We start from the raw sequence: 131,597 nt of genomic DNA, 5'->3' as shown, positions 1-131,597 counted from the left end.
CAGTGACAAAGTATCGGCAACGCGGTCCGCAGCACAGTGATAAATGACAACGGGTTCCTCGCGCAGAGGATTTTCCAGAAGTGGCCCGGGTTCCCCGGGAGTTGTAACGTAAATCCCATCAGCACATCGAGTGACAATAACGCGCTTTAGCATGCACTCCATCGCCGCGATAGGAATCACCCCCGAATACTCCAAGTACTGATTAGGCCTAGCGATCAAGTTACCCACATGCAGCGGCTGGTGCCCAAACGCGCTATGCAGCGTCTGCTCCTCAAGAAGATGCACAACCACTAGGCCAACCTTGGCTCTCAGCTCAAAGACATGTTTCGACGCAGTCATGCCAAATGGAACCCGCACCCCTGCAAACTCAGCTGCCGCCCATACTGCATGATAGAGACAATTTCCGATACCCGGGACATTCGCCCCGAATACAGCCGTCGGGACTTTGTCATGCCCCGTTTCACCGCACGGAAGGCGCACAACCGCGCCCCGAACGCCAACTCGCGCATCGGGGTGCTCGCGAGCCCTTGCAGCAGCTCGAGAAAACCACAGGTCCCGAACCAGACTCCCAGCCATCAAATCGCTCTTTAGTAAAAGGGGGAATGGACTTCGGCAGCCGATGTTTCCGATTGAAAGCGATTTATTACCCACAAATAACACGCGAAGTCTAGAAACGTGGTGGCACTAATGAGCTTCTATTGCCTTCTCCATCACAATCATCATGCGTCGACAACCAATATCCCCTCCCCTGCACGGAGACGCGCTAATCCTCGGTGACGGCGTGCCCGCCGCTTTCATCGCCCGCATCGGTCTTGTAGTCTTGGCCCGCCAGTACTCAGGTCACAAATCCTTTCCCCGGCAACTGCTAATGGTTTGCTCTCTACTGCATTTGGAGCACAAACATACAGGAATACGAAAGTCGTCTCCGTAATCATAGGTGATCTCTTCTCCAATGTAAATGTCCCTAAGAGCGATAATCCCGACCCGATACACACCAAAGACAGTCCACCCCTCTGATTGACAATTAATTAGGCTCGCAGCTATGGTTAAAATACCGAGCAACGTTCCCGTAGCGGCTGGCGTCGATGAATTTATTGACCCCGTACGACATCACGTAGAACTGCGACCCCTTCTTCAATCGCCGCGTTTTCCAGCGCTCGTTCAGAATCTCACCCACGTACTCACGCACCAGCGAACCTTTACGTATTTTTTCGAGGGCAAAAGCACCGTATCCTTTCCCGGGCGAAACACCAACTCTCAACTATACCGGCGCAACACCTGACCATGTGTGATTCCCACAAAGCCCTCCCACATTACACGATTCTTCGGAACATTCAATTCTCCGGGCACGGTTTACACCCCCTACGCCGCACTCAAAATTGCACGGGCAACTTCCGTCCCCCCACTCACTCTTCTCCAGCTCGCCAATATTCCGATGGACAACAATGTAGTCGCGGTCTGCCTCCTGTAATAGACGTCTGCCTCAGCCGACCTTTCGCCGGGGAGGTCGAATTCCCTCAATCGACCTCTGGCCGAGCGCCATCCGTCTACACGGACAGCGCCATCTCAACCGCAATGAAATATAGATGCTAGCAGCAAAAAACGTATCATTTCGTTGTAAAGAGATAATCAGCGTGCCGGAACTAGGCCACACAGGGCGTACCCAATCTATAGATTCCGGACTACGACTTCAGGCCACGCGAGGCGCTCTGCGGCTTGGCGAACAGCTTCTGAGTCAAACTCAGCCGGGTAAAATAACTTCAGCCATTGCACCATTTCCATTTCATTGTTCTCTGCCGCCCACGCACAAGCTCGACGGCTGCACCCTTCGGCCCGGTTAGCATGAAGAAAATCGACAACGTCAAAATGGCCATTCCGCGCCGCGCCGTCAAGAGCCCGCTTAGAGCATCCTTCTGCGCGATTCACATGAAGCCAAATCACGACTTCCAAATGACCATTTTCTGCGGCCGAGTCCATAGCGCCAACCGTGCAAGGTGCACCACCCGAATGCAAACATTTAACGGTTTCACCATATCCATTCCCGGCCGCACCATACATGGCGGAGACAGAGCACGCCTCCCCGCATTCGTCGCGCAACCAACGAACCACGTCGGTGTATCCATGCGCCGCCGCGTTGTCGACAGCTCGAGCGCTACTAGCAACTCCAGTATGATGAAGCATCATGATTAAACCGAGATTGCCATGCGCGGCAGCGAGCTCAATTGCCGCGCTAGTGTAGCCCCCGCTCCGATTCCCTTGTAGCCAATCAAGCATTTCCTGGTTGCCGGCACGCACAGCACCGTCAAACGCTGCCGCCGAACACGTATTCGGGTAGTGCCGATGTAGCCACACCAACAATTCTAGCGACCCATAAACTGCACACACGTCCATTAACATACCCGTCCATTGCAGCAAGACATTACAGTCTCCAACGCGCCCCGCGATACCGCGAAATGCATACCGGACTCTGAGCACCTTTCCCCCCGATTTTCAAAAAGCCAACGAACAACGTCATCGTGACCTTCGAAAATAGCCCCGTCCATTGCCTCGTAAGTGCACCCTTCATGCCGATTTTGGTGCAACCACTTGACAACTTCCAGATGATCTGCTCCAGCCGTCGCATCCAGGGCCTCCCCCGCGATCATGCAGCCACATGATAACATCAAGCCTTCCAGCAGCCGCGGCCCGGTTCACACAATCGAGGTGAATGCGACCGAGCCGCTGGAATAACACTTTAATATTCCTCATCCGCCCCGCCCCACACGCCTCTACCAACGCATCGTCAACCACGGGCGCATCAGTATGGGCCAATACCCAAGCCAAAAACCTCGATTCTCTACGACGAGCCGCGGCCGTCACCAGTCCGACGCCCGAGCCGACAATGCCGATACCGTGTAACCATTCAATTGTTTGAAGCTCCCCAGAGCGCACAGCAACGTTCAACATCCGTTCCCCCCAACATACGAGCCGGCCGTCCTCATGCAGGCGCTGTAAAAAGCCAATGTGACCTTGCCAAACCGCTTTCAATGCCCCATCGCGAATACACACACCATGAAAGGTATCGACAAGAAGGTTTGCCAAATCCAATTGATCATCGACTATCGCGCTACTAAGCGCGACATTAAAGTCTCGAAAGCGCCGCAGCTGGCTAGCCTTATCTACCGGCGTGTGCATCGCGACACGCTCCACCAGTTCTCTCGATCGAAGCTGCACAGCCTTCGCCAACGAAGCCGTCCTCAGAAAGGGGTAAGTTTCAATAATAGCCGCCGCAAAACTACCATGGCTGGATAGTTCCGTGCGGCCAACAACCGACAACACACTTTGCATCGGGTCCATAATTGCAGCGGAAGTATAAATGAAGGGTTTACATGCCGGTTGCTATCCTAGCTCGACACAGACGAAGTTTCGCTAAGAATTTTGCTAAGAAATGCGCGCGCCACCCAAAGAATTTTTCCCGACCTGTTCTCCTTTATATAAAGCCCCTCTTGCGCTCACGCTTGCATTACAGTACCCAAAAATCTTTTGGGCTGTGTTATCTCCGAAATCTATTGCGAAGGCTCGGGTAGGAGGGTTTTACACAAACATTTTTATATCAGTACATTCATAGTACTGATAACTAAGTACACATATTCATCGATGGCGTACGAAAATGCATTATTCTCAGGAAGTTGAGAAGAGTTCTGAAACAACTGGACTTGGCGCGGCCCATCAAAACTTCTCCTACGATTCGTCTCACTTTTCAGTTCGTGCTCGATTGCTGCAGTGGCCACCACCCTCCGCGGGCTCATATTCGCCACTGCGGCACCGAGCGCGCTGTTGCTATCTTACCGAGCTTACTTGTGTCAGCGCACTGATAGGTCGCGGTGACGCGTCGCGGCATCCCACGATTCCTCCGCGCGGCGCGCCACGACTCCCTTGGATCGAAGCGCCCGAGGGCGAATACCGTATTGGAGGCCGAGCAGCCCCGAGCCGTTGATTGTTGGAGGGCGGTTGGCGAGAGGGCGGCCCCAAAGGCTCCCGAGCTCAAAACCTTCGCTCCCAGCTTTCGGAGCTAGTCCGAGTGCCCCTATCGACACAAACGTGTAGGTTCGGGCACCAATGCCTTTAGTTACATCTAGACTTCGTGCACGGCCAGCGTTGGCATAGATTATATGACACCGCGTTCAAGATCACATTGTCAACATAGGTAGAACAGGAGGCCTATGTAATGTACGGTAATACACCAATGCAAATGTTCTTGTGAGCCGGAATTAGCATGTACCATACGTAGTTTCTTACACAAGCGATCGGATACCGATACATACGCACCTTACCTTAGCTTTTACGAATTTAATGGTGCAATACGTTAGAGATTTGGGTTTTCAATGAAAAATATTAGATTTATAAGACCCTTACACGTGAATTTTGTATTGGCTCGATACCTACTTTTTCTGTGGCCACATATTTGAGGCCCCGAATTAATCCCTATTGGGCTTCTCGTACTACACAGTAGCACTACCAGGATTAAATATCACCTAGCCCTATTATCAAACGTGCGTACAAACCGAGGCGCACCAAACCTTTTATGCAGGTTTTGGAAGACGCCCACTGACCAATCAAAGTTGGCAGACCTCCCTTATACTGGCACCTGCCGGGTTGTGTCGGATTAGCTATATTTCGGCACTCTTGTTTTGTTTATTTCGGCACAGTGCCAGTTTAAGGAAATAAAGTATGCACTTTACTACAATTTCTCTAGCATATCGAACTGTTTAGCCTGGAAGATGCCTTCAAGGGCTAGAGAAGTCAACGAAGTGCGCCGGTCGTTCAGTTCACACTTCAATACGGAAAAATCGGATTCGACGGACGCCGTATTCGCGAATATGGTTGCCAATCCGCAGCAGAACTGGCGGAGATGTGAAAATGTCTTTGGAGCAGCAGCGTTTTGCACTGAATCACAGGCGTCGTTGAAGCTGGTGTCATACGATTCTTCCTACAGGGCTATGCGAACCATCTCATCAAGCAGATTGGCTTGACACAGCTCTCGATGCTCCCGTTCAACGGCTTCAATTTTTGCCTCACTCCAAAACAAAGCCAATTGATCGCGGCGAGGATTCAAAATATCTTCTGCAAACTGGCGAGGAGGGACTGTGACAAGCTCAGCTGGCATTACTGGCGGAGCCGGAGATTGAGGCAGCGTCATTGTTGCTGTCTCGCTCAGCTTGTACATGCTCCATACCTTCAATTAGATGCAGTACAAACTTGCCAAGCTGCCTCAGAATCGAATTTTTGTCGGCATCTGCAACACTATTCATGTGATTCTTGACGAACGTCCCCTGGTCTTGAATAAACTCGAGCAAGTGTTGCTCTTTGAGCCAGTACTTCGTAGAAATCGTGTCATTAGCGCTAGATTGGAATTCAGAGCTAGGCACGCGTTCAACTCGTAGCAGTTTGCGAAGGCGATCTACAAGGAGCTCAATCTCTGCCATTTGCTGCGAGAGCAGGACATCCTTCCCCTGTATCTTGACAAACGTGACGTTCACCACCACCGTTATCCCACAAATAACAGCTGCATTGACCCACCATAATGGCGTTGGTGCCGCAGACACGTTTTCATCAAGGTGTTCTTCGAGGCGAAAATGGTTTTTTAATATCCACTGCAATGCGTTTCCCATGTACAGCCACCGATTAGTTATTTTTTTGGCGGCACCTCCCATTTCAGTATTCAGCATTTTTTGGCGGCGAAGGTGAACAATTAAATCCTTTGTATTCTTCACAAAGTCTCCATTCCCAACAATTGCAAAACCGGCTTTTATGACCAGGTCCATCTGATGAGCAGCACACCACACTCTCAACACCGAGTGGGTGGCCTCTTTCTCTAAAAGAGTGACCATCCCACCATGACGGCCTGTCATTGTGTTCTATCCATCCGATGAAATACCAACCAACTTCTGTCTCCAGTTAACGAGCAAAATATCGAGTACTCGAACAATCAGTTGAACTTGGGCCACAGCAGTGTGGCGGTCAAACATAGGGACCGCGAGCAAGTGTAGGTTGACTAGCATGCCGTTGACGGCAACACGAACACGCTGATCCAAGAAAGAGCGATCGGTGTGAGTTGTGATGTCGCAAGCAAATGCAAACCCCCACATATTTGGGTCTGCGATGAGGTTGCTGATGCGTTGAAACGAATAGGCAACTAGAATACGAGCATAAGTGCCTGTCATAGCGTCGGTCATACCGTAAAGCTTCGAGTTCCCTGTGGCATTGTGGTGCTGCTGAATTACTGCTGCCGTCTGCCGAAAAGACAACCCAACCGAGAGATGTTTGACCGAAAGAGTAAACCGCAGAGGCGTCTTAATTTCCACTTGGTAGACCCCATCCACTACCGAGCCGAAAGCACGAAGAGCCCTCGCAACAGTCATATCATCATCTTCATCTTCAGCATTGAAAAATACCTTTCCAATCACTTCAGTCACAATCAACTCTGGAAAAGAAAACCGCAACACAGCACTCTCTGTGTCAAAATGAGCTACAAATTGGTTGCTTCGAGAAGTGAGATCAGCAAAAAATACAGCCCCCGAGACTTGTGTATTCTCCCCACTTAGCTGAGTGCGCGGAAGTATTGTGCTCGACATAGTTCTGGAGTCGGAAAGGAGCCTTATAGTACTTGATATTTTGAGTACGCTTTCGTTTGCTCTTGGGTGCTTCCTCTCTACCAAAGTATCGGCAAAACAGGCAGCGGACCGAGCAAGCCGCTCCCCCAGCGTCACATGCTACGACCTCGAGTCCGTACTGCAGCTTGTGAGCGTCTTGGAACGGGGTTTTACGCGAGGGGGGCTTCTTAGAGACGCTTGGCTTTAGCTTCTCCATCATTCACTGCTTGAATTCTGCGATTTGGGGGCTTCTAGTGTCCCTGTGGGTAAGACCCACGAAGATCAAGCGTTCCACTGAGGGTTCGAGTCTCGCCCGGAGCGATTCCGATACAAAAAGCCACGTAAGTCTATTTCCGGCCCCGACTACCTCCATCACTACATCCCCTGGAACCCCCTAAGTCACCCCCCTAATGGAAATCCCGATTAACCTCTGCAACCGCATCCCCTCAAACCGCCGACCTCAGGAAGGGAAACCGATCAACTAGGAATAGTTTAGGGTAACTCACTTAGACGTCAAAGTGCCAGCTTCCAGCAGGCTCCGACCAGGTCAAGTACCTGGGGCCTTCTCCCAGAATTCTGCGATTTTGAACGGTCGCTTATTTCGGCACTCGAAAAACTTTAAATATGCACATCGCCATACTTAAACGTATATAAACTTCAAGTGCCGGAATAAAGCTCCCACCCAAAATAAAAGCTGACAACTTTGGATGCGGATTAGACAACTAAAAGGTGTAGTAATTCAACAATTTATTAGTTTATCCATGGTGCTTGTCCATCTCTTTCTAGAAGCAGCCCCGCGTCCTCATTCATATGCAAACCTCCCTGCTCGCCCTTCCTCTCCACTAGAGCATCGCCGTCTGACCGTCAATCATCGGTCACCTCGAAACCAGTCCAAAATCTACTCGTCTTGCGTCTCCGCTTCCTCTGCCGCGCTTCTTCATGTAGTCACTGAACGCCATCGAGCCCAGAAGCAGCGCCACCACCGCCGTCTGCCCGTAGATGCGCGTGTGCATGATCTGCTGCGAGCGCTGGATCGACGTGTTCAAGCTCTGGTACGCGAAGATGCCGCCCACGAGTGGCACGCCCACCGTCGTGCTGGCGACGGTGGGCTGAAGGTGTACCAGTGTGCTGGTACACCGTCGTGCTGGTACACCTTCAGCGAGCTCTGCTTGGGCACCCGCAGCTCGACAAAGTTGGGGTCGATGGAGGCCAGGTACATCTGCGGGTTGCGAGCGCCTGCCAGCATGCGGTTCTCTGACACGAAGGAGAAGACGGCCATGACTGGCGTCAGGGCCAACGCCGTCTTGCCACTCACACCGAGTCGGGCGCGGAACGCAGGCCAGTACTTGTTCGCCGACAGCACCACCGCGCCAGCAACCACTCCGGTCATGGACCCCGCCTTGATACCGGACATGTAGGCGTGCCACGTGATGACATCGCGCGTCGACTTGGGAGCCATCACCGAGTTGGAGGACGGAGCTACGTGCTGCATCGTGGTCGCGCTAGTCTTCATCCGAACGGCCTCGTGTTTCATCCAAATCTTACCCACCCGACCGTGTTCATTATTAATAATCCATGATAATCCAGCAGCTGCCGATCAAGGGGTGACTACGTGAATATACCCCCTGCCCCTCATTCCGAAGTAAACATAAGGTAAGGTGCCAGTTGCGTGCCTACAACCAGTTCCGTGCCTACTTGTTTTAGCCAATTAGCATCTTCTCCTTGTTAAACTCTCGTAGACTATTGGTAGATTTTTCCAGCGTCACATGCAATTTCCGGTGATGAGCCTCCTAGGATTTGCATAGCATACAAAAATGCTATCAAAAAGAGGCAGGAAACTGGCAGCTCACTCCAAATCAACAAGCTTTTCAAAACAATAACAAGAAGTTCTGCAAAATTTACACGGACTAGCGTGAAGTACATAAATTCAGCCCAATCGCGCAGATTTAGTGGGTGCAATCAGATTTCAGAATGGACAATTCAATGAAAAGTTATGCCACAGCAAGTCCGCAAGTTCGAAGGACGGCACGAAACTGGCAGAAGACCTTATTATAAAATTTGACGGCAAGACAGCGACCAAGCAAGAGACTAAAACCGGCGGGCTAGTGACCGACTCAGCAGGCAGCAGACCCAAACCCATCGAAAGTCCAGGCACCCCCCCCCCCCAACAAGACTAGCGCGACCACGATGCAGCACGTAGCTCCGTCCTCCAACTCGGTGATGGCTCCCAAGTCGACGCATCACGTGGCACGCCTACATGTCCGGTATCAAGGCGGGGTCCATGACCGGAGTGGTTGCTGGCGCGGTGGTGCTGTCGGCGAACAAGTACTGGCCTGCGTTCCGCGCCCGACTCGGTGTGAGTGGCAAGACGGCGTTGGCCCTGACGCCAGTCATGGCCGTCTTCTCCTTCGTGTCAGAGAACCGCATGCTGGCAGGCGCTCGCAACCCGCAGATGTACCTGGCCTCCATCGACCCCAACTTTGTCGAGCTGCGGGTGCCCAAGCAGAGCTCGCTGAAGGTGTACCAGCACGACGGTGTACCAGCACGCTGGTACACCTTCAGCCCACCGTCGCCAGCACGACGGTGGGCGTGCCACTCGTGGGCGGCATCTTCGCGTACCAGAGCTTGAACACGTCGATCCAGCGCTCGCAGCAGATCATGCACACGCGCATCTACGGGCAGACGGCGGTGGTGGCGCTGCTTCTGGGCTCGATGGCGTTCAGTGACTACATGAAGAAGCGCGGCAGAGGAAGCGGAGACGCAAGACGAGTAGATTTTGGACTGGTTTCGAGGTGACCGATGATTGACGGTCAGACGGCGATGCTCTAGTGGAGAGGAAGGGCGAGCAGGGAGGTTTGCATATGAATGAGGACGCGGGGCTGCTTCTAGAAAGAGATGGACAAGCACCATGGATAAACTAATAAATTGTTGAACTACTAGTCTGCTGAGCTTTACACTGCTGGATACTCCACGCAGCTTGTTTACGTTGTCCTGATGCTGATGTGGCACAGTTGATGCAAGCTTGCGTGGATTGCAACACAAGTTTACTCCTTGGCCTCTTGGTATCACCCCAGCGAGATGTTTAGAGGGTTTTGGCCAGTTTAGTGGAATTGACCAGTTTAGTAGAACCAGTAATATTGCAGAAATATTGAAATACGTGCTTTGGTTGGCTATAAAACTCTTACCACGCGTTTCCATATGGTAGTTCGATACAAAGACCAGTATTATTCCGCTCTACTAAACTGATCGCAGCATACTGTAGGTATGTTTTCTTTGGCGCGCTACAATAGCACTTTCATAGCTGCTAACTGTGTCTGGATTGGTGCACATGTTAGAGCAAATCTAGGGCTTTCATTGTGTACACGTTTTATCTCCTAAAGATTAGTAGTTTTCAAGAAAATGCTTTTCAAAGTCAAAAATTCAGTTTGCTCTACTAAACTGGCCAATCCCCTTACTATCATACGGTCGTCCTCAATACATGTTGTACGTCCCAAAAACACTTATGATGTTTTGCCAGTGTAAGAGAATGCAAGGTTGTGTTGATTCTATACATGGCGATGATAACCCGGGGACTACGTACTTGTTGGCACCAATGCCTACGCAGCTCGGAATAGGAATCTATCGTGAAACGAACGAAAAACTATCTTGGTATAGTTTTTTTGGTAACTTGGACGCTTTCTGCGGCATTTAGCAGTCGGCGACTTATCGGCACTCCTCTGACAACTCATCTGTCGGAGGTAGCGCTAGTAGCACGAGCAACTATGCCTGATGCATGGTGCAGACCAAAGCGTGCGTATCTTGTAGTGTTTGCTGCCTGGCAGGTGAGTTAGAAGGTCAGTTTTCGGGTCGATGTGCCCCGGCTAATGAACTCGTTTCAGGTTTTCGCACCTTATTTTCCACAGGCATCTGCTGCTGTCGCCCCCAACGAACTGTTAGGCACTTGCTTTGACGAAGCGTGGGCAGCATCGATTTCAGCAAATCTGTCCATTTCAGCTAACGATCGCGATTCGACGGGCACTCTGATCAATCCGTATCTCCATGGGGCCCTCAGCACTCCACGCTTCCGTGTGAACGATGCCCGCACAGCCCGCGCACGTGATGAACTGTTCCAGTCAGATTGCATGCCCTCGGATGCGGTTTTCTATGGCGTTGGTGTACGTGTCGACAGCGATGGTAATGTGATCGACCCAGGACGTGTTAACGGTTCACTTGTACTGGAGATCGACACCTGGAGCTCGCATGCACTCTCCTCAACAGTGTTGGCTATTCTAGCGCAAGAATTGGTACGTGAATGTGGCCCAATGTTTCGCTTCATTTATCGCTAAAACAACTTCATTGATGTCGTATGGTACAGTTAGGGTACGAGGTATCCTTCTTCAAAGCCTCTGGGTCAGCGGATATGACACAGCGGATGTCTTCCGTCAGAACGGGAACTTGCTCGCCCACACACGCCAATATCGAGGTATGGATGGACGCGGCAACAGTTCGCGCGCTCGCTGTATATTCCAACGAATCCTCCTTCGTTGGAAGCGTGGGGTATGACGGACTCTCAGGACTTTTCACAAGCACTACGCTCATTGAGACTGGGCTGGCTGCATCACCTTCGTTCAGCGCAGACTTTTGGAGAGACTATCGGGACAAGGATGCTCTAATTCATGAGCTACGCGCGTCGGTGCTCTTCGACAACACCGATCACTATCCCCCAAAAGAGTCTGGGTGTGCTGACGGCGTACTCGGCTGTAAAGACTCGTGCTCCAGATCTGAGGCTTGTACAACAAGGGAGTTGCAGGGTGGTGAGTGCCTTGTGGTCATCATGATGGACGCGTCTTACGATAGTGGTTATTTGCAGGCCTCGATGTCCAACAACGGTATTCCAGCTTACTTTTGCTTCCTTGGAATAACTGGGGCCGTAAAATACGTGGCTGAAGCGCTGGCGAAAAAGACGCCTGTAGCGTTCTACAACTATCAGCCGAACGAGTTTTTCCAGCATCATGTGGGTGAGATCGAGCGAGTATCGCTACCGTGGGCTACACCGGAGCTAACAGCAGTGGATACGGGGGATTTCGGAGAAAATGGCTATGGGCATGCCACCAACAATCCCGTCCGGGTTGACTTCCCGCACCTACTCCTTGGGAAGTATTACGCGAACCTCTTATCGTCAAATGAAGGGGGGATGGCAAGCCTTATGAATACCTTCATGCTGTCAGAGAAAGACATGGACAACCTGCTTAGTGCCTACGACAAACTACACAACGCTGGCGTTCTATCCGAGACCGAAGCCAGCTTTGCAGCAGCCTGTAGTTGGCTACGCGCGCCGGAGAACTATGCTACTTGGAGTGGCTGGTTGAATCCTCTACCCTCGTGCGAATACGATGTTCACTACAGCTACACCATTGAGGGGTGCGACTCCACCTCGAATGGCACCGACACTTTTCCTCGTCGTATGAAATTCTACTGGCGATCCCCACGGCCGGAAAATGCGTCACTACCTTACAATTGTGACCCGTTCCACTTGCCGAACTCGCGGTTGCCTAGCACATTGAGCACCAGCCGCTCATGCTCCTGGCTGTCTCAAAACTCCAACACTTGGCTCGTGTGGGCGACTCTGGGAACACAGCCCACTTGTGACACTAGTTTCTACACTTACGACGTCTCTGAGTGCACCAACTCGGGTCAGCGCGAGGTGACGTACCGCTGGTATCTTCCCAGCACCACGAATGCGTCGTTCTCGAGCGAGTGTAGCGACGGAATGACTCTCCCTGACTCGGTTTTGATCGACTGTGAGTACGTGCCGTACTCCACCACAGCATCGCAAGCGGTTTTTGTGATAGCTTGCTTGTCTGCATGTATCATGCTCGGAGGTATCGTCTTCGTGGTGTACGAGCGGGAAAAGCCCATCGTCAAGCGATCGCAGTACCAGTTCCTCGTGACGATGCTACTTGGTGGTCTACTGATGTGCGTCGCCACAATTTTCTACAGTGGACCCCCCTCGCGGGTAGTTTGTGCTTTGCGTCCAACGCTCGTATCGTGGTCCTTCACGCTGATCTTCGGTTCGTTGGTGGTGAAATCCATGCGCGTCTACCGAGTTTTTCTATCAAGTACCATGAAGCGCGTCGTGCTGTCTGCTGGGACCATGATGAAGGTCTTGGCTGGCTTCCTGATGGTAGACATCATTATCGTGGTGAGTTGGGAGCTGGTATCGCCATCTGAAGCGGTCATCAAAGCCGAAAGCGATGCCGAGATCGGTGGACTCACAGTGGACCGCCTCCGCTGCGCCTCCGGCAGCTCTGTCTTCGTTGGGCTGCTGTTCTTCTGGAAGGCGGTCATGCTTTTCGGCGGGCTGTATTTATCCATCCTCATCCGCAAAGTCTCGTCCGACTTCCAGGAGTCCGTGTGGATCTTTGCATCCTCCTGTGTGGTGCTCTTCTCGAGCCTGTTGCTGCTCCCGATGGGGTACTTCGTGACGCTGTCTGCAGCGGCCTTCTTCCTCTTCTTCTCCTTCATCGTGCTGAGCGCCACGATGCTCGTGATCGGGCTCATGCTGGTGCCCAAAATCGTCCGTCTGCACGACTTGGCCACGAGTGCTGCTAGCGAGATGGCGAGCGTCAAGACAACGAGGGAGAAGCCCAACTCGATGTCCGTCTCTGAGGCCCAAGTGGCGCCGCTGCCGACTCGCTCGGGAACCAGCGCCGGCAGCAAGAACAGCAAGAGCCGAATGAGCAGCAAGAGCAGTCGCAGCGGCAAGAGCAGCAGGAGCGGGAAGAGCGGCAAGCCGGATCTCGTGCGGGTCGCGGTCCGGGTCTCGACGTCTGCCCGCAAGTTGTCGGCCAAAGTGGGCGCCCTGAATGCCACACCGGTCATGGCGTTCACCTCCGCTAGCCCCAAGTCGCCCTGGAGGTGGAAGCGAGGCAAAGACACGACCACTGAACGAACCTTCGACAACCGGAGGCCCATAGAGGAGTAAACGCGATAGAGTAGAGCAACCTTCGACCACGTTGAAGTGGCCATTACGATCAGCGAAATATGTAGCCATTTATGAAATGATTATGCCATTCGCGACACGACCAATCACAGCTCAGCGTAGCTCTCCGACGTCGGGCCCAGTGCGTCATTCATCCATCACTTGTCTGCAGTGCTCGACGCTCGCGCCCCTCGCCTCGATGAGACTTCCCAGCGGATTCTTCGCCTCAGCTGCACATCGCGGAGCTGCCGCTCGCAGGTGCAATCACTTTGCATGCGTTTGTTTATTGGCTGGAGGTCGGTCGGTCCATTGACACCGCCGTGTGGTTTGTTTCGTTGTTGTCGCTCTGAAGCTTCGCGCTGGCTCGACGCAGCAAGAGCACGCTGTCGTACCGAGTGTTCGAGGACGCCAGCAGCGGCAAGACGCCCACGAAGACGGCGCTGGTGATGCACGGTATTCTCGGTGAGTAGAAGGGCGTGAGGGCCGTCGTGTAGGAGAGCCTGGAATGACCGCTGACGGTTGTCTCTTGTGTGACGGTATTGATGTAGGGAACAAGCTCAACTGGCGCACGTTCTCCCAGAAGTAGGGCGTTATAAGGGGCTTGGAACGTGTGGCAAGAACTTCCAGCTGACGGTTTGTGTGTGCGGCATTGCTGCAGACTGACGAAGGTGAACCCTGATTGGCGGTTCATCTGCCTGGACCTCCGCGGTGAGTCGGCTTGTGGAGCTTAAAGTTCGTGTTGGAGGAGGCATATGTCGGCTGACGAGGTTGTGCACTTTAGGTCATGGCGACTCACCATCGTTCTCGGAGCCGCACAACCTGGAGGCGTGTGCCAACGACGTCCTGTACGTTCTGAGACCTTGCTGCGTGCTGTTAGCTGCTACTTTAGCTCTGTTTCTGACTTTTGCACCTACAGCAAGCTCGCCGATCATTTGAAGGTTGAGCCGACGGCTGTGCTGGGACACTCGTTCGGTGGCAAGGTGGCGCTGACGTACCTGCAGCAATGCATGCACCAAGACCGCGCACCGCCCAGTCAGGTCTGGGTTTTGGACTCGCTCCCCGGAACAGGTAACACCTTGAGCTCGAGATTGGATAATACTCTGATGATATCTAACCTTGTATTGACCTCTCGTTCTCAATTAGGTGAGACGGACTACGCAAGCCGGGACCTGACGAACTCGATCGAGACGATCTTGCCGGTTGTGAAGAAAATCCCTTTGCCGATCCGTTCAAAGGTGCAACTGGTGAAGGACCTGCAGGACCAAGGCGTTGCGTTGGGTGAAGCTCAATGGCTCACCACCAACTTGCGTCTGGCCAACAAGAGCCCGGAACTCTACGAGTGGAAGATGGACGTCGATGTGATCGAGCAGCTCTTCCGCTCTTTCCTGGCCACGGACCTTTGGCCAGTGGTGGAGAACGCGCCTGCGACGGAGGGCAAGGACGTGGAGCTCCACTTTGTGCACGCCTCGAAGAACAACATGTGGACCCCGGACCTGCTCGACCGACTGGACGCCCAGCAGGAAAACCAGGTCTACCACCACTTGCTGGAGAAGTCTGGCCACTGGGTGCACATCGACAACCCGGTGGGTCTCATGCAGATCATCCAGACATACATGCTTCAGTAGAGATGCATCAAGTGAGGGAAGATGCGCTTACTGGACTTGCTTGTGGCTAAAGTTTTCGGTAAATACAGGCACGTGAGATCTTTACCAGTGATTGTGGACTGCTCGTTAACCGTTAGCCTTTCGCGGGCGTTAAAAGGTCGTACGCGTCTCTCAGGGATGACTGGTTGACAAAGTTGCTCTGGCGTTTTATTGTGGACAATGGACTACTCAGTCTTGAATTTACTTGTGAAGCACTAGGTTGGTCAGCTCGCGACTGCCGAATGGCGATGGGTCTCTTCAAGTTTCGAGGGGTGCTGCTGCTACTGGGAATTGCATTGCTTCTCGAGGCTGTTCGCTCGGTCCAAGAAATTACTTTGGAAGCCACTGCACTCTACGATACGCAAGGCGCATGTGCCGACACGTCTGTTGCGCCTGTGTTAGTGACGGCAATTCAGTCGTATGGCTGCGTGGAGAGCGCCAATCGGAGACGCCGGAAGGAATCTCGTTGTTTTCTGGTACGGTTTGCTCGACTACAGATGGCACCGGCGATAGCAAGTTCGCCAAGATAACGCTACCGTACTTGTTTGGTGCAAGCCCGTACGTGGTCTTGGAGTTCTACGAAGCTGCGACCCGACGAAGCTGTTTATAATCACAGCGTACCTGGCGGACGGCAAGTGCCACAAGACAGATACGGAGAGTAGCTACCGAGCCACGCGCTCGGCCGACGGCTCGGCGACGGTGCAGTGGTACTCGGACGCGACGTGCACGACAGCCGACACGCTGTTGACTGTGACGGCAGCACAGGCAACGAACAACGCTTGTGACGGAACGGTGAATGGCATTACAGATATGAAGGTGTATGGTGCAGGATCGACTCCGCTGTACTTGACTTCGACGGTGAGCTACGAATCCAATGCCAACTCGTGCAAGTCGGGTCTGCCATCTTTTGTGACAACAGTGATAACTACGGTGGAATGTACGGAATCTACAGCATGCACTGGGAGCGCTGCACCGTTTACTGGCGTATCGTGCAGTACGACGCTGACATACAGAGATAACGTGGCTGCTGTATTCGGGTCGAGTCCAAACTTAATTGTGGAGGAGTACGCAGCTGGGCAAAGTTGCGATGCGACGGAATTGACTGGTATCACGACGTATCTGGCCGACGGCAAGTGCCACAAGACGGGAAACACGGAAAGTTATATGGCAACACGGTCCGCGGATGGATCAGCTGTGGTTACGACGTACGGGAACTCGGCATCATGTGCCACAAGTGGTGCCAAATTGATCGTCACTGCTGTGCAGGCCACGGGCAACTCATGTGCTACGGATGGAGATGGCATCGTTGACACGAAGGTGTACGGGGCAGGAAGAACTGCAGGGACCCCACTGCACTTGATGTCTATAGCAGTCTATGACTCAAATGCTAACGCATGCAAGTCTGACCTGCTACTGCTTGTGGAATCAGTGGTAACCACAATGGACGCATGTACGGAAACTTCAGATTGTACCGAGAGCTCGTCATTGTTTACTGGCGTGTCGTGCAGTACGACGCTGACATACAAAAACGACATGGCTACTGCATTCTGGCCGAAGCAATACGTAATTGTGGAGAAGTACAATGATGGGAAAAGTTGCAATCCAGAAGAGTTAGTGAGCATCACGACCTACCGGGCGGACACCATCTGCCACCAGACGAGCTCGACTGCAAGTCATAGAGTGACGAGGTCAAACAGCGATCTCTCAGCAATTATTCAAGTGTTCACCGATTCGCCATCGTGCACGACGACTGGGACAGCACTCGCTCTGACCCGGGATATGATAGTGGACAACCAATGTTTCGATGGAGCAGACATTGGAGACATTAAAGTGTACAGCAGTTGGACATCTAAGCGGCATTTGGCGATGACAATGATATACGATTCGCGACTAAATGGCTGCAACTCACCCGCGGTGCCGTCGCAACAAGTGACTGAAATGGTGGGCGAGGACACTTGCATCACGTCAGAGTCTTGCATCGGTGAATCCTGCCCATACACTCGTACGATTTGCAGTGAGCCTACCAGTTACCGGAAGAACCGTGACGCCTTGTTCGGCTCGATTCCGTACGTGACCGTGGCGAGTTATGCTGCTGGGACGAGTTGTGCTGAAGACCTCTCGATCAATCGAACCTACATTGCGGACACCAAGTGCCATCGATCAAGCCTTACCAGCAGCTTCAGGGCGATACGCAAGGCTGATGGCTCCGCAACAATTATGACGTATGCCAACTCTACAGGTTGTGAAGACTCTAGTTGCCACGGCAGACCAGGCCTCCGGGAACTCATGCGCAAAGGGGCCTTCTGGATTTGGTGACAAGAAAGTGTTCGGTAGCGGGGCGACTCCGCTGTTCTTGACGGTGACTTCAATTCACGATTCAACCGCGCACGACTGCAAGTCGCCGGCGACTACGCATAGCGTAGACTCGTGCGTTCCGTCGGTCGGCTGTCAATACGCTGGATACGCGCCCAGCAGAACCGTGTGCAGCTCAACACACACGTACCCGACCGACGTCGCTGTCGCGTTCGAGGGGACTCCAGTCGTGACTGTCGAGCGGTACATTGCTGGAAAGGGGTGCTCGGAATCAGCACTGTCGAGCGTCACGACAAACGCGATCGGATGCCACACCACGAGCGCGACAACATGTTTCAGGGCCAACGTACGATCGGGTAGGTCAGCTACGATCGAGATGTTCCCAGACTCGTCGACCTGTGACACAATGGGGTGCACCCTGTCCGTGACTCGCGCCCAAGGTATTGGCAAGAGTGCGTCGCCTCCGAACTCGCTGACATCAAAGTCCTCACAGTATACTAGTGAGCGGCATTGGGAACACCACGTTGGAGTGATCATCACTAGTCGGTATCCGTAACTAATATTTATAGCTACCGATTTCCCACTTGAGCTTTGTATGCCGACTATCAAAAGATCGTGAAACGACGCCAATCACTCAAGCGATCGTAGCTCCTCGATCTTCGATGACCTTGCTGCTCCCTCTCCTCCTCCTCCTGCTACGGCTGCTCGCCAATGCTGCGTGCGGCGTGCGTACACCTCCGCAATTGCCTCGCCAATTCCAAGCGGAGGTGCAAGTGTTGTCGCACCTCACCGACCCCCGACAGGACTATCCTCCGTCCATGGGGAGGATGAAGGTGCAGTACGACTTCGATCAGCAACTCGCACGAGCTGAAATGTTGGAGGGATACAACGCAGGCAAGACGTTCGTACGACGCTATGACCAGGTATGGATGAGCGACGCATACTGCAAGTTTCTCCTTGGATAATCAATGTTTTCTGCGTCTTGTTCGCTAGAAACAAGAGTTTATGGTCAAGGGCGGCGAGTTCCGCAAGTGCGAGCGAGCGTACTTGGGGGACGCCATGCCGGCACCAGAGATACCTTTCACCCAAGAATTCGTGGTACGTATGGGGTTGACTGGATAAAGCTGATACAAGCAAGCGGGCATTTGGTGCTGACGGTGAAACTCTTTAGGCAATGGAGAGTGTGCGGGGCAAGGTGTGCGAGCACTGGGTACATGCACATGAGGACGCCCGCGTGCATGTGTACAGTGATGTTGCTACGAATGGTACGAACAGATTGAAATGCTCACGAGTATTGGCAGCTTACTCATCGTTTTGTTGGTTGTGGTGGTGCAGTTCCCATTCGCCTGACGGAGGAGAACGTTATTGACGGGCAGCCTACGATGCTCCTGACGTTCGATCTATTCGACGTCCATGTGGGACCGCAGAACGTGTCGAGCTTTACCATCCCAGACGGATACGAACGCAGCGACTGTGTACGAAACGTTGGGGGCTTCCCGTATATTCATGCCTTCCACTACTACCTGCGGTTTTAGAGTAGGACGATGGCAACTTCACAAGTTTGGGGCGCGGTGACGCTGTATACAAAATACACCTGCCTTCGCCCTCTCAGCCACCGTCGACAATATCATGCCTATCTCCAATATTCGCCTGGTCCCATGTATCCGCCGTTGTTTTGCTGCTGCTGTTGTTGTTGCTGCTGCGTGGGGTCAAAACCCAGCTGCCGACTGCCTAGTGGCGGGAGTCCGAGCCCATTGTCTGGCTGGCCCATCGCCGAGTTAGAGTAACCTGTCGACCCGAAAGCGTTGGGATCTTGCGGCGCACCGTAGTTGCCAAATTGGTCACCATAGTATCCCGCAGTAGTGCCGTAGTTGTAGCCCCCGAATCCCATCGGTAGTGCGCTGTTGTTGCTGTTGTTGAGCGTGTCCTCCGGCTCGAAGCCCTGGTGGTACTGAGGCTGTGGAGGAGCCAAGTGGTGCATCTGCATTTGCTGCTGGGGTCGATACAGCTCCTGGTACGAGGGCGGTTGGAGCGGTTGCTGCTGCTGGATCTGCTGATGGTCCTGCATCTGCTGGTTTTGTTGGCTCACGACTTCCTTCATGATGTCCTGTGTAGAATGGAAGGCCGCGTTCAGCAGCGCCTGAGTTCCGTCGGGAACATAATCGTCACCCACAGCAATCTGGTTCGATTCAGCGTGCTCCGTGTCATCCTCCGTTTGCAGCTGCTGCTGAGTATACTGTTGCGCCGTCTCGTCCGGGCCTGGTTGCTGATGCATCGCAAAAATGTCGGCAGCAATTGCAGCGTGCTCTTCGTTGATAGCAGGCGTCGGTGCAGTGCCGTCGGTCGCTCCACTCTTGTCGCCCGAACTGGCAACTGCTCCGGCCGCCGCAGCGCCACTCTTCTCCTTCTCTTTCTCCTTGGCCTTCTCCTTCTCCTTTTCCTTCGCCGCCAGCTTCTGCTTCTTACGTTCCTCCGCCTTCTGCGCCTTCTCCGACTCGATCTGCTTCACCTCATTGATATCAATCATCGAGATACGGCTGCGCTGACGCTTGAAGCGGCCGGCATCGGCCTTACGTCGGATCTCCGACGACAGCTCCGTCAAGTTCTTCTTCTTCCCGACAGGAGGCTTGGGAGCCGGCTGCGTTAGCCTTGTCGATGACGAGGCCGCAGCTGCCGCCGAAGCCGCTGCAGCACCCGAAGGCCGCGCCATCTGCGGGCGGTGCAGCGGCTTCTTCATCGGCGACGCGCCCACGTCGTCCTCCTTCCCGTTGATGTCGTCGTCCTCCCCGCTCACGGTGAAGTGCGTGGCGGCCGTCGGAGCCAGCTGAGGACGCAGCGACGGGTTCAGCAGCCCGTTCTCGAGGGAGAAGTAGTCGTCGAGCGCCACGAGCGACGAGCTGCTGCCTCGGCGCTTCTGGGGCGGGGACGCCACCGTCTGCACCACTTTCGCGGCCGTGGCCTCCAGCTGCGCGTGCAGATACGAGTCGGCCGCCTGCCCGTCGGCCTGCAGCACCAGGAATTGCTTGACGATGCCGGCGCTGACCTTCACCCACTCCTCGGCGTCCTTCTCGGCCAGCAGCAGCAGCGCGTCCACCTCCTTCCGGCCGGCAGCAGCCTCCGCTTCGTCCCGGCGGACGCTCAGCAGCGACAGCAGCAAGCGCACCTTAAACAGAGGTTAGAGTAGAGAGTGTGAGCGGGAGTTTAGAGCGTACATGGCTGGAGGTTGTGGGCGTTTGCGCACCTTGATGGGCGTCTCCAGGTGCGGGAAACTGGCGCGCGCCTCCGCCAGCTTGGACGGCGTCAGCAGCCCGCCGAACTCGCGCGAGCTCCACTCCTGGCGCAGCTTCTGCAGCAGCCACGCATCGAACGACGACGACGTCGACGAGGCCGCAGGGGGCGTCGGCGCCGTCACGGGGGCCGTGCGGGTGGTCGTCTCCGCCATCATGAGCCGCTCTGTGGTCTCCTTTTTCGAGGCCCCGCGCGATAAAATAACCTATCTCAGTGGCTTAGGTTGCTGGTAGAGGGTGAGCGACAACCCGGATTTGTATCGGGGGTGGCGCAGGTTGCAGGGGTCGGCACGACCGGCGTGAAGTTCCTGAAAAACCGACTTTTTTTACTACGCGCTAACTTGTATTAAGTGTCCAGTATGTAAAACAGCCCTTTCATTTTTGAAAAGGTCTATGGCGGTTTTCGAGTGCTATGGCTGTCGCGTGATTCGGTTCTCAATAAGAATCCTTTTCAGCGGCTAACAGCACAACATACCCCCGATTTAGAATGCGGCTATGTTGTGCCAATAGTCGCAGCCATAATAAAACCCGGATTTCGATGGAGTGGTACAGATTGGCTCAGTTTGCTCGTTGAGGGTGTTTGTCCGCTTCTAACTGCTTCTAAACACTTAATTAGAATTTGTTAACCCCACTTAGCCCAGTCCGTAGGACAAATGGAAGGACCAAAAGTTAGGCGCCTCGCTCCGTATAACTAGAAACAAATAGGATCATGTGACTACATGGGCACAATCCCCCGTCCTAGCTGTCCTGGTGGTCTTATCGGTTTAGCGTCCTCCATTGTCCTTCTCGAGATATAAGCCGTTGAAAACTTGTCTCTTGTAACATCGAATTTTGCCGATTTGTCCTAGCCTAGGACAAATGTGACTTGATTTCAGTATGGTCTCAGCTGGAGCTATCTTTAGCGCCGATTTCCATGCCCGATGCGCCTTATAAGACACACCTTTGGGGGTCAAAAACACCCCATACAAATATCAAGTCATTTTGGTCCTTTTTCGGGCTCCCTAGGACAAAAACGGCCCGTGTGTGCCACACCAAAACACGATTTGGTCCTATCTCCTAGGACAAATCTAAGTGGGGTTAACAACGCTGACGCCATATCTAAATTAGAAGTGTGTAAAATATAGTACTCGTAACTAGACTTCTACTAACGTAGTCTTTCTGTATAACACTCGCATCGACCAAAAATCACACTAATATAGTAGTAGTACTAAAAACAAAGGATACTGAAGTGGCTGCGTGATATAGCGTTGGCACCACTAAATTGTCAAAACTTGCGCGCATGTCAGAGCGATAAAAGGATATGCTATGCCAGGTTTGTCCATTAATTATATAGTATCAAATAAATATTTCTGGCGGCCTTTTCGGATGTCGGCACCCATGGAGCACCGTACCACGCATCTCTAGTGAACCGGGGGCTTTCCGTCACGATTTGTACTAACATTTGTATGGTAAGATCAAAATGGGATGGCCAAGGTATCTACACTAGATGCCCCCACTGAGCGAAGCGAGGCGGACTGCACAGATCACCGCTGGAATCTCTTGCATTACAAAGCATAGTACTTGCCATCTGAATTCAATTGAATCACAAATAATAATAACATACTTGAAGTACCAATGTAGTATGTTGGTAGTACATGCATTGAATGAGTACTACTAATAGTTCATATTAGCACTCTTCACAAGAGTCTCTGTCATTGTGTTTTTATTAATAGTCCGACCTCCAACGGAATGGCGCACAATCTCAGCGTGGGCATTGACCAATATATGCGGGATACCATGGTAGTGCAACACGCTCAGATACCGCCCACTATTAATAGTATAGCTGTTTTTGTAGTGGTACAAGTGTCAGTATGCATTAGTAACATGGAGCGAATATCAGTATAATCACATCAAATACTACAAACTATTGATAGTGAAAATAATAGGGCGATACAGGTACCGCCCACTAAGTTGTACACACAGTCAGTTGATACGCCTACAAATCGAGCCAGTTTTTAATATCACATATAAAAGGTTTTCCTGGTTGTCATGTGAGGCGTAATGCATGGCGCACAACTCAAAGTAGACACTAGTACAGGCGTTCTCCATGGGGGCAAGATATGTATGCATCAAAAGCAAGCAATCAAGAGAAGAAACGTTGTCGGTAGGCCCTTGTAACTCATACAGTCGATTCGACAAGTGGGCGACTCCAAGGCGGTAAGTTGAACTGCAACAGCGTATTCTTTGTACACATGTGATAACCGTAGTAGTAATACGTGCATAAGTGATGTACAAGTGATATATCACTAAAAACCGTAAATTACGGACAGTAAATTACCGTCCGCAGTTCACAGCTGTGCTTGGGCGGAGCTTTACTGTAACTGGTGCTGAAACCGGGTACTTTTGTTTCCGAAATAGGTATTATTAATAATACTTGGTAACTTCATTAATTCTGCCTAAAAGTTACACCTCGGGGTTGTTGGTTTAACTCTAGAAATTACGACTAAAAGCTACGAATTGTTATTGCTACAGTTCAGCATTGTTTGCTAATCGAACTAACATCATTAAAGCTACGGTGTAACATGTATTAAGGCAAATCAACAGTTTAATGTCCATATGCAGAAAAATTACTTGCTGTTTAAGGTATTTGTCAAGGATTCTCGACCAAACTAAGTATGATACGCATCCGCTGAAGCATACTTTACTGCTAAGTGATGCTTGCCAATATCTCGTGCTTACACGTATGTTACTGTGAGAAGTTCTGCTGATACCGCAAGACTGTAGCGCTAAGTGTGTTTTGCGGTACAGTCAAACCTGTTTATATGATCCTCTCTATTTGAGCCATGCCGTTTATTTGATGCAGGCTTTGTCGCTACCAAATATTTCACTTAGTTTTTGTATGATCTCTGTTTATATGCATACAAGGTATATGAGTCACATTTTTGGGGACCAAATTAGGTCTCACCTGTTTATTTGATTCACACTGCTCACGGCCACACACTCTTCAAAGCACCACTGCTCAACACTCAACGCCTACCGCAAGCCTTCTTCGCTCGCCATGTCTCCTCGCGCCTGTCTGACGCTAGAACGAAAGCTCCAAGTGCACCTAAAGCTCAAGCAGAATCCTGGCATGAACAACCCCATGCTCGCCGAGTGGATCTACGCAACTTTCAAGGCCCGCGTCAGCCGTGCCACACTCGCCCGACTGCGCAACCTTCCTTCTTCCTACTTCAGCCACGTCGACCTGGGTGCGACCAAGCGGTGCCGAGTGAAATTCCCTCAGTTCGAGCGGGAACTGAGGGAATTTTTCTTTCAGAACGAAGCTAAAACGGCGATGGCGGACGACGTGCTCCTGCTGAAGGCGCATGAGCTGGCGGAGCGCTTAGGCATCGATGCCACGCAGCTCCGGCTAAGCAACGGCTGGCTTCAAAGCTTTAAGAAGCGCAATGGGATCCGCTCCTATACGCTACACGGCGAAGGTGGCGCTGTAGAAGCTGATGAAGTGCGAGATGCGAGGCTAGAGCTACAAGAGTTGGTGGCGCAGTTTACACCCGAGAATGTGTTCAACTTCGACAAAACGGCGCTTTTCTATCGCTTAGCGCCTAATCGAACGCTAGCTACGACTATTCGCAAGGGCAAGAAAAAGGAGAAGCAACGTTTGACTTTGGCCTTCTGCTGCAACGCGACTGGCTCCGACAAGCTCGACCCAATAGTCATCGGTACGGCCAAAAACCCGAGGTGCTTTAAAAAGGGAGCGGTGATTAAAGGTAAACCTATATTGTACAAGTCCTCCAAGAACGCCTGGATGACATCCGTCATTTTTGACGAATGGCTGCACCTCTTCAACATGAGAATGGCGGCCGCCAATCGCAAGGTCCTACTTCTAGTCGACAATGCTTCATGCCACAAGATTCTATGAAACCTGACTCATGTGACTGTTCACTTCCTCCCTCCTAACATGACATCCGCCGTACAGCCGCTGGATGCAGGTAAATATTTTATCTATATTGTGGTGTAGCCTAAACTAACCAACTCTATTACGGTGTTTTTTTTATTCAGGTATTACCCGGTCGTTCAAGGCTCGGTACCGGAAGCATTTTGTGCGGTGGTGTTTGGATGCACTTGAAGCTAACATTACACGCAAGCTCAACGTACTGGAAGCTGTCCAATTCTCCATTGATGCTTGGGCGGGTGTGACGCCAACGACAATTACAAATTGCTGGGTCAATACTCGCATTTTGGGAGGAAAGATGCTAGGAAGGACCCGTGCTGACACGGATTACATTGAGGAGGTATCCAGCAACGAGATGGAGGAGTTAACGGCGATGCTATCGAGGTGGGAGGGCGCTGTTAGCGCTAGTGAGTATCTGGCAGTGGGCGAAGACGTTCCTGTGCACGAGCCAGATGTGCTAGTGGACGAAGCGGTAGGAAGTGATGCAGTTTCGCAGGACGAGCAGGAGGAAGAGGAGGGACAGGAACCCGCAGTTCAACCTGCCATTGCTCTGAGACACTGCATGGAGCTGGCTGCATTTCTGCTGCAATGCGGAGAGCAGACTGACAGAGAACGAAGAGCTTTACAGACCGTGACCGCTTTGGTTCGAGAGACTACGGTGAAGGCAAAGCGGCAGCGAACTATGCACGATTTCTTTACGTGCACCACATAATTTTTTTAACTGAGTCCATTTTATATGAGTCATTGTAGTAGATGGTCACCAACAGGGCCTCATATAAACAGGTTTGACTGTATCAGGAACTGTGTGAGTTGTATGGTTATCTATGTGTCTCAATGCGGGTTAGGGTTACCAGCCGGAGAAGGGGGGCAGGTGAAAGCGATTTCCAGGATTTCACAAATTCGCCCCTACCGAACCTGGCGCTCCCTTAACTTTAGGCAAGCCTGGGCTCATCGGAGAGCTAGCCTTGCCCTTTAGCTTTCCAACGAGACCAACTTCACTTAATGATATTTCGTGCAGCCTTCAGGCCGTTCCATTTCCTAGAGCACTCGTGGAACTTTGGAGATTTGGTGTGGGTGACCTCCGTCCCCGCCCAGCTGCCAGACTGGGCCAAAGTATGGCCATGATAAAAAACACGATTTGCATTGGGGTGTTTTTTTGCGGTATCAGCAGCAAGAGCCATGTTACTGGGCTAACCGAGCTACGTAAGCTGGCTCATTTCTCTGCATATTCTCTGATGGGCTCCGTCTCGAAGGTTCAAAGGTAGTACAGTACATGTACATGGAACGGAGAGTGTTCCAGCCTTCAACTGCAAATATTTGATACATGTTCGGATATCTTTACACACTTCCATAGCAAACTAGTTCTCAGTATATTATTCTGCATTCACGATCCTGCGTTCATGATTAAGTAACTGGGGCGCGCTTCGCGTGCGGGTCTCTAAGCGGACCGAACAATTTTGTGCTTTTTGCTACTAAAACGGTTAGGACGCGCCGCACCTCAGCGCCAGTCTGCACTTGTTACTGTTATTAACATTATCACCACTATTTTTGTGAGTACTATACATGAAACGCTTCATATTACTGCACAAGAAACTTAAATTTTCATACTATTATAATTGATGTTGACCAGAAGTACGAATAAAAACTTTCAATATGAAAATTGTCAATTAATATGACGAAAATATGTGTTATTGGCAAGCGCCATATTGAAATTTGTATTGTTGGCTCGTATGATTTCAGGGTATTCAAAAACACAGTCAAGGCGCATGGAATTGAAATATTTAATCAGTATAATAATTAACTTTGGTTATCGTCATATTTAAATCATTATTACTGTCAAGCAATTTTACCAATTCAATATAATACTGAATTGGAGGGGCCCTGATGTTGACAACATCGTGTTGCAATTGGTATTTATTGCAACTGCCACTGTCGCCACCACTGCCATGCTACAGCTACTGCGGCTGCTACTGTCACTGCTACTGCCACTGCTTCAGCCACTGTCACTGACACTGGCACTATCGCTGCTGCTGCTACTCCTACCTCATCACTACTTATATTGCTATACTACTCATATTCCACTATTGTTGAAGATATTGCATTTGTTATGCTACCTTTGGCGCGCGTTACTACTGGCCACAGCCACTAACTGCTTACCACTACTGCAACTACAGCTACTACAACTACTATTTCACTACTGTTAATGATGTCATAGTAATGTTGTCATTGATATTGCTTGTTCGTATTTGCTGCTATCGCTACTGCGACTGTTTATTATCTGCTGCCACTACCGCTACCGTTGTTATTTACGCTACAACTACGATCTCAGCATTGATAATGGCACTGTAATGATATTGCTCCTGCTTTCTTTTCATGCCTGAGAAAGACTGCCAAAATCTACTCCATACTGCTTGACTTGCTGCATAATATCACGGGGCATTTCATGGCTTGCTCAAACTAAATTTATAAGTAGATGCCATCTGAATATCGCCGTCCACCGTGGTGAAAACGACGCGATCCAAACATTATCGATGATCTTATCGTCCTCTAGACCCTTGTAAATCACTCGCCTCTTTTCCAAATAATGTGTGTGACTTGTATTGCTGCGTAAGTAATATCAATATGACGTATTAATAATTCTTATTCGGTATATTGCTATTGGAATTGTTCGCCTGCGTCACGATCACTGCCAGCTACCACTGCAACTGCCCTACTGTCAATGCCACCGCTACTGCAACCGCTATTAGTTACTGACTTTGAAACTGATATTGTTATCGCTATTTCTGTTACTATCTTTTTTTTGCTCGCCCCACCATCAGGAAGAAAAACTGTCATGGTCTGCAGTACTCCATGGTGCGTGAGTTGTTGCAACCCAGTATAATGTCATCCAACGAGACTTCTTCGCGAGCCGCACCTAGTAAAATACCTCTATTTTTACGAACTATATTTGCACGTCAAAAGCATCGATCCGGACGCTGCGCTGCTTTATACCAGTAGTGTGTGCAGATCCACTGTTTCCTCGGCGAGGTACACAGTAACAGTAACATTGGTACCGCTTGGTTCACAATGGTCACAGTTACCTACTACCACCTATATTTAATAGGCTTGGAATGTCGCGCTATAGCTCTCCACGTCGGCTTCACTAATGCTACACCCGCCTTCATCATCAGTCTACCCCACTTCCTCGTCGTTGTTGCTGTCTCCTTCGTCTACAACGATCGCTCGTCAACCAGACTTGCCAACGGCACTAGACCTTGCCTGGTCCATTTTGTCCCTGCCGTTGGCGACGTCGAAGTACCCGAGGGAGTCTGCCAAGCATCGTTGTTATGTTGGAGACGGGGAAACAGCGATACTGACGAAGAGGCAGTGCTAGCGTGTACGTAGACGACTGGATGCGGCTTCTGAAGAAAATCGAGGAATGAGGCAATATTGCAACAGTGCTCGACTATGAATAGCTTTACCGCACAGATCATTTACCGCATAAGGCTATCTATCTATCCCACGATAGCCAACGCATGGTCAAAGCTCGTCTTCAAAAGCAATGTTGAAGTCAAGATCCCAAAGCTTCACCTGTAACATTTTATCGGGTCCTTTCAGGCTTCCTGGCGAAGGGGGTCTCATGAGCAGGAAACGTGTTACCAGATTCTGGTACACGGTAACATCCACGGTTTCCTTGGGTTTTCATGGTAACTGTGGACGTGTACCTGCGCACACTATATACCGGTAATTGGGGACCCGGGTGGTGGACCCGGGGGGTTTCGCAGTTCGAAGCTAGCTTGTACGGATACAGGGAAACGATGTACTCGGGCATCCCCTGCGCCTGCTTCGCAGCCGCAGCATCTGCCTAATCTACCACGGTACAACCAAGTGTACAAAGTTTGATCGCTTATTTTCATGGGCATTGCCAGTTCATATACATGTATCGTCACTCCAACGAATTCGTACTTCAACGATTGGGTTTCACAAACCCACCGTGATGATTCTACCTCCTCCTGCTCGTCGAATGAGGGCTCCACGGATTTAGTTTTAACTTTAGTTCTTTGTAGTTAGTAGAACGGTTATCAACAGCGAGGTAATCAACGTAATTTCCTTCCTTCCTGCTACTGAAATGTGCGCTGATGCCCAGGCAGAATCCTTTATTGTTTAGATTGCAGTGTGTGCTCGGAAACTTACAGGTGACGATAAAACAAGAAAAACAGTGCATTCGAATAATTAGCGCTGCCAGGATAACTGCTCAACCAAACTTGCAGGATAACCCGATGAAGCCAGCAATTTGTTTCAAGTTTGATGAGTTAAAACTGAGGTCTAGCAGATTTCGATCGCGTGTAGGAGTAGGATACACCGGGTGTTCGTCCTTCGCTTTGACGATGTCCGCCCGGTGCTTCCTCTCGCACAGGATGCGCGGCGTACAGCGACAACGTAGGAGCATTCAAACTCTGTTTGATAAAACATGGTGCAGCCGCACACATATTTTGTCCTGGTCGCCTGAAGATCTAACAACAACAAAAAACTGTCAGCTTCGATTCGTCCAAGTGTGATATTGCCATTGATCAAGTATTAATCTGAAGGTACTGTATGCATGTAGCATTAGGATGATCTGAACTAATGTCGGTAACAATGTACTTTGAACTTGTATTGACAAGAACAGGATCAAGTAGTAGATCATTCTACACCACCAGTTCGGTGGATCTCTGCGGGTCGTATTGTAGTCTCACACAAGACAAGCTTAAATCATCCTAGTCTTCATAGATAAATGCCTAAGCTACAGTAGTGCAGTTAGCCTTTAGCCTTTTTCCCCGGAGAAGACGTACCACCAGGTGCAGCTCTTTTTGAGTCTCCGCTGTATGAATTCGTTCGTCACCGTATAGGACGTCACCGCATTGCCGGTGGATAGAGTTGGGTTCGGATTAAAAAAAATTGTTGAACGAAAAAAAATTGAGCTATACTTCCTATCTTGCATCGCACAACCTAGGACTTTAAGTAGTTTTTTGCAATGTTTTAGTGGAATGTTTTATCTAATCCATCCGGATTAATTCCAGTGAGTGTGGGGATGCATACAATATCAGCCCGTCGACAGTTTATGTCACGGCAAACTCAGCTGACCACACGATTTTTCAATATCTCTCTCTGAGAAACTATGCATGCAGAAGAAAATCTGTGTCTGAAAGAGGAGGGTATAAGTTATGACTCATAACAGATCGAATCGATAATTTTACCGCTAATGGAATGAGTAAGTACTATGTTGAGAGCTTTGAAGCTGCATGTACAGTAGTATAATACGATGCAGTGATGTGGCGGCACCAGTTGTGTCCAAGGTTAGCATCATTAGCACCGATGCCCCATATTGATCGAAAGAATACAATGCTTGCTAGTACACAATACATTGTTCGTCGTCGTAGTCCGCTAATACACAATACGTTGTTCGTCGTAGTAGTAGATGGAGCAGAAGGGGAAAAAAAGAATAGACATCCATCAAACCCACTTCCTCTGATGGCATCTGACATCAATCTACGGTACCTGTAAGTGTCATTCAGGCCGATTCGATCGATTGCTGTATGATGTTGTGTGAATGTTGTTTGATGTCATCCGCACGGGGGTGAAGTGACGAATGTAGCGTGAATGTCGTTCGATGTCATCCAAAAACCTTCCCCAATCGACAGTTCTTCGAACTGCGAATACCATGAGATTTTGGATACTCTAGTTCATATTAAAATGTACCGAATGTATTAAACTGATGGTCTGACAAGAAATGACGCTGGCTCTAAGCTATCCGCTTAGAGAACTACCGGTAACACCAGCAAATGCCGCTCCTTCTGCGAAGTTTTTGACCCCTGGCCATATGATCACTACCGGTATTAATAGTTAAATGAACGATACAACTGAGCTTAATACTTTTAGTAGATGTAACCGGCTTTCTGACCCATCGCAAACCTATAAGTGGTGTCCCCAAACGTGCGAACAGATGCAAATTTATTACAGCATTGGCAGCTATACCTTGCTCAGATTTTCCCAAGCGGTAATTACTTTACTTTAGAGTACGCTTTCTACATTTAGTGCATCGCCATGTATTCGTATTGCACCTTTTTCTCGTGGCATTGGGGAAGTGCAATGCACAAAAGTACACACAGCGGTGATAACCTTAAGCACCCCTTAATCCAGCAGCTGAGATAACTTAGAATGCTATACGTTAAAATCAAACATTTCCACAACAGCATGAACATGTTGGGTAGCTGCACCCAAATACCTAATTGCTTAAAATATTATTTCAAATTCAAGCTATGTTGCTCCTGCACTTGTGAGTTAATTTCTCTACGCGCAAAATTCCTACAAAGTAGCTTCGCTCAGCGCCACTAATCGTTTGTCTTCATCAAGTGCGTCTTGTGGTAGTTTGGGCCAGGCCGTGACATCTCCAGTAAACTTTTCGAGTGCAAGGCATGTCCAGAAGTAACGCGAGAAACTAAGAAATAGTTTTGCTGCGGCTTGTTTGCGATTGCCACACTCGACCTCCAAGAAACGACAACCAGTGAATGCAGAGTCTCCTCTTGCACTTCGTATGCGATCCAACCGCAAACACGAAAGGAAATTACTGTTTAACTTGACCACTCCCGAATGCTCCCCCGTACCGTGCCTGCATCTCCTCCGCTTGCCCCTAGTTTCCCTTTATTTTCATTAATTCAAGTACACTTTTGTTGCTGTTGCCCAGTGACCTGTGTTCTCCCGGAGCAAGTGCTCCGGGTAGCCAATCTCCACTACGTAGACACTATTATATGATTCATAACTTAGTATCTGTGACCAGACTGACTGCAATGGTGCCGGATTGAACGAGTCGTTCAGAACAACACACGACAGCAAAATGCTGACACGGAATCCATTGTCTTCTCTCTTATCGCTACGGTACCATAGTCGCTTAGAAGTCTTGGTCCGAGTCCGAGTTTGTCTCGGAGCCCGAGCCTCCCGAGCCTGAACCAGAGCCCGATCCTGAGCCAGCCTCCGAGCCCGAGTCATCGTCGTTGTCAATGAGCTCACCAGAATCTGCAAGTGACACCTGGTCGGAGTCCGAGCCGTCCGCGGCAGTACCATTGCCTGCGCCACCAGGAGACACGGCGCCAGTCGCGCTCTCGTCGCTGGAGTCGTCCTCATCGCTGCTGCCACTGCCGCTAATCCCATCGGAGCTGCTGTCCTCGTCGGATCCCGCTTTCTTCTTGCTCGCGCCAGCTCGGCTCTTCTGGTTGGAAACGTTCGATTGCCGTGCTTTGCCTCCGCCGCCGCTATGCCTGTTGTTGTTGTTCGACTCCATTGCATCCAGCATCGAGTTCTCGATTTGGTCTTCCTGCTCGCCACGCAGAATGGCGAGCTCGTCGTCCCGGAACTTCTTCTGCAGCTTCTTGAGCGACCTGTCGTTCTCGGCGAGTTTCTTCATTTCTCGGCTGTTGTGTAGATCCAGCTCACGCTGCAGGTAGTCAAGGTTACGGAAGCGCTCGCAGTAGATGGCGTACTGCCGCTCCAGCTCCTTCTCCAGCTTTTCGTACTCGTCCATGAACGCTGGGCGCACGTGCTGCAAGCTCTTGAGCCGCTTCTCGCTGCGCTCGAGGTCGGTCTGCGCCTTCTTGATCTTCGCTGCTAGCGCCTTCTCCTCAGCGTCCAGCTCCACCACCTGGTGCTCCGTCAGCTCGACGTTATCTTGGAGGTTGACCAAGATTTCCTGGATACTGCGCTCGAGGAACTTCTGCTCGCTCGAGTTCTCGTGGTTGGTGGACAGCGCGTCCAAGAAGCGAATCGCCTGTTGTCGTGCGTCACGGACATCAAGCTCCGTCTCCAGTAGATCGTACAGCTTGGCGCCCGACTGCGTGATGTCCGAGGCAAGCTGCCGCGTCGCTTTCGGGTCTTTCACACGCGAGCCCAGCAGCGACTTCACCGAGACATCGTCGTCATCATCGTCAGGCTCCTGTTGCGTGGCCAGATCGATCCGCGAAGCCTCGTACAGCACCCGCGCCAGCTTGATCAGCTCCTTGACAGCAAACCCGTCGGCTGCGTACAGCCTCTTCGGGTTGAGTCGGATGCGAGCCTTGGCCAGCACTTCCGTTGCCACCTGCGTGAGGAACTCCACGCGGTCGTCCTCCGTGTCGATCTCCTCTGCGATGCTCGAGCTCGGATCGTACTTCTTGACCATCCAGTAGAGCAGATCCGACACCAGCTCGAAGTTCGGCGTGCGGAAGTTTTCCATCGAAATGGGGCGAGGGTAGCCCAGCGCCCGCATCATCTCCGTCAGGTTGCGCAGCTCGCGGAACGACATCACTTGCTACACGAAGCACTAAATCTCTCGATAGGTTGCCTTGTCGTGCTGGCTTCGGACTGCTCGGCGGACTTCACCACCCGACGCGTCGTTTCGAGGATCCGAGATCGCGCCAGTCAGACCCCTCTAAAAACGTCTGCGCTCATACTTCTCGAACTTCTCTATTCTTGCGCTCGTACCTGGCCAGCATCGTTGCATTGCCAGAGGTTCCTCCTGTGTGTATGTAGAGCAGCTCGCGCTCCTCGCCGCGATCATCAACTGTAGTAGACTTACTGCCCGGTACTAACAGGTCTGATATCGAGGCGGCACTTGATTTGCTACGTTCCAGAACTTCATCCAGTACCGCGTCGTCCGAGAACAACGTGTGCCATGCGAAGGCTCCGTACACGAGGTCGAAGTCCACCTTGGTCTCCTGCAGCACCTCGTGGTAGATGTCGTACAGCGGCCACCACAGTCGCCCAAATCGGCTTTTCCTCTTGGGCGTGATCACCCGCGGCAGCAGCGCCGTCTCCACTTGCAAGGTTGGATCCTCTCCAATAAGCTGCTGGAACTGCTGGCTCAAGTACGCCGCATCGCCCACACAAGGAACAGCGTACAGCCTGATAGCCGGGTGCAGGTGCTGCGCCAGGTACAGCGCCGTCGTCCCCGTGCCGCAGGGCAGCACAACCGAGAAACGCTTGTCCGGCCACTCCGTCCGGACGTACTCGTTGATCTCCTCAGCCAGCAGCTTCACGCCATCCTGCGCTTCCGGGAACGCCGCCCCTTGCGGGACGTACAGGCTCCTCGTACCCGGCGGAGGGCGCCGGTCTCCATCCACAAACTCGGCAAAGTCTCGCGTCCGGGCCAGTTCGTGGTATGCGTCCGGAGGGAGCTGCACGTGGTCCATGCCCAGACCCCTGGCCAGTACCAGGTTGCCCTCCACCGCCTCACCTCCAAGGTGCAGCTCTCGACTGAAGTACGTAAAGGGGACGCGCCTGGCACTCGCCAGCTGCGCCAAGGCCAGCATGGCGTTGCTCTGCGACCCGCCGAAGCTGAACAAGTGGGCACCCGCGAAGAACTCGTCGCTCTGCTTGACGAACCAGTACATCTTGCGCATCTGTATCACAACCTCCGTTTTAGCTAAAAGTATCCACGCACAGTACGCGCAGCCACCGAGTCCCCACCTTGTTCCCGGCCAAGTGGAACACGTCGTCCCTCTTCACGTGCACGCGTTGGCCTCGGAAGTGCACGCGCGTCACGGGCGACGCCCGCCACTGCCACCCGCGCACCATCTCGCTCCTAATTCGGTGTATTAATACCTACTTGTAACAGGTGTACCCACCTCAAGATTAATTCGTACTTAGCACGCCCGTTTACACGCCCTTTTACAACGTGACGCCGCTTCTTCCATCGCTGCCGCTGGGGGCGTCAGTTTCCTCTCCGCCCCCGTCCAGTCCGCCAGGATGCGGCGCCTGAGCTCCAGAGGTGCGCTACGCTCTTGCTGCTGGTTGTGTAGGTCTGTGTCTGTGCGTAGCTCACTGTGTCTGTCTCTGTCTCTGTGTGTGCAGGCGGCGGCAAGAACTTCAGCCTCAAGAGCGAGGAGGACGTGGAGGAGCTCATGCAGACGCTGGTGGCGCAGATCCACGCCAAGCTCAAGAGCGAGCTCAACCTGCGCGAGATCTTCATCCCCAACTCCAAGGCCGAGGCGCGCTGCAACATCTTCGTGTCGCACAACTACGCGGCGTGCCCCAAGCTCTGCGTCTTCATGCAGCCGGGCGAAGGTAACAGCAGCAGCAGCTGCAATTTGGATCACCTCACCCAGGTTTCTTCTAGTTTTTTTACATTCTATTAACTATTATATTTTACTTGTCATTTATTTGTTTATGTCGACGTCAGGCATGCAGCCGGGCATGTGGAGCCGGACGATCCACCCCAAGACGGGCTTCCAGGGCTCCATGATCCCGTACTTGAAGACGGCGATCCAGGGCGGATACGGCGTCGTGATCCTGAACCCGAGCACCAACTTCTGCATGGTCAACGGCCACCGAGCCAAGATCCTGCACTCGTCCTCGCCCGAGGCGCACGTCGCGTACGTCTGGAAGAACTACATCGTGCCCAACGCGGCACAGGAGATCAGCTTCATCGTGCACGACAACGCCGGCATCTTGTTGAAGACCTTTCTGTCCACCTTGAGTGGACACGAGGCGCAGAGGGTCGGAGGCATCGCCTTCATCGAGTCGGCCCACCAGGTCTCGTCGGGTGACAGCAATTCGTTGTGGGACATGCTGCGCGAGAAGGCCGTGAACTTTGAGGCCTCGACGGAGCCCATGTTCACGGTCATTGCGTCCTCCAAGGCGAGACTGGGGTGCACGTCCCTGTCGGTGGGGCGCACGTCGGGTGAGGCAAACAACCGCGAGTGGACGGTTCATTCAGTGCAGACGTCGGCGTTCGTGTTCCTGCAGTCTATCGCCAGCGGGATCGAGGAGTCGCTGCATGCTATCCGCGCAACGTTCCCCAACAAGCTTATCGTGACCGTCAACCGTGCACGATTGACTGGCCAGCCATACAACAACCCGTTCGCTGTGGTGCAGTGTGCGGGACAGAAGAAGGAGACTGTGGGCAGCCATAAGCACACCATGGACCCCGAGTGGAACCAGACGTTCTCCTTCCCTGTTACGTCCAGCGACGCGAAGGTGGTTATCGTCGTGAAAGACAGGTCATTCCCCATGAATACGTCGCTGGGTCAGGTTGTCGTGAGTATGAGCGAGGTGGGACTTAATCGCGCCGACCGACGGTGGTTCTCCCTGCGTGACGAGAAGGTTCCGACAACACACGGCAATGGCGAAGTGGAGCTGACGCTCGAGTGGGTGCACGATACGTTCGTAGCTCGCTCCGATTCGTTTATTCGCGGGAACCGCATGCCGACACTAGAAGCGCAGCGCAACCGTCAAGGCGGTGATGGTGAGAACTGCTGCTACCTGTGCAAGACTACGTTCGTATTGCATCGCCGTCGCTACTGCCGCATGTGCTTGCGTTTGGTCTGCACGTCGTGCTCAGATCGCCTATTTCTTCCCGGATTTAGCGAGCCGAAGCGTGTGTGCTCTGGGTGCTGCGATCTTCAGATGATGCTACACAACAAACTTCCGCGCATGGGTCCCAATGGTCCGGGCTCGAGGTTACCCTCCCAAGACAAGCTGGACGAGCATGCGCAGCGTATGGAGGCGATGCGGAAACGCGAGGAAGCCGAGAAGCGGCCTCTCTCTATTAACGACTTCGATCTGCTCAAGGTGGTCGGTCGCGGCGCCTTCGGTAAGGTGCTGCTGGTGCGCAAGAAGGACGGCAAAAACGCTGGCCAAATTTACGCTATGAAGATCCTCGTCAAGTCGCACATTATTAAGAACGACCAGATCGAGAACACCAAGGCGGAGCAGCATATCCTCAAGGAGATCAGCCACCCATACGTGGTGCGGCTACGGTACGCGTTCCAGAACGCTGACAAGTTGTACCTCATCATGGACTACTACCCGGGTGGCTCGATGTTCTACCACCTGCGCAAGTCGAAGAGGTTCACGGAAGATCGCACGCGGTTATACATGGCTCAGCTGCTGACGGCGTTGATGCACCTCCACAGCAAGCAGATCGCGTACCGTGATTTAAAGCTGGAAAATATTCTGATGGATCCGAAGGGCAACATCGCCCTGACCGATTTCGGTCTGTCGAAGGAGGGTCAGATGGTCGAGGGAGCCATCCGCGCGTCTCAGGCAGATACGGGTATGAAGACCATTTGTGGTACAGCCGAGTACATGGCGCCAGAGCTGCTGCGCCACCAACCGTACGGCAAAGTGGTCGACTGGTGGAGCTACGGTATTCTGCTGTTCGAGATGCTGACGGGCCGAACGCCCTTCGTCGACCGCAACCGTCGGCAGATGTTCAAGAACATTATGCAGTCGGAGGTGATCTACCCCTCGCACATTTCGCCGGTGGCGCGCTCGCTGATCTCCAAGCTGCTGAATCGTGACCCGGCACGAAGACTGGGTGGAGGCCCCAACGGCGGCCGTGACATCATGGCCCACCCGTTTTTCGAGTCGATTGACTGGGACAAGCTCATGCGGAAGGAGATCGAGCCTCCGTTCGTCCCGGACGTCTCGAGTGTCGACGATATCACGAACGTGCCCGAGATGTTCCAGAACATGGCGGCCGTAGACTCCCCTGTCAACAAGAAGAATGGCGACGGCCACCACTTCGACGACTTCACGTACCAAGAAGACGGGTACATTATGCGCGCCACGCACAACATAAACCAGCATTAAGAAAGCTACGCAATACATCGATCTGTATAATTTGTAATGCGTTTTGAGCATGTTCGTCTTTGGCGTTCATACGCGCGAGCTCTACGCGTCAGACTCCACTTTCTTCTTCTTGCTCGATGCTTCTGCATCTTCATTCGTTTCAGCACGTTGGCGCTTCAGATTGGGCGGGAGGTTTGGTCCGATGACAACCTTCTCTTCGTCCTTGCTCGTCTCGTCCAATTCTTCAGTCATCTTGTCCGTGATGGCATCACCAGTATCAACACTGGAGGCTTCAGTCTCAAGTTTTCGCGCCTTCATGAGGTGCGGGGGCAGTTGTGGTCCAATGGACGCGGCAGCCTCCTCTTCGCTCGCTTCAGCTGCTGACTTTGCTGAAGGTGGCAGCTGCGGTCCTGCTGGGCCGCGAGCAACTCGAGCTCCTTTCTCCTTCGGTGCGCTGCGCTGGAGACGACGTCCGTATTCTTGCAGCTGTCGACGGAAGCTCTCGTTGGGGTTGGCAATGGGGCGGCGTTCAACCACAAAGGCCAACGCCTGCTCGAAAGTCATGGCCCGCAGTTTCATGAGGTACGCCACGACCATGGACGACGAGCGACTGACCCCTTTGTTGCAGTGAACGAGGATGCGACCTGCAGATCAGGACATGAACGAGGGAGAAATGCACAACATACGCCGCACTTGGCCACCGTTAGCAGCTCCATCTCTCTCCACCCAGACATAGACAGATAAATGGTGGTGATACCATAGTACTTGGCTTGGTCCATGAAGGCGACACAGCCTTCGAGCACCCCCGAGATGTCCTCCGCCTTGTTGTCGAAGATGGGGCAGCGCCTGTACGTGAAGAGCTTGTCCTTCTCGAAGAAATTGGGCACTCCAGCCACCGGGTCCATCTTCTTCGGGGGCGTCACCTGCACCATCCACCATCCACTCCAGCATTTAGACCCCCCTTCGTTTCACAGCTACAAGTGTGTGCGTACATTCAAGACGTGGGTGATCCCCAGCCGCTGCAGCAGCTCCTTGTCGCGCGCGTGGGCCCTGGAGCCCAGGAACACGTGCTCCAGGATCTGCGAAGGCTCGCCGTCGTCGTCCCGAGCGCCCATAGCTGTCTGTAGCTGCTCTGTGCGCCGCGTTTTCGCGCGCCAAATTCCGGTATCCGATACTCAAACGCCCTCCAAATGTAAGGAATGCGGCAAAATGACACTCGTGCGCTTCAAGCTCCGGTAGCTCCGCAGCAGCATGAAGCTCAACTCACCTCGAACCCTAAGGTTAGCCCCGATATGCCAACGACCCTCGAATGCGTCGCGGCTCTTCGATTGTGGTGGTAGACTTTGGGCCGAGCGACGTCGCTGGAGCTTGGGGCTTGAGGAGGGAGAAATGGGAGGCCGGTTCTCCCGCGTGCAGTACCGAGAGCAAGATGCCGCTGTTTTGAGTCACTTGGTGCTGCTCACGCAAGTCTGGTGCGTGCACTTGTCGACTGAGATTTGGCTCGGTATGGTACTGAACGGGGTTCGTGTCTGTTGCTGCTGCTGCTGTAGGGGTCTGGACGAGATCGCGTTCCTGTCAATGAGGCTGCGACGCCTGTCGTTCAACTTTTGCCTCACTCTCCAGCAGTTTGAGGACCTGGTGGGACTCCGCAGTAACCCGCTGTTCAAGACGATGCTGCATCGGTGGTTTGCCACGTTCCAGAACACGCACAGCAGCACCATTGTGAACGGACTCGAGTTCCTCACGGCTCTGGCGCTCACCGCTGCGGACGGCAAGCTTGAGGAGAAGGCGGGCGCTGTCTTCGGTATCTTCGACTTCGATGATTCGGGCGCCATCACGCGCGACGAACTCGGAATTCTGATCAAGTCGGCTGTCCGTGGACTCTCCAAGGCTACGAAAGGCTTAGGCCCGAGGCTGGCAGCGCTCTGCCCCATGAGCGAAGTGGCCGAGCTCACCCGACAGTGCTTCGTGCACTGCGACCTGGACGACGAGCAAGATCTTCCTCGATCCCGCTTCATACTCTGGGTCAAGCAGACGCCAAAGATCGTCAACCTGTTGCGCTGCTTCGTGCAGCGAGAGTTTTTGTCGGAGGAAGAGGCTGCGGTGGTGATTCAACGCTGTTCTCGAGGAATGCTGGCGCGTCGTGAAGCTGCCGAGCGTCGTCTTGAGCTGCAGCTCGAAGTGGAGCAGGAACTTGCTCAAGCCGCTCAAAAGATCCAGGACGTGGTGGTCACGCGCAAGAAGAAGCGAGAGCGCTTACGACAGCAGAAGGTGGAGCAATTCGCCCACCATGGCGCTGTGTACTCGTTCGGAGCCAACGCTCGAGCCCAATTGGGTCACGCAAACCTCGAGTTGTCGCGGCACGTGGTATCCCCGTTGCTGGCGGCATTTTTCAAGCACAATGAGCTGCGGATATCGCGCGTGGCACTAAGCGAAACTCACGCGAGTGCTGTTGCTTCCGATGGCCAAGTGTTCACGTGGGGTGCGGGTGTTCCAGGCTCCTTTGGGTTCCTCATACCACCTCATTCACAAGACGGCAGTGGCTTTGGCAGTACGGCTGGGCTTGTTCGGAGACAACCGACGAGAGTGGACGATCTAAACGATGTGATTATTGTTGACTCACGACTTGGGAGTCATCACTCGGTTGCCTTGAGTGCTGGAGGAATCGTCTACACTTGGGGGTCTGGTGGCTATGGGCAGCTTGGACATGGGGACTTCGCAGTCGCAGAGGACGATTCAGAGCGCAGCGACGCCATCTTTCGGTCTCAATTCGATCCTCACACTGGACGCGAGTATCCTGTCATCGATCTACCGCTGCAGCTAGACTCCAGCTACTTCGAGGAGATGCGAGTCACGCAGGTAGCTTGCGGCTGCTACTTCAGTATGGTCGTGACTGAGGACGGCAGCGTGTTCAGCTGGGGCGAAGGCTCCGATGGTCAACTGGGTCTCGGTTACTCGGATTCCTTTCGCGTTGGCTTCTTGGACCCAAACATCAGCGGCAGCAACTTCGTCTACATACCGTCTCCTACGCGCATTGACGCACTCAAGGAGCCGATCGAGAGTATCGCCGTGGGTGGCAACCATGTCTTCGCTATCGGTCGTGCCCCCGCAAGACACGTTTTCGAGTGGGGTGCCTGGAAGCGGCGTGGCCCCACGGATGCACGTGAGAGTGCCTTTGCACCCCTGGAGAACGCAGCCCTGTCAGCCCTAAGCGTGCATCAAATAGCAGCAGGCAAGGAGCATGCACTTGCTGTAGCGTCACGAGTTCAGGTCTCCCTCTCGGTGGACCAGTATCCGTACCGTCGACGATCCAGCAGCCCAGACCTCGATGAAAAACTCTCAGAGGGTGAATCTCTCCGCGCAGTTGCATTATGTGCACGATTCGGAGCCCAGCCATCGCAGCTCTCGCGTGCGATTACAGGCTCAGTCTTCGCTGTGCCTTTGCCCGCTGATGAATTCGGTGGATCGATTCAGGTTTACCCAAGTGCATCAGCTTCGTCTTCAGCGGCATCAGCAGCGTTGAGTGCTGCAGTTTACAATCGGTCCGATTCACAGCTTCGATCCAGTCTCGCGCGCTGTACGGGTAGAATCGCACTACTTGATCGAGGCACGTCCACAGGTCATTGGATCTCTCTGTTGCTGGACTCGTCGCGCCCTGCTGAACTGCTGGAGATCCCTTGCGTACCGGCGAATGTTGGCCCCACGCTGAATGCTACGGGGGTGAAAGCGCAGCTATTCTACTCACCCGAGCGTCTGTCGAGTCTGCGGTTGTACGTTCGACCTGATGAAGTCGTTGGTCGAATCGCTGTACTGGAGTTTGGCCAAGAGGACGTTGCCTTTGATGCAGACGCGCTAGAGGCGGCCGAACTTATCGGACGCCTCATGAGCTCGTTGGTTGCGCTGGTCAAGGACGCACAAAACGCAGGCGCAGTCGGTGTTGTGATCATTTTCGACTTTCTAGAGGCGGACGCGTTCTCGCTGGAGATCGACGAGGAGGACAGCGACACCGACATTTTTAAGATTCCTGCTGTTATGATACGCAAAAGTCTTCATGGCGAACTGCTGCTTGAGCAGCTCCAAACGCCTGGAAAGCGGCCGTGGTCGATTGTTTCGTACAAAGAGGATGTGCTGGGGAAACAGGTAAGCTCAAAAGGTCTACGGAAGAGGGTTGCTCCGTGGATTTATCTAATGGGGAACGGTGCTCAGATTTCGATAGCCCAAAAGGCTGGAGCCAAAGCTGTGGTAGTTGCTCAAACTCGCGTCGACCCAGATCCGATAAGGGTAAGCAGCAATCATGTAGATACTTGTGGAGCCTCTCTGACTGATTTGCCTGGTAGCTGGGCATGAGTGTGTTTGGCGCAGGCGAAGACGAGAAGGCCCCCAGTAGTTCAGGGATAAAGATCCCCGTTATCTCGATCCCCTACCAAGTAAGAGTTCAGTAGCTGTGTAATAAGCTGTCGCTCTAGCATGGTTGAGCTTACACTATTGCAATGGTGCATGGGTAGGTGGGGGCCCGAATGAAAGCGACCCTGGACGGTGTAGAGGCTGAGGACTCTCAGTGCCGCATAGCCCTCGTTGGCCCGGGGACTCTTTATGCGTGGGGGCTAGCGGAAAATGGTCGGCTGGGACTGGTAAGTGTGACTGTCCTGCTTAGCTGCAATAATCAACTACTGTCGACTTACATACGAGTTCGTGTAGGGCGACATCGAGAACGAGGCGCTGTTTCAATCGGGCTACGACGGCGCTCGACAGAAGAGCTACCAGTTCGTCCAGGACCCGGAGGTTGTGTCAACGCTGCTCTTTAAGGAGATCACCCACATTTCTTGCGGAGAGGGCCATTCGGCTGCTGTGTCGAGTACGTGGATTGAATCTGTCGGTCAGCGTGGTTTTGGAACTGAAGTTACTCAAACTTCTTGGACAGGTGACGGCGCGCTTTATTGCTGGGGAAGCGGCCGCGACGGGAAGCTTGGCACAGGGTCTTTGGATGATGAAGACGCCCCAGTGGTTGTTGACGCGCTGAGCTCCGTCAAGGTCGCTCGTGTCGAGTGCGGCGCCCGCCAAACGGTACGCGGCACCTTCAACTTGTCAAGCTACAAAGTGTCCACCATGCACCTCATTCTAATGCAACACTCTGTATTGCACGCACCCACACAATCCGCAGCTCGTCGTAACGCAGAACCCTTCCGTCTTCAGCAACAGCAAGTAGCGAGAGCACCGCCATCATGCATTCACCACCAAAGCAAAACACGTTGGAGACGTCGAGCTCCCTAAATCTTACCCTTTAAAACGGGTACAAGTTGAAGTGTTGCGCTTGTTAATTCATACCCCTTATAATGGGTACACCAGACTAACGTTTTTGTCCAGTCATGAGGCCGAGCCATTTCCCCATCGGACCCTCAGAGTAAGTGAGTGACGGACGATGGCTCGCGGCAAGAAGAAGGGAGGCCGTCGCGGCGACGACTCGGACTCGGACGACGCGCGCAAGGCGCCGCCCCCGGCCCCCGCGGCCGCCGGCGAGAGCGACAAGAAGGCGGCGCGCAAGGAGAAGCTGAAGGCCAAGAAGGCGCAGCGCCAGGCCGCCAAGGCCAGCGAGGAGCAGGCCAGCCAGCGCACGGCCTCGGACGCCGAGCAGGAGCAGGAGCAGGAGGAGGAGGACGAGGAGGACCCGTACGCGCAGGTGGCGGTCAGCATGAGCAAGAAGAAGAACAAGAAGAAGAACAAGAAGAACGTCAACTTCGCGGCGCTCATGGACGACAGCGACAGCGAAGACGAGCAGCAGGAGGAGCAGGAAGAGGAGGAGGAGGAAGAAGTGGACGAGTACGCGCAGGTGGATGCGAGTATGAGCAAGAAGAAGAACAAGAAGAAGGACAAGAAGAAGAAGGCCCAGGTGGAGGAGAGCGAGGAGGAGGAAGAGGAGCAGGTGGAAGAAGACGAGCAGGAAGAGGAGGAGGAGGAGAAGCCGGAGCCTGTGGTGGAGAAGAAGAAGGAGAAGAAGGACAAGAAGAAGGGCAAGAAGAAGATGATCTCCACCGACCTGTTCTTCGACCCCGTGGACCAGCCCGAGGAGGAGGAGGAGAAGGACAAGAAGAAAAAGAAGAAGAAATCCAAGCTCCCCTTTGAGACGAACGACGACGACGAGGAGGAGAACGACGACGACGGAGAGAAGAAGAGCAAGAAGGACAAGAAGAGCAAGAAGGACAAGGACGGCAAGCGCCTCAGCAACAAGGAGCGCAAGCGCCTGAAAGAAGAGCAGGAGCGCCAGGAGCGCGAGGAGGAGTACCACCGCGCCGCCAACCCCATGGACGGCGCGCAGTTCTCCGTCTCGCAGCAGGCCTTCACGGAGGACTCGAACTGGGAGAACGCCACGGACATCCACATCGAGAACTTCAGCATCAACGCGCACAACAAGCTGCTGTACGACAACGCGTCGCTGCACATTAACGCTGGCGGCAAGTACGGTCTGGTCGGACCCAACGGTCAGGGTAAGACCACGATCCTGAAGATGATTGCGCTGGGCGAGCTCAAGATCCCGCCCAAGATCGACTGCCTGTACGTGGAGCAGGAGGTTGTGGCCGACGACACGCGCGCTGTCGACGCCGTGCTGAAGGCCGACGCCGAGCGCTGGGCGCTGCTGGAGGAGGAGAAGCACCTGCTTGCCGAGCTGGAGACCAAGCAGGACTCGGCCCTGGACGACCGACTGAACGAGGTGTACGAGCAGCTGTCGACCATGAACGCGTCTGCTGCCGAGGCCCGCGCGCGCCGTATTCTTTTCGGTCTGGGTTTCGACTCGGCCATGCAGGAGAAGGTCACGAAGGACTTCTCGGGTGGTTGGCGTATGCGTATCTCGCTGGCCAAGGCCCTGTACGTGGAGCCGACGCTGCTGATGCTGGATGAGCCGACGAACCACTTGGACCTGAACGCCGTCATTTGGCTGGACGACTACCTGCAGAAGTGGAAGAAGACGCTGCTCGTGGTGTCCCACGATGCCGACTTCCTCAACAGCGTGTGTACGGAGGTGCTGCACCTTGAGAACAAGAAGATCGCCCACTACAAGGGTAACTACGACATGTTCCGTGAGATGGAGAAGCAGAAGCGGAAGCAGATGGAGAAGGCCTGGGAGAAGCAGCAGAAGCAGCTCCGTAACCTTAAGGCTTCCGGTAAGTCGTCGAAGAAGGCTACAGAGATCGTCAAGAAGAAACGTGAGCCTGGTGCTCGTTCGGCGAAGAAGAAGGCGCTTATGCCCGATGACGCGGCCGATGCATCGGCCCCCATGGAGCTGCTGGAGCGGCCGAAGGAGTACATTGTGCAGTTCAGCTTCCCGGAGACGACGGTCGTGTCGCCTCCCATTCTTGAGGTTCGCGAGGCCAGCTTCCGCTATGGCGAGGGCCCGTACCTGTTCAAGAACTCGGACTTCGGTATCGACACGTCGTCGCGCGTGTGTATCGTGGGCCCCAACGGTGTGGGTAAGAGTACGCTGCTGAAGATGATCACGGGTGAGGTCATCGTGACGGAGGGCGAGGTGCGTCGCAACCCGCGCGTGCGTCTGGGTATTTACAACCAGCACTTCGTGGACAAGCTGCCCATGGGCGAGACGCCCGTCGAGTACCTGCGTCGCCTGTTCCAGGACCAGTCCTATCAGCAGGTGCGTAACCTGCTCGGCAAGGTCGGCCTCGAGGGCCACGCACACGAGATCAAGAACCGCCTGCTGTCTGGTGGCCAGAAGGCCCGTGTGGTGATCGCCGAGCTGATCCTGATGCGCCCGCACATCCTGATCCTGGATGAGCCGACGAACAACCTGGATATCGAGTCCATCGACGCGCTGTGCGACGCCATCCGCGAGTTCGAGGGCGGTGTGGTGATTGTTACGCACGACGCCCGTTTGATCGAGTCGACCGAGTGTGTGCTGTGGGTGTGCGGCGACCAGGACGTGGTGGTGTACGACGGCACGTTCGAGGACTACAAGCAGTCGATCCTGGACGACCTGCAGAAGCAGGCGCACGCCGAGGAGGAGCGTCTGCAGGAGAACGCCGCCAAGAAGGCCGAGGCTCGCGCCCAGAAGATGCTCAAGCAGACGGCGGCCGCCACCGAGGCCGCGGCCTAAATGTCCCGTGCCGGTGCTGCAGTTGTGCAGCTATTACTATAGCGACATATTGCTGTGCATAGCTTTAGACACGCGGAGTCCGCGCCAAATTGCATGTAATTCCCCAACTTCCATATTGCCCTTCGTGCATGTCGAACATGGCTACATGGCGCATTGGCGGGATACCTTTAGTGGCATGTCACTGTAGCGAGTATTGCGCCAAACAACTGACCTGTATATTCGTATCTTTTTCATAATATTATGAAGAACATCTTCACGTAAGCTCTGTTTTGGACTGCTATATATGATAATCCTGATATTTTCGATATGTAGGAGCCGGCCGGGGCGGCCTCGCGCGCTGATTGGCCCGCGCGCAGAGCGGCGGATTGGTTGGCTCTGGAGGTCTTCGCCTCGCTCGAGCCGCCCGCCAGCGGCTCAGTCCATTCCCCGCAGAACTTCTCGTTACTAAGTCAAAGACAACAAGCATGGCTGACAAGGTCCCCGTCACGGTGCGCACGCGCAAGTTCCTCCGCAACACGCTTCTGGCTCGCCGCCAAATGGTGCGTCCATTGCCCGTCCGCCCTGCGCAGCACAACTCTAGCGTCTGCATGTCTGACCTTCTATTGCCTCTACTGTGCCATCCTCGACCAATCGCCAGGTGGTGGAGGTCATCCACCCGGGCCGCGCCAACGTGCCCAAGGCTGAGCTTCAGGAGAAGATCGCCAAGGTACGACACGCACCCGAAAACATACAAACTATCCATCCAGTCAGTCAGTCAGGCAGGCAGGCAGGCAGCAGCTTCAGGACACACACAGGAACACAGATATACTAGCTCGGAAAGAGTTCTTCTCAGCAGCAGCGGAGCGAGGTATTCAGAGCCGATTGCACTCCTGACAGTCAGGAAATTTACCCGCAAGGAGGCGGCGGATAGCTGCAATTGCTGACTGGCTGGCTGGACAACACGGATATTCAGAGAGAGAAAGGGATGCAGAGATCGGGTGGCTGACGGTATTGATGGTGCTGTGCGCAGATGTACAAGGTGAAGGACGCCAACACGGTCTTCCTGTACGGCTTCCGCACCCAGTTCGGTGGCGGCAAGTCCTCGGGCTTCGGTCTCGTGTACGACACGGTGAACGACGCCAAGCGCTTCGAGCCCAAGTACCGTCTGATCCGCCAGGGTCTGGTCGAGAAGGTCGAGACCTCGCGCAAGCAGATTAAGGAGGCCAAGAACCGCGGCAAGAAGGTGCGCGGTGTCGGCCGCCGTATCGCTCGCCACAAGGCCGCTAAGGCCAACAAGTAGAGTGTTAACTCGGTCGCCACAGCGACGTCGATTCTGGCCCGAGCGAGCGCTCGCTGCGCTGCTCACTGCGCTTGGCTCGTTGTCGCCATTCCGCTGAGAGTATTTTGGGGAACAAGAAGGTCATGCTGGGAAGTGTAACTAGTCAAGAAACTCACACGTTTGCTTGATCAACCACGTCGCTTTGTTCCCACGTCTGCTGTTCGTATCATTGACTGCTTTTGTTGCATGCCTTACCTGGTTAGTATCTGTGTGTCTTCGGCAGGGTTATTCGGGAAACACAGAACGAATGGGCGAGAACTATGCATTATATTATGTGACTGAAAGGGCTGTGTGCATCTTCTACCTGACTGGGTGGAGGCAGACTGCGCTGATAATTATGATGCCGGGACGATTGCTTGTGGCGGCGGTAATCGACTTCAACACGGAGCAGAGTTGAATTTGGCGGGGCTCGGAACTCCTTCGGGACCGAGTGCGGCAAGGTGAAGTTACTGGATTACGCAGCAACCACCCTTGGGAACTCCTTGAACCGTGCCCGGACCTGCCTGCTTGCTGTAGTGTGTTCGATTAGAGTAGTTCATTTCCACTAGTGCGCCGCCGGTCTCGTCCGCGAATGTGAGCTGCCTACCGGTCTTGGTGACAGTATACTCGTTGCCTCCAGTCTGAGGAGCTGCGTGAAGAACTTCTGCTGCTCCTTCGATGTCGTCATCTTCAAATTCATGAGCATTGGGGTCGGAGGTGCCATTCACCTTGGCGTTGCTGTTTTTCGTCACCAGCGGCGGCCTTGCAGCTTGAGGTAGATCGTTGCTTAGTGAGTTGTCTTGGGTCATGAAATCCGGAGCAGTGGTGGGGTCGTCGTTAAATGTAGGCCCTCGATAGTTCGCTGTGTGCGAATGATCTGTAGTCTCTGGTTGCACGCTTTCGGACGAGTTCTCCGTCGCTAAGTCCTGCCAGTCATCGTCTTCCATGCCGAGCTTGCGTCGCTTGTCGCCGTCTGCGTTTGCTTCCATTGGGTGTACGGACTGGCGCATGAATCCCCTTCCCATGCAGCGGGGGGGGCCTAACGACTTCGTCGAGGCGCCAGCAGTAGCTTGGCTGGCGGCGGGTGTGTCTGCTCTCGGGTGTCTCGAGGTTCTAAACGAAACGGACTTGAAATCTCGCAGGAGCAAGGCGCATGGGGCGGCTGACTTCCTTGTGCGGAAGGTCAACGGCTGCCACAGGTGGAGCTCTCGTCCTCGTCGAGTCCCGGCCTTCAACTTGGGCAGCAGTACTAACACCTGTGATCGTTATCGACTGATCTGGGCGACTTATGTCTTGATTCCAAGCAGGACCCCAGGTAAGCAGCGGCACCTCCCTTGGCGTTCTTATCGCGGATAATACAGCCCCAGTTCTGGTGTGGACTATTCCGATACGACAATAATGACTTCATTCACAGCGACCCCTATATATAGGAGGGATGTTGCATCCTGCAAGCTTGGCGAAACCCTGACCTCTCCCTGCATGTTAGCACCACACTGTTGCTGACGGAGATTGAGGCAGTTTGAGGGCCATTTTGGTCGATAAAGGAGCCCACGATGCCGTCCGTACCTTCACCCACGTGAATTCGCTCCGCGCGTGTTTACTGCATGTTACGATAGTTCGAATAGCCCCATGACGCCAGACCGATTTCAGTTTGTCAGCGCGAGCCTCATACTAATTATTACCTGTTAAGCGCGCCTGCGCTCCCTTTTTCACGACTCGTTCATGACTACACATACCTGTTTGCTCTACCCCGTCTCACAGGGACTCGACAGTAGAGTCACGTGAGCTAGTGGTGGATCCCGCTTTGACCGGCGAAGCCTTCGCTGAGGGTGAGCTTTCATCATCCGCAGCGGATGCCACGCGCTGCGTCAATTCGATCCCCTGAGCAATTGAAGACGGTGTGACCGGCTCACGACTTGGTAGTTGGTCCATCCGGGCATACAGCAGACCGTGTTGTGTCGGCCGCCACAGGTAAACCACTACCATCAAAATTCCGAAAAAGAGCAGGCGAGTAGCCGCCCATATCACCCACATATACGGCCACGGCACCCATACTGCGCCTGAATAGCTGCAACGCAGGCATACCACGTACAGATCCGTTAGCAATGGAAAGATGATGGGAATTCAACCAAACTATCGGTAAAAATTACAATAAATACTTACACAGCCCCCTCAATTGCCATCAAAATGAAGGACAACACCACATAAGCAACGAGGATCCGATTCAGTGAGGTATACATCTGCAGTTTCGCTGTCTGATAGGAAAACAGAGCAGAAGAGTTAAGTTGGACAATAATAATCACAGCTGCACTTGCTTGTTACCTGGCCAAAGGCTGCTAGGTTCTTGCGGGTTAACTCGAGTGACAAGAAAATCCACCCCCCGAAGCAAGCGTTCGTCATAATAACGAGAGCTTCCCAAACAGCAGGGGGTTGCACCTCCCCATCCGACTGATTGACAAGGTGACTCACTTCCAGTGCCCCCACTGCGATAAAGTAGCAAACTCCGAGACCAGAAACCACGAAAACCTCTGGCCACGATATTTGCATCCGCACAATTCCGTAGCCCAAGCTCACAAGGGTGGTAGCGATGCGTGCCACCATACCTGCCATCACCTTCACGAGAGTGGAAAAAAGCACCAAGTCCGGGTAGGGGCAGCACACCGGCATACCCGAGTCGTTCAGCAGCTTATACGTCACAAACCACGCAACCGATTCGCCTGCATGTGAAGATCAACGGCAAGAACAGTAAGTAATCTGACAGTATACACACAAGAAACAACTTCAACTCACCAGTTGCAAGTAGCAGCACTACGAGCAGGAAGTAGTGGGTCCCCACAACGCTCTGGCGGTAGTGGTTCAGCAGCGCCAAAAAGTACACGTCCAGTGCCCCATACATCAGCGATAAAACTCCACTGCATCGCAAAAAAAAATCATCAGTCCTCCATCGTCCAACCCTAATTATGACAATAAAAAATCATCCACTTACTTGAACGGGAACAATCCGTACAGCAGCCCGGGCAGGTATCCGTACTGGTTCTGGAACGCAATGGCCGCGTCCACATGCAGCAGCGGGTCCACCATCGGATACGCCACGAATTCGTCTGCACTCACGGGGTAGCCAAAGCCCTCGCTCTTCTGCTTCCAGCAGGGCACGAGCAACACCGTCTGCAGTCCCCCCTCCTCCGGGTAGAACGTGGCGTTGAGCTGCAGCGTCTGGTCGCTGCTCACGGGGTAGAATTCGCCCTGCAGCTGGCCTTCTACGTTGCTCTCGTTGGAGAAGTTCCAACCGCAGGCCGCGCGGTCGTCGAAGCCCGCAGCGAGCGCCGCGTCCGCCGAGTAGGCGGCCAAGACGACGCCGAAGTCAAAGTAGTCGCGCAGTCTGCGCACCGTGATGGTGTCCTGCACCTCGTCCTCGGCCAGTGGACGCACCGTCGCGTTGATGTGGACGCTGGAGCGTCCTCCGATCCCCCAGGGTCCGTGGCCGTCCGCGAACATCCGCTCCGTGACCTTGCAGCCCGTGATCTTGTCGTGCACCTCGTGGATCGAGCAGGCCGCAAGCAGATCTCGCCGACACATCACCAGAAGCGCCACAAGCAGCAGATTCCATTGGTACCCGCGGCATCTTGAAAAGCCGCCGTGGGAGCGCGGCACGGCGGCGGCAAGCGTGCCGACCAGCGGCGCCATGACGGAGCTCTCGAGTGCGGAATGATCATCGCCACGCACATCAACTGTCGCATCGTCTTCAAACACATTTCAGCCAATGAGAGACGCCTTTCCGTTTTCGACCAATGGGCGCGCGCCAGATACCCTCGGAGGCGTGTTCAGTCTGCATTTCGCTCGAGAGTAGAGAAAGCTCGCGAAGATGCCGCGGTCCTCGCTCGTGCCGCTGCTGCTGCTGCTGGCGCTGGCGCTGCGCTCCGTGGGCGCCTCCATCTACCCCGTGGAGAGCAGCTACTGGGTGCCGCCCTTCCAGCGCGCGGAGAAGCTCTTCGCCACGGACCAGGGGCCCATCCTCGCGCGCACGGGCAACTCGTCGGTCACGGTACGTTCGTACTGTAGTACCTCTAGCGATGCATCAACGATCACTAACTGGAGAGGTTGCTGTACTGTAGATCGACATCAGCGGTGTGAATGTTACGCAGGACATGGCCGGCTGGAGACTCGTGGTCTTCTTCTACCACGTGGACAGCTACGAGGACTTCCAGGCCGTGGCCGACAAGATCGAGCTGCTGGCCTGCTCCGACGTGGAGGGGATGAAGTTCGACGGCATGTCGGACATCCAGCGCTTCGTCTTTCCCGTGCTGAACTCGTCCATGCCCTCGGTGAGCGCCAACGTGTCGCACCTCGTGAACACGAGCGGCTGGACGGACACGCAGGTGTTCGTCTGCGCGGACGACGAGGGCGCCCCCACCGAGACGCTCACGTTCACGGGCTCCATGGAGGTGCGCAACCCGTACGGACTGCTGCCCGCCGTGCTGTACGGCATGCTGCCGTTCAGCGCCTTTCTGACGATCGGATACCTGGTGCTGGACGTGTTCTTCGTGTTCCTGCTCATCCGCTACCGCCGCCAATTGCTGTCGCTCCACTGGGGAATTCTGCTGATCCTGGTCATGGGAACGGCGGCGTCGGCAGTCTGGTTCTACGCGTTTTTCAGGATGAACAAGACAGGCGAGCCCGTGTGCTGCCCCTACCCGACGACGTTCCTGATTGCCGTCATTTTGGATGTGAGTTTTGTGTATTGTGTTGAGGTGAGGTTGAAAAACTGTTAACTGACGCACTTACTGTGATGCTTTTGACGCTATATGGTAGACCTTCGTGCGTACGCTGGCGCGTATCATCCTGCTAGTGGTGTGCCTTGGCTACGGCATTGTGCGCAGCCACATGACTCGCGTTGAAGTTAGTGTGATTGCCCTGCTGTCGCTGGCGTACTTTGTGTCGGGGATCGCCGACGAGGTCACGCGCGGCACGTCAAGTGGTGCTGACTTCCGCGAGAAGCCGACGGCGTGGTCGTTTATTCAGCTGCTGTGCAACCTCACGTTCATCATGTGGATCCAGTACTCGATGGAGCGCATCCTGCGCGATCTTCGCGACCAGAAGCAGTTTGCCAAGCTCAGCATGTACCGCTGGCTGGCGTGGTCCCTCGCAGCTTTCATCGTGTTCTTCACGATTCTTACAGTTGTGGCCGTCTGCAGTCGGCTCGGCGTGTTTGAATGGGACGTCGAGTGGGAATGGATGCAGCTCGTGGCTTGGCCGGTGCTGAACTTCACTGTCTCGGCTGCGATGACCTTTATCTGGCGACCGACGCAGAACAGCTCACAATTCGCGTACTCCATGCAGGTATGTGGGAAGATCAACTGGATTTTAAGCTGTTCATCTTGATACTAACAGGAATTCGTTGTTGAATGCTACAGTTGCCTATGACTGAGAGTCCGGGTATCGAGATGACACGCAACACGCACGGATCGTCGTCGGATGAGGACATCAACCCAGAAATTGAGTCCGACTCGGACGAGGAGAACCCGCGTCCCCCCGTGACGGAGAAGAAGCAAAAGAGCTACAGCAAGGATAGTGATGATATGGAAGGGGTCTAGGATGAGTGCAATTAATTTTGTGGGTTGACTGCATCTCATCGATATGAGGCACAAGGAGAGAAGAATGAAAACCACTTTTGTACGTAATGCAAAACAGGCTAGCTACCAGTGGTAGCGTACCACCTAGAGCAGTTTACAAAGCTTGCGCTTCGCTTAGGCGTCCTTCTTGTGGTCGCGCGTTAGTCGCAGCGCCACGACAAGCAGACCAATAAAGCACGCGCCAGGCAAAATGACCGCCGTCATCGTGGCCCCGTGGGATGCTTCTTGCTCGTCAGCCTGCTTGCCTCCAATGACCTTGGCGTCAAACTCGGTGACAGTTTTCGCCTCTGGTACTGGGAGTGGCTTGCCGATACCTGGGGCATCGTCATACTGCGCCCCAGTGTTGCCAGTGTCCTTCTTGGGAGCGCACGGCTTCACCACAGCGTCTTCAGCTGGAGGCTTGGACTCCTCTTCGTCACGAAGCCGCTTAGGCTGGCATGCCGCTGGCCACAACTGATAATTCATAGAAATCAACGATCATTAAAGCAGGTTCACGATCGAAAGGAGATACAAAACAAACGTACATCTTTCGGCCCGGAGTAGCCCTTGCAAACGGCATCCATAAGCTGCTTCAAGCCGATTCCGTGCGATGCGTCGCCTAGTGGTTCATCATTGATGATAACCTGTATACGTAGTTCCAAGGTGAAGTTGTCAGCAGTGATCAGGTAATAAGCAGATATACGATCGATAACCTACGTAGGGCACCCAGGGTACACGCAGTGACTGCCGCTTCGCCACATTCTGGGCCAAGTGACAATGCCCACAGAGGAGAGAGAGGTTAGATCCATTATCGAGGTGGTAAAGGTAGAGTGCGCTCGTTACAGTCTTACCTGTCGAAGAAGCTCGTCACTCTTTGTGTCGTAGCAAGTTTTCATCTTTGCGTTCGCTTCTCCCTCAAAGCATCGGTTGATGATGAAGCTCCAGGTCATACCCTTGTTGTCCTTACTCTCCATGCACTGTCAAGAACGCATCCAACGTAAGCATTGGAATCAGAGACCAAAAACGCAAGTGAGCGTCAACACAGGTACTCACAGCAACACGCTCGACGAGGTCTCCGATTTGATTGAACTCCTCGACTACGCAGCTCAACCACTTGTGCCCCAGACACTCCACCATGCCGGCGGTGCAGACAAAGTTCCCCTTCGCGTCAAAAGTTGTACCCGCTGCCGGCACGGGGTGGAAGTCGATGATCTCCTGAAATCTGGTCGATTGCGAGCAACAAGCACACGAGTTAATAGGCGATGGTGGAATATACCGCTAGATTGCATTAACTGCATGACGTACTCTTTGTTTCGAATCAGCGAAAGCAAGGGTCGCGTGATGAACGACATGCACCCGGGGCTGCACAAATACCCATGTCAGCCGAGAGATAGCAGCAATATGGGCGATATAAGACGATAACGTACCAAAAAGCTCGCCAGTACATGTCAAGCTTCACCTTCCCGGTTACTGCGGCGGTGGTTGGCACGTTGGCAACAGCAGGGGTCGCCTCAGCCGGCTTCACGTCCACAGCGACATTGCCGCTAACCACAGCATTTTCTTTCGCGGGAGCTTGGACTCCTTCGTTCACCTCCTCCTCAGGCACAGCAGGAGCAGCAGCGACTTCAGACTTCTCTCCGGCCGCCGCTAGGGGTTTGTCAGTCTTGTCCACAACTACAGCCGCTTCCGGAGCAAACTCCTTCTGCTCACCGGCAAGTTTTACGCATTCCGCCGGGTAGGAGCTTTTGGGTCCAGTGTAAGCGGAACAGACGCCGGCTTTCAACGCGTTCAAGGCCACGCCTTCGGTAGCCGAGCCAAGCACCTTTTGGTTCACAATTGTCTGTCCAGTAAATTAAACGCATGATTAGTTGAGCATCTCTAGCGAGACATACAGCAGCATGGCAGTAAACGTACGTAGGGCATCCAGGGAACGCTTCCAGAGCGCTCGTCGCGAATCATCTGAATCAATCACAGGCACTCCAGTCAGTACTTTATACCTCAGCATCTACAGAATCAGATGCAAGCCAACGTACCTTCACTAGTAGATCCTTGCTGCGGTTATCGAAGCACTCCTTCACCACGACGCGCTCTTCATCCGTCAAGCAGTTCTTGACCTTCGTATTCCAGTCGCCCACTTGTCCCGACTCGTCTCCTTCAATGCACTACCAGGAAACCATCCTATCAGCTAAAACTGCCACACACCCAACCGTAGAATGCAATTGCACGCACCGCAATCGTGCCGAGGTACTTGACGACGTCATCGCGGTCGTTGTCCAGCACGCAGACCTGCCAGCGGTGGCCTGCACACTCCAACGGACCCGCCTCACACGTGACCGATCCGTCCTCCTTCTCCTTCATCCCAGCAGCCGGGATCAGCCTGCAACAAATGCCAATTAATTAGTCACCAACCTGACGTCAGGTAATTAATTCCATCCCAGGAGATGCAGCACTCGCGCCCAAATGACTCACGTCAGGTTGACGATATTGCGGTACTCCTCCGTGCGCACGAGCTCCAGCAGCGGGTCGCCGACGAACCATTGGCACGCAGGACTGTGGTGTGCAACAGATACAGAGCGTGAGGCATTGGCGCAGTGGCGGGTTATGGTGGGAGGGTGAACGTGAAGGTACCAGAAGGCGCGGAAGAAGACCCGCAAGCTCACGCGGTGCTGCTCCGCCACGCCCGTGGACGCCGCGGAAGCAACGGAATCGGAGCCATGGAGTCCGAGCAGCAGCGCAGACGCAGCTGCAGTCGCCAGCGAACGCAGGAGGCCCATGGTGCGGAGGGAGAGGCGCAACTTCCAGCAGCTACTGTGCGATACGCCCGCCACGTCGGTGTATGAATTGGCGAGTGGGTCAAATGGCATTAAAGTAACGTATCAGTTGTAGAGAGATTTCATGAAAACAGTTTAGCAGCATTTTATTACGTGTGTGCTGCACACCAAATTGAAGTGATGAGTGACTCGGCCTATCAGCATGGTCGATAGATTCATTGGAGCTCGTGCAGGTTTCCACCGACATATTACTCGCTACACACATAGTGTCCTGCTTGCGGAACGGAGACAAGACCCTTGCTACAAACAACGCCTACGTCGACTCTGCGTAGAGCGTTTGCTCGCCAATGGTGTCGAGTGGTTCGGACTTGCCGCCGTAGATCTCAGGAACGCCTTCACCGAGTTCGGTGAAGAGCTGCTCGCCGTAGCTCAGCACCGTGAACTTGCGGACGGTCTCCGCCGGCAGGAAGAGCTTGAACGCCGCGAACATCCAGCCCATGATAACAGGCACGTTGACGAAGAACTTGCGGCTCAGCATTTCCGGGTACACCTTGGAGAACACGTCGATGGTCTTCCGCGACGCGACCTTAACGTCCGGGTCCTGGCGCAAGAACGATATGTTGAGGTAGTCGTGCACCTGGATGCCCTGGTACGGGTCGCGGCCCTCTCCGTAGTCGGGAATGGGCACCGTCGCTTTATTCAGCTTGAGCTTCTGGATGCCCTTCTCCATGAGAGCCACACGCCAGCGCAGGAATCTGAATGCGCCACGACAACGAATTAAACAAAAAGTCAGCGAGGTGATCATCACACTCTGGTATCTGACAGCTCCACTCACTGGTCGAGGTTGCCGAACGTGGCCTTGTTGTCCTTCACCGCTCCGTAGATGTTGAACGTCACGACGTCCTTCTTGTTCTCGCTCTCTGGGACGCCCTCGATCTCGATCACGTAGCCCAGTCCACCAAATATTTCCTTGGAGAACTTCTCGCCCAGCGTCTCCAGCGGCTTGAAGCTGCTGCGCCACGCGAGCGTCTCGCCCAGCTGCGTCTTGGCCTTGTCCACGTCGTTGGCGTTGGCTCGCAAGAACTTCTGCAGAATGAGCTTGGTCGTGAATGGGCCGCTCGGGTCCAGCGTCACGCCGAACACCTCGTTGTAGCCATTGGCGGCCTCGATGAGGGACGGCAGCACCTTGAGCAGCTGGTTGATGGGGTGGTCCTCGGCGATGGCAGGCCACTCAGGGGCGTTGGCAGTGGACATGGCGAGCTTCTAGCGGTTCAAACGTTCTTCGGGAACTGAAAACCATGCAGAGAAAACGCGTCAGTTGATGGAAACCTGCGCTATCGACTGGACATGAAAGATAGAAGGTGGGCGCTACACTTCAACTTTGCGCAAATGCCGGCCACAAGTGAGTCCTGCACTGGGCTGCACTGCTGTGTGTATGCTGTCCTTCCCAATGGTGCGGTCTTGGTTGACTTGCTCCAAGGATGAGTTGCATTGGTATTTTACAATGGAGTGTCGTAGCGACACAAAATAATCATTTTGACACGCATGGGACGTGTGACGAGGCCTGCAGCTATATTTGGCACTGCCAGTACAAGTATCACCGCGCCATGATCGTCCTCGTTTCCTAGTCGACTCGGGACCGCCGCGGCTCTCGTGTCTGGCACCGACAGTAGCAGATATGACGCAGCCGCGGTACATCGACCCACGCGACGAGTCCTCGTACTCGGCGGACGATGAAGACTTCAACCCAGTCGCGCCGATAGACGACGACGAGCTGGATGCGCATCAGCAGGTGCTTGGGATGGCGTCGGCGATTGAGCAGCTCACGCGAGACTTTGCTCGGCAGCAGGAGGAGCTGGCGGCTGCGTACAAGAAGCTACAGCACTATGCACTGCAGGAGCAGAGCGGGGAAGGCCCGAAGGCCAAGCAGAGTCCTCGTCCTGGCAGCAGAGAGGCCAACGAACACTGCGGCTGCACCCATGCGACGGAACTGGAAGAACTGAAGAAGCTGCTGGGGGTGAAGGACTTGGCGCTAGCGGAGGCGCTGCAGCAGCGCAATGAGCACCGAGTGGAGCTGGAAACGGCCGAGGCGCTGATCGCCGAGCTGCGTTCACTGCATTTGGACTCCACGGGGGGTCGGATCCCTCAAGCAGCTTGGAAGTCGAGCCCCCCTCCCGTGCCTGGGGTTTCGTCCGTTCAAAACACGTTCAATCGCAGCGCTCGAAGCGCTGTCACGTCAATTCAGTATTCCCAGGCAAACGTAGGCATTCGCACACCGATGTCACAGGCAGCAACCGCAGCTCTGCTTGGGTGTCCTGGTGCCATCGATGTACCTCACGACGAGCGGTTTGATACCGAAAGCTCGTACAAGTTGCGCAAGGAGACTGGCGGCGCCTTCTGGCGGAAGCAGTACAAGGAGGCCGTGCGAATGCGCAAGTCTCCGTCAACTGTGGGTCAGCCGAGTGCTGTTATCACACAGCACAACTCGGCTCGGCCGTCACTGAAGATCTTTTCGAGTCCTGACAACCGCAAGAAGAAGACTGATCAGCTACGCGATGAGTCCGTGCCGTCCTCGCGATACATTGGTATCAGCTCGAGGCAGAATAATATCATCAAGGAGCAGCACCGCATGCTCGCGAAAGAGTGAGCAGTGCGGAGGGTTCGCTACAAAGTTCACTCCAACTCAATGACCATATTTTCTTCATCGTAAGAATACATGCAACGTTACTCGGATTGAAACATGAATGCGGCTCCATTAGGTTACTGCTACAACTAATGCCCACACGTCGGTGGGTGGAACCATTCCACATCACTTGGCTGATAATTTTTCTGTTGCTCTGTCGGGGCATTATTCCGCGACCGGCACCGGTACGAGGACAGACGCAGCGGTGGCGGCGGCAGCGTCCACAGCAACAGCAGCTTCGACAGCAGCCGTGGCGTCGATGGTTGCCTCAGGTTCCTCTTTCTTGGGCTCCTCCGGCTTGACGGTCACAGTCGGCTCGAGATACTTGCCTTCCCGCGCGGACTTGATTGCTGCGGTGATCACAGCACGGCGCTTGTACTCGCTAGCGTTCTTGGGAATCGGCGGCGCGAGAACCGTGCGGCCGTCCACCACGAAGTGCGTAACCCGCTCGTACGGGAACGGTGACAAGCTCGACTCGTGGAAGTAGCCTGAGAACTTGAGGCGGCGCAGATAGACCTGGTAAATCTTGTCTTGCGGACGGCTTTCCACCACGAATCCGGAGCCGAACGTGGTCAGCACGCGCTCGTCCTTGTGGTATTTGGGCCTCCTGCGTATCAAACACACGAATCAATTCAGTACCCTCCCTGTCAGGTATCTACACCAGCATTTTAAAGCCGCGAAACTTACGGGGTCATCTTGATGGTTGCCATGGAGGATACCCTAGCCTTGACGCTCGAAAGCGTAGGTAGGTTCCCAGGAAGAGCAGGCAGGTTGGCTGGAAGCGCTGGAAGACCACCGGCAGCCACAGAGGCGCTACGCATTCGCTCACCCGCGTTCATCATGGACGTGCGCGTGATATTCAGAATCGAGGACAGGCGGGCGTTGGCCGCCGCCGGTGCATGCGCCAGGGCCGTCTCGGCCTGCGCGTCGCTGATAAACAGCAACGGCGTTTGCCCAGCAAGCGACGGCGCCTCCAACTCCACCGCGTACGCCTGGTCGTCCTCGCGGAAGTGCGCGATGTGGCCGAATCCGAACGGAGTGTTGACGCGGTCTCCGTGGGCGTAGTGCGTCCGTCGTTCCAGCATCCGCACCGAGTCCGCATTCAGGTACGCCGTGGCTCCGCATCGCGTCTTGACCACAAAGAACTTGTCCGGGCGCACTTCAAGCACTGTGCAAACACCGAAAGGCGTCTGAGCCTTGCCCAAGTCCGGCTGCTCCGCCACGCCGTCGAGCTTGGTGCTGACCGGGACGCTGTCTCACCAACCGACCAGGGCGAAAGGACACAGCGACGAAACAACATGAGAAACGGTCTCTAGCAAAATATATAATCCCTACAGCAGCATAGCAATGAACATCTCTACCTCTTGCTCGTCGTGGTGAGCTTGGAGCCGACGCTCTCCCGCAGCGAGCTGTAGCCCTCGAACAAGCGGTTCTTGGTGTTCTGGATGAGCGTGCCGCGCGAGTTCACCTTCTCGAACTTCTTGGTCGTGGCCTTCATGCGCCAGACGTGCTCGTCGTCCCAGCGCCAGTCCAGCGCGATGCTATACATGTCCTCGTCGACGTAGTACTGCTCCACGGTCGCCATGCCCCAGCGCGTCTTCACGCGCTCGCCCACGACGCTCTTAATCTCCCTGATAATGGTCTCCTCGCGCAAGTACGCGAGGTTCTTGGGCACCAGCTGCACCACGACAAAGCCGTCCTCGTGACGCACGTCCAGCACAGTTCCGGTGCCGAAAGTGGTAGCAACGCACATGCCGCGTCGCGCCTGGAAGCCCGAGTCCGAGCGCGGCGACGGGGAGCTGCCGGTGCTGCCTGTGAGCGACGTCTTGTTCGTTTCTACCGGTTCGGGCGCCGAGTTCTGGCGCACGCTCATGCGGCGGTAGAGCGACGTGGCCGTCGCCTCGATGGACATGCCGCGGCGGCGGATGGCGGCGGCGGCCACCGCCGCAGCGGACGGAGCGGGCACCACGCCGTCGTGGGAGCGGCGCTCGCCCGGGAAGTCGGGCAGCTCGCCCGCCTGGTCGTCCTGGTTGTCGTCGAGCACGGGCTCCTCCTCGGCCTCCTGCTCCAGCACGGACGAGAGCTCGTCCTTGGCGCCCTTGTCCTTGCGGTAGGTGGGCACCTTGGGCAGGAACCCGCCGAGCGCGAAGCCCGCGCGCTTGGGCTTGACGGTGTCTTCCTTGCTGGTCGCGACCATCTCGAACGTATCGGCGCTGCTCGCCTCGCTGCTTGCTCTTCTTGACGCGACTGGACTTTTGCGGTTGTGCGTGGCAGTAGCGCAGACCCAGGAGGAAATTGAGTCTCCTGCGAAATGGATACAGCCGTTTCGGGTTTGTAACGGAAACAGCGGCTTCCTCAATTAGGAGCTGTATTTTTTATTTGCAGATTTTTATTTGAGGCCTGGAGCGCTGCCAACTCGTGAAGATGCAATGCGGTTGAAGCGATGTTAGCCAGCCTGAGCATTGGACACGGGGGTACAGGTGTACAATGACGTGTGTGGTGGCAGTCAAGTCGACACATTCAAACTACTCCAGTATTTGCTACTCCGACGAGTTGAAGTGCGAAGCAGCAGCGAAATGATAGCTGACAATCAAAGGGATGAACTCGCCGGTGCTATTGTTATCTCGGCACAAATTTGTGCCGAGGACACACGAAGCCAACTCAATCGGCCGTATGAACACTTCCCGGCCTCACTACATGTAAATAAAATGGGGCCTGCGCCATGAATTCACAGTCAGCTCGTCGGAGTGGCGCAATACTACAAGTTGTAATCTTCAGTGCAACAAACAAGTGAGTCCTGCAAAAGTCTGCACCAAGTCAGTGTAGCTGCTTCAGGGAGTTATGCTGTGGGCTCAGCTGATGCCCTACGATGCAGCTTTGCAAGGGTGATCCTCCACGAGGTTGCTGTAAAGAGAAAGTTAAATACCTATATGAGGCTTACAGGCCTGTCTCGTACCGGGAATCAGAGCCACAAATGGGTTACAAATGCCCGTTTATGGCCACAGGTGGGGCCGTTTTGGGTCTTGTGGGAGTTGGTGTTTGGGTCTTTTGGGTGCGAGAGACCTGAACGTAAAGGTGTTCCACCGCTCCCGAGATGCGGCGGCGCGAGCCCAGCAGCAGCGACGCAGGAACGCACGCCGTCGCCGCGATCGCAGACTGCGGCCGAGTCCTCTTGCGTCCTGGACGTGGATCCGCACCAAGCGCAGCTCTGTCTGGTCCCATTTCTTAGGCGCAGCCGTGTCGGGCATGACATCACCTGCGCAAATCGCGGGCGCTCTAATCAGACCAAATTTTGCTGCTGAAGCCATCTCTGGGCACGGCAACCTGACGTTGCAGTCGCCGCATAGTTGAAATGCGTCGGCGGTCATCTAGATTCGATGGGAGCTTTGGGACTGTGCGCCTCAACGACACCCTGGGTTAATTGTTAGGCGTGGATGGGATCCGTTGCTCAAAACTTGTCCATGTATTCGCCTCCGGGCCTCGCATCGAGCTCTGGCCTGCAGCCTTTAGATGATGGCATCACGCGGTAGCAGGAACGCCATGAGCGGTAGCGGATCCGGCCTTTCAGCGCATGATCTTCTGCCACTCGTCCAGCGTGAGCATGTGCAGCGAGTCGCTGCGCAGCGTATCGTAGTGGAGGCGCTTGGACACCACGCCGAGCTGCACGGGTGTGCGCGTCTGGCGCCGGCGCCGCCGAACCACCTGCGGCCGGCCGTCGGTCTTTACTTCCACGACCTCCTCCACGTCACTGCCATCGTCGTCGCTGTTGAGCTCGTAGCTGTGGAAGTCAAGCGGGTCGCAGCGTTCGAGAGCAGGTTGCTCCTTAGTTTCGACGTCCTGCGACGCCTCACGCCTCTCCTTGGCCTGCTGTGCTCGGCGCTCCGCCGACGTGGGCTGTAGATGCAAAACTGAGTGTGAGGCGATAACCGAGGGATGGCAATAAAGCAGCGCTGCGCAACGTACCCGATAGGAGGCATAGTTGAGCACTAACTGCGAGCAAAAGGCACAAACGGGGGCTTCGTCATACAAATGGGTCATCCGGGCATGGTTCATTCCTTCGGCTGCCTGCTCCGCCCCGCCATTGTCCAGAGCCTCCGGTGGTGATCCATTTGCTGCCGCCCATGACGCCCGCAAGTCCACGATGCTCTTGTAGGACACTTTCGTAGTCAGATTCGTCTTGGGGAATACGTACAAGCAGAGCGAGCACGGCTCACTGGTAAGCGACGCCATGGTACTGCTCAGAAGAGGCGTCTGCTCTTCAGCGAGCACACGACGCAACTGACGCAGCTTCGCCCTCGCCTTGATCTTGTCGAGTGTGCGCTGGGACTTCTCAAACTCCTGTGAACATGCGTGCGACTTGGCCAAGACGCGGCGCAGCTTTTTGATCGCACAGCGCGAGATCGAACCAAACTGCTCCATGAGTCGCTCCTCGCTCATTTCCTCGAGAGAAAGCTTCGGCACTCGTTGAGAAGGCAACAGGCCGTCGCCTTCGCCCTCATCGTCATCGCCGGACGAGGGTCCAAACCCAGCAACTTCAGTAATATGAGGCAAGCTCGCACGCAGACCTACAACCACTGAACTGTTGTGACGGGCGGTAGTTTTCGCTGCTGCTGCGTCCACGGCCACAGCTGCTACTGCTTCCATCACGCCATGGAGGGTTTTGCTTGACGAGGGTGAGCGCAGCGAAGGAGTTCTGCTTGCACCTGCAGACTTTTTGCGCCCTAACGAGTCTCGGTGGGGTGTCATGACTCCTGCAGCGCTGATCGGCCGTTGGTTTGTGCCGAGTGCTTTCTTCGCCGCGAGGTCCACATCAGACGAAAGCGACGATCTCGAGCTGCTATTCCTAATCGAGTCGCCGACCAAACCTTTCGAAACGAGTTCGGACGTGCTCTTGCAGACCATTGCAGACTTTGGTCGAAGTCCGTGCGATGATGGAGGACTCGACACCTCGGGCGAGCGGTCTTGTGCGTTGTTGTTGCTGCTGCTGGGCGCTGCAGACTTTGACCTGGGCAGGGACCGCTTGGCGACAAACCTCAGCTCCCTCTTCTTGCTCATAACCACGACCTGCTGGTGCGGAACCAGCGCGTGGTTGCGGGTGGCCTGTGCAATGCCCTTCTCGTGATGCTCGACGGCTCTTCTCACCACCGCTTCCAGTAGCGTCGTGTTCCCACCGCCGCGCTTGCCCCCAGTGGCCGGACTCCGAGGCCCAAAGCCCAAGTTCTCCACCATTTGATTCCACACTACTCTTGCAGGCACGTTGCGCTCTGCTCGCGCGCACTCGTCGACGAGACACCGCGCCGTGGACTCGAGCTTGCACGCGACCAGCCACTCCTGCACCAGCAGCAAGGCGAACTCGCCCGCCTTGTCCTCGCCGGGGGCATCCTTGCGGCGCTGAGGCGAATCCAGCGCCGTGACAGCCATCGCCTGCGTCTACCTGGGTCACAAGAGGACTGTCGTCACGCTGTCAAGTCCCGGGATGTCTGCAAATAGCTGCCACGACCTTTCGAGATCGAAAACGTAGTGACTTAGATTCTGAAACTTCTAAATAAGCGATCCAAATCTTAGATTCTGAGGGGGATCAGATCCGATTTCCCTTTTGATCGGCGAAAATGGTGCGTGCCAGTGTGACCCGCTTGAGGCGGCTTCTCCGGGTGATATACCGCCTCCACGAGCTGCATAAGGCTGCAGTTATGCGTGCGGCTCTAATTAAATGCTGTTGTGCCGCAGAAATTCAGGTTCTGCGGTGGACTGGAGCCGCCCGACTGGCTGCTGGCCGAGGTGCCGCTGCTGTCAGGGGAGCAGAGCAAAGTGGTGCGCTTGCGGCTTCGCTGCGGCTTCAATGATCGGCGCTAACAAGCTTATCAAACTACATGCATAGACGCATGATGACCTCGCTGCTATGTGTGAAGCTATTGGGACGGATATCGGAGTGCAGGTTTGTTGAAAGCCATGAGTGCAGAGCGTGGGAAGGTGGAGAGCTTAGCGATGTTGGTTGCGTTGGCTGCAGGAGCTGGATCGGACGCAGACATTATTTCAGGACCCTGCAGACGCGAAGGTTGAGCAGGATTACATTGTTTTGCTGCGGTTCATGTTGACCTGACGAGGGTCTGGTTGCCATTCCGTTCCAGGCTGCTGTTGCTGCTCTACGGTTCATGTTGACGCACGCTGCCAAGTACGACGCAGACCGCGCAGATCTTGTCGAGGAGCTGCAACAACTTGGCATGCAGCAGGTATCAGCCGACGCCATTGCTCAGAGCTACGAGGAACAGCGTGTACACATCCAGAACCAACAGCGCTCCCGACGCTTTCAGGTGCGGCTTCTCGATCGATCGCTCCTTCAGCACATTGCACTCACCATCACATATACTTCACTTTACCGCGCAGTTTCCTCACGTCGAGCAAGTCGAGTGGAAGCTGGAGGAGGCTCCGTCCACGACGGTGAAGCTCAAGTTGAAGCTGGACCAGCCGGTGATGGATTGCGGCGTGGCGGCGGCATCGATACCAGGCGAGGCAGGGCACGAGCTCAGCTTCGACGTGGACAAGAGCAAGTTCCTGGCGCTGTACGAGGAGCTCAGTCAAGCGCAGTCGCTGCTGCACAGCTAGTAGCAGTAGCGTGCGGCCTAAACAGTTTAGGCAAGTTCCGACCCCGATTAGCGCGTCATCAAGGTCCAAAAATACGTGTGTGTCGCAAAAATAGGTGTCGCAAACGCTTATTCCCTCCTTCACTTCACTTGGTTCCACTATGGCATCCAGCTCAACTTGAGTCAAACGGGGGCACTTCCCGCCGGACACTCCGCCCCATCAAGACTGTTTCATGCAAAGCAGGGGGGCGCTTCAGCCCGGACAAGCGTTCCTCGTGACTGTCTTCAGACAAAGAAAACCCGCACAAAAGCGCAGTCATGGGCGGCGGGTCCTGGGTCGTGCACGAGGGCTTCCTGCTCGTCAAGCGCGACGGGGCTGCGTCCCCGCGCGCGGAGGGCGCCAAGCCCCCGCAGTGGAGGCCGGCGCTGGTCGGCGGCAAGGGCCTCAAGGAGCTCTACGTGGTGCTCACCATGAACCGCAAGCTCGAGTTCTTCGACGGCAGCGACCCCGAGGCGCGCAACAAGGTAGACATCGCCTACCTGCTGGGGTTCGCCGGCTGGGACGGCGACGGCCTGCTCAAGGCGGACTCGTACGGGCTGGAGCTCAAGGTGGAGCGCCACGCCAAGCCGCGCATGCACCTGGCGGCGTTCAACCGCGTGGATCAGGAGAAATGGTGTCGTGGATTTATGGGTACGTGCGTCGCCTAATGGCGGAAGATTTGGACCCAATTGCTGACGGGAATTGGGTACTTTTGATGATGTTGCAGCGGTGCTGGATCCGCACAGCGCGGCGGGCGAGGAGGTTCGGCGCGAGCGACGCCGCGTGAAGAAGGAGGAGAAGCGGCTGCAGGAGGAGCGCGAGGAGAAGATCCGCAAGTGGAAGGAGAAGAAGGCCAGAATGATCAAGGAGGAGCAGGACCGCCTGCTGGCGCGGGAGGAGGAGATTAACAACATGACGCCGCTGGAGCGCGTGGACGGCCTCGGCTCGCTCGATGACGACACGGCCAGGATGCTGGAGAAGAGGAAGCTGAGGCTGCAGCGTCGACAGGCCCCCACGACGGGCAGAGTGAACAAGGCGGCGTATCGCCGACGGCTCGAAGAAGCGGCGGGAGGAAAGACGGACAACGTGCAGCCGTTGCACACGAGGATTGTGGAGCAGAAGACCAAGGTTCGAGTGGAACTGCCTCCCCCTGGACAGTGTAAGTACACTTTGTATTTTCTTGGCCCACTCGAGGAAGTGAGTATCTGTGAATTAATGTGTTTTGATCTTGTGCGCAGTTTTCGAGGTCGGTGGTGTTGTTCACAATGACGCGCCGGTGCGTCTAGGCTCCTCTGGAAGCGACATGTCGGACAGCTCGTCGATGTCGTCGCGGCTTTCTTCTGTTTCGTCGGTAACTGGATCCAGACACGACGGGGGTATGGGCAATGCTCCTCCTCCTCCGCCGCCACCGCCGCCGATGCGCTGGTCAGCTAGTAATTCCCGCGTCTCCATGTCGTCCCGAGCGTCGATGAGTATCCCGCCACCTCCGCCTCCCCCACTATTTGACCACCAGAGTTTCAACGAGCGGGAATCCCGACTTTCGAGATCCAGCAGCAGCCTACGAAGCTCGTCGTTCGACTCGTTCGCATTTGATCGGGATGAAGACCCCGTGCCGTCTAGATCTTCCTTCTCGCAAGGCAGTCGCCGGATTTCAAGTGCGGACAAAAGCAAGCAGAACATGCAGGACAATCTGGCTGCCATCTTAGGTGGGGGAAGGCCCAAGCCCGCGTCAAGAGCGAGCCGCCGACGAGACTCGTTTGGATCTACCATGAGCTCAGTGACGACTGCGTCTTATGCGGCGCCGAGTCGAAAGCCCAAGACGGATAACACCCGAACGAACGGAAGTACGAGTTCACCGGCCCCAGAACCGTCGATGGCGAACGCTTTCGCGGCTAGTCTTGCTGCGATTCGGCGTAACCGTGCTGACACTGTCGAGGAAATGAGCGTTAGCAGCAGCGCTGTTAGCCCGGTGGCAGGCGCCCCCGTCAATGGCAAGGTGCGCGATCGGAAACGCGATTCTCAGCTAAGTGCTGAAGGAAAGGAGATCTTGAAGAAGGCAATGGGCGGCGAGAGCACTCAAGCTCCTGCTTCTAAACTAAAGTCGAAGGCGAATTCCGGACGCAGGGGTCTATTTGACGACAGTAGCAGTGACGAAGACGATGATTCCGACACTGGTTTGTTCGGTGTCGGTGGGCGAAAGAGCAAGGCGCCGAACAGTACCTCCCGTGCGTCTACTAGCATGCGTTCAAGTGATTTGAGTGTGGACTCGCGCCCAACGCCAGTGAAGAAGAGCGCCCCTGCGCCATCCGTAAGCAGCGATGAGGATGTATCAAGCGACTCCGATTCTGACAACGGTACGAATCCAATATTTTCTGATGTCGGTCTTTTGCAATGTTTGGCTAACCCACAGGTGCATGTTGCAAGCAGGCACATCATTCTTTGCCCAGCCTCGCAAAATCGAACCAACAAGTCCGAGGGGTGCCACGACGAACAACATGGGGGCAGGCGGCTCTGGTCCTAGCGTCGTCGTGGTGTTCATATCCTCTGCTCTGCGCACTGAAGGCAAAAAGTCGACCGGTGTCTTCACTTTCATGCTTCAGTTCGGGAACTTGGAGCACAGCTTCTCATTTACATACTCGGAATTTGAGGAGATCCACACACGACTGACCTCAGCTTTCCCGAGCACAGCGCTGCCAAAGTTCCCTTCAAAGCACCGCTTGCGCAATAACACGAAGCCTGAAAACATGGAGAAGCGAGCCCAGGAGTTCCGCCTGTACTTACAGCAGCTGGTGGCCTTACCTGGGGTTCTGTCGAGCGAGCGGTTCCAGTTCGAGTACCATATCGACGGCGCCTTTTCGCGCGCATTGGCGAACGGCCAAAACTCCAACGGAAGTGTAGCAAATGGTGCTCAGTCTAATGGCCGACCTCCGAGAAGCCCCGTTGCACCTCTACCGAAGAAGGAGCAAGTGGTGTCGCCCGATTCTTCTCGACAAGAAAGCCCCCCTGCCCGAGCTGCCAAGCCGAGAGCGTCGAAGGGACTCTTTGGCTTGGACGACTCGGACTCCGACCCCGAGTCGGACTCGGATACGTCGGTCGACACGCCAAAACTGGTTACACGGCAGCAGCGGCGTGAGTCTGCAGCGTCGTCAACTCAACGGAGGAAGCCGAAAACAGCCGAGCTGTCCAGCAGCGTTATCGGCGCTGTCCCCGAAGATACTCTGCGCGGCAAGAAGAGTCGGTCGCGTTCACGGTTGAGCTCTCGAGCGAGTTCAAGAGCAAGTTTGGCGGCTCCTCCTCGCCCCGTCGAACCACCAAAGCCGGCCGTGACTGGGTTACCTCCAGGACGCCCGAATCCCTTTGCAGGTGGTCGTGGTGACCTGCTTGCGGCGATTCGGCAGGGTACTCAGCTGAAGAAGACCGGCGACGGGGACCCAGCAGGTACTTCTGGTGCTTCCTCGGCCGCCGCGAAGCCTCCGCCGCCACCTCCAGCGCTTACGCAGGCTGGCTCCATCAACGAAGCCATCACGAATGCAATGGCGATGCGGCGTATCCACGTCGAGTACGAAGAGTCGAACGCGGACGCAGACTCGGACGACGACTGGGACTAAAGCCACTCTGAGACGAGTGACGCTTCTCGTGGCGAGGTTCTGGTGGCGCGCCAGCCTGCCTCTGCGAGCTCCGTCGGAAGAGCGAGCGGTGAGGGGCACAACCAGACCGCGAGACGGTAATATAGTAAGCAAGTAGCGGCGGCTGGCGGATGCCGCCGCGCATTTCTGACTAGAAATTGAATGAATGGTAATTTGGATAGCCTGGCACAGCTACACTTCAATTTGAACCTGCGTTTAACACGGCGATGCGCTCCGCGATGAGCAGCAATGCATTGCTGAACACGCAGGAACGGCAACTTGCAGTTACCGTGCATGTAGCTACGTAGCTCACTCCTGCTCGCGCTGGTCTCCTGCTGGCATCACCACGCTGCCCTCGAATTGGCCTGGAGCCGTCGTCTGTCGTATAGCAGCAGCAGCGACACACGTGTTAACTACAATAGCACGCACCAGCAGGGCCCCACTGTGAAGCTGCACGCAGACAGTCACTCATACCTCCTCCATGCTGCTGAAAACAATGCCGACAACCGAGAACGCGACGGCCATGCCCATACCCCACAGGAAACTCTGCATCACAGTACACGAGAATACCTCATCAGTCCTATGCACGTAGACTACTAGTGAATGGTCAGCCAAACGCGCTTACCTCCTTCATAACCCCGCCAAAGGTCTGCGGGGGCTGCTGCTCCGAGTGCACGAACGGGTTCGCCGGCGGCGGCGGGGCGGGCGCCTCCGTCAGCGCGTTGCTCAGCTTTGGCGCGTCCGGAACAACACGCCGCGCCTCGCTCTTCTTGACGCGGATGGGCTTGGCGCGCTTGATGCCGGCGGACGAGAAGCTGCGCGCCGAGTGGCGCAGGATCGGCAGCATGTTTCCTGTGCGATAAGCAGAAGTGGTGGCGTAACCGTCGTGTACCCCAAGGTTACACACTACCATCATTCTCGCGACCTTGCATACGGCATAAAAAAGAGGTTGCTGGCGACATGCGCTATGCAGTCGCTGGCATGGACTTGAGCGTCACCTCGGCGACAGGCTTGGGGGTCTGGGGGCAATGCTCAGCAAGCACAGGCAACAGGCAATTTGTGGACAAGAAGCGGTGATTGCTGCAGCGCTGCGAACAGCTCGGTGTCCGATATCGGAGGTCTCGCCTGCTGCACTGCTTCCCGCCGCCGGGCCAGTCCCACGCGCAGGGTGTCAGCAATTGACCGCTCGCCTGGCTGTCTGGAGCAGAGCGGGCAGCTTTCTCCTCGCGCCGTCGGACGCGCAGGCAGGGCGCCCCACCACCAGCACACGACGAGAGGCTGGGTCAGCAAGATACATAAGACAAGGCAAGACGTCAGCGTTCGCACTCATGGTTACATGTGTATTGCACCCTACTCCAGTATACTCAGTAAATAAATAATTTACTCTCTTCTCCTCCAGGTAGCTCCACCTATTGTACGTGTGTGGTGTCGTCTCTCTGTTGTTGTCGGGTGTTACCGGTGCCTTCTTCGATCGAATCGACCTTCCTTCCTTCCATCTCTCTCCCTCTCTCTCTCTCTGCTCTTCCTTCTCTGTGGTTCTCCACTGTTCTCTCTCTTCTTCATCTTCATCATCTTCATCTCTGGACTGCTGCTGCTGCTTACACCGAGTAGCTGGTGTCGAAGGAGCCCGCGGGGCTCAGTCGGAGCTGCCTGTCGCTCTTCGGGACCTCGTAGCCCGACAGGCTCACGTAGCCGGCGTCGTAGCTGCTGGGGTTCTTGCCGATGAACTTGCTGAAGGCCGCGCTCTTGCACAGCCGCGGGTGCGCGTGGATCACCAGCAGCAGCTCCTGCAGTCTCGCCGCGCGCGCGGTAAGCAGCTTGTCAGGCGAGACGAACATCTGGAAGACCGACACGATGCCATGTGGCGGCAGCTCCGGCAGCTCGGACAGCTCGGACAGCCCCTCGTGCAGCAGCTTGAAGTCCGTGAAGCGGCGGCGCACGACGTAGGCGTTGGTGTCGCTGGGTCCGCCGACGTCCACCTTGAACACCCACGTGCCGTGGCTGTTCTTGGAGTAGCCCGAGATGGTGACCGTGCGCACGAGGTCGACCTCGTCGCCCGCCGAGTAGGGCCGCGCGCGGGCCGCGCCGCTGGCCGGCGCGGCGGGGGCCAGCATGCGCTCGAGGCGCAGCGCCGACTCGGAGTAGCTCTTGTGTCTGCGGCCGCGTCGGCGGCCTCCGCTGGCCACCAGCGCTCCGCTGCTGGAACTGCTGGTGATGGTGGGGCGGCTGCTGCTCTGCACGTAGACGACGGCGGTCGCGGTCGCGGTCGGGGACGTGGCGGGCGTGGCGGCCGAGGCCGTCGGCGAAGTGGACGTGGACGGCGAGGCCGGCTTGAGGCTCAGGCGGTAGACCATGGGCGGCACGGCCGTGGCGTTGCTGTAGGTGACGGAGGTCCCTCGCGGGGAGTACTCCGGGATCATCATCCTGGAGGCGGCGGAATGGTGGCGACTCGGGCGGCGGCAGTCAGCGCGAGGCGCCGGTGTGCAATGGGGTGGCTGGGGGTGGGGAGGGAGAGCTCCTGGGCCGAGAACGATACAGCGGCCAGCTCTGCCCAGACGCAGCAACGACTCGCGCTGTTGCAGGCAAAATTCAAAGTGAAGGTATCTGCACAGCATTGGTGCTGGAGCGAAAGGGGGGCGCCACAAAAGCACAAGGCGCAGAGCCGGGCCAGGGGATGCGTTTTTGACGAGCTGCGGTTGACTTGTCTTCACTATGCCACAAAAGATACGGCAGTTTGGCTGTGAAGGTGATGGTCAAGCTCGCGCTTTGCTCTGGTCAGGGGCCTGCTGCGGCGCGCAGCAGGTGGCGCCGGCGCGGCGCCGTGGCGGCGGTGAGAGCGATGTTGACAGGCGTCGAGCAGCTGGATGAAGGCGGACCGAGGCGTAAATTTATTGGCCGGGAAAGCCCGACGCGATGGCCGGTCTCTACGGCGAGCTCCCGAACAGAGACCGGAGCGGAGCGGCGGGCGAATTTTCCAGCCCGGCAAGTCGCCGTCGCGATGTCGATGCCGCTGGCAATATCACCCCCCACAATTTTCCCCATCGAATCGGCCGCCGCCGCCGCCGTCGTTCGCCGGGTTGTGGCGGCACCGGCGCCGACAGCAGGCGCCAGGCGTCAGGTCAAGAGTGCCCTCGACCTCGGCGTCCAAAGTGAGACCGAGTTGCGCGTCACCCGTAACAGAAACAAGGGCGTTAGTAACCAATCAGATCTTGGAACTGCCGAACATCATACACAGGCATTAATTTCACTTTTCAGCACCGGCAGCTCTCTCTGCTTTGGCGCCGAGATCCGTCGCAGCTCTGCCATTCGCGTGAGCAATACTTAAGCCATTTCTCAAAAGTAGAGCACAGAGCGGAAGTCGCCACGAGTATAGCACGACTGCGGCGCTCACACCAGCAAATACAACGCTCCGAGATTAACTGCATGAGTCATACAGTGTATGACGTTGATACACTGTATGACGTTGGAGGGTTTCTGAAGCGCGCTGTCTCCGCTTCAACCAGGTCAAGTTGCAAGGCAACAAGTGGCTCGCAGCGCGTTGCGGGGCAACAGGTTGTTGAACAGCGGCCTTCACGGTCGTCCGCCGCGCGCCTTGTAGGGTGCCGCGCCGCGGTCGGCGCAGGTGGGGGTGCTGATGGTCAGGGTGCTCGCTCGTCAATGCGCCCTATTGATGTGACAGGAGCCGCTGCGATACCTGTGAAAAAAAGCTCGCAGCAATACAATAATGCATGTACGGGCCAGGATAAGCTCGCCGCGATCCGACCACGACCGGAGCCAGCATTTGAATATTTTGCTTGTGCGGCGAGAGCGGCGTTTTTGGTGAAAAATGCCCCGCAACCAGCTCAGCCCAGCTCCGGCTCGGCGGCGTGGCGTGGCTGTCGCAGCGCTCATTTGGATAAGCCGGCAGTGCCCTGGCGCTTCTGGTGCTGGCAATCATATCCTGACGTACTTAGCTCTCGATACAGGCAGCAACGGGTTGTGTACTAGCCACCGGCGGCTGCGCTGCCGAGAGTGTCGCCGTTTAACAGAATTTTGCGCTCGACTCGCCACGTCACGGGCGGTCCTTCAGCGCGGAGCGATCTCCACAGCCGCAGCCCACGCAATACAGCGGTGCAACCAGCCAGCCAGACAATCGGCCACCCAGCACGCCGCTCGTGCTGCTCGTTGCCAACTTTTCTGAATTTGTGGGTCCCGATCCGCACGCGAGCAGCCTGGAGTTTGCGCTCGTCGATTTGTTGCTGCGCTGCGAGTTCGTGGACAGTTCCGGGCCGCGCTCGAGGTGGCACGTAGGCGGATACCTATCAGTCCCGAGGCTGGCTGGTGGCGGCCGCCGTGGCAGGAGCAGCTTCCCGGTGGTGGCGATCGTCGAACAAACGAGCTGGAGCTGCTTACGCGGCGGGAGGGCAAAGATATCGGACGAAGGGGAGCGTGTGACGCGTTTCGCGTCGGCCTTGAGCGCTCTGCTAGCGGTTTGCGCGCGAAATGTGGGCTGAGCTGCGCCGGAATCGTGCTCTCGGAAGTCGATGGTCCAGAAAGATGAGAGCAACGGACAGCGACGTTTGCTGGCAGTGACTCACCCTTCGAGTCCTATGCAGAACTGCCCAACAGTGCGTTGCCAGTGAATCAAACTCACCTTCACTGCTTTGCTCTCGGAGTGGTGCAGCGCTCTCGACGCTGCCACAACAATGCTTATTCCTGGCTTGGGTTTACTACGATCGAAACTGTTGTTCTCTCACAATAGCCCAAGCGCAGCAGTTCTCTGCTGTGCCAGCCCACAAGTAGTCGAGGTGCTGCTGCTGCTGTCGACGACGTGATGGCCACGAGGCGAATCCAGTGTTGATAGGCATCACGAATGGGCTGCGTGGCCAGCAAGTCTGTTCCTCCTTCCCCTGCTCCTGCCGCAAGGGCTTCCAGTACACAAGCCACTGCTCAACCCCCCGCAGAGCGTAGCGCCGCATTTCAACCACAGGACCAAACGGAGCACGCCAAACCACCTACCGACGCACTTCTGAAGCTCGCAATGGAAGCAGATGATGAAGTTGAAGAAGTCCGAGGTGATGAAGACTCAACCGTCCTCGAACCTGCCAGTGGCAGCCCCTTGAAGTCGCTCCTTCAGCAGTCGATTCTAGGCGACCAGCAACCGGAAGATGCGGCCGTGTCCTTCATGCTCCCAGACGTATCGTATTCAATGCGCGGTAGCCACGGTCAAGCATCCTCTGCCATCCCCATTGACGGACTAAACCAGCAAACCAACGTCGTTCCACCAACCTGGAAAGGCTCCAGCGGTCCGGGAGTAGTGCAGATGCCTCCCCGTCAAGGATCAAGTGTTGGGGGTGGCCAAATGCCAGCGATCCTTCCATTGCAGCAGCCTCAAGTCGCGAGAGCGCCAGGGTGGGTATCAGGTCCGCCGCCACGAGGACGAGGTGGGCCCGTTCCCAATGGGTATCGAGCTCCTCAAGGTGGTGGTGTCCCCGTGCCGCGTGGTTCACTACCAGCTACACGCGGAATGGGACGACCGGTACACGTAATGGCTCCAAGTGACCGTAGCATGACACACGGAGGCCAGCGTCAACCATTTCCTGCCGTGGGGAATCCGCCATCGCCTGAGAATAGCAGTCCAAACTCGAAAGCGCAGATTAAAATTGAAAGCTCTAGCAGCGATGCAGATGAAGATGAAGATTCCGACGAAGACGAAGACATTGCCAAAGAGGACGAAGAAGTCGAAGACTGGGATCTTGGCGACGAGGACAGCGCTGTCACTCCGAAACCCACTGCGAACTCACCAACAAATGGCACTCCAATGGAGGCGAAAGCGGAGCCACCGCAGGCTCGAAACATTTCTGTGAAGATCGGTTCTCCCCTTCAGAACCACGACATGGCACCACCGCGCGTTGAGCCGACTGCTTTATCGTCCCCGCCGCCTCGAAGATCCTCCGGGTTCCAGCCAAAATTCCGGCCGGCACTTGAGTTGACCGACGATATTGAGACTGTGAACTCCGATAGCAATGGGAGCAGCGACGACAGCGATGACGATGACGCGGATGAATCCGACGACTGCATTCACGACTGGCTAGACGGACCTGGAGATCCGTCGCCGAGTATATCTCCCTCTAGACGTGCAGTGAGCCCACCAAAGTCCGTGACGCCACTGACCTCGGCACGTGAAGCTTCGCAGCCGAGTCCCTCCCCTCACCCGAATTCTCGCCACCTGTACGGATTGACCATTGTCCCTCCTGGCACAACTCCAACTCATTTGAGCATCAACACCTCAAATCCTACAACACCACTTCCACCAGGGCGAGCACCTCAGCCACCAACGTATCGTCAGGGTAATATGTCACCGACAAGAAGTGCAGGCGCGAATACGCACGTCGCCATGATGGGGTCGGTGTCGCCTGTGAAGCAGTCCTCGTATCGCTCGGGCATCGTCAGCAACGTTGCGCCAGCGGTTGTGCCTCTTGTTATGGTGAGTGACCAATCTCCAGGCAAAGCTGCTCCGTCCCCGAACAGCTCCGCTGCTGCGGCTATCCGAGACACAAAGGTAGTCAAGAAGAAGAAAGCTGAACTGCCTCAGCACAATCTCCCGCATCCCGTGCCAAAGTTCGGAGACTGGCTCAACTCGCGTACCATGATCAACAACTACATTATTTTGGAGTCGCTCGGCACTGGAGGGTATGCTGAAGTGAAGCTCTGCAAGGAAAAACAGTCGGGAAAACTCTATGCGATGAAGTTTATCAGCCGTGACGTGATGAAGAAGGATAAACTCGGGAAGCAGAGTAAACTGGACGATATCAAGCGTGAAATCGCCATCATGAAGAAGCTGAACCACCCAAACGTACTGCGACTGTATGAAGTGATGGATGACCCCAAGATGAACAAACTCTTCCTCGTGCTCGAGTACATGAAGCACGGCGACATGCTGTCGTTCCAGAAGAAAAAACACCCTCAAGGGATGCTCGAGAATCTGCGAGACCGAGATCTGCACAGTGTTTTCCTACAGGTGATTCTGGGCCTGGCCTATCTCCACGAGCAGAAGATCGTGCACGGTGATATCAAGCCTCAAAATCTGCTCGTTGGTGAGAAAGATGTCGTGAAAATCGCTGATTTCGGTATTTCCCAGTCCCTTTATGGCAGCAAGCAGAAGATCACGGACGTAGCTGGTACACCCGCCTTCATGTCGCCTGAAATGTGCTCCGGTGAAGAATATTCCGGCCAGTTAGCGGACGTTTGGGCGCTCGGGGCGACAATATTCATGCTCAAGTTTGGGAACCCGCCGTTCCTAGCCAAGAGCGCGATGCAAATGTTTGAGAGGATTCAGAACGACCCACTCGTGTTCCCGTCGGCGATCGATCCACTGCTAGCCCACTTGCTGAACGGGATGCTGACAAAAGCTCCTCAAAAGCGACTCACTCTATTGGACGTCATGGTTCATCCGTGGGTCACAAAGAACGAGAAGCACAGTCTGGCACTCGACGCCGTTAACCGTCCGTCACCTCCAATTACCGTGTCGAAAGACGAGATTGAGCATGCTGTCGGTGCCAACCACATAGCGATCGTCGTCAACATCCGCAAGCACATGCGCAAGCGACTAAAACGCGCCCGCGAAAGCTTAGCAGCGAAGGAGAAAGGGGGATCCGTATCGACTCCTGACTGGGACCACTCGAATCTAGTCTTCGCTCAGTCTCCGAAAGCAACCGGCGCCAAGAACTCGGCAAAAGCCAACAAAGTCTTTGCAGCGACCTCAGAGGTTACCGCCTCGAGCAAAGAGAAGGAAGAGCGTCAAGTGCTTTCGAGCGAAGAAATCGACTACCGCTCGCAGTTGTTCTCGCGGAAGAAGGCGAGTATCAAGAACGCACTGGAAGCCACTCCGTCAAATGGTGGCGAGCACTTCAGTAAAAGTGGCGGTGGTGCCGTAGCCCACGCTCACCACGTCCACGAGATCGTGAGTGACAGCCTCGATGATGAAGACGCTTTCTCAGACGATGACGACGAGTTGGCTGTGTCCCAGTCACCGCAGCTACTGGATGAGCTGCTGCTTACGACGCTCTCGATGCCTCCGTTGGCGAAATCATCAGCCGACTCTGGTGGAATGGCTTCAACACTTGTCAGCCGAGGCGGGGTGAATGGTAGATCTGCCTCCTCTTGTGCAGCTTCAATCGGTAGCAGATCCTACCTTAGCCTCGGTAGAACGACAGGAAGCAGCGATGATCTACGATTCTACGATGAAAGCTCTGTGCTCGGTTTGAGTTTTGGCGTGTCATCCTTGGAGGGTAGACGCAACACCCAAGAGGACCGCTGGGTAGTATTCCCCACAGTCGCCAATATTTTGGACAGCAGTGATCCTCCAGCGCCTTGGTCGACTCAAACCGCATACGTGGGGATTTACGACGGCCATGGAGGAGAAGAATGTGCCAACATTTTGCACGAGCAGCTTCACACTTGGATTTTCCGATCACAAGAAGCTCCTTCACTGTTGGCCAAGGACTTGCAGGATTGCTTTGAATCGCTGGACGCGTCGGTGTGCGATTATTTGTTGCACAAGGATGATCTTAGCGGCTCCACCGCCACTAGCCTCATTCTGCGTCGGTCTGCAAGTGGGGGTATCCTTTTGACGATTGCACACGTGGGAGACTGCCGTCTCGTACTGGGCAAGCGCGACGGTAGAACCGTCGAACTAACACAGGATCACCGCCTCACAGTCGACGCCGAGTGCGACCGTATCATCCAGCTTGGAGGTCGGGTGGTCAACAACCGCGTCAACGGCGTGATGGCCATCACTCGAGCGTTTGGGGACCTGGAGTTCAAGGGGATGCTGGACCCGCACCAAGGCGCGTCTAGCAGCACCGGGTCTTCTGGTTTTGGTCGAGCCTTCCGCGATAATGAAAAGGTACCGCCACTGCTCACAGCGAAGCCAGATGTGGACGAGGTAGCTCTCGACCCCACTGAAGACGCGTTCCTGCTTCTCGCTTGCGATGGGCTTTGGGACGTCTTGACCAGCGAGGAGGCCACCGCCATTTTCCGTGAACGTGTGGAATTGCATGGAGACTTGCAACTTGCAGCACACGAGCTGGCCCAGGAGGGCATTCGTCGCTACTCGAACGACAACATCACGGTCATTGCCGTTCTCCTCCAGCCACCTGTGTGATTGACTCTGAGTCAAATCGCGGTGAGCCCGGCTCACGTTGAAGTTGCCCTGTACTAATCACGCGCATTTTGACCAATCAGGTCGAGGATGATGCATCACGTTGCGATCTTTTCAACTGCCAGACGATCGCCATTGCAAGTTCCGCTCCCCGCACCAACAATGCCGCCGTCTTCGCTCCGCTGGGACGAGTCCCAGATGCCTCCGCAGCATGGCCGCTTGGCCATCGTCACCGGCGCGAACACCGGTTTAGGCTTTGCCACCTCGGTGGCGTTGGCTCGCGCTGGCGCCCACGTGATCCTGGCCTGCCGCAACGAAGCGCGAGGTCTCGAGGCGCAGCAGCGCATCCGCGACGAGATCAAGGCCGGTAACGACACCAGCAGCGTGTCTGTGGGTGCCGCAGAGTACATGCAGCTGGACGTGGGGGCGCTGCAGAGCGTGCGCGACTTCGTGTCGGCCTTCACGACGCGGTTCTCGGGACGTCGACTGGACATTCTGGTGCTGAACGCCGGCGTCAAGGCCGTCGAGTACGGCGAGACGGTGGATGGCTTCGAGCAGCAGTTCGGCGTGAACCACTTGGGCCACTTCGCCTTGACCGCATTGCTGCTGCCAGCGATGAAGCTCGACGTGCCTGGAGCGGACGATCTCCCGCCGGCTCGGATCGTGTCGATCAGTAGCATCTCGCACCACGGGAGCTCGCTCGACATGCAACACTTGAGTGTGAAGCCGGAGAACTACGACGCGATGAGCGCGTACCGAGCCTCCAAACTGGCCAACTTGCTCTTCGCCTATGAGCTGCATCGGCGACTGGAAAAGGCTGGCGTCTCACCGAAGCGCGTGCTGTCTGTGGCGTGTCACCCGGGTGTGACGGAGAGCAATCTGCTGCCCAACCTCGCGAGCACCTACAACTCAGCCATCATTAAGGCCATCATCGGATTCGTGCACTGGTTGCCGTGGGCTCAGACCAATGCTCAAGGCGCGCTCAACGTGTTGTGTGTGGCCACGGACCCGAGTGTCGTCGGTGGCGAATTTATCGGGCCGCATGGGCTGAGTGAGTTCTACGGATGGCCACGCACTGTGGCATCTAGCAAGCAGAGCATGTCCCTAGAAGACGCTCGACAGCTCTGGGAACAAAGCGAAAAGCTTACTGGTATTGCGTTCTCTGTCGAGGATTAAGTGGTGTGTGACTGCAAAATCAAACATGAATTATCATTGACTTCTTCGGAACCTAAGGACGTCTAGTCCAGCGGCTCGCTCTCGAAGATAGGCTTGATGACTGAAGCGAAGTACGGAGTCGGACCCGTGCGGTGGCGCACCGCGTCGAGCGCACCTTCGTAGATGCTGCCATCTGCGCGGCCAACGGACGAATTGAGCACTGTATCCGAGAACATGAACGCGTCGACGAGAGCCACGGCATCAGCACGCACGCGTGCGCAGCTTTCCATCAGCCGCGAACGAACGAGGTTGCTCTGATAGGGGGTCATAAACTTCTCCTTGAGCAAGAAGGCAGCACCGCGATCAAGCTCCTGGCAAATGTACAGCTGACACAGAGCCTCCAACACCGGCACGAGTTTGACGTTGTCTTCCGACACTTCCAGCTTGAGCTCTTCGATGTGCTGAAAGAAAGCGGTGGCCACGTTGTAGAACACGTGCACGCGCGCGATCTCCACAAGGTCCACTTGGCACGAGTTGATGCGCTCTGCATCGGTGTTCCCTGGTGCTGCAGCCAACTTCGCTGCGACTTGCAGTACTTGGCGACCTGTGTACACATCCAGTGCATCGCGGAGCAGCGTCGAGTTTCTCAGATCGGCGGGGCCCTCGACACCCCACTGACGGTGACGACTACTGGCCTGCTCTCTCTCCAGGTACTGCACAGACCCCGCTAGTTTCTCGCCACGACGCAGCTTCACCACGGATCGGATGAGGTAGTGCGCTGTTTGCTGCGCCATGACCGTGTTGTCGCCCTCGAAGGTCACCATGACCGAGAAGTCTGCTAGCAGCTCAGCAAGTCCAGTGTATTTGCTGTACCCGTTGCCTCCACAGCTCTGGCGGCATGCATCAATACCTTCCTGCACATCCCAGGTGCAGAAGGCCTTGAAGCCCGACATGGTGCCGTGGATGTCGGCCAGGAGCGCCTCCGATATATCGCTGCCATGAGTATCGAATTGCTGCAGGAGACGCGTGATGTACCTGGTCTGCAGTCGATACGCGTACGCACGAGCTAGAACCGGCATCAGCCGGTACTGATGCGTTTGGTAGTCCAGCAGACGTGTCTCGGCGTGGAGGTCCTCCGAGTTCACCTGCAATCCTTGACGCCGCACTGCAGCGTAGCGCACCGCGATTGTCAGCGCCTTCTCCAAGATCCCCACCGACAACGTCACAATCTTGCCGCGGTTGACGAGAAGAGCTGCGTAGGCGAGCTGCGCCTTATGCTGCGTCTGCGAGAATACACCGTCCCTTGAGACCTGTGCGTAGCGGCGCAGCATGTTCGCTCTCGGGATCCGGACGTGGTCGAACTGGATCCAGCCATTGTCCACTCCCTGGAGTCCCATCTTGGAGCCCATGTCTCCGATGCTCACACCTGGCAGCGGCTCGTGCGTCTCCACGTCGCGCAGTGGCACAATGAAGCTCTGAACTCCGTGATCGGCTCCTCCATCCTTAGGCAGCACGAGTCTCGCGAAGCACACCGTGTGCGTGGCAGTCTGCCCGGCCCCACCGATCCACCACTTGGTGGCTCTGTCAGTGCGCGTGTGGATCACGAACTCGTCCGTCTCCTCGTCGAACGTGGCCGTCGTCTCGAAGCCCCTCGTGAAGCTGCCGTGGCCGAGCTCCGTCATGCCGTAGCAGCCGAAGAGCTCCAGCATCATCGTCGGCAGCATCCACTCGTCCTGCTGCTCCTGGTCTCCCTGGCCCATGATGGCGCCCAGGAACAGACCGAAGTGGACGCCGTTGCGCGTCCACAGCGACAGGTCGAAGACGCCCACGATGTCCGCCAGCGTCTCGCGCTTCTCCACGTCTGCGCCGTGCTCCATGAAGAGCGTGTACAGGCGGCGCACGCGCTGCAGCGTGTGCTCGCGGCGCTGCGCCAGCGAGCGGTCGAAGACGCCCGCGTCGTTGCGGAACTCCGCGTGGCCCTCCAGCAGCCGCATGGCCTCAAGACGCAGCGCCGTCTGCTTCTCGCCGCCGAAGAGGAAGTCGGCCATTGCACGCGGCGAGAAGCTGCAGCGAGCGCGCTCCGCCGCCAGCTCCGCGACGGTCTGGTCGCGCGTGGAGGCGGCGCATGGCGCGGGCTGCAGCTGGCGAGAGAGCGCTGCGAGGCGCCGAGCGGGGGCGGAGGCCGAGGACTTGTCCGACATGGCGGTCCTGCCGATGAAGACGCAAATGCCGAAGTGAGCTTGAAGTCCTTGACGTGGGCGGCAGCGAGGATGGACGTCATCAGTACAGGGAACGATAATGACAGGCAAATTATATCTTACAGGTAACTATAGGTTTTGACATTGAGAACGTAGGGTATGGCTTCACTATGTATTAGTTTAGAGAGTGTGTTTAGTCCACACCGTGTTGAAATGCTTGCGAGGCCGTGGTGAATTCAACGGAGAGCTGACAGCTTAGTCGCCCCACGCCGAAATGACAGGCGGAGGGGAGTTGTCGGCCGGCAAGTCCATTCCTTCATGCAGCTGCAGGCTGCGCATGTTCACGACGATGCTGATCTTCTTGCAGGCCGGAGGACTTTCACAGCGCTCGGGCAGCACCGGCGTCGAACTGCATGGCTCGAGCCGTCGCGACTTGCGGTCAATCGACTTCCTCCTCTTTTTCTTCTTGACCATGTGCGCTTTTGCCTGCCTGCCGCCAGAAGGAGCCGCTTGCTCCACGTTGTTTCCTGCCATGGTTTCGAGAGTTCCAGTCGAGTGGCTGTGCGTTTGTAGCGCAGGCTTGGCGGATTGCGGACGTTGAGGCAGACTCCTCGACGCCGGTCTCGAATATGCCTCACGCGCGGACTGAAGTGGGCGCGACTCCAGACAAACTACAGCAATGCACGACGACGAGAACAGTGTTAGCGCACCCTACATCGCTGGCATTCAGGCATCACGACAAAGCACTACCCTTGCTTCCAGGATCCCGCTTCTTGGGTCCTGCAAGCTCTGACTTCTTGCACTCTGTGCACAGTGAACACGGAATAATCAGAATGCTGCCATCCATCCACAAGATGTTCATCGAATACGAAACACCACCGACTTGTTGCTGCCTTGATCGTCTGCCCGTTGCAGTGCAAGCTGCGACTCTTAGTCGCCGCGGTCTCGCGTCGTAGCAGCTTGATATGCGCAAAGTCCTCGACCGTCTTCCTTCCCATGATCTTCTGCTGGGCGTGGCGGAGCTGCGCCACCTCCCTCTCCTCTCGCTGCTGCACGCGGCGCTCCGCCAGCAGTTCCGTGTGCAGCTTGAAGCCGACTAATAATCGCACTCAAACACGTCAACGACACACACACACACACTCACAACAGGCAGCACACAACTCGGTTGCCCCCTGCTCTCACCTGGCCCCACGACGTCCTTCCTGCCGCCATGCGCCGCCTTCTCCCTGCGTCGCTCCATGATTAATTTTGTCCATTTGGGTGACGCGCTTCAACTTGGTGGAAACGAGACGACGACAGTACCGTGGATGACCCAGCAAAGTGCGAACTAGTGTGGCCCACATCCACACCACTTGCAGCTGTATGCCCATACTGAGACACCGTGTTTCGTCCCTGCTCTCCGATGCTTCATTTCCAAAGAACCGTCCACGGCCAAGAAGCGCTCGGAGGAGCGACCATGAACCCGTCGTATCCGGGCTCCTCGGGCGACCGCCACGGGCCCCCGTCGCTCAGCTCGGCGTCCAGCGCCGGCCTGGGGGGCAAGGGCTCGGTCCCGCAGCAGCAGCAGCCGCAGCAGCACAGCTACCACCCGCAGCCGTCGCTGGCGCAGCTCGGCCACCTGCACCCGCTGCACGGCGGCTCCCAGCAGGGGCCTCCGCAGCAGCCGCAGCACTCGATGATGCACCCGGGCGGGCCCGTGCTGCCGCCCCCGCCGCTCCCGGGATCGCTGGGCGGAGGCGGCTCCTCGCGCTCGCCGCACCCGCTCTCGGGCTCCATCCTGCACCCGCCGCGCGGCAACCTGGGGGGCTCCTCCAGCGGGCCGTCCGTGCTGGGCAAACCCGCGGGCTCGCAGGGCCCGCCGCCCTCCAGCGCCGCCGGCATGATGGGCCACTCGGTCCGCATGCAGGCGCCCAGCATGAGCCAGAGCATGGGCAGCGTGCAGCAGTCCATGGCCCCGACGTCCGGAGGCCTCAAGCCGCCGTCGCAGGGCTACAGCGTGCGCCCGCAGTCGCCCCCTCGCCGCCCAGTGGAGACGCAGCAGCAACAGCAGCAGCAGCAACAACAGCAACAGCAAGTGCCCATTCAGCAGCACTACGGACTGGACGGACGCATCATCCCGAACGACCAAGTGGACGGGGAGTACTACCAGCAGCAGAACATGCAGGGCCCGCCCCCGCGCCATCGCGAGCTGCGCGTGGAGGACGCGCTGCTGTACCTGGACCAGGTGAAGCAGCAGTTCGGAGACCAGCCGGATATCTACAACCAGTTCCTGGACGTCATGAAGGACTTCAAGGCGCAGGCGATTGACACCCCGGGCGTCATCCTGCGCGTGTCCACGCTCTTCCGCGGCTACCCGAACCTGATCCTGGGCTTCAACACGTTCCTGCCGCCAGGATACCGCATCCGACCTGATACGTCCATTGAGGTGATCCCCTCGCAGATGGGCGGACGTGGAGGCGTGCAGCAGTCCATGTACTCGGGAGTGGGCGCACAGCAGTCGTCGAACGCCAACATGGGCCACCGACCGCCTCCGGTGACGATCCCCCCGCCGCCGTACTCGCCCCCGGAGCTGCACAAGCCGACGCCCTCGTCCCGTCAGCAGTTGGCCCCTGCTGGCCAGATGAAGGCTGGCGGGAAGCCCAAGAAGCAGCAGCAACAGGCTCCGACCCCCAGTGGCGGCAACGCCGCCGCGCGCAGCTCGACGAACCCGGTCGAGTTCGACCACGCCATCCACTACGTGACCACCATCAAGCAGCGCTTTGCTGACGAGCCCGAGACGTACAAGGAGTTCCTGGCCATCCTGCACACGTACCAGAAGGAGCAGCGCTCGATCCGCCAAGTGCTGGACCAAGTCTCGCACCTGTTCCGTGACCACCCGGATCTGCTGCGCGAGTTCACGTTCTTCCTGCCCGATGCAGTGCAGGAGCAAGCCAAGGAGCGCTTGAACCGCGCGGCTGAGAAGGCTCAGCAACGCAAGGACCAGATGGCTCAGAAGGCTCGCAAGTATGGCACGTCGTCGCAAGGTTACCAGCAGTCGGACCGACGAGACGACCGTGGCGCGGACTCGCCGTCCAGCGCTGCGATGAAGGGCGGGCGTATGATGGTTGAAGATGAAGACGCGTACATGAAGTACGGCAAGAAGGGAAGCGGCAGAGGCTACAAGGACGACGACCACCGCCTCAGTGGCAAGGCGCTGGAGCGCCGTGAGAAGGAGCGTGAGCGCGAACGCAACCGCGCTCAGTTCAACCATAAGCGTGCTAAGCGCCGTCCGTACGATGGAAAGGAACGTCGTGCGTACCTGGCGATTTCGGACGTGCTGCTGGATAAGGAGGAGTGGAATATCTTCGAGAAGATCAAGAAGATTCTGCCGTCTCGCGACAACTGGCGCGAGTTCTTGAAGTGCCTCGAGTTGTACAGTCAGGAGGTGCTCGACCGCAACGAGATGCTGTCGCTTATCAGGAATCTGTTCGGTCGCCACACCGAGCTGGTGGAAGAGTTTGACCACCTCCTGTGCTCCCACGGCGTGCAGAAGACCCCGAAGGAAATCTGGCCGTTTATTCCGCTGGCTGAGACGGACCTGTCACAGTGCCGCCGCGCCACTCCGTCGTACCGCGGTCTGCCGGCGAGTTACCCGATCCCGCCCTGCTCCCACCGCTCGGCTCTCGAGAAGCAAGTGTGCAACGACTCTTGGGTGTCTGTGCCTACTGGAAGTGAAGATTTTTCGTTCAAGAGCATGCGCAAGAACCAATACGAGGAGGCCCTGTTCAAATGTGAAGACGAGCGATTCGAGATCGACATGGTGATCGAGGCGAATGCATCCACGATCAGCGTTCTTGAGCCCTTGGCGCACGAGATCGAGGTGCTCAAGAAGAGCAACGGCGACGACGACAAGATGTGGAACTATGTGGTGGACAAGGGCACGTTCCGTGTTACGCACCTGAACGCTATCACCCGAATTTACGGCGACGCTGGTACTGAAATCTTGGACTTGCTGCGTAAGTACCCGGCGGGAGCGATTCCCGTGATCCTCAAACGCCTTAAGCAGAAGGACGAAGAATGGCGTCGCGCACGCGAAGATCTTAACCGCCAGTGGAAGGAGGTGAACGAGAAGAACTACCACAAGTCCCTGGATCACTCTAGCTTCTACTTTAAGCAGAAGGACAAGAAGCAGACGAGTATGAAGATGATGATGCAAGAAGCTAAAAAGAAGCTCGAGGCTGACGAGAAGCGCATTGAAGAAGCCAAAACGACGGAGTCAAGTGCGTCACCGTCTACTGTTTCAGCCACGGCCGAAGTAGTCAGCGCAAAGGCCCCTCCGCAGGCGTCAGATATCGCTGATGCGCTTCGGAAGGAGCAATCCTCTGCTGCAGCTAAGATTCCGGCTGCAGATGGCAAGGTTGCGGCGGCGTTGTCGCAGCCTGTATCCTCGGGCAAGTGGAAGCCCCACTTTGTGTACAAGTTCGCGTCAGTTCAGATCCACAAGGAGGCGTTTGGATTGCTGTCGTACGCTGCTGAGAAGAATCTGAGCGTGGCGGATAAGGAGAAGATCTCCAAGGTGTGGCAGGCGTTCTTCTTCCCGTTTTTCCACCTGGAGGAAGAGTGGCTTGTGCGCAAGCCACAGCGCACTACGGTCACGCTGGAAAAGGCGAAGACCCTTTCCGTTGGTACTGAAGTGAGCACGGAGTTTGGTGAGGGAACTGTGCAGCAATACAACAAGGAGAAGGGCTACTTCACGATTAACCTGGCTGCAATCGGGTGCCAGGCGTACTTGCAGCCTGGTGCTCTCACCATCCAAGAAGCCGCAGATTTCCCGCCTGGTCTTCCTGCGCTGGACAGCAAGCAGGATGCCGCCAAGGTGAAGGCCGACTACAAGTCTCTATTCTACGGCAACCAGCACGCCTATGCGTTCCTGCGTTTGTACCAGGTGCTGCACAACCGACTTGAGCGTGCGTTCGACCTGTGCGAAAAGGCAAAGCGCAACCGCAACCGGCGCACGATTAACCCTGCAGCGCGCGCACTGGCTCACGCCCACCACTCGCTGTCAGCATCGACCAAGGAAAAGACCGGCGACTACCAGGCGTTTGTTTCGAAGCTGTATTCGCTGATTGACGGATCGGTTGACAACTCCAAGTACGAGGACTCCTGCCGTAGCCTCATGGGATCGACGTCGTACTTCTTGTTCACTATGGACAAGCTGGTGACCCTGGTTCTCAAGCAGATGCAACATCTCGCGAACGATGATACCTGCCAAGAGCTTACCAAGGCGTTTACCGAGGTACAGGGTGAGCCTAAGCCGTCGACGGACCCCGCAGGTGCTGAAGCCAAGGCGACGGCGTACCTCAACAAGACCAAGTCCATTTTCGAAGGCGAAGGTGCGTTCCGCATCGAGTTTAACCCTGGTGTGCTGCGCAAGACTCCTCTGGAGGCCCGTGGCGGCACCACGCCATCGGGAGCGTCTGAACCCTTCAAGATTTGGGCTCCATCGCCGCGCGTGAAGGCCCCTGAATCCAGCAAGTGGCTTATTGAACCGGAACTAGCGATCGAGTACTTGGGTTCTATGGACGACGATGGAGATGACGACGACGATGATGACGATGATGAATCGCCGAGTGCCACGCCGATGGACACGCCGTCGGCAACACCCATGTACGGCTCGCCCGTGCATGACACACCTGTGCACGAGTCGCAGGATGACGACGACGATGAACCAATGGAAGAATCCAAGGAAGACGACGATGTCAAGAAGGAGATTTCAACACCAGCATCGTCTGGAAGTGTCGAGCAGAGCGATAGCGCCAGCGCCTCGTCAGATGATGCGCGCGCCGCCAGCGCGGCGAAGGCCTTGGAGTCAGCAACTTTGCTGAAGAAGCGCGCCCGCGATTCAGATGATGAGGAGGGTGCTGTGTCAGAGACTTCTCCATCTACATCTTCCACGGCTGCGGAGGTATCAGTTGCGGCAAAGAAGGCGAAGACTGAGGCCGAGGCGTCGAATGCTGAGAGTTCTGCTGATACTGTCCAGTCGTCTGCACGTGCTTCTCAGGAGGATGACCCGATGACTGGAGGAAACGAGAAGCCGGTTGCCTCTGCTTCATCCACGCAATTCAACACTCAGGAAGTGAAGCTAGAGAAGACGCAGGAGCAGACTCAAGAACGGGAACAGAGAGTGGAGGTCGAGAGGCAGACAGTGGATAAGCCCAAGGAGCAGCAGGCGCCAGCTCTCGACAATGTCAAGTCCGAGCGACCTAGTGGCAGTTCTGCGGCTGCGCCCTCTGCTGCTTCTACAGGTGATGTGAAGACTCACGCGTCAAATATCGTGTCTTTATCGGGAACGAGTGATGACAAGAGGAAGGATTAACGGGATCAAGAAAAGGTCGATCGGACTACTGAGGATGTGAAGGCAGAGTGAGACGCCGCTGCGAAGATTGGTACTTGTGTTCGGTAATTCATGTATGCTTGCCCAGTAACAGCGCGCGTTTGTGCTTGTGGTTCCGCTGTCGCGTGCACTTACAGGCCTATTCTGCTGGGACGGCGTCATAGCCTCGATACCTGGGTAGCAAGGGTAGTGTTCTGCCATCACCATGCAATCGTGTCAGTGACGATAAGCAAACGGCGTTGGTACGGTACGTACTTCCCGTGGAGTTGTCGGCGCTTGGTTACAGTGGGGAACAGGAAGAGAAGATCGTCCGAGGCCGGCTTCGTGGGCTGATCTGCGGCGAGTGTATCAACAATGGTAGTTTTGACAGGCATCTGCACGTAGTCTCCGAGACTCTTGCCAGCAACGGGGTGTTGCAAGTTCGCGAAGGCCCGCGCTGCCTTCCGTTGTTGCCGAGTCATCCGTGTTGGGCTCTCGACGGGTTCAACGACGTCCTCACCGGAGATGGCGGCGAAATTGCCGATTTGGTTGCGAGCTCGCAGCTTTTTGTCCTCCGCATTGGCAGCGACGTGCCTCAATACTACCGACGGAAGTGACATGACGCGGGATGGAACTCCAGCGGTGGAAGTCCCAGCAGGAGATTGTGCTCGACCGGAATCATACGAAGAGGAGGTACGCTCAGCAGAGGCACCCCGCCCATTCGCACTGGAGACTGACGACAGATCTGACAACTGCTTGTCCCCCTGGATCACTGCGGAACAGGTTGTTGGTTCAGTGAACTCGAATCGGAGAGGTGGATCGTTCAAGGTGGGGAAGTACCTGGTTGTTTGTGGCGCAAAATGTCACGCAGCAAATCGATCTTGAGGCGCTGGTCGCAGTGCTCGTTCTTGGCCTCGATTTCGACGCGCTCCAGTACAAACCGCAGAGTGTCGTATGCCGTACTCTGCAATTCTGCGGGTACGTTCAAGAGCGACGACTTGTTAGCCTGATTGAGTACTCGTCATTAACTTTCGATCAGACCAGCCACTTACTTTCGATGCACGCCAACACGACTGGATCATGCCGATCGCTGCTCTCGCGCAAGAAATCTTCCTGGGACAATGAGAGGGCGTGTACTGTGGTGACAGCTCGGACGGTAGTGGGCTCCGGAATTCCAAGCACGAGTGAGATGTCTCCCACTGCAGATTTCTGGCCGAGAGAGGCGACAGGCAGCTGAAAATCGTCGCTCCAGCGAAATTTGCGTGCGTGGCGTAGTTGGGCCTCTGCGGTTGTGAGCGGTAGCTTGGAGCTGGTTGACGAGGCATCAGTGAACTGGACAGTGCTTGGCCTGTTGGTGTCATCACGCTCGACCGAAGCTCGGCACTCGCCTTCAACGATTAGATACAAATGACTGAGTTGATGACCCTCTCGGACGATAATCGCGCCCGGCTCGAAGACTGCTTGGCGGAGGCAGCCCACAAACCTCTCGAGCCCGAACATTTTGGCCCATTGGAGACGGTCTGCAGCCCCCGAACCGGTCTCCCGAACGTCACTTTCCGTGACCACGATGTAGTCAGCCGGACCGGAGATGATGACTTTGTTGTACAAGTGGATGTCGTTGCGCAGCGTGTTCTCGCGCTTGATGCGTCTCCATTTGCTGTCCGCGACACCAACAGCCGCGGTGGCTGCAGTAGTCGAAGACGAAGCGTGGCTCGACCCTGACGACTTCGATTCGTGATGTACGCGCATCCTTGGCGAGGCCCCGAGATTTCCTACAACGGAGCCCTCTGTGAAGTTTAACACGGGGGCGGTGGCGAGATTGAATGGTCTGGCCTCAGCATTGCCGTACAAGAGGATACACGATCGAGGTGCGTCCATGGAGGTGAGCCAGATAACGTGTTCTTCTCCGCGACGAAGGTGCTGCATTTTCATCCGACTGGCAGTCTCCAGACTACAGCAGACGACCGGCAGAACCGGAGTCAGCAAAACAAACTCAAGCGAGAGAAGAGTGAGTCACGCCTTACCGATCAGTGTGTGAAAGCCCTCTCCACCATGGCTGCTCCAAGATCGTCGTCTCGTTGGTCAAGTACGTGACGATGAAGTTCAACTCGTCGATGGAGAAGTCGAGCTGCCGCAGGAAGAGGGCGCGCAGATGGAAGCGCGCTCCAAGTTTGGTTGTTGCATGCTGCGTGACTCCCTGTACCATTGCCATCCGCTGCGTTGATGCACGTCAGTTAGTTCATTGTCTCCCGTCCTACGCAGCATTATGGCGCGATTCTAACCCGCTTGTTGTTCATGGCCGCTAAGAACGGGGTCGTTTGCCCCACGTTTCAATATTTTTAGTGAACTTCAAATAGCGAGCTTGGCTCCAAACACTAACTTCGAAGGAATTGTACTAGTCGACGTGCGCTACACTAATAGAACTAAGCGTTACCAGATTCTTCACCGTCGAGACGTCTTCAGAACTCGTACTTGACGATGCATTCGCTCTGGTCTCTTCTGGGCGAGTCATCACTCTACATGGCACACAAACGCATTCACAAGAAACAAAATACAGGTGTAAGAGAAGACGTTGCCATTCGCCTCTAGCAATAACTTTAAGAAAATGTACATGCAGTCTATGGGAGCAAACCACACAGGGAGGAGGAGGTCGAGTCTTCCCCTCCCGGCTTCAAGTAGTACAATCACAGATAGGCATCATCGGTCCATACCTGCTCCATGCTGTTGAAGTGGCCCATACTGGGAGCTTGTCTATACAGGGGCATGGACACCGGCTTGGACTGCTGCATGGCCATCGGCTCGCTGACTTGGCCTTGCTGCATGTGCTGGGCCGGCATGCCGCGGAAAATCTGCGCTGTCACGGATACAGGACTGTCATTCTTCCACATGTCACGCTGCGAGCCCTGAACGTCGAGGATACGCTTGTGGGGGAGGTTCACGGGCGGAGCGTCAGTCGGACGGTACTGCTGCGCAGGTCCTGCATTGGACGGGCTCGAGTACATGCCGCCACGCACGTTGTTGTTAGAATACGGGTTCCCGGACATCATGTAGTTGCCAGACTGTTGCTGTTGCTGCTGCTGCATGTGGCTTGCCGGCGAGCCGTACGGGGAGTTCATCATGCCCATCGACGTCGAAGGAGGGGGCGTGCCCATGACAACCGACCCAGGACTGGACGATCGAAGACGCTGGATCTGTGCCTGCATGGGAACGTAGTCGAAGGCCTCATTCTGGTTGCTCTGGTTCATATCATCGGCGGGGGACACCGAGCAAGGAGACGACGTCATGGACATGGGACGGCTGTAGTCCGGGTTCATCCCGTTCGAGTAGCCTCCGTTGACGGGGTAAACCATGGTCGGTTGTCGTAGGGAAGTGGCCATCATGCTCGAGCGCTCAAAGTCGACCATGGAGTTGCCATCCGCCTGCAAGAACATGAATCAAGAACAACAAGGTCAGCGACTGTCCTCACTGTATCATAACTCCCTTATAGGAACTCACGCGTGCGGCGTTCCCAGGGACGTCTGAGAAAAGCTTCTGAAAAGTGGATTGGAAACCCACCCCTCGCTGCGGTGGGAGCTGCTGCTGGGGGGAGAGCTGCGGCTGCATGACTCCGTTCAAGGGTCGCTGCTGCATGGGGGCAGGCCCAACTTGGCTGCCGTTGTTCTGCACGGGGGACGACGCGACGGACGCCACGCGGATGCTCTTGCCCTCGCGCATGGGGCCTTTCTTGCGGATCGACTGGCGCTGCATGCGGCGCATGGTCGAGTAGTAGCGGTTCTTGATAGCATTGTCCGTGCGGCCGGGCAGCATCTTGGAGATCTCGGCCCACTGGTTGCCCACGTTCTTGTGGCACTCGAAGATGACGTAGTCCTCCTCTGCAGTCCACGCGTCCTTGCGTACGGACGGGTTCAGGTGGTTGTGCCATCTAGAGCAGCACAGCAAAAAGGTAGCGTGAGTACACACATATGCATTAGTATCCGACGCCGCTCACCTCTCGCGGCACTGCTTGCCGACGCGGCCGGGCAGGTGCATGGCGATGAGCGACCAGCGCTTGGCGCCGTACTGCTTGACGAGCTGCATGAGCTTGTCGTTCTCCTCGCGCGTCCAGGGGCGCTTGCTGTTGGAGTCCGTCTTGCGGCGCACCGCCTTCTTGCTGTTGTTGTCGTCGTCCTCCTCGCCGAAGGACTCCTCGGGGCTGCCGTACTTGCTGCTGGTCGTGCTGCTCACGGAGCCGCCGTGGGTCGCCGTCGCCCGCAGGTAGCTCAGCTGCAACGCAACAACAAACAACAACACCCAGTCAGCACCGTCTACGGTGTGCTAGTTACTACAGTTAATCAGGCGGGCGTACGTCTGGGTGGTGGGCCACCTCCATGAGGGGGATCTCCTGGTTGCCGCCGCTGCTGTTGCTGTTGCCGCCGTCCTCCAGCTCCATGAGCTCCAGCTTGCGGTTCATGTGCGTTTCGAGCGTTGGCGGGAGCGTTGCTGCTGCGTTTGCTGGCGGCTCGGTGGCTTGGGCGGCGCGGGGGCGTTTTGCGACTGGCAGTTGAGCCGCATCCCGTGTCGCCCGGTTTCCGACTGCAAAGCGAAGCGAGCGGCTCCCCAAGATCGAAAGAGTGGAACGTTTCGTCAGTTTCCGCGTTTCAGCCAATTGCGGCGCGCAGAGACCGCACTTTCGACCAATGGGGCGCGGCGGCGCTCCTTCGATGGATACGTTTTCCACCTGAAAGGGCGCGCGAGCAAAGTGTATGGGCCCCAGTATGCTCGGCAGAGAAGCACGTCGTAACGGGCGGCCGTTGAGTGTCTCTCTTGCGCTCACTATCAGCTCAGTATGGCCTTTCGTCGCTGAACGCCCGGGCGGTTTCGCAAGCGCAGTTGGATTGAGTGGGTTTCCCCCTCTTGGCGCCGCGTTCGTCTGCAGCGCTCGTTACGCCGGCTTAGCCCGAGCGTTAGACCGCGCGGTACCTGCCGCGTGAAGTGAACGCGGCGGGCGAGGGCACCAACACTACACCTGCTGCAACATGAGCCGCTCAGCCAGGTGATGGTACATCGCTCAACCTCGTGGCATAATGCAATGCTCTAAGCCGAAGGCGGGGCCAGACGTACGGGAGGGATATGCGCAACGGCACCAATTGCGCCAGCCAGCTCGCCTTTCAGTCCAGACGCGGCTCTCGCAGCGCTGGAGTGGCGTCGGGCAAGACGACCCGTCAAACGTGTCTCCGCCCACCCAACCTGATCGATCGATTGATCGATTTCCGCCGCCAAGTGGCTAGACGAGCTTCTGGCCAAGAGGTAGAAGAAGATCTCGTCTCGTAGCTCAATCGTGCGGTCACTGCACTCACTCATCATGCGGAAGCCTCAAAAAGGCAACTGCCCCTCCCCTTGAAGTTGCGTACACTTTGTGTGGTGCGCCTTGATTGGCCAGACCTCGCATCTTTGAATTTTGGCGGCAAAACCCGCACCCACCCACTCTGTCAAAGCTAAGACTCCAACCTCTCAGCAGTACCAGACATGAGGGAGCGCTCGGTCCGCGTCGTCGTGGCGGCGCTCGAGGCCACGGGCGGCATCGGCCTGCGCCAGCAGATCCCGTGGCGTCTGCCCTCTGACATGAAGCACTTCAAGGCGCTGACGACCGCTCCGTCCTCCTCCTCCTCGTCGGCGCAGCACGCCGTGATCATGGGGCGCAAGACGTGGGAATCGCTGCCGGCCAAGGTGCGGCCCATGCCGCAGCGCTACAACGTGGTGCTCACGCGCGACGCCAGCTACAGACAGAGCCAGGGCGTCCCCGAGAGCGTGGGTGTGGCCGCGAGCTTCCGCGAGGCGCTGGAGCTCGTGCAGCAGCAGGGGGACGAGGTGGACCAGGTCTTCGTCATCGGCGGAGGCGCCGTCTACGCCGAGGCGCTGGCCTACGTTGGCTGCAGCAAGGTGCACCTGACGCGCGTCAAGGGCGCGTTCGAGTGCGACGCCTTCTTCCCGCTGGAACAACTCGAGCAGAACTTTGAGGTGACGAGCGAGTCGGAGCTCAAGGAGGAGAACGGCGTGCAGTTCCAGTTCGTGGAGCTGGAGAGGAAGACAGAGCAGAGCGTGGAGACGACAACGCTGGCGGACGCCACCACGCCGCATGAGGAGATGCAGTACCTCGACTTGATCCGCAAGATCCTGACCCAGGGAGCGAAGCGCGGAGACCGGACGGGAACAGGCACGCTGTCGGTCTTTGGCGCGCAGATGCGGTTCAGTCTGAGGGACAACGTGTTCCCACTGCTCACGACCAAGCGCGTGTTCTGGCGCGGCGTGGCGGAGGAGCTGCTGTGGTTCATCAGTGGAGACACGAGTGCGCACACGCTGCAGCAGAAGGACATCCACATCTGGGACGGCAATGGATCGCGGGAGTATCTGGACAGTCGTGGACTGCAATCGCGAGAAGTGGGCGATCTCGGACCGGTCTACGGCTTCCAGTGGCGGCACTTTGGGGCCAAGTACACGGACATGCATGCCGACTACACGAACCAGGGCGTGGACCAGCTCGCGGAGGTTATTCACAAGCTGCGCACGAACCCGACCGACCGACGGATCGTGCTGTCGGCGTGGAACCCGGCGGATCTCAACGAAATGGCGCTCCCGCCGTGCCACATGTTCTGCCAGTTCTACGTGGCTGACGGCGAGTTGTCCTGTCAGATGTACCAGCGCTCGGCCGACATGGGACTTGGCGTGCCGTTCAATATCGCCAGCTACGCGTTGCTGACGCGACTGGTGGCGCAGGTGACGGGGTTGAAGCCTGGTGAGTTTGTCCACGTTATTGGCGATGCCCACGTGTATCTGAACCACGTCGAGCCGCTCCAGAAGCAGCTTACGCGAATGCCGCGCCCATTCCCGACACTCCACATCAATCCAGGCAAGACCTCAAGTATTGACGACTTCACTTTTGAGGACTTGGAGGTGCGAGACTACAAGCCCCATGGATCGATCAAAATGACAATGTCAGTCTGAAGGTGGTGGCTCCTGTAAAAAGAGTAAGGTGGAGCCGTAGAGGCTCGAAAATATGCGACCCGGAGCGTTCGCTACACAGATCGAATAAGTCGAGAGTTGACGAATGGCAGTAAATGCAACAAGTAACTCTGAAACTGGTATTCACAGGTCGAAGAGCTGTGCTTGGACGGAGCTTTACTGTAACTTACTGAAACCGGGTACTTCTCTGTCCCACCAATTTATAGGTAGTTGAGTTTTTCTATGATAAGTCCGCCTACACAAACAAGCCAAAGCCCAGCGTACCCGCGTTGTGAAGCCCGTTGTAGAGCGCTGTTTACAGTATTTTTTGCAATCTAATAGCGGCTCTCAGCAAATAAATAACAGCACAAATGCAAGCACACATTTAAGAGAAATAAGGTTTTATTTCGTAATTCTGTGGAAAATTAGCGATATTACAACAAAAAGTTACCATACGATTGCTCCAACTTGGCGACTCTCCACACAATAGCACACGCAGGCTTGGAATGTAGTACGAATCTAGCAAACAATCCCTGAACCGAGTTAACAACAATTTGTAGTTTTTAGTCGTATTGTGAAAACCGCTTCATTTGCCTATTTTACTTGTAAATCGATTGATTAGCTCTCTGATTTAGCTCGATCGATTTGTAAATCGATCGCGCATATGCGAGTAGATGTGCAGATTAGGCGATCGTTTTATGGAAGCCAAGTCGATATAGCCGCGCTTGGAGCAGAATGCCCACCTTTTACTGGACAATCGAGCACTCAAGTGATGCATCTAGATCACGATCGATTTCAGCCCTGATTTGTACTCTGATTAATTAGGAAGATGAGATCTAATAAGGGGTTGCTACAGATGGGCGGTTTAGCCTGTTCTCACAATAATTGCAAAGAGTTAAACCTGTAGCAAATAACCCCTGGGTTGCAGAGTCTGTAAGAATTCGTAGCTTTAAGAAGTACTTGCTTAAGTTAATGAATACCCGCTTTTGGAAATAAAAGTACTTCTCTGTCCCACCAATTTATAGGTAGTTTGGTTTTTTGTGTACCACCTAAATACGTTAGAATGATTTAATTGGATATAATTATTTGGGGTAAGGCTAGCATCAGGCCACCGTAAAATGGTTGGTGTGCGCGTAATCTACGTTTCGAGCCCAACAGCAGAACCTGCAGTCAAGATGCCAAGGACAGTCGGCGCGAAGGACATCTCGCCGAAAATACGCGTTGCGGTGGTGGTCTTCCTTACCACCTTAAGTAAGGAAGGCCGCCTCCGCTACGGGACCATCGTGCGGGCCAAGAGGCTGTGTTGCGGCCGTGCCGCTTTGCCATCGAGACTATCTGGGGTCTTCGGGGGGATCCAGCTGCGCTGGTGCAGCCTCGGTGGCCGTACCCACCCAAGTCGACGCGTCTCATCCCCAAGGAGGTGGGCGAGCGTGTTGCGGCCGTGCCGCTCTGCCAGCTGCAGACTCTGCGCGCTCTCGAGGCGGCATCCGCCATCCCAAGATCCATGCTGCACAGGCACCTCAAGTCCAAGGTCCTGCGGCGCTTCATATCGGTCCAACGTCACTTGCAACGACAGCGTCAACTATAGAAAATGGCTACAAGGCACTGACGTCTCAGATTCTTAATCAATAGAGCCACTTTTTTAAACTGAGTATTTATTATTTAATTGTGTATCTAAAACCTTGAAGATTGGTGATTGGATAAAATTATCATGTAATTTGACCGAAATCAGCATAACAGACAATAAAACCTCACATATTTGAGTGCCTAATTCGGAATGTTCCGCATGTTTCGGCCCTTGTTCAGGTGGGGAATGTGTTCTGTGCTTCAGTGCGGGCTAGGGCTTTTGGCTGAGGCACGATTTGTGCTTGTGATTTTCAAAACGTGTCCAAGTAAATTCCGGAGGACTTTATCTGCTGACCTCCCGTCATTTTTGAATCACCACCAAGCACATGTACCGAGTCCTCTCGCTAGTGCGTGAGCTAGCTGTAATTAAACGGCAGGCCCTAGCGTGAGGACACTTGGGCATTCAACAACACCTCGTAGACTAGCCACTGGATGCACATATAAAGCATTTCGACGTTGCCATCGCCCACGGCAACGCACAGAAAGCATGGTTGTCGAGCACTTTGTCGGGCTTCCTACGGGCTTCCTGACTCGGACTCTGATTGGCGTAGAACCTGCCTTGTCCTTGCCCGTGATTCCTATCACTAAAACTACGTTGCTATTACTCTTTATTAAGTATTTTTCCAGGATTTCACGATTAAACGAAGTGCTTATGATACGCATCCGCTGAAGCAAACTTTACTGCTGGGTGGTGCTTGTCACTATCTCGTGCGTGCTAACCCATTATCTGCATATTGCATGATGGGTTGCGCTTCGAATGTTGTAAAGCTTAGTACATGTACACAGTACATGTACATGTAACGGGGAGTGGACTAACTACCGGTAAGACCAGCAAACGCCACTCCTTTTGCGAAGTTTGACCACTGGCCACACGATGACTAGTTACACGGACTAAGCTTAATAGATGTTACCAGCATTCTGACCCATCGCAAGCCAGTACGTGGGATCCCTAAATGTGTCGGCTCTAATGCCGTCTCCAAACTAGCTCATCGCGAATATCTGTCAGTTTATTACAGCATCGGCAGCTACACCTTGCTCAGGTTACCTACCTCCCATGCGCCAATTACTCGACTTTTAACGTACGCTATCTACATATAGTGTATCGCCATGGCAGCTAATCAACATGTTCCTGCAGTTGTGGAAATGTTTTTCACTTTATTCTAATCTATCTCAGCTGCTGGATCAAGTGGTGCTTATCACCGCTGCGTGTAGTTTTGAGCATTTCACTACTCCAATCTCTGTGCGTGCCGAAAGAATGCCCGAGAAAAATGCAGTACAAGTAAACCAAATATCTACTTGCTTAAAAATGATTGCAAATTCAAGACATGTTACTTCTGCCCTTGTGGGTTGCCTATTTCACTACGCGTAACATTCCTGCGAAGTAGGTTTGCTAAACGTCTATCTTTATCAACTGCGTCTTGGTGATTTGGACATCTGCAGTGAACTTTTCGAGTGCAAGGAGAGCATGTCGAGAAGTAACGTGAGAAAGTAACAGATAGTTTTGCTGCGGTTTGCTTGCACTCGATCTTCAAAAAACAGGGCTGGTAAAACCGGTTGATTTATTGAAAAGCCATTTACGTCTTTGGTTTTACCTTGGTTTTAACAAATACAATCTAGTTTTTATTGATCGAGTACGCTTCGTTGGTAATTATCCGTGATTCTTTTGTGTTCATGTTTCCTATGCAAGGCACATTCCCAGTTTTCTGTGGATGGATTATCGAAACGAGGAGAATTTTTTTGAAAGAGCTTTGATATGCTCTCGTATTCTTATTCCAACATCGATAGCTTTGTGCAGGCTAATCGCATCATTAACTCTGTTTTTACTGGGATAGGAAGCGACGAAGTACTGATAGCCCAGCCCAAACAGGATTAATTCGGGCGATGTCCCCCCGTCCAATCGACACCGGTGATGAACCGGTAACGTCTTTAGGTCAATTTACAGTAAGTGATGTCTATTGACCGAGTGTTTTAGACTTCTCAAGAATGATGGAGGCTGGTCCAGTTCATTTGCAAATTCGTCGAGCGTTGATTTTGCTCTGAAATCGGTTGTACGTCGTGACCATAGCGGCGATACATTGTCGGGCAGATTCTGCGGCTGCGAGGCAGGCGCAGGAGATGCCCGTGGAGCGTGCGGATTGAGTTTATCAATGGCGATCAAAGGTGAGTTAACCAATCCTATCCCAGCCTTCGCGAAGCCCTAGTAGGTTTATCACATATAAACTTCTTTTATTCTCATTAGTCGGTGTCTCCAATAGTTAAAGTTGATACTTCTCTCGCCGGAATTTCTACAGGGAGAATGACTCAGCGGTCATTATCGTGCCGCAAAACCTTATTTTCCTTAGTGTAATCGTCGTCGCTATCAACATCTCTTTCCGTCATTGTTATTAATATTAAGTAGCACTACAAGTTTTCAGAGGAAAACGTGACAAGCAATGTTGTTCTTCGTACCTAAACTTCAACAACTTCCCAGTAAAACCTATCGGTGCTTTTCGGAGGTAGGCAGGTTTTACTATAAAAGTTAAAGTAAAACTAATACTTAAGCCCGTCGTACCAGCCCTACCAGGAAACGACAACCAGTGAATCCAGAGTCTCCTGTTGTACTTTATACCCCACTGCGTGCACACGAAAGGAAGTTGCTGTTTAACCCAACCACTCCCGAATGCTCCCTCCATACCGTAGCACTTGATGCCTGCATCTCCCCCACCTTTCCCCCCTCTCTTTTCATTAATTTTTGAAAAGGCACTATTGTTGCTGTTGCCCTACGACTCCCGGAGCAGTGCTCCGGTAGCCTATTGTGCTTTGCAAAGTTTATGACACTCTGGACTGTAACTCGTACGACTTATCGAGCACGACTTATCATAAATCGTACTCGAGTCCGAATTCCTGTAAGTCGTGGATGGTCGGTCAATCAGCACTAAGTACTGTAGTGCACATGTGCCATCTCCTGCATGATCTAGCACATCAAGTACGGATTAGCATCCTTTTGGCACTTTTAGAAAGTGCCATTTCTGAGCCAAATCGATTTCGAAACACGATCGCATTCAAAGCCACTACGATTTACCGCTAAGTACGAACACTAGTTAGTGCACTACCGAATTTGTTTTGTAGAGGGATACACCCACCCACACCTTCTACGAGCCCTGGGGAGAGCCAGGCTCCTGGGCTCTTGGGTGAAGCCAAAATTTCGCGAGCTCGGGCTCCTGGGCTCTTGAGTTCAATAGGTTAAGTGAAACTAGCCCTCCAGAACTGTGAGCCCTCGTTAAGGGCTCCCCCCTCACCTGTGCTAAATATCTGGCTGATGATTGGCCGCCATTGAAGTATCTACAGGTTCTAACCTGAAAAGGCATAGGAAAGAGGGCTTCTCGGTGAGGGGAAAGAAGGACGATGGGCGATGCTGGGGTGGCCTCGGGGCGGCTGTACACATATGAGCGGCGCGAGATCTTCTAGTGTGGTGATCTTTGAGCTCGATCTTCTAGTGTGGCGCATCGATCACGCGAAGTTGCTCGCCTTAAGTCTAGGTAAAATTGGCCAACCAGATATTACTATGAAGAGCCTGTCATAGATTTGAAGCTAAATTTGGGGAGCCCTGGAGAGGAGCCAATGGGGGGCCCGAACCAGGGCTTCTTGATCTCGTACATACCATGAGGGAGCCCATTTTGTGCGACTTTTGGCTCTCGTATTAGGGGGAGCCCACTTTTGAAGTTGACGGGCTCGGGCTCGTACAAGGTGTGCACCCACCTATGGGATACAGGATAATATTAGCCAATCACAATTGTGTCTTCAGATTGACAGGGCTTGACTTGTTGTGAGGGATACACCAGTTTTAAGCCAGTAATTTTTGCACTGTCGGCCGCTCAGCGCGCGATCATTTCTGCAAAGGCGCGGGCGTCACCAAGTCACCCTCGCCTTTCTGGAGGTCAAGGCAGGTGGAAAACGACGCGGGCCCGACCATTTTACACTGCTGCAATGAAGAAGGCAATTTTCGAGCACCTGAGACTACACTGCACTTGTAACTTGGCTGCTTTTGCGTGCGTCTGTAACTCACACCGCACAACGAAGGAGGAAGAGAAGGTGAACGCGCTGCGGGAGAGTAAAGCGACTTGCTGCTCCCGTTGTATTTTTGTGTTATGTGGTTTCCCCCTCTTTACTTTTCTCCTTTCCCAGCTCCTGAGCCTTTTGTGTATCTGCACTTCAACTTACTGTAGAGCAAAAGCTACACTGCAACACTAGCAACAGGTGAGGACCAGTAATTCACAACAACTGCAATGTTTGTTTTACTGTAGATACGGTGTTGAGATGGCTCGTCGTTTAGCTCTATAGCTGCTGTGGGTGCTTCTGTCGGCGGCAGGAACAAACGCAAAGCTTGCCCTACTGAACTTCGATCTCAAGTTGGGGTGGTGGCGGCGAACAAGCTAATAAGTTGGGCTGTGTCGGCAGCCGCATTGGTGAAATTCGGTCTTGAGAGACTTGAGGTAGAGTGCTCAGTTTAGTAATTTTGATAAATACATCTGGGCGTCCGGTGCCTATTTGTTTTTTTAAAGCAAAATCGGGCCTCTGGTATTTTAGCTCTGGTAGGGTGTATCCCTCTACAAAACAAATTCGGTAACAATATAAATAGGAGGGCAAACTTTCCAGCTTCTGTTTATCTAAGTTTCTGAACGATCCCTTTACAAGCTGCTGAGTAGTCGCAACGTACGTCTTGTACTGCAGCGCTTGGATAACTGAGAAGTAGCCGAAGTCAAGGCAATTAAAATCGGGTTTGGCGGCTGAAACAGAAGCCGAATATCCCACCCATCCCGCTTACCTTCCCGCTGTACATCGAGATCTGTTGATTGTATAAGGGGAGTAGCGTTGTCTTGCTGAACGTATATGATCTCCCCTCTGTCCTTGCGTGGCCACTTCGCTCGTATCGCACCGAAAACATAGTCGAGAAGAACTTGTACACTTCACTGTTCACAGAATTGATGTTCTTCTTCAGCAGTGTTCCCTGAGCTCTATTCTTGTTACTGCGCTCGGCTACGTAGTCCTCTGCAAACGGCCAGAGTCCAATTTTGCCGTCAAACTCTGCCTTCCTGTGATGTGATACCACAAAAACAAAAGCACAAAACTAGGCCATGCTAAAAATTAATTTTGAGAGTGTATAAAATACACCACACTTTACCTTGGTCGGCAGCAGCGAGGAACATGGCCTTGTCAACGTGTCGATCGCTGTGTCGGTGGCGCTGCGGTGCTTTCTCTCCCTTCACCAAGTTGTATCGCCGGGTCTTCCTGTCGTGGTTGAACCACTTCTCGTCCACGTGGACGATGTTGAGCATGGGTCGAAGGCGTGGCCCACTACGTCTCCATGCTGACCAACTTCGTCGTCGAGGAAGGAGAGCGCGTCCTGGACACGTCGAAGCCGGTTATCCTCGGTGAGAACACGCTTGATTGTTGTAGACCTTGGGACGACGTCCCGGCTTGCCAGCAGGCGCTGAATCACACTGATAGAGACCTTGACGCTGAGAGCGGTGGCGCGGACTGTCGTCCTTTGCTCAGCTGGGACCGCTTGGAGCTTCTTCTTGATCTCGTCGTTGTTGTAGCCTCTCCTGCCCGAGTTACCTTTGAACTTGCAGGATATATCGCCGGCAATGTTGCCTGCAGCGACCGACACGTTGTAGAGGTCCCAGATACTTCGAACTGTGTGCCTGTGTTCATCAAACTTGGTGGCGATGGCGGCCTGCGCTCGCGGGGCAGAACTCCGTCAATACTGCGCTTCAGGAGCTCGTGTAAGATTGATAGGGAGTCGCTCCCTTCACGCTGTGTTTGTCCATTGACTTGCCTCGAATGCGGTCGAATTGAAAGTATGGCGGGTGACTTCCGGCAGGGTTGCTCGAAAAACAAGTTGTCTAACAATTAATTAAATTAAAACACACGAAATTATTGATTGCGCCGAGCTCCAATCACGTCCAAATAAAGGTCCATTCTGCCGCGCCCGGATACCGCCTTATGGTTCTGCAATTCGACCACTTATGTGGGCAGAACCTGCTTGCTAAGCACCCACCTGGTAGCTGGCGACGTGAAAAGCGTCCGCACATGCCTCGTCAGCAACTTACCTGCGTTCCTACCAAGATCTTCTTACTCTTTTCGGCGCGTATGGATTGACACCGAGCCGTTCCCTTCGAGGCTGCCAAGCAGTCCGGTATCCTTGTCAAGACCAATCACATCAAGCAGGTACTCAAGACCCAGATTCCCCACAGGCCAACACGCTCACAACGACTGTGGGAGGGACGAATCCATCCGTAGCTTAGGCGATCGAGGATTCCAGTGTATTGTGTTGGCGCTTCAAACGCCGGACGCACAATGGCAGCTCTAGCTCTGGCTCAACATTGGCAGCGGAAAGAAGCTCCGCCTCGTGGTTTAAGTGATCGAAGAGCTCTTGATGGGAGGTGTCATCCAGCGCAGCACGAGTGCCAAACTATTAAGGTGGGTTAGATAGCCAAGCCCACGTATTCCATAGAGCATCTAACGAGGTTGGCCACCCCATGGAGGGACGGAATATCGCCACAGCCGCGCTGATTCGCCATGGGTGCTGCAGCTGCTAGCATAAAGATTCGTAGCTGATAGCCCCATTGATGCGATCGCCGGTGTAGTTTGAAATCGTGCAGCAACTAGAGCTTTGCGTAGACTGGGATAGCTTGGTTGTTCGCATGACAACTTCACAAATAAATCAGCTGTACGTTACATTTACTGATACCAAAACAGTGAAAAAAATGCACAACAACAAGAGGCGATCTCGTTGTACTTGTTACCGTACATCACAAAATAAATGCTTAACAAAATAACTGCAGTTTCGCGGTTTTGGCGTGATTTTTTTCATTTGATGGAATTTTCTTAACATACAAACAGCCAAGTGAAATCTATACCAAACCTATGTTTTGGATGTCGCAAATCGGCAAATTGGAGGTCTTAAAAAGACCTTTCAGCACTCTAAGACCCAACTAAAAGTCTTAACTAAACCGATCTAGGTCTACCAAATGACTGTGGAAGTCGCTCCACTCAGTGCAGGTTAGAATTGAAGATCTATTCAACCCGCGGCTCGTCATTCATTGAGCAGTACTGTTAACACAGTGACGGCTATAATTGCGTAGAAGTTTTTGCCGCACGCCGACGTTGAGAACGAGCACGCTCGACTATCTAGAATCGATAAAGGTAGGCACACTACGCTGGGTCCGATGGCTTGCTCAGCATGACTGTCGTGGTGCCCTGCACGTCCAGGTACTTGAACGTGCTCGGTGTGGTGTGACTGGTGTACACGGGTACTAACGTCGTAGGTTATGGGTCCTCTATGTCGGGTTCTGCCGAATACAAGTACTAACACTAGTATAATAGTATTTTGTAAGGTAAGTAATGTGATAGTACAGTATTAGTCATGCCGCCCAGCGTAATGGATGCATTTTGACCAATGGGAATTTTGATTTCCCCCTGCTGAATCTTAACCCTTTGCGATGAATTTTATACTTGGAATTTGTATGGGTACCTCCCAATACAAAACTATACAACATTGCTAGATGCATGGGTTTACACCGCAATCCGCAAACTAGAATCGGACATATGACCGGGTTTTGTTCGTACCTAATGTAAAGCATGCTACTTAGAACGATGTCCAAATGGAAAATCACCGACTTTTGACAGAATGCGTATGCAATGAAAATAAGTCATCGGGCGTTTGGCCGACATATAAGTCGGATAAAAAGTAGGTTTGTCACCTATTTTTTGTGGTAGGCAGCGACTTATTCTGTCATCGGAGCCAGCTTGGACAGCAAACAGCACGGGCACAGCAGCGCAGTGACGCTACTGCAGCGCTCGATGCACCGATTCGGCGGTGGGGACGCTTCGCAGATGACGCGTGAAGCGCTGGACATGGGTTTCACGACGCGGCAAGTGTTCAGCCGCCGATTTCATGGCGACAAGCGTTCCCTCAAGGCGAGGCACACAAGAGCAGACATTACCTGGCAACAGACGCGCAGTCCAATTTCCTGTAGCACCGGATAATCGCGTCCACGGCATCGACAGAGCGGCCGGTACTGCGACGAGCAGCGGCGGAGTCGTGTTGAATGCTGAAGCCGGGGGTGTGGAGAGCCGGGGGACCGCGATCGACAAAGATAGCGGCACTGAGGACGTGTCGATGAGCGATAGCACGTCGCTCATAGATGCCGCCACCGCTCCCAGTCTACTGAGTGATCTTAATGATGAAGAGATAGTTATGCTCTTTATGCCTCTCATTATGATGGAAGCTGCGATCGGTCAGCTCGACGGACGATCACTGCGAGGTCCACGAGAGGATAAAATCACGGTGCGGACAGACTTTTTTCCCACGCTGAAGATGCAACCTTCACGGAAGGCGTATCGTAAAACTCTGCGCTGTACACCAGTCATTTGACGCTTTGTGCTCGATGCTGGAGCCCCTTTACTACCACAAATATGGGCTACCCGGATCAAATCAGCAGTATACATTCGATCATGGACTAGCTGTGTTACTCACATACTATGGGAATGGATGTGGGCAAGATGGGGATGGCATCGGAGGTGCGGCAGCTCAGCTGGGAATGTCTCGTACAGTGGCAAGTCGATACATTAAAAGATCGAAGACCTTCTGTATGGAATAATGAAAGATGTCATTCGTTTCCCAGCTCCAACAGATGACGCAGAATGGAGTGCTCTTGTCGATGGTTTTGCTGCCCGGGGAGGGGCGTTTCCTGATGTGGCGTGCATATTTGATGGTGCGTTGATAAGGACTAGAATGCCCAGCGAGCATCAGGTAAAGTGCGCATCTTGCTGTTGCACGCTTTGTTTTGGTGGGTTTATTGACAATGGTGACTTGCACGGTACAGGGGTTTTATGACAAGAGTGGAGCACCTTCCTACAACTGCCTGGCTGCGATTGATTATCGCAAGAAGTTTTGCTACCTTGGCGTTTTCAGCGGGAGCAACTCGGACCAGTCGATGTGGAACCAGTCCGAGGTACTGGGGCCTCGGGCTAGAGAGATCTGTCCTCCTGGGGTTAATTGGCTCGGTGACTCTGTGTTCAAGTTGTGGCCATTTCTAATGGTGCCATTTGGCTTACTCGGAATCAGCGATGGTACGTCATTCATCGGAAGACAGTGCCTATATTACTAGCGGGTTTAGCTAACTGTATTTGTGTCAACGTAACTGTGTTTTAGTTTTAACTACCACCTCTCTTCCACCAGGATTCTTGTCGAGTCCGTGTTTGGCAAGTGGAAGGCTCCCTTCAAAGTCCTTCATGGCGTGACCGACCGGCGTACACATAAGAGAAATGCCCGGATGATTTGCGCTGCCGCTGTCCTGCACAATCTGCTAATTGACATCTGTGACAACCTCAAGTTCAAGTTCGTTCGAACCGACAAATGCCGGTTGCTGACGTGTCGAAAGTAGTTTCGTCATGCTGTCGAAGCCGTAGCGAATACTCACGCTGACAACATCCACTGGCCTATTTGACGGGGGTCTGGTTTGCTGCGTTTTCGTTTTTTTTTTTTGCGTTAGCTTTCGCTTTTTCACGGGCTTCATTTGGCGAGTCCACACTTTCATCTTCGGAGTCATCAACCTCTTCAGTGGCCTCGTCACTTGAGTTATCCGATGCACCAGCTAAACCAGACTCAGCTATGGCTTCGCCAAAAAATATCGCACAATAACGGCCAAAGCGCCGCCAACTCTGTGCCGAGGCTATCTCGGTATGAGCGGCGCACATTTAATGGATCGCATGTCAAGTGCCGAGTAGCGGTACCACTGCAGGAAGCATCACTGCTGTCTCCAACATTCTCCACTTGCGTGATCAAATAATCAGCAGGCATTTCAGTACTGACGTGGTTCTGGACTGCTTCCTTCTTCATCAGTGCGGGACCCGATCGGTTACCGGTAGCAAGCAGCTGCGAGCGCTTCTTCTTGAACTGCTTCACACTCACGTTGACGGGCTTCTCCTTTCCCCATGCTGCCTTTGCCAGCGCGCGCTGGTGAAAACCGGCAATGATGTCTTCCCATTTCGCGCGCTTCCCTTTTGTGTCGGTGTTTGTGGTGCGGAACTTCTTCAAAATTATCTTGTTCTTGTAGCGGGCCTCTATGGCCAGCGTCGTCAGCAAGATGGTCTAGCGCATGCTCCTGGTTTTGTCGTCCACGCCATCAGTTGATGGCAAGTTGGGTTTTGTGCCTGCCGACTTCTTGGTGTGCTTTTTTTCACAGCGTGGGCCTTGGTCTTGCCACCTGTCTTCTTAGCGATCTTTCCGTTGCGCGTGGGATTTGATGCTGCTGGCAGCGTCGTTTGGGGGTCGGCTTCGCTTCGGCGCGCTTGCGGTGGGCTTGACCTTGGCAGCACCACCTCCAGATGTACTCACCGCCGACGCGTTTAGTGGTGCAGCTAACTCTGTCGGTGATGGCGTGTTGCTTTCGGTTTCTTCTTCATGAGGAGACCCTGGATCATCAAGAAGGCATCGGGTTCTTTTGCGTGGTTGATCACTTGAACCGACTGAAGATGACGCATTGCGTGTCTTAGACGCTCGCCGGAGTTGTCGAGCGACGTTGTGCGGCATCTCAGGAGGCGTGGAGATTCCGAATTCGAACTCAGTTGGAGAAGGAGTTCTGGAGGCCGGGGCTGGCGTCATGGTGGCGCCGTTGCAGTGCTGGAGTGAAGGAGTGCGCACTCGATGAAGTGCAACAGAAACAGCCTACTGTAAAGCATATTGAATATGCATTCTACTTTAAAAGTTTTTTTTGAAAAGTCGCCGATTTTTACTTGGACTTCGCAGCGACTTATTTCCCACTTTTTTCGATTTTACAAATAAGTTGTCAGTCGAAAATTCACCTGCTTTTTCATTTGGACGTCGTGCTTAGCCATGTTTCAGTACGGTTACCGCTCCGACCCTTACTGGCTAAAATTATCATTCAAAATTTTGATTGGAGCGATTTTGTAAAACATGCTAGTTAGCCATGTTTTACACAGAACCATCGCAAAAGGGTTAACAAAAACCTGCAGTTTTACGAAAAATTGGACTTTTTTCACGTTAAGATGAGTGCAGTTTCGAAATCTCAAAAAACATTTATTTTGTGAAGTACGGTAATCTTAACGTCACGAAGTAAAATATAGACCATCACACTCACAGAAAATACTCCGAAAAAATTGTACACGCATATTTTTTTTGTCAAAACTGTAACTTGTGCCGTTGACAAGACCACTATAATATAGTCAATTCTATGGAATATTCACTCTACTGTTCACCCTCCACTTCACCTGCACGAGGCCAAAGTGTCAGAAAACTGCTATCTAGTTAAAACATTTTGCGAGGTATATCTTGCAAATTTAGGAATGAACCACGTAGGTGAGTCACCTCAATTGTTCGAGATATTCTGACCTGAGAACTTCCGGACCCGCTCATTCAAGTATCCTGAATTCTGAGTCCAAATGATTCTATATAGTTAACATGTTAACTTCAACGGGAGGCTTCATCTGATCGGCTTCAAAAATTCGGATGTGGGCTGCGCTAGCGGTTTTACTGCTATCCCAGAATAAACAAATTATTGATTGGTCCGGGCAATGACCTTCAATTAAAATACAATATGATTTCGAGCAACCCTGAAGTCCGGCACTGAGTCAATTTTGGATGGCTGCGGCGGCTGCGTTCCAGTCGATAATTCGCTGTTGTTCGTCAACATATTGAAGTTGCCGAAATGTTACATTAAGGCCGCCGACCAATAACGTGTCGTTTTTGAACCCATGTCTTTAGCTGCTCAGTTCTCTACAACGGCGGTGAGTTGGCAATTATAGATGACAGGTTGAAGCAACTCTCTTTCTCAGCTTTTCCCTGTAATTTTTACCATTATTTAAACACCTTCCAAAGCCCCGTTATCTACAGTTTTGTTTCAGGAGGGTGCCAACCAGCTTCGTGTCGTTTTTTAATCTTACTTTGAGTATGGGTTTCTGTTTATATCAGAGCTTTGAGTATTGTGACATGCCTGTGGTTAGGTGCTGACGGACCGCCATCGAGGTGTAAGCTCAAACATTATCCGGGGTATTAATTTAGTAAGGTTTGTCAGATTGCAGTAACCCCCTTTCGCTCTCTGAGACTAAGTGCGGACAGCTCAGCTGGTATGCAACCGGGTTAATTGAGGACCGTTGTACTTGGCGTAGGTTCGAGTACCAGCGAGTGCAGTGGAGCAGGGTATGTCGCCATGCAAAAATGTATGGTTAATTCTCCGCGCGAAAATGTAAGTCAAACGCAACCTTACATTCCAAACCCGCAACGTCAACTGCAACTAACATTATGTCTGTGTGCTTGTCTTTTTGTTACCTAAACAACCGCAGAGTCTAGGATGACAACCTGCTGCTTGCCCCTCGCCTTCTTCTTTGGCTTTGGCTGCTCCAGCTCCTTTATCATGGCGGCCGTAAGAATCTTTCCGCTCACAGGCGTCGACTTGCGCTTTCTTGCTTGATCTTTTGTAGCAGGCTGCGGTAGCGTGAGAATCTCTCGGCAAACGGACAGCTCCACGTGCAGCCACGCCGTGAGTCGGATGTCCGCTGGCGTGCCGTTGCGCGTGTAGATATCCATCCTGTGCTGCATATTCACAAGTGACAACGGGTACAGACCACATACCTTAAACCCCGACTGGACATTCGTCGCAAACCTGCAGCGCTTCCATGTCATACACGCGATCCTCACAGCAGTTGCTTTGTCGATAGAATAGCCTCCGGCATTGTCTTCCTCTGCAAATTCGTTCACGATAACGCGCAACTTTCACGTGAACGAGACGAAAACAGCCACGGCGAGAGGCTTAAACAAGTGTGTTGCATTCGCGGGTAGGCACATCAGCACTAACGTGGTTTACCAATTCATGACCCGCCAGCAGCACCTCATGCGAAATCGTCGATGACGACACCAATATAAGAGCAGCGATGCTACAACACTAGCATTTATACAAGCAGTCGGCATTCTTAATTTTGAGGGTCCTCGCTCTAATTTATGAGCAAATATGAGCAAACAACAGCGAAGCAAACAAAGCGGATTTTTTTTATGACGCACTGACCAGATGTTGGACCGACGCGATCCCATACAAAGTCTCATACCAAACTCAAACCGTCGCGCTCTCGATGATGAACAGCGGCTCCACTGCAGGCACTTCGGCGCCTTTGCTGTCACGCGCTTGGAGTACAGCTCCTACACCATTGCTTGTCGGACGAGACGACGCTGCATTGCAGCGATCCATGTCACTAGATCGGCTTCACACTCGGGAGGCAGTAGGGGGGGGGGGGCAGGTCCGGCCCGTTGGCGCTCAATAGATCGACCTTCGATGCGCGCGGCGACTTTGCGATTTAGTGTTGACAACGACACTGGTGACGAGTCGGCCACGGCTGCGAGCTTCTCTCCTGCGAGGACGCGGTCGATAGGTTCTTCTAGCTGCTTGTCTGTGAAGGCCGCCTTCATCTTACGCTCGACTCGAGGGGGCTGGATATCTGACGGGATCAGCGTAAGGAAACGTGAGGGCCAAGATCTGGTTAAAAATATTGAGCCAATCAGAGCAATATTAGTCCAAATAAGAAGTTTGGATTGGATAATAGTCGATGTAGTCCATGAACTGGTCAGAGGTCATGAATTGGTAAACCACGTTACGTGCAGCTTGGTAGCCAGCTCGACAATTTCAGAGGAATAATGAGACCCACACCCGTCCATCACCAAATTGAGCGGACGCTTGACCGTCAACGGGACCGCCGCCGCAAAAAAATGACAGCCATTCCTCGAACAACTCCATGCTCAAACCCAGACGGGGTTGAAGTAATGCCAGCTCCGTCCACTTCAGCCCCCTTTAGGATGTCGAGACTAACTGTCTTTCCGGGCAGAATGAAGACCGGAGGAACGATAAAGCCTGCCGCGCTTCCGCAGGCAATGATGGTCATGTGGAAGCTGGTAGTAGGTGTAGTTGTCCACACATTCTTCGAGCGACGCACCGCGATGACCCGCTTGCTCTTGGCCACCTTGTAAAACGCAGTCTCATCAACGTTAAACACTTGGTCAGCAGACGTGCCCGTCTCGATAATCACCTTGGCGAGCGAGTTGAACAGCATACGGGTGTCGGCAAAGTCAACGGTGTTCCGGGGCTTCGACAGCGTCTGTGCCATCCGCTCCGTTAGGTCAGGGTGGCGCTGCATGAAGCGCTTATACCAACCGTCCGTAACCGAACGGCCCGCAATCAACTCCGATATCTCCGTCGCTTTTTTCATGATCTCCACTCGGCCCACGGGGTGACGCACGATCTGGCGACCGATTATCCAGTCTTGGATTGCATCTTCGGCCTCTGGAGGCAGCAGTGGCTTTGGCCCGCAACGCTGCCTTGGTATTCCTTTCCTAGCGTTGCCGGCCCACTTTCGCAGAGTACTGGCCGGAATCTTAAAATCTGCCGCCACGGTAGCAGCAATAATGCCACTGCATTTTCAATTGCATGGTGTAATTGGATGATAGTTGTGCAACATAAAATTGGTCGGCACTACGAAATTGGTCGGGGTCTTAGTTGGCACTTCGAGAGGAGCTTCAGGCGGCTGTCTGACCTGGGTTGTAGCAAAATAGAGTGTCGTTGCTGGTCTAGCCGATACTTGCCGTTCACGAAGAAATCCCGCTACTCTAGGTAGCTGCTCTTGGATGCGCGGCTGGGTAGCGCGTTGGCAGGCCGGCTTCTTCCTGTAGACAAATAACTCCAGCTCAAAGCCGGAGCGACCATGTTTGCGTCGCCGAGCATCACGCCAGACCATCTCGATCTGTTGACGGAGGTCTTGGTCAGCGCTTGAAATGGGCTGGGAAGCATTATTCTCCGTCCTCTAACCGAGAATCCTGTCTGTGTCACTCCGTCACGATTTCCGCACCTACCGCTTAGACCTTTCATCTCGACTACGTTACCACGGTCCTCTTGCATACATTATTCACTCATCAAGTCGACTTGAACTGGCTTTTAAACTATAAGCGAAATTACAAAACTAGACATGGTAATGCTAAAAATCGTACTTACGCGGAATGAATCGGAGTGATTATCCCATCCCCCATTTTGAAAGTTGGCGCGCGGTGGGCGGACGGACGGAGGCAACGAGCGGGAGGGCGCTTGGCGTACCGGAGTAAGCAGCGGACTGCAGCGGCAGCGGACACTACCACAGCGAGTACATGCATACGTTTACATTAATAAACTACTTTACGGTTTCGGGAGTTCCGCCTGTTGGGATAACTGGTACCTTTAAGGCAGTCGAGGGTTTACAGTACGGAATTAGGGGTAGACTGGTGCTTATTAGGCGTTCATCTTCTAATACACCAAGAATGTGTGCGAACGACGCATTTAGACCACCTAACGCTGCACATAGATTAACTGATAAACAGCACGCGGCGTGGCGTAGCTGGCAATCGTGCTATATTCATTTGCAGGAATCAAGCATTATAATACACCAATTTGAGTAGTCGCGTGATCAACTTAAGTTACTACGTAGTAGTAGTTGGTCGAATTAAGTAAACCCAGGTGCATCACCAGCGCGCGCATCGAGGCGTCATACTTACGACTTTTTATGTTTTTTATTAAGCTGATTAATGGCAGGATCTTGCTGCAGTCCGACACTCGCTTCCATAGGAACGATAGTCGCATCAGCCAAGTGACAACAATGCACTCCAACTCAAATCAAAATCGATCATATCCCAGGTACCCTAACTCTTGCGCTTCAACAAAACAATTTTAGAAAATGCTGCTCGAGTTGCGCGCAGCGCACAACAGGATGGTCGTGCGCAATTTCGAATTACTGTTACTAAGTACTGTACGCCATGCACCAAGAGCAATAACTGTAATGGGCCTACCTTGGCTCACTACTACGGCTTACACGTATGCGCACGTGTATGAGGAAGCGTAGGTTTCTTTTACTTGAGTTAAGTATACTCGAGATCCACGAGTATACTTTAAACAAGATAAAGACTCCAAGTAGCGGGTTTTGGTAAAAGATGAGAACTGCTATTTTTGTTTTATGTTTCTGACTTCCTCTAAATGTAATATTCTAAACTAGGAATCTGCCAATGGCTGGTTGGCAGGATTCTGCTAACATGCACATCGCTCATTGGCTAAAAGATGCTGCTTTCAGCCAATAGGAATCCTAAATGTGTATGAACCACCCGTCGTGGTGGTCCCAAATGTATGTAGCCATTGGTGTTCCTTACACCAAGGTCCAGAAAGTCTTTCGAACCTCTAACAGACGTCGTGTCTGTTAGAGTTACAAGTGGCTGTAGCCACTTGTGCGTGTAACCCCGTTACAATAACGCGTTATAAATCCAGATGAAAGATGCAGAGTAGGCAAAGCGTAGAATAGTAGTGGTACTGGCAACGCATGCAGCTTTCAAAACAAATGCGCGCTGCTACCCTAGATACGTGTACCGTAAACTGCTGCAGCATGCACATAATGCAGCTTAGTGTAGAGAGGAATATATATATATATATATATATATATATATATGCATATACACGATACACAACAACCTAACCATAGGCATGACAGCCACATTTCTAAACTAACTCAACCGATACGACGGCGAACCTTCTCGCTTGCCGCCCCGATACGGTCCATCCTCACAGATTACATTGATTGACTGATCACCCCTCTTTACTATTGCTACTACCTGGTTAGCTTACATTTGTATCGCCGAAAACATGCTCTGAGCTGTAATGAATCGAAGTTTGCGCTGCTATGCTGTAATATAATTGCTGTACTACTGTCATTTGCTGTTGTTTCAAATGGCTCTTAAACCGAGTGACGGCTGTCAACACTGCAGGATTGGCTTTCAACACTGAAAAATTGGCCTTTGGCACTGAAGGGTTAGGTAGGTCTAAAACACTGAAAGAACGGCCTTCACCACTGAAGGGCACTGAGTCATTTGTAACCGTTCCAGAGTGGCAAGAACGTGCTAAGTTTGAACGGGTCGCGAGCTATTGCCGGGTCTATTTTGCTCTCGTCCAGTAACCACAGTGCGTTTTCTAGACTTTGGCCGCACACCTCAATCGCAATCGCCTCCCTTCCGTAGAGCCTAGCGCGCTTCAACCGCAGTAGTGTTCATGGAGACATCTTCATTGGATACCTCTGACCCGATCAGCTAGTTCGAGTCGAGCGTAGCGTCTAGCACCTCCGAGTCAGATCCATCCACTGAGTCCGAGGTAATGTACTGACAGCTATAATGAATTCTGCCAGCTTCTCTAATAGAAATCCGATTCTGCAGCAGAGCGACCTTGAAGGAGACTCCCTTGAGGGAGATACATCCCAACGCGATCGGCAGTCACGTCCTAAATGGAAGCATGTCTGGAGCTCGGCTGATAACACTGGTCAGAGCTGCGCTGACGTGAAACAGAGCCTGCCAACCCATGCAACTGCTAAGAACGGTCAATACGAGTGTCAATCAAGCGACTACGTAACTATTGTCCAAGAGGAAGCCCACACCATGTTGGGCACTGGCACGGATTCTCCAAGAGCTACTCGAGGTATAACTGACGAAGCAAAGGAGCTGGAGCACGAGATACTACTTCAGAACCCCCGAACTTCCCTGTCCTGGATTCAACCCCCCTGTGCCCCGCTTTCAATCCCGTGATAAACGATCGCAGCGGAAGCGAGGAGGTCAACTACCTCTTCAGTCTTTAGTATCGGAGCGGGATACCAGTAGTAACGAAGGGGTGACTACTCCCTTGGTGGAGAATATGAGCAGCATCGAGCACGCTGGGGCTGCACTAGCTCCATTCCGGTCATGATACGATGCCCTCGTGTACCAGTTTTAAGCGGCCTGGCCACTCAAGCAATCGAAGCAGCCAACATGCTCTCATCAGCTCCACCTACTCATCTACACATGCCAGTTCGTGCGCACCGATCCACGGTTTCCACGGTTTCCACTGCGACATAGAGTGACTGGGTTATCCGGCAAATGACAAGCGACGCCCAAGGCACGACTGGGCGCTCCACGCGATCTACTAGTCGAGAGTCGTGCGACCATACTAAACGTCGTCGATACTAGGTACGGTCACTGCACTACAGAGCTTGCATTACTACATACTTAGTACTAATACCCCTGAGGACGGTCACTGCATCTCTTTTTTATCCGGTTTTTGGCTCGGCTTCTGTCAATACGTCGATATGATATGATGAAGCTGGTGACGGCTGAGCACCACCGACAGCGAAGGACGAGTACAGACCAACTTACCGTGTAATCATAACACGATAGACTTACCGTGTTACCGTAACACGGTAAGTTTACTGTGTGAAGGTAACACAGCCAGGTGTACTTCGTCCGATAGCATGTCATCGTGCTCCAAGCGACACCTCCACGGCGCACCATTAATCGTTGCCTAGTTAGTCGTGTGTGTCGGTCTAGAGCACCAATGTGCCGTGTACAACGAGCAGCTATATTATTATCTTCTAATTTTTTCAGCACTGCGCGAACTATGAGCCGCTAGCCACCCCAGCGCACCTAACACTAATGTAATACTCGAAAACATCAAGCGCTGTTTTTCCCGGGGAGCAGAGTAAAGCGGATGCATTTGCAGGCAGACCAAGGCCCCCAGACGAGGAGTACGAAACCATAATATTTGATTGGATATGTATCAGAGGACAAATGGCGAAGACTTGAACGCGAACTACGGAAGACCGGCATGGGGATCACCTTCTCGATGAATGATCTGAAGGTAGAGGTGGAGGGGTGCTCGCGCACGCCACTCCATCTTCGCCGGGACATTTTGGAGGCGTGTCGTCGCAACGGGGTCTGTTTTGAAGACAACTCGCTCGAAAAAGCGTTCTTCCTGAACCGAAATAAGACTGCACCGCAAGTAGCCGTGCCTTTGAAAGGAATTCCGAGTGAGCTGAACCGAGCATTTGTTGCAACCTGGATCCCTAGAAGTGAAATGCGTTCAGATCTGGATGCAACCCATATTGACGGGTAGGAAAAAAACAATAACCTTACACTGAACTAGTTAGAGTAGTCAAGTCTCATTTGCGCGACTCCGTGAGGTGATCAAGCGTTGGGGTGGAACTGATGCTATCATAGTATCACACGGCTCGTATCAACATTCGTCAGGAGCGCAGACGCGACACCTGTAAATGCTTGCAATTCACGGCATACTCGCGTCCCGAGAAGGTGCATCCTTTCGCTTGTTCTTTCCGAGTGGAGACAAAGCAAATCGGGTGTTTAGGTCATTTCTGGAATCGCGGACCAATGAGTCGTACAAACATCATCGATCCCATCAGCACCATGACGTTGTAACAAGTTCCACTAACGGAATGGGATCCTACTCGAAATGGCATGTACCGCCGCGGGCCCAGCGGGGGCGATTTCAGAGTTGGAAGATTTGGGGTGGAGATCGAGATGAAATCGAAACATATTGAGCAAGTCTTCGAGGACAACTCACTAGGAGAAGTGTGCGTCGAGTTCAGGGGCAGCCAAAAGCAATATGCAATCGGAACATGCTCATCAAAAGAGCAGATGTAATTGATACCGCGGAAATTCGCATCGCCGCAATGGTGCTCACATTGGTAGTGCGTTCTTGTAAGATAGACGCAAACGCATTTCATTCTTGTAGGATGGCTCCGTATAATGGTCTGCGGTCGGATGCATCACAGTCTTCACTGCCACATCGTTGTACGGCTATCACCGCACGCACATGTGTACAAAGGCAGTTTCACCGCCGTCACATGGTTCCAGTCCACCGATGATACCTGGTACGCGGGTAGCCATGTAACCACCGGTATTTCATACCACACGCTGTATTTGCATCCCACACACACGTACTATAACCCACTATCGCCCTCACTACTTCACGCACCATAACGGGCAGGCTTGAATGACATGGCCTGTACTATTACGAAAAAAACAGGCCGTACTACAAATACTAGAACTGACGATCCGGCGAGTACGCCAGACCGATCACGCAAGGGGCAGCGCGCTAACGAGATATTCAAGTGCTCGATACTTAGTTTGTGGAGCAGCGCGATAATCTTTGCTCTGCATCCGAGTATTCGGTCCGATCGAGGGTGCCTCGCTGCGATCGGTCGACCTGGAGTTGATCCAAGGCCTGTAGTTGCCTTTCCGGGTGTGTTCCTAACTTTCCTGAGTTGCAGACCGCTTCCTATAGCGAGAGCAAGGTTGAGCGAGAGGTGAACCGATCGCCCACCAAGCACTAATATCCGATCGATCGAGGACTTGCGCTTGAGAGATAGATCAGTAGAGTAGGTCACGCTGGCCAATGAATTTATCCAGTCTTAACCGTACCGCTAAATCAACTACCCAACTATTCGACGCTGCCGAACGCAATGTAGCTTCCTGGCATTTGGCGAGTTGAGGGCACTTGTGGTCTTGAGCGCAAATTCACTTCTGATTTATATTTAGCTGATCTCTCTCTACCGCTACCATCCTGTGAACCATCCTACAACTAAACATTACTGGATCCGTTTGTGCTTCCCATCCAGGCCGATCGGCGATCCACGATCGGCTCCTGAGTGCCGCTGAATCCTTGTAAGCTCAGTTTTGGACAGATTCATATGGAGCGACCATCTCGCGATGATTGCCGGTACGCGCTCGAGGATGAGGTCGACCACTGCCGAGTCGCGGCACATGATGTCTGCGTCGTCTGCTTAAACCACCATTTGCTCCAGGAGCTGGAATGGGAAATCTAGTTCCCTAACAACGTCTCTAAGGCCTAAACTACAAATAAGATCGGCGAGAGTGAGTCGCCCTGAGGGGTGCCCGTGTTACTCTCAAATGGAGCGAGCGTTTTGGACCCTGCTCGAAGTGCCAGAGTGGTGTTAGCCAGGAGCGACTGTGTGAGTCGGACGTCATCACGGGCAGGAATGTCTCCAGGACCGAGAGGAACCGTTATCGATCGATCGTGTCGTATGCCCTTTAGAGACCGATGCCTAGCACGTGAATGTTTTCTTGGTAGCGTTGGGTCCGGGTACACAGCCATCAATGTGTCCACACCGCATCAGCAGTGTTGCAGTGCCTTTTGAAGCCGCTCTGGTTGGGCGACAGAAAGGGTCAACAGCTGGGGAGATCCGGCGGAGAGCAATCAGCGAGACAGCTTTCCTGATACTGTTTAGGAGGACGATCGGCCGGAGACTGGAGCATGCCCCGCGCAGTTTGTTCGGCTTAGGGAGGCACAGCAACGAGCCTGCCCCTAGGACGAGGGGTTCCCCACGTTCGAAACTTTTATTAAGCAGGGTGGCAAGGCGCGGAGCCACCTCGTCGGTCACATATTTGAGGAGTTCTGCTGGAATGTCGTCGGGGCCAGACGCTCTGTAGTTGTTTAGTTGACGTAGCACGTGGAGTACCTCGTCGGCCGTGATGGGGCAGTCGAGTGCGCGGGCTTCGTGGTCTGGAGCGACAGTTGATCTTGTTGGTATGGCAAACTGGGTCTGAAAGTGTGAGCGAATACGCGTATTAGTCGTGGCCTGGCAAAATATATACTTACCTGCAGATCAGAGTCTCGTCGCAGCAGGGGATCTGTTTGTCTCGGTTTGATTGCACGAACAGTTTCGTAAAACAAAGCTGTGTCGCTGAGGCTTTCGATGTGGCAGATTTTTTCGTCGCGTTCTTGGTTAGCGAGATCACGACACCGGTACTTGATCTGATGTAGGATTGCAATTCGTTCTCGATGGAGAGTACCGCTGCTTGTGCCGCGGTCATTGTAGATGCGTAGCTGAAGGGTGCGTTGGCGGGCCGAGAGCTCTCGGAGAATGGCAACGTCGAATCTGTAGTGTCGTTGGCGTGGGGGACTGAGGTCGACTATCGTTTCGGCTGTCTGCTTGACGAGTTCGAGTCTCGTTTGCAACTACATGGGGGTTGGGACCGTGTCGGTTTCATCAACACAGGAAAGAGCGTGCTGCAGCGCAGTATTGAACTTGTCTCGGGTGGCGTCGTCGTGGATGAGCTGTTCACACGTGGGGCGGAGGGGAGGGGGGGTTCTGTGCGCTGCCGAGGCTTGAATCGGAGTCTTCGAGCTTGTTGAAGCGCGGAGTCTGCCGTGACGAGCTTGTGGTCGGAAGGTGTGTTTGAGCGTCCTTGCAGAAGTGCCTGCTGTTCTGTGGGCAGAGGATATTGTCGATCTGATTGTAAATGTAGACATCGGTCCTGCGTTGGCTCCACGTGGTCTTGTGCTTCGCGCGTTTTTGAAATCCTGTGTGGGTGGCAAAGAGGCGAAATGAGTCACAAAAGTTAGCTAGAGCATCGCCGTTGCGGTTGCGCACTCCTCGTGCATGTGGCCCCGGGAAATATTCGCTGCTCTGTCTCCTGCCTAGTTTGGCGTTGAAGTCGCCAGTGATAATCGTGATGTCGCGCTTTGGTAAAGACGCTAGAGAGGCGTGTATGTACCTGTAGAAACGATCGACGTCTTCGAGGGGCCGACCGCTGTGCGGCGCATATGCAGAGACGATGTTGACTCGGCCTGTATGGGGAAGTACGACTTGAAGGACACCAATACGGTCGCATTGAGACCAGTAGCATCATAAGTATGGTCACAGGCGTGCTGAGACGGCGAAGCCGACGCCGTGCTTCTCCTGTGTAGCCGTTAGAGGTAGTAAAGTAAAGTCCTCGACGAGCTTCAGACCGAGTGTGGGTATCTTGGTCTCTTGGAGTCCAAGGACGTCGACTTTGTAGCGCTGGAGTTCTCGGGGTAGTGTGTCATGTTGCCTGCGATGCGAGTTGGGCGACTGGATATTAAACGTGCCTAGGTGGAGGCGGTTAGTCTGGTTGGGTCGATTTGGAGGAGGGAGTTTGACAGCGTCGACGGCTGGTGAGCGGAGGCGGAGACCCGCAAAGAACTTGCAGAAGCCCGAGGGCGCCTGCCGGAATCCCGAGACCAGCATCATACTGGCCACGCGTTCCGGGGAGGACGTCACCCCCACCGATCCAAAAACACTAATGATAGCCTTCCAAAAATAGCCCACACTTGCATAACCCTAAGGAGTAAACTCGTACTAAGCGCGTACCAAGCACGGACCAACGGTTGATAAGAAGAAAAAAACGTATCACCAAACTTTAGTCCTTGGTCCACCGTTGGTCCACCGTAAACTACAGTTCAAGAGAAACGTATTTCAGTGTTATCGCTCACAAGTGATTTTCCTGCGAGAAGCACAGACTATACATTTCTGCATTCATCGGCCATCATGGCATCCACGCCACAAAAAGGAAAGAACTATACGATGAGCGAGCTGAACAGTACGTCTGATGGTGCTGTTGTACAAGTTGCATGCTATTACCTATCGCTCCTAACCACCAACGCCTGTAATTATTGTAGGGATGCTTGACTTGGTAGCGCGAATGCCGCCCTTCGGCTCTGAGCAGTAGGAAAACCTTGCTGCCTGTTACAACACCCACATACCGGCAGAACTCATTGCCCTGCACTCCGAGCTTGCTCTCTCCAAGTCGCCATCTGTGAGAGGCGTAATTATTCGGTTTGTCATCGCTGCGCTTACATGAAACGCAGAGTCGGTAGCGCATCGCCCTCCCTCAATTGTCTTTACTGGATCGCTCAATCGCTGTTGAAGCTGGTAGCTCATTTCCCCATCATCCCACGAACCTGGAAAACTAGATGAGAGTACCATCAAACCCGTAACAGAAACCCCCGTCACCTTGACACCGTGTAGCCACCCTGCGCAAAATAAATGTATCATTAGTAAGACAAAATATATGAGTAGATTATCCATTTTCCAACACTGACGTCGACTGGATGTATTATTAACCTCGTCGTCCGCCTCCTTTGTACTACTACCGTCATTTTTGATTGTGGCAGTGTCGTGCAAGCACTCCTCTCCGAAGACGTAGATGAAGACACTCTGCCTACTGTGTTATGCTGCTGTTTGAAAATTAAGAAAGGTGAGCCTTTGAGTAGAAGCCGAGACAAGGGACGAGTGGCTCGGTTCGACTTCACAGTCGCCGACGGGTATGCTGTGCTACGGGCGAAGGTCGCATCGAAGTTTGGAATTACCATTCGGAAGGCACTCGAGCCTACAGCAATAGTGTATTTGAAGCCCAGCAACTCGCGCTCTGGGCACCCGCTACGCGGGCGGTTTGACCACGGGTTGCTGGAATAGCATAGCTTAAAAGTATATGCATCATTTTGATTTCCATAACAATAATGTGCGGATACAGTTGACACATATTCGTTGCTATAACTTCGAGTTTTAGTAGCAAATGAGTAGGAATACATTTTCCTATTAAGCTCATTACCAAATGTCGCTCACGATGCAAAGTTGAGTACCTAAACATCGAGTGAGCTGAATATCGTTGCCGTTGTATTATTGATCACCCGTTTCTGCGAGGCGAGCTACATTGTCACGGACATGCCTTACTACAGTGTAGTGACCTGCGTGTTTACTTACTTTGAAGTAATATCTAAAGTATTGAAACTATGATTGGGTGTGGTTTATACTGCGTTGCACACTGGTAGCTGTCGTCGATACCGTACTCTAGTGTTGCTACTAGGTAGCACTGAAAGACTGCAACTTTGCCAGCATGAATTTACGCACTGGACCGCGCTACATGTAGTAATGCTGGTTTGCGCGATAACAGTTCAAATAGACATAGCAAATTTAGCTCAACTCAATACGGATCGGTAGCGAATGTGCGTCTTCGATACGATATCTACATGTACATGTCGGAAGCCACAGCAGCAGCAACGATAAATCGTCTTTGAGTAAAACAAAATTATCGCAATTGATTAATGGTAGTGAGTGCAGACTGTTTGTTGTGCGTCGATTTCGAAGCGAGGAGAGCTAAACGGCATGAAAATCAATATAGCAGTTCTACAAAAGCAAGTTTCAGGTGTCACATTTGGAAATACAGCCCGAATAGCCCCAGCAAAATAAACACATTATACATTCAACATGAACCGAAGTTCAGTCTGGCAGCTTGAAGCTGTGCAGTATGCAGCATGAATACATGTAGCAGTAGTGTGAGTTCACGTATATAATAGATCCACCACGACAGATCGAGCAGCGTAAGCGACCCAGCAAATATACGCATGATACTTCACAGAACAAAAATAAGAGCCTGTGCTAAAATTCAAGAACGTCTTCATGCAGCGTTCTTTTATGGCAAGCGTAGCGCTACTACATAGTACTACCAGTAGTAACTAAAGTTTTCTACCGTGCAGGTTTTGGAACACAGTAAAAAAAGACCGAACTGCTAATACCGCGGGCCAAAGCCCGCAAACCAGTGACTTGTTCAAGTTGGGGTCCATCGCTGATCGGTCCCCACTTGAATACTTGGTCGTCGTAGATCCCTGAAATCCGTCGTCGATCTTGGCTCAGGTAACCGCCGATATCGCGCCACTAATATGTGCTGCCTGTCGCCCGATCGATGATCCTACATTATTTTCTGTCGATTGACCCGGCCGCCTTTCTCATTGTTCGAGAAGGATTTCTTATTCAGCGCTTCTCCAGAAGCACATCCAGGCTTTACGGTCGATGCCGTACCTGACGAATGCTGGGGAACTCCGGCAGTTCTTGTGCTCTACGAACTGGATGAGAGACAGTATCGTAGAGTATGCGCGATTAGCATGTCCTGATGTCCTCTACATGACAAGGCGATAATACAGGCGCCAAGCCGAACGAAGCGTGCGGATTCGGGTATATCGATCGTTACCGAGCAGGAATGCGCGGCGTACGCGGTGAAACAGGATCTGGCTGATGCAACCACCCTCGCGTTCCCAAAGCCGGATGCAGAGAATTTTGCTGACGGGCGCCTCAGACGTTGGGTGGTCAGTGATCGTGATGCAAGTGCCCAGTTGGAAGAGTGATACAGACATCCAGGACCAGCAGCATAATGTGCTTATCTACCTTGGTGGTACTATTACTGAAGCACCAAAGAACAAGGCCGTGCTCTGCCCGGACAGCTCTGGATTTTACGCCGCTCTAACATGTAGGCATATAAGTTTAGTGTACCGCGGCACTTTGTTTCTACGTGCCAATGACAGAAAGAAGTAGAGATATGGTAATGGTTGAAGGTAACCACTATTCCGCTATTAGTTTTATTTACGGATTTTTTTACGAATATTGACCGGTCTTGAAATTGCTAGAGGTTTGGCATTTTTTTAACTACTTCACTTCTTCTTATTTTTTAAATAATACTATAAAATACAATTTAGAAAAACTGGAGGAAGGAACAACATAGTCTACTTTATGATTTTGAAATAGCCCTATCTGGCTATTGGAGAGATTCCCGTAGGTTTTAGAATCCAAAAACCATCTCAAAAGTGCGAAGAAGGGCAGGATAAATCTTGGCGACCAATCACAGATCTGGAAGAGGGGGGGGGTACCCCCTCTTTCAGATTTTGAACACGTACTTTCTGGAATAAAAATAAGATTAAAAACGCTGCGGGAATCGCTCCATTTCCGACGCAAAAAGTATCTAGTTCGAAATTCAAAATGACAACCCCAAACAAGTTTTCAACTAGCTACTTTTCAGTTTGCCTGGTTTTAACCCCGCGTGCTACGCACGCGGATCTTAAACCACGGGAAGCGTTCCAGCTTGAACATTAAGTCGTATTGATATTGAAACTGCATCCTGATTCCTAAGACCCCCTTTCCCCTTGGGGCACAAAACCCTAGACCCTCCTCTACCTCCCCCGGAGGGGGAGCACCTCGCTTCGCTCGGGAGTCGGCGACACCAAGTCGCAAGGCTATTTGGTTAATCAATTTCAGAAGTAGCTACCAGTAGTCGGCAATCCAAAAGTAGCTACTTCTCAATAAACACCCTTCTCCCTTTAGCCACAAGCGAAATGAGCACGTATTCGCAGAGATAGAGGTGTTCATTACCGGACTTACCGCCGCGACCCTAGGGCATCGCGACGGCTTGGACAGCTAAATAACAGTACTTTGTGTTTCAGAAAGCCAGTGCGCATACCTACCATGCAGTAGTCGAAAAACAAGACTAAAGCATTACTCAAGTCACCGCTTACTGATTCTCTTGTCCACCATATCATCGTCCATTATAAACCAGAACCTTTTCAACATGAATTCAATCAACTGAGCTCCGTAAGGCGGGATCCCGTCGGCATGTTGTTCGAGCGAAAACAAATCGATGGATTTCGCTTGAGTGGCAGATAAACTAGATGTCACAGGTATACATACTTGATGAAAGGGTATAGGGTTTTTGTCTTAATCTCAACCGGATGGGTTAACATCGCATCATAATTTCATTGAATCGCAGGCTATTTACTATAACAGGTATTTCAACTGCAAAAATTACGAGCACTCATAACCATATTTAGCAGGTATTTGATGTGAGAATAATGGCACCTCAGTGGCATCCGCCCATGGACTTTGGATAAAATCTGGAGAATTGAAGCGTTATCGAAAAAAGGCCTACCATGACGGCGCCAAGCTGAGCTAGTTGTTGTTGTGGCCGGGTGGCTTTCGCATGTACTGTGACCACCGCCACCTGATTCAAGTTTTCGTGGCGGGTCGTGAGGTGAAGAAGCATGTCCATGGCAAGCTGTTGAGATGGTCAATGAAATTGATGGTCTTTCGGTATACGATTGAGCATATCGACGGAACACACAACGTGGGCTCATATGGTGTCTTGGTGGACAGGTACACGACCCGCACCAAGTGTGACAGTGAAGTCCTTCACACTGCGCTATCATCATGATGAGGACCAGTCTGGTGGCTCAACTAGTCAGCCGAGCGACCGCGAACTTGGCCGTTCAGGAATGGAAACTTTGAATGACCAATAGTTGAAGAGCAGCAGCGGCACATTGTCGACCGACCACAAGGACTGACACGGAGTCGTGCTGGTTTATGGTGTGGTAATGAACGGATTTGGGTCCCCTCTGCCGCGGCAAATCTGGTGCGAAGACTTTTAGTAATCGCCCACAGTGGGGCACAAGGTCATATAAGCCGCGAAGCGCTGATGAACGTGGTTAACCGCAGGTTCCTTATACGGAATCGTTCCGCCCTAGTCAAGAATTGCCTTGCTGGCTGCCTCATGTGTCAGTATGTAAGATGGGGGAAGGTGGTGATGAGACCATGGGCAGAGACACTCCGATGCAGCGAACGAAATGGATCTTTCCATTGGTACTACCTACATATTGGTGGATCGTTTGGCGGCATACAGTATCTACTGGTGCTAAAGAATGATGAGACCCATTTTTGTGAGCTAATACCGTGTGTTGTTGTACCTACATCAGCGGTTACAGCTGAAGCAATCCTTGACTTGCACAGTCGCTACGGAATCCCCCGGGTTTGGATAGGCGACCAAGGCACCCACTTCAAGAACCAACTGGTAGCTGAGGTGGCGAGAGGTCTCACCTGCGGACAGCAGTTCACGCTGGCGTACACAATGAATCAATCGATAGGGTAAACAGGGATAATTTCCAGGCCCTCCGTGCTATGTAGCACGAAGCCAAGGTGGGGATTCGTGGTTGCTTTTATTCCGGTGGTACAGTCAAGCTTAACAATCCGGGTCCTTCGCTTGCCAATAAAGAACCGGTGGGGCTATTTTGTGTCCTACCGACTCATCCCCGCTGGACGTTGAGCTCAACGGTGAGGACAACGCATTCCTAGAGCTCGGTACAGCTAGCAGCAAGATAGAGGCAAAGCTGGCGCGGGGTGCAAGAGATGCACAAGTGGCAAGGGCGGAACAAACAAGACGAAATCAGAAAACGCAAAGAGCAGCCATAATAGTGAATTTCGATTTCGGTGACTACGTGTTGCGGTCTCAAGTGGACCAAAAACACAATGACAAGCTGCTTATCACTTGGATAGGCCAATATCAGATCGTTGGTGCAGACGAACACTATTCTGCGTGCAGCACCTAGTGGCGGCTCGGAATCAGACGTACGTGCCTCACACCTTCAGTTTTACGCGGACGCGCCTTTCGAGGTAACAGAGAAGATCTGTGAGCACGTGGCTGATCAAGGTTAGTACTGACGGTTGCCGAGCTGAAGGATCACCGGTGGGACTCGGCGAATAGGTGCATATACGCTGTCACGTCACGGATGATTCCCACGACACGAGCTCTTGAATCGGGGGATAAACTTGCTGCAATTTGGGCGCCCATACATTCTACTACTGCCACCGAACGTGACACAACTCGGCTAACGTCGTTCGCTCGGACTACGTGCGCAAGCGCTATCACTTCTGTTACGAGATACTTGTTGGGTGGAAGGGACTGGGGCCAACTGAGAACTCGTGGGAGTCGCTCTGTTAACTGTACAAGGATATCCCAGTGGTGGTGAAGCAGTACGTAGCTGCGACGAGTGAAATCCAACTACATCACAGCTTCCACCTTGGCGATGTTGTCGAATCGTTGAGGGATCAACTGCCGGGCCAGCGCATCATCGTTACAAGTGTCGAGGAAACGCTTGACGTGCCTGGCGCCGACGGTGCCGCCCGCTTTATACGCGATTTTCGCCGAGTGATCGTACCCTTTCAGGCGCAGCAGGTAGTCGCAGATGTGCTCCCCCTCGTCCCGCGTTGCGGTGCAATATCGGTCGTCGGCAGATTTGTCGTGCTTCGAGCAGTAGTACGCCATGAACGCCTCGCATAGCAAGGACCACTTGTTGCGCGTCTTCTTCGAGATCTGGCGAACCCGGTTGCTGGCTCCACTCTCCATCAGGAGTTGGAACGGGTCGCACCAGCGGTCTTGCGGGTGTGTGTTTTTCTCCATCTCGTAGATGAAATTTTTGAGCCACCGCAGCGATCGCTCACTGCGGCTTCGAGTCCTAGAGAACTTCGTCAACTTGTTCAGCGAGATGTGATGCATCAGCTTAACTCGCTGAGCTCCGTCTTCGTCTTTGCGCTGGTAAAATTGTCGGATCTGCGCCATCAAGTCTTCACACGGGCCAACGAAGCCGTGGCCCGTGTCATCGTCATCGTCATCGTCATCTCCCGCGAGCGCAGGAGGGTTAAATAGCCGACCTTCGCTATTCTTCTTCGGCGTCATCATGTGCGAGTCCCCGATGTTTGGCGAGTCGGGCGTCTTACTGAAGACCTACTTGGCATCCGGCGTCTGCATCTGGAAGCCTACGGAGGCCTTCCGCGGCCTGGTCGGCAGCGGCACCAGCCTGGAGTCAACGTCGTTCAGCTTCAGCACGGACATCATTCCACGCACCCCGAACGAATTCTTCAGCTTGCGCTTCCACTTGGTCAGCTCGGCGCTTACCTCAGCGAGCTCCCATATTTCCAGAACCACCATCGTCGGGAGGCTGGTACACTCGAAGCCCATCGCCACCAGCAGACGTTTGGTCTGCTCGCTGAGTTGGAACAGGCTGGAGCCGTCGATCGGAGACGCCAGGTCTCTCTCGAGCGTCACCCACTTGGTACCGCGGACTTCCTTCGGCGCGAACATTATCACCCACGCGCTTGTTGCGACCATCGATCGGCCGACTTGTCCCAGTATCTTGTATGCATTCGAAGTATCTCCACTAGCCGGCGGCTGCCTTCCCATGGTCTGTCGCTCGTCGGGCACCAGAACCTTAGCTGGAGTAACTTCACCGAGTTCTGCATCAAGCCGGCGATCGATCGGGCGCGGAGCACCCGACTTCCCGACGACAACCGTTAGCTCGTCGACCGCTTCATCCTCCAGCATCGGCGCTGGGCCCTTCATCCCCACTTCATCTTCACTTCCATCATCGTCAGCCCCACTTCCATGATCGCGATCGCCGACCCGGTTGAACGCGGCGTGCTGGTCGTCGCCTTCGTCGCCGCGTCCGCGCTTCGCGAACTTGTCGGTGTCTTGACCATCTTCACTTGCCTGTTCGTCGACTTGAAAGGTACCTAGGTGCCACAACCACCCTGTTCCCGGGTCGCGGCACCAGTTGCGGTGTAGCAGACGTGCCAAAACTCGTTAGCTTCGCACTCCCCCACCAACAACACCTAAACTAACGGGAGCGCAGGCTTGTCGGGTGACCCGAAAATCACCCAGTCCGCTTACAGCGGTGCACTGGTTACCCGGGCACCTGCCAAGTCGTCCCAGGAGCCATGCCACGAACACACAGCACGCTCCGCTTCCTTCGCCGACCTCTCGTGTCGCTTCTCCCCCTCCGTCTCCTTCTCTCCGTGACCCGTCCTCTCCACCAAAGGCTGTCGCTTTTTAAATGACGCCGATGCAAAAACGCACCGGCTAAGTCGGGGGAGGGCCGAAAACCCGCGCGCGTACGCTCGACGAGCTCTTCGCCAGGGGCGGAATCCAGATAACCTCTACACGCACTTGCTCTTGGACTCGCCGGGCGGCTGAGAACACTTCCGTTACTTCGGATAGCGGATTGTAGCGGTGGTCATGATCTAGTCCCACGGGGGCGGCCGTACCTTGAAGCGACGCCGCGTGCCGCTTGTGAAGGACCTCGAAAATTCCACTCTGTATTAATCTTTGCTTTGCTGGGCTCAAAGGCCGTTCCGTTGGGTTCCTATACAACTATCTAATGAAAATGGGCTGTTACGGCCCTCCAATACTAAAACCAAGGCTGCTCGCTCGCCAATTGTTCGCTCGGCGACCCTTGAGATCTTTGAGATCCTGCGTCGGCGAAACTCCTTCAGTCGGTGTTTGGTGTACACACTCGCGCCAGACCGGCTGCAACCGCCGACCTCCGGACGTAGAAATCGCTATACCACATTAGTCATGTACTGCAGTTGAAGGTGAGCTTAGTGGCTTGCCAATCACATCTAATGGCTAGTTAGCCTTCGCATTCAATTCTAGTCTACTACAATGCCTCCCAGTCTCACCAGGAACGCTGCTATCTTGCGTTTAAACGACTGGTACCAGCATTCATCGTCGATTTCTTCCTTGAAATTAGGCACACCCAGCAAACTTAAATCAGGTATTTTGGTCCGTTTATGTAAAATTGCCTAATTGGTAGCAGCATGCCAATGTGGCAGGAAGACCGCTGCCACATGTAGAATCTCAAATGGGTCGTATACAGAACAAACCTGGTATTTTATATGATTGGTCAGAAGAAAACACATGTTATAGCGGAAGCAGTTGCGAGGTCGCGTCGCCGCAGCAAACCCGCGCGGGGTGCCCGTGAAGTAGAGGCAGGCCCAGTGCCGAGCATTCCAGCGAGTGGGCACGTTGACGCAACTCGGAGTTCGTGTTCTTTATGTGGGGGTCTGGGGGTGCAACCCCCATAATGCCTATAATGAATGAAACCTGACCAAAGATCAGGTCCGTTCTGTATCTGACTACAACGATAGGTTCCCTACCGCCGTACCAGATAAGTGTCTAGATTGTCATGGAGACACAGGACGATAGAGAAGACGAATTAGCTCTACCGACCTTAAGCTACGTCCTACGTAGGTCATAGAACAGTACTCGAATACATTTGGTCATACATGGGTACCGGCAGTTTCGGGGCCGATGGGTACCCGTGTTCCCGCCGATTGTTTCACATGAGAGGTTACCGAATTCTCCCAAAATGCAAAGTCCATCCTTGGTATCCTTCTCACAACCGCACATCGCCGTCGACGCGTTCTGACGAAGTCGTCTCGACTGGTAAAATCACTTGATCGTATATCCGTTGAACAAGCTTTCAGGGTTAGTATAAAGGTGGGCAGGCCGGTCTTGCAAGCGCAAGGACCAGGTGCGCCATCGCCAATCCACACTCAGCAGGCAACTTATTGTGGCGGTCGCTTCGACGGACGTCAAAAAGAACAGACAAGATTCCAATTTAACCCACTCGTCTTCGTGCAACCTTCATTGGTGATTGGATTTTGATGTTCCCCTAGCCGACACAAGCAGCATTCAAGTGGATGTTTTAGGCGTGCAAAGGCTATTAGATATAAGTGTTTATCAGCTACGATTTTCTATTGAGTAAAGAATAGCAAGTTTACATTCATAGCCATCAAATCAAGTTTGTAGAGGACCGAAGGCGGTTTCGGCTAAGAAAAGCCAATAACGGTTCTGCGGTAACAGGTCAATAAAGTAATAGAGTTAAAAAGATACAGTACCGTTAGTTCATATTTGATTATTCAAGTATTTTGAATTAAAGTATGTAGAAACTCTGGATTAAAATCCAGAGAATAGAGTATACTTTGCCTATTGGCTAGCTGTGCTGCGTACCAACCAATGAGCCGTGTATAATTGTACGAAGCTAGCCTGGTCTCTTCTCGTGCAGTTTTGAACTTACCTTTTGCAGAATTGAACTTTGAATTTGCGGTTTTGAAGTTGAAAAGGTGTAGACCGGGTTAGTCCGATTTAGTGAATGGTTCCCACCTCCGGGTTACCTGTCCCCTGTCCTGCGTAGCTTGGCACGTTTATCCATCCTCCGGCGAGATCTTGAACGTGAGGGGGTTGCCTGGACCATCGCATCTCAGTCTTACTTGGTGTAGTGTACAAGTAGCTGCTGATATTCTTGGTGGCAGTCACTAAGCACGGTGCTGGGGGTCGCACTTGGTTCTGTCCGAGCAAAGGATGTCAAGCTGGAGAGCATTGTGACGTATAAGGTGCAATACGACACCAAAAAATCGACAGAGACGGCGCTGAAGGTGGTGGCTTCGATCAACGACGGGTGTGTAGGCTCAGTGGTGTGTGGGGCTGCCGGCGGAGTGTACCCCGCCACCCAGTGTATTACGAGCGACAGAACGAGCGGCGGCGTCTTCTACTCCACGGTCTTGCCTGCCGTCTTTGGTGACGCGCCGTACGTGGTTCTGCAGAAGTACACGAACACAGCGACCTGCGCTGATCCAGCGGATATTGAGACTCTTACGGCATACCTGCCAGATGGTATCTGTCACAACACGGGGACGGTGGGTAGTTTCAAGGCGATCCGGGCGGCAGATGGTGCTGCAAAGATTCTCACCTACGGAATGGCAGCCTGTAGTGGGGCTACAAGCGACGAGGTGATCATCAGTGCACAACAGGCCAGTGTTAACTCGTGCGCAACGGGCAATGGGTGCAGACGGCATTGCTGACACGAAGATTTTTGGGAGCTCCACCGCGACCACTGTGTATATAGAAATGACTGGTATATTCAACACGGACATCGGTGACTGCAAGACCGATGTCGTGCCAGTAATACTCACGTCGAGTGATTTCCTCTATGAGGACTCGTTTGTAGACTCTACAGAGTGTACCGGTACTAAGTTTCCGTACACCGGCACCAGATGCACCACTACGGCGTCGTATCGTGAAGAATTGGAGAATTTGTTTGGCTCGACACCGTTCGTGATTGTGGAAAGTTACGCCACGGGGGAGTCTTCCGCTGGCATGGCCCTCCAAAGTATAGCAGTGTACGTCGCCGACGGCAAGTGTCACAAGACGGGCAGCGCAGCTAGCTATTTCGCCACCTAGGCGGATACAGGTGTATCCACTGTGACGACGTACACAAGGGCTGGTAAAACCTGTTGCTTTTTCAAAATGAATTAGGTTTTTGGTTTTACCTTGGTTTAAACCAATCTAACCTAGTTTTTATTTCTTGACTGAGCTTTGCTACTACATTCTTGGTAGTCCCTCCTGTTTTGGTTCTTGTTGATGTAGATGCCTATGCAAAGCGCATTCCGAGCTTGATGCACAAAGGGAGGAGGATACTGAGAGGCCGAATACCTAATAGGTCACGTCGACTGACTCTGAAATACTACCTTGTCAGCGAGGAATGACAGTAGTGGTGAAAGTATGAGTGTAGTTAAGGTCAGCTTTATGGTGGTTTCGCCTCATGGGTATGCTTTGTAGGGCTTTGGCTTAAGATTGGTGCTGTAATTATCTTTGTGTTCTTCAGAATCGAGCTTCTTTAACCGACCGGTGACAGTTATCCCGATTTTGATGGGATAAGAAAAACCTCGGGGGAAAGTGCCGGTTAAACCATACAAGTGGTTAGGGTAACTGCGACTCTTCGAGGTCCCGTCGAGAGCGTTTTGGTCAATGCGATCTGTTTGCGGATTTCTCACCTTAAAAGGTAGATGGACATGGGTGCCGGGCTTCCGCGCCATCATTGGCCACCGCACAAGCATTTTCACCTGCATATTGCCAGGTACCCGCGAAGGGTTAGCACTTTTCCACTATGGTAAAATTCTGAGTTGATAGGATGCACCGCTCACCTATGTTAACTTTCTTTACCCTTGTATCATTGCCTTCCATAGATGCCTTCACACGCGCGAGGTACGCTGGTCGAGGAGCTACGAGTACGGCTCTGCCGGTGCCACTGCGAAGCCCGAGTTGTTTCAATTGAGACCTGGACGCTCCTGTTCGTGGAGGAGCCCGACGGCTACTTTAGCAATGTACGTGAGGCGTCAGGGCTACTGGAACTTTAGCAGAAGGGAGGCTGACGCTGAGAGATGTTGTGGACTCGGTAGGTGTGCGAGCTGGACACAATCTTCAACCCCCACAAGGTAAGGCGGCGTCTTGGCAGCTTTGGCGTTCATATCTAGGGGCTCATGCTTGTGGTGTTGTTGTCGACAGGCGTATTACATTCAGGACGAGCTGTTCACCGGCTACTCTCGGCAGGAGTTGAGCAAGGAGGCGATCTTGGGCATCTGCGCCCACCTAAGCTACGTGTCCCCACCGCTGGCGAAACCATGCGGGTGCTGACACTTCACCCTAACGCGAGTCGACTCCACAGCGAATGTCCAAGCGCGATGCCGAAGGCACAACGGTGGAAACAAGCGGCAGGGAGGACGTCAAGAGCACAACAGGGGCAGCGGGGAGTGGCAAGACTCCAAGAACGACAGATACAACGGCGGCTTGAAGCATGGAGTCTTCACGGTCAGCTGGGGTCTGGTTACGGAGCCCACGATGCCGTACGTCGACTCAAGTAAGCTCGTCCGCTACGAACACTTCATCTTGTATTGGTTCTCTAGACCTCATATAACAGCTGATGGGGTGACAGCGGCTTCATTACGCTGTCAAACTCAACTGCAGGTCGAAGTTGATTAGAGTTGTGATTGATTTTCATGCAATTAATACATAGTTGTTGGTTTGACCCTCGTCGGCAATGTTAGAGTAGTGATCGTAGTTACTGCATCGACCATCTTGGCTCAGCTGCGTACAGGTCTAAATCCCGAAGGGAGCTGCTGTATCGGAACCTGAATTGTTTTCAGTAACTTCCACCGTTTGCAAAACGAATTTCGGCACGTATTACGATGCCGCGGACGCACTC

The 131,597-nt window shown here is 54.0% G+C and overlaps 44 protein-coding genes across 44 annotated transcripts in view; 18 read left to right on the top strand and 26 right to left on the bottom strand.

The window, feature by feature from the left end:
- Positions 1 to 6,537: 6,537 nt before the first annotated feature.
- On the bottom strand, positions 6,538 to 6,849 carry PHYSODRAFT_478289 (hypothetical protein; the record flags this gene model as incomplete). Its single annotated transcript, XM_009522438.1, has 1 exon — positions 6,538 to 6,849. The coding sequence occupies one exon, from the start codon at positions 6,847 to 6,849 to the stop codon at positions 6,538 to 6,540; it is 312 nt and encodes a 103-aa protein (XP_009520733.1).
- Positions 6,850 to 7,507: 658 nt separating this feature from the next.
- On the bottom strand, positions 7,508 to 8,091 carry PHYSODRAFT_483334 (hypothetical protein; the record flags this gene model as incomplete). Its single annotated transcript, XM_009522437.1, is given in 2 exon segments — positions 7,508 to 7,795; positions 7,810 to 8,091. The coding sequence occupies 2 exon segments, from the start codon at positions 8,089 to 8,091 to the stop codon at positions 7,508 to 7,510; spliced, it is 570 nt and encodes a 189-aa protein (XP_009520732.1).
- A 780-nt stretch (positions 8,092 to 8,871) lies between these two features.
- PHYSODRAFT_478363 (hypothetical protein) lies at positions 8,872 to 9,428 on the top strand (the record flags this gene model as incomplete). Its single annotated transcript, XM_009522436.1, is given in 2 exon segments — positions 8,872 to 9,126; positions 9,141 to 9,428. Coding segments are annotated over 2 exon segments (543 nt in total), but the record flags the coding sequence as incomplete, so codon positions are not given.
- A 1,067-nt stretch (positions 9,429 to 10,495) lies between these two features.
- On the top strand, positions 10,496 to 16,427 carry PHYSODRAFT_486513 (hypothetical protein; the record flags this gene model as incomplete). Its single annotated transcript, XM_009522435.1, has 13 exons — positions 10,496 to 10,915; positions 10,987 to 11,237; positions 11,391 to 11,768; positions 11,916 to 13,363; positions 13,737 to 13,851; positions 13,946 to 14,055; positions 14,142 to 14,175; positions 14,252 to 14,305; positions 14,510 to 14,661; positions 14,737 to 15,122; positions 15,335 to 15,455; positions 15,671 to 15,809; positions 16,280 to 16,427. Coding segments are annotated over 13 exons (3,756 nt in total), but the record flags the coding sequence as incomplete, so codon positions are not given.
- Positions 16,428 to 18,211: 1,784 nt separating this feature from the next.
- PHYSODRAFT_297098 (hypothetical protein) lies at positions 18,212 to 19,084 on the top strand (the record flags this gene model as incomplete). The annotated part of the gene is made up of 4 exons (XM_009522434.1): positions 18,212 to 18,472; positions 18,543 to 18,647; positions 18,721 to 18,814; positions 18,885 to 19,084. The coding sequence occupies 4 exons, from the start codon at positions 18,212 to 18,214 to the stop codon at positions 19,082 to 19,084; spliced, it is 660 nt and encodes a 219-aa protein (XP_009520729.1).
- Positions 19,085 to 19,182: 98 nt separating this feature from the next.
- PHYSODRAFT_480610 (hypothetical protein) lies at positions 19,183 to 20,991 on the bottom strand (the record flags this gene model as incomplete). The annotated part of the gene is made up of 3 exons (XM_009522433.1): positions 19,183 to 20,553; positions 20,593 to 20,712; positions 20,791 to 20,991. 3 exons carry the CDS (start codon positions 20,989 to 20,991, stop codon positions 19,183 to 19,185), a joined length of 1,692 nt encoding a protein of 563 aa, XP_009520728.1.
- A 2,882-nt stretch (positions 20,992 to 23,873) lies between these two features.
- Positions 23,874 to 24,734, top strand: PHYSODRAFT_477947 (hypothetical protein; the record flags this gene model as incomplete). Its single annotated transcript, XM_009522432.1, has 1 exon — positions 23,874 to 24,734. The coding sequence occupies one exon, from the start codon at positions 23,874 to 23,876 to the stop codon at positions 24,732 to 24,734; it is 861 nt and encodes a 286-aa protein (XP_009520727.1).
- Positions 24,735 to 25,065: 331 nt separating this feature from the next.
- On the top strand, positions 25,066 to 25,479 carry PHYSODRAFT_326452 (hypothetical protein; the record flags this gene model as incomplete). The annotated part of the gene is made up of 1 exon (XM_009522431.1): positions 25,066 to 25,479. The coding sequence occupies one exon, from the start codon at positions 25,066 to 25,068 to the stop codon at positions 25,477 to 25,479; it is 414 nt and encodes a 137-aa protein (XP_009520726.1).
- A 6,099-nt stretch (positions 25,480 to 31,578) lies between these two features.
- On the bottom strand, positions 31,579 to 33,060 carry PHYSODRAFT_344952 (hypothetical protein; the record flags this gene model as incomplete). The annotated part of the gene is made up of 1 exon (XM_009522430.1): positions 31,579 to 33,060. The coding sequence occupies one exon, from the start codon at positions 33,058 to 33,060 to the stop codon at positions 31,675 to 31,677; it is 1,386 nt and encodes a 461-aa protein (XP_009520725.1). The 3' UTR covers positions 31,579 to 31,674.
- Positions 33,061 to 33,202: 142 nt separating this feature from the next.
- Positions 33,203 to 34,156, bottom strand: PHYSODRAFT_485952 (hypothetical protein; the record flags this gene model as incomplete). The annotated part of the gene is made up of 1 exon (XM_009522429.1): positions 33,203 to 34,156. The coding sequence occupies one exon, from the start codon at positions 34,154 to 34,156 to the stop codon at positions 33,203 to 33,205; it is 954 nt and encodes a 317-aa protein (XP_009520724.1).
- Positions 34,157 to 34,597: 441 nt separating this feature from the next.
- On the top strand, positions 34,598 to 37,349 carry PHYSODRAFT_555263 (hypothetical protein; the record flags this gene model as incomplete). Its single annotated transcript, XM_009522428.1, has 2 exons — positions 34,598 to 34,820; positions 34,936 to 37,349. Exons 1-2 carry the CDS (start codon positions 34,658 to 34,660, stop codon positions 37,347 to 37,349), a joined length of 2,577 nt encoding a protein of 858 aa, XP_009520723.1. The 5' UTR covers positions 34,598 to 34,657.
- Positions 37,350 to 37,640: 291 nt separating this feature from the next.
- On the bottom strand, positions 37,641 to 37,925 carry PHYSODRAFT_436809 (hypothetical protein; the record flags this gene model as incomplete). Its single annotated transcript, XM_009522427.1, has 1 exon — positions 37,641 to 37,925. A coding segment is annotated over one exon (285 nt), but the record flags the coding sequence as incomplete, so codon positions are not given.
- Positions 37,926 to 37,979: 54 nt separating this feature from the next.
- On the bottom strand, positions 37,980 to 38,443 carry PHYSODRAFT_478610 (hypothetical protein; the record flags this gene model as incomplete). The annotated part of the gene is made up of 3 exons (XM_009522426.1): positions 37,980 to 38,020; positions 38,086 to 38,251; positions 38,321 to 38,443. 3 exons carry the CDS (start codon positions 38,441 to 38,443, stop codon positions 37,980 to 37,982), a joined length of 330 nt encoding a protein of 109 aa, XP_009520721.1.
- A 274-nt stretch (positions 38,444 to 38,717) lies between these two features.
- PHYSODRAFT_487209 (hypothetical protein) lies at positions 38,718 to 42,599 on the top strand (the record flags this gene model as incomplete). Its single annotated transcript, XM_009522425.1, has 6 exons — positions 38,718 to 38,800; positions 38,879 to 41,468; positions 41,535 to 41,609; positions 41,666 to 41,755; positions 41,834 to 41,959; positions 42,027 to 42,599. The coding sequence occupies 6 exons, from the start codon at positions 38,718 to 38,720 to the stop codon at positions 42,597 to 42,599; spliced, it is 3,537 nt and encodes a 1,178-aa protein (XP_009520720.1).
- Positions 42,600 to 42,747: 148 nt separating this feature from the next.
- Positions 42,748 to 45,429, top strand: PHYSODRAFT_555261 (hypothetical protein; the record flags this gene model as incomplete). The annotated part of the gene is made up of 3 exons (XM_009522424.1): positions 42,748 to 43,005; positions 43,279 to 43,377; positions 43,525 to 45,429. The coding sequence occupies 3 exons, from the start codon at positions 42,748 to 42,750 to the stop codon at positions 45,427 to 45,429; spliced, it is 2,262 nt and encodes a 753-aa protein (XP_009520719.1).
- A 428-nt stretch (positions 45,430 to 45,857) lies between these two features.
- PHYSODRAFT_285079 (hypothetical protein) lies at positions 45,858 to 46,886 on the top strand. Its single transcript, XM_009522423.1, has 3 exons — positions 45,858 to 45,968; positions 46,067 to 46,135; positions 46,439 to 46,886. Exons 1-3 carry the CDS (start codon positions 45,894 to 45,896, stop codon positions 46,706 to 46,708), a joined length of 414 nt encoding a protein of 137 aa, XP_009520718.1. The 5' UTR covers positions 45,858 to 45,893; the 3' UTR covers positions 46,709 to 46,886.
- Positions 46,887 to 47,193: 307 nt separating this feature from the next.
- On the bottom strand, positions 47,194 to 47,736 carry PHYSODRAFT_482700 (hypothetical protein; the record flags this gene model as incomplete). The annotated part of the gene is made up of 2 exons (XM_009522422.1): positions 47,194 to 47,454; positions 47,623 to 47,736. The coding sequence occupies 2 exons, from the start codon at positions 47,734 to 47,736 to the stop codon at positions 47,194 to 47,196; spliced, it is 375 nt and encodes a 124-aa protein (XP_009520717.1).
- A 745-nt stretch (positions 47,737 to 48,481) lies between these two features.
- On the bottom strand, positions 48,482 to 49,622 carry PHYSODRAFT_479246 (hypothetical protein; the record flags this gene model as incomplete). The annotated part of the gene is made up of 4 exons (XM_009522421.1): positions 48,482 to 48,794; positions 48,890 to 48,981; positions 49,049 to 49,443; positions 49,517 to 49,622. The coding sequence occupies 4 exons, from the start codon at positions 49,620 to 49,622 to the stop codon at positions 48,482 to 48,484; spliced, it is 906 nt and encodes a 301-aa protein (XP_009520716.1).
- Positions 49,623 to 49,708: 86 nt separating this feature from the next.
- PHYSODRAFT_482447 (hypothetical protein) lies at positions 49,709 to 50,410 on the bottom strand (the record flags this gene model as incomplete). Its single annotated transcript, XM_009522420.1, has 1 exon — positions 49,709 to 50,410. The coding sequence occupies one exon, from the start codon at positions 50,408 to 50,410 to the stop codon at positions 49,709 to 49,711; it is 702 nt and encodes a 233-aa protein (XP_009520715.1).
- Positions 50,411 to 50,514: 104 nt separating this feature from the next.
- PHYSODRAFT_344948 (hypothetical protein) lies at positions 50,515 to 52,334 on the top strand (the record flags this gene model as incomplete). The annotated part of the gene is made up of 5 exons (XM_009522419.1): positions 50,515 to 50,550; positions 50,574 to 50,768; positions 50,839 to 51,450; positions 51,536 to 52,063; positions 52,138 to 52,334. The coding sequence occupies 5 exons, from the start codon at positions 50,515 to 50,517 to the stop codon at positions 52,315 to 52,317; spliced, it is 1,551 nt and encodes a 516-aa protein (XP_009520714.1). The 3' UTR covers positions 52,318 to 52,334.
- A 136-nt stretch (positions 52,335 to 52,470) lies between these two features.
- PHYSODRAFT_487619 (hypothetical protein) lies at positions 52,471 to 54,294 on the bottom strand (the record flags this gene model as incomplete). The annotated part of the gene is made up of 8 exons (XM_009522418.1): positions 52,471 to 52,809; positions 52,881 to 52,979; positions 53,053 to 53,097; positions 53,187 to 53,312; positions 53,389 to 53,557; positions 53,641 to 53,697; positions 53,763 to 54,175; positions 54,250 to 54,294. 8 exons carry the CDS (start codon positions 54,292 to 54,294, stop codon positions 52,471 to 52,473), a joined length of 1,293 nt encoding a protein of 430 aa, XP_009520713.1.
- Positions 54,295 to 54,326: 32 nt separating this feature from the next.
- PHYSODRAFT_479944 (hypothetical protein) lies at positions 54,327 to 55,109 on the bottom strand (the record flags this gene model as incomplete). The annotated part of the gene is made up of 4 exons (XM_009522417.1): positions 54,327 to 54,497; positions 54,565 to 54,712; positions 54,805 to 54,885; positions 54,964 to 55,109. 4 exons carry the CDS (start codon positions 55,107 to 55,109, stop codon positions 54,327 to 54,329), a joined length of 546 nt encoding a protein of 181 aa, XP_009520712.1.
- A 310-nt stretch (positions 55,110 to 55,419) lies between these two features.
- PHYSODRAFT_485057 (hypothetical protein) lies at positions 55,420 to 56,360 on the bottom strand (the record flags this gene model as incomplete). Its single annotated transcript, XM_009522416.1, has 3 exons — positions 55,420 to 55,861; positions 55,942 to 56,156; positions 56,250 to 56,360. The coding sequence occupies 3 exons, from the start codon at positions 56,358 to 56,360 to the stop codon at positions 55,420 to 55,422; spliced, it is 768 nt and encodes a 255-aa protein (XP_009520711.1).
- A 547-nt stretch (positions 56,361 to 56,907) lies between these two features.
- On the top strand, positions 56,908 to 57,753 carry PHYSODRAFT_485803 (hypothetical protein; the record flags this gene model as incomplete). Its single annotated transcript, XM_009522415.1, has 2 exons — positions 56,908 to 57,037; positions 57,104 to 57,753. 2 exons carry the CDS (start codon positions 56,908 to 56,910, stop codon positions 57,751 to 57,753), a joined length of 780 nt encoding a protein of 259 aa, XP_009520710.1.
- A 144-nt stretch (positions 57,754 to 57,897) lies between these two features.
- PHYSODRAFT_354068 (hypothetical protein) lies at positions 57,898 to 58,690 on the bottom strand. Its single transcript, XM_009522414.1, has 2 exons — positions 58,477 to 58,690; positions 57,898 to 58,396 (listed from the first exon to the last, which is right to left on the bottom strand). The coding sequence occupies exons 1-2, from the start codon at positions 58,629 to 58,631 to the stop codon at positions 57,955 to 57,957; spliced, it is 597 nt and encodes a 198-aa protein (XP_009520709.1). The 5' UTR covers positions 58,632 to 58,690; the 3' UTR covers positions 57,898 to 57,954.
- Positions 58,691 to 59,087: 397 nt separating this feature from the next.
- On the bottom strand, positions 59,088 to 59,592 carry PHYSODRAFT_285075 (hypothetical protein). Its single transcript, XM_009522413.1, has one exon. It carries the CDS (start codon positions 59,372 to 59,374, stop codon positions 59,147 to 59,149), a length of 228 nt encoding a protein of 75 aa, XP_009520708.1. The 5' UTR covers positions 59,375 to 59,592; the 3' UTR covers positions 59,088 to 59,146.
- Positions 59,593 to 62,017: 2,425 nt separating this feature from the next.
- On the top strand, positions 62,018 to 68,018 carry PHYSODRAFT_311892 (hypothetical protein; the record flags this gene model as incomplete). The annotated part of the gene is made up of 9 exons (XM_009522412.1): positions 62,018 to 62,020; positions 63,517 to 63,600; positions 63,668 to 63,724; positions 63,918 to 64,100; positions 64,174 to 64,376; positions 64,682 to 65,061; positions 65,138 to 65,569; positions 65,649 to 66,764; positions 66,838 to 68,018. The coding sequence occupies 9 exons, from the start codon at positions 62,018 to 62,020 to the stop codon at positions 68,016 to 68,018; spliced, it is 3,639 nt and encodes a 1,212-aa protein (XP_009520707.1).
- Positions 68,019 to 68,504: 486 nt separating this feature from the next.
- Positions 68,505 to 68,883, bottom strand: PHYSODRAFT_485735 (hypothetical protein; the record flags this gene model as incomplete). Its single annotated transcript, XM_009522411.1, has 2 exons — positions 68,505 to 68,582; positions 68,662 to 68,883. The coding sequence occupies 2 exons, from the start codon at positions 68,881 to 68,883 to the stop codon at positions 68,505 to 68,507; spliced, it is 300 nt and encodes a 99-aa protein (XP_009520706.1).
- A 719-nt stretch (positions 68,884 to 69,602) lies between these two features.
- On the bottom strand, positions 69,603 to 70,459 carry PHYSODRAFT_350126 (hypothetical protein; the record flags this gene model as incomplete). Its single annotated transcript, XM_009522410.1, has 1 exon — positions 69,603 to 70,459. The coding sequence occupies one exon, from the start codon at positions 70,457 to 70,459 to the stop codon at positions 69,635 to 69,637; it is 825 nt and encodes a 274-aa protein (XP_009520705.1). The 3' UTR covers positions 69,603 to 69,634.
- Positions 70,460 to 74,370: 3,911 nt separating this feature from the next.
- PHYSODRAFT_478412 (hypothetical protein) lies at positions 74,371 to 77,181 on the top strand (the record flags this gene model as incomplete). Its single annotated transcript, XM_009522409.1, has 1 exon — positions 74,371 to 77,181. One exon carries the CDS (start codon positions 74,371 to 74,373, stop codon positions 77,179 to 77,181), a length of 2,811 nt encoding a protein of 936 aa, XP_009520704.1.
- Positions 77,182 to 77,340: 159 nt separating this feature from the next.
- On the top strand, positions 77,341 to 78,354 carry PHYSODRAFT_478215 (hypothetical protein; the record flags this gene model as incomplete). The annotated part of the gene is made up of 2 exons (XM_009522408.1): positions 77,341 to 77,503; positions 77,582 to 78,354. The coding sequence occupies 2 exons, from the start codon at positions 77,341 to 77,343 to the stop codon at positions 78,352 to 78,354; spliced, it is 936 nt and encodes a 311-aa protein (XP_009520703.1).
- A 62-nt stretch (positions 78,355 to 78,416) lies between these two features.
- On the bottom strand, positions 78,417 to 80,534 carry PHYSODRAFT_483606 (hypothetical protein; the record flags this gene model as incomplete). Its single annotated transcript, XM_009522407.1, has 1 exon — positions 78,417 to 80,534. The coding sequence occupies one exon, from the start codon at positions 80,532 to 80,534 to the stop codon at positions 78,417 to 78,419; it is 2,118 nt and encodes a 705-aa protein (XP_009520702.1).
- A 252-nt stretch (positions 80,535 to 80,786) lies between these two features.
- Positions 80,787 to 81,771, bottom strand: PHYSODRAFT_311886 (hypothetical protein; the record flags this gene model as incomplete). The annotated part of the gene is made up of 4 exons (XM_009522406.1): positions 80,787 to 81,202; positions 81,282 to 81,311; positions 81,415 to 81,616; positions 81,676 to 81,771. The coding sequence occupies 4 exons, from the start codon at positions 81,769 to 81,771 to the stop codon at positions 80,787 to 80,789; spliced, it is 744 nt and encodes a 247-aa protein (XP_009520701.1).
- Positions 81,772 to 81,987: 216 nt separating this feature from the next.
- PHYSODRAFT_297076 (hypothetical protein) lies at positions 81,988 to 86,886 on the top strand (the record flags this gene model as incomplete). Its single annotated transcript, XM_009522405.1, has 1 exon — positions 81,988 to 86,886. One exon carries the CDS (start codon positions 81,988 to 81,990, stop codon positions 86,884 to 86,886), a length of 4,899 nt encoding a protein of 1,632 aa, XP_009520700.1.
- Positions 86,887 to 87,043: 157 nt separating this feature from the next.
- PHYSODRAFT_297075 (hypothetical protein) lies at positions 87,044 to 88,761 on the bottom strand (the record flags this gene model as incomplete). Its single annotated transcript, XM_009522404.1, has 4 exons — positions 87,044 to 87,077; positions 87,160 to 87,655; positions 87,724 to 87,855; positions 87,936 to 88,761. The coding sequence occupies 4 exons, from the start codon at positions 88,759 to 88,761 to the stop codon at positions 87,044 to 87,046; spliced, it is 1,488 nt and encodes a 495-aa protein (XP_009520699.1).
- Positions 88,762 to 89,567: 806 nt separating this feature from the next.
- Positions 89,568 to 91,333, bottom strand: PHYSODRAFT_350123 (hypothetical protein; the record flags this gene model as incomplete). The annotated part of the gene is made up of 4 exons (XM_009522403.1): positions 89,568 to 90,302; positions 90,439 to 90,805; positions 90,872 to 91,146; positions 91,229 to 91,333. 4 exons carry the CDS (start codon positions 91,331 to 91,333, stop codon positions 89,568 to 89,570), a joined length of 1,482 nt encoding a protein of 493 aa, XP_009520698.1.
- Positions 91,334 to 92,364: 1,031 nt separating this feature from the next.
- On the top strand, positions 92,365 to 93,864 carry PHYSODRAFT_555231 (hypothetical protein; the record flags this gene model as incomplete). Its single annotated transcript, XM_009522402.1, has 1 exon — positions 92,365 to 93,864. Exon 1 carries the CDS (start codon positions 92,389 to 92,391, stop codon positions 93,862 to 93,864), a length of 1,476 nt encoding a protein of 491 aa, XP_009520697.1. The 5' UTR covers positions 92,365 to 92,388.
- A 10,267-nt stretch (positions 93,865 to 104,131) lies between these two features.
- On the top strand, positions 104,132 to 104,918 carry PHYSODRAFT_311881 (hypothetical protein; the record flags this gene model as incomplete). Its single annotated transcript, XM_009522401.1, has 4 exons — positions 104,132 to 104,188; positions 104,358 to 104,514; positions 104,556 to 104,604; positions 104,687 to 104,918. 4 exons carry the CDS (start codon positions 104,132 to 104,134, stop codon positions 104,916 to 104,918), a joined length of 495 nt encoding a protein of 164 aa, XP_009520696.1.
- Positions 104,919 to 106,234: 1,316 nt separating this feature from the next.
- On the bottom strand, positions 106,235 to 108,337 carry PHYSODRAFT_311880 (hypothetical protein; the record flags this gene model as incomplete). Its single annotated transcript, XM_009522400.1, has 3 exons — positions 106,235 to 106,274; positions 108,012 to 108,232; positions 108,290 to 108,337. The coding sequence occupies 3 exons, from the start codon at positions 108,335 to 108,337 to the stop codon at positions 106,235 to 106,237; spliced, it is 309 nt and encodes a 102-aa protein (XP_009520695.1).
- An 887-nt stretch (positions 108,338 to 109,224) lies between these two features.
- PHYSODRAFT_484653 (hypothetical protein) lies at positions 109,225 to 109,854 on the bottom strand (the record flags this gene model as incomplete). Its single annotated transcript, XM_009522399.1, has 1 exon — positions 109,225 to 109,854. A coding segment is annotated over one exon (630 nt), but the record flags the coding sequence as incomplete, so codon positions are not given.
- Positions 109,855 to 109,956: 102 nt separating this feature from the next.
- PHYSODRAFT_480684 (hypothetical protein) lies at positions 109,957 to 110,289 on the bottom strand (the record flags this gene model as incomplete). The annotated part of the gene is made up of 1 exon (XM_009522398.1): positions 109,957 to 110,289. A coding segment is annotated over one exon (333 nt), but the record flags the coding sequence as incomplete, so codon positions are not given.
- A 13,850-nt stretch (positions 110,290 to 124,139) lies between these two features.
- On the top strand, positions 124,140 to 124,328 carry PHYSODRAFT_481147 (hypothetical protein; the record flags this gene model as incomplete). The annotated part of the gene is made up of 1 exon (XM_009522397.1): positions 124,140 to 124,328. A coding segment is annotated over one exon (189 nt), but the record flags the coding sequence as incomplete, so codon positions are not given.
- A 452-nt stretch (positions 124,329 to 124,780) lies between these two features.
- Positions 124,781 to 126,494, bottom strand: PHYSODRAFT_253536 (hypothetical protein; the record flags this gene model as incomplete). Its single annotated transcript, XM_009522396.1, has 3 exons — positions 124,781 to 125,495; positions 125,610 to 126,265; positions 126,471 to 126,494. 3 exons carry the CDS (start codon positions 126,492 to 126,494, stop codon positions 124,781 to 124,783), a joined length of 1,395 nt encoding a protein of 464 aa, XP_009520691.1.
- A 4,981-nt stretch (positions 126,495 to 131,475) lies between these two features.
- Positions 131,476 to 131,597, bottom strand: part of PHYSODRAFT_483621 (hypothetical protein) — a gene marked incomplete at both ends in the record, with an annotated part of 581 nt that continues 459 nt past the window's right edge. The window contains one exon of the mRNA XM_009522395.1: positions 131,476 to 131,597. This exon is cut by the window's right edge and continues 214 nt beyond it. Coding sequence (XP_009520690.1) covers positions 131,476 to 131,597 — 122 coding nt within the window.

The sequence above is a fragment of the Phytophthora sojae genome (assembly GCF_000149755.1).
Source record: "Phytophthora sojae unplaced genomic scaffold PHYSOscaffold_2, whole genome shotgun sequence".
NCBI lineage: Eukaryota > Oomycota > Peronosporomycetes > Peronosporales > Peronosporaceae > Phytophthora > Phytophthora sojae.
The sequence above is the reverse complement of the archived record's forward strand: the minus strand, read 5'-3'. Positions and strand labels throughout refer to the sequence as shown.

What these genes read in the sequence shown, in the direction of transcription:
- PHYSODRAFT_285079 (XM_009522423.1), top strand. Translation starts at nt 45,894, where the DNA reads ATGGCTGACAAGGTCCCCGTCACGGTGCGCACGCGCAAGTTCCTCCGC. An exon ending in TTCTGGCTCGCCGCCAAATG is followed by an intron (nt 45,969 to 46,066) that starts GTGCGTCCATTG and finishes ACCAATCGCCAG; the next exon opens with GTGGTGGAGGTCATCCACCC. An exon ending in TTCAGGAGAAGATCGCCAAG is followed by an intron (nt 46,136 to 46,438) that starts GTACGACACGCA and finishes TGCTGTGCGCAG; the next exon opens with ATGTACAAGGTGAAGGACGC.
- PHYSODRAFT_354068 (XM_009522414.1), bottom strand. Translation starts at nt 58,631, where the DNA reads ATGATGAACGCGGGTGAGCGAATGCGTAGCGCCTCTGTGGCTGCCGGT. An exon ending in GCAACCATCAAGATGACCCC is followed by an intron (nt 58,397 to 58,476) that starts GTAAGTTTCGCG and finishes TTTGATACGCAG; the next exon opens with GAGGCCCAAATACCACAAGG.
- PHYSODRAFT_285075 (XM_009522413.1), bottom strand. Translation starts at nt 59,374, where the DNA reads ATGGCGACCGTGGAGCAGTACTACGTCGACGAGGACATGTATAGCATC.